Here is a 144,179-nt window from a genome sequence, read left to right as displayed (position 1 = left end):
CTACCTAAAAGCTACCAGATGTGCTGCCTTACTTCTAATGGGTTCTGCTCTTACTGATCCATCAATTTCTTGCATTTGCCATGCAAAGCCATTATCAACCTTTGTTCCTTGGTTCTGAAACCTTTTGTGCTTAAGAGCCTATTCAACATTGCTCACTATAAAGTCATGTGGTAGCTGCTTGTGCTAGTTGCTGCAAGTGAAAGTTCTCAATCTGAGTCAAGACATCAAAGCCGAGCTGAACCAAGAAAACTGTCAAGCTAATCTTTTTTAAGGTGACCTGATGCAGTGATTAGCTGATTTTGAACTGTTTATGGGCTTACCAAATTGAGTCCCTTCTAATTTTCTAAATGATTTTTAGTTTAAAATAAAAAATATTTTTAAGAAGTAAGAAAACATGTGCAGTGCAATGAACTGTTGTCTACATAATAGTATGAGTTCCTTCCATACCTTGCACCATTTGGAAAGAGTAGTACATGCTTTTCACGCTACTGTAGCCTCCATTCTTGGAGGAGTTGACTGTGCTCTTAGGGTTCCATGAAGATTTTGAACTATTAGAATTTAGTTTGTTATACTAGAATGACAAATAATGAGTGAATTATGAGTTGGCTTGTCCAAAAATACTCTTCCATTTTCTGAGGCTGGTATCTGGCTGCCATCTCCTTGTTTTAGATATAAAATACTCTTTCATTGAGATGTGGCTGCCATCTCCTTGTTTTAGATATAAAATAATGATCTACCTATGTCAAAACTTCATTTTGCTATTTTTTCTCAAAAAAGAGAAGTTCATTTTGCTACTTATAAAAGGTAAATTGCAGAAATTTTCTGAGTTTTTCCCTAAACTGCAGAAATTTCTCCATTTTAAAAAGTTGAACAAAACTCTATTTTTACGTGTAGTATTTTAAAAGACCTGGCAGTTTGGCCTTTCAGTTTATTGGGTGAACAATCTGGTAGCTTGGTCAGTCATTCAACCAAGAAATTATTTGTTTTTCTCTTTTGTTTTTAAAAGTTTTAGGACAAATCTAAGATTTTATCGCTTTTTCTCGGCCTTAGTGAAATTCTTGAAAGGATCTGCTTATTAGGGTAAAACTTGAGTGTTCCTTTAATTTACCAGAAAAGGAGAAAGCAACTTTTTTAGGTTCATCTGTGTTGTCTATTGACCCAGTACTCTTGTTCAAAAGTTAACTTTCAATTTGTGGTGGTAGGAAACTAATGGATTGTTTTGACCTGGGGCTGTTAGTGTAGGAAGGATCTGGGAAAAATGTTTAAAGTTGATTGGATTTGGTTCCTGTGGGGTTTTAGTTGGACGAACTCTATTATATATGAGGTACCTGTTAGATGTTAGTAATCTGGTGTTCATTCCATGGCAGGATGATTTGACAACTACCCTCGTACAACAGTGTCATCAGTCCCAAACCACCGTCCAGAGAATTATTGAAACTGTTGGAGATAATGAGGCCTTGCTTTTTGAAGCTTTGAATGTTAATGACGAGCTTCAGAAAATCCTCTCCAAGTACGACGAGATGAAGAAGCCATCGGCTGGTCCTACTGAACCAGAGCCAGCCATGATTCCTGTTGCTGTTGAACCTGATGATTCGCCTCGTCATGCAAGAGACGATGCTCTTATTCGGAAGCCAGCAGGTTCTCGAGGTGGGGCCCATGGGGGAAGCAATGATGACATGATGGATGATCTTGATGAAATGATTTTCGGTAAGAAAGGTGGAGGTACATCTGGAGGAGGGCAGGATTCAAAAAAGCAACAATCATCTAAAGATGATCTCATTAGCTTTTGAGCTGCGCAGGTGATGAATCCATGATATCTATGATGGTTGGTTCCTTATTGGTGCTAATACTGTGTCATTCATTTAGGTTATGAAAATTTTTTAGTTCTTGACCATGAATATTATATCCATCATAAACAGGAATGTGGGTGGGTTTTCCATTTGCCATACTCTTTTCTCTGCATATTTTATTTCATGTAAGTAATCAATCTTGGGTTGTCTGCATTATTGCTTGAAGGGGTATATATATATATATATACATATATATACGTATGGAAGTTTTACTCTTCTCTCTGCATATTTTATTTGAAGTATTCATGTTCCCATGCATTACATCATTAAAACATCTAAAGGCTTCTCTGGTTTTCCTTCAAGGATTTGATATCCTGTTGACAATAAGTTACATAGGAGTGATTTATTTTTACTCTCTCAATATATAATGCAACAGTTACAATTTATTTACTTATTTTAATATTATTTTATTTATCTTGAACTTAAGAAAAATATGAGCAATGGGACCTTAAAATTATTTCAAATATAATTTAAATTTGTCCAGGCTGTTTTTAGAGAATAAACATGCAATATCACTAATTAATATATATATATATATATATATAAATATTTGGTTACAAGAAATAATTCATATTCTTCGTTGAAAATTTTCAATTTCTTATAAGTAACCTCAACCAAAACTAAAATTTCTATCTTAAATAATAATTTCAATAAATATTTTAATAAGACAATTTATATAAGTTAGTAAAAATATTATATAGTACCATATATTGAAATTAATTTAAGATATAGATTAAGATTTTAATTTTATTGTTTATTTTTAAGATGCAAATAGGTTGACTGTAATTGACAATTTAACCATATTAAATTATAATTAAAATTTTATCATTATGTATTTTAAAATATAAAAATAAAATGAATGTGATAATATATATTATAATTATATTTAAAATTTAAATATAAAAATAAAATATAATTTTTATTTGATTTGCAATTTTTCCATTATATAAATTTTATATATAAAAATAATTACAATAATAAATAAACTTTAGTTTTTAATAGTGTAGTATATAATTAAATTTTACAATTATAATTCAGATGTAACATATATATTTAGTTAAATTTTTTATTATTTAAAATTTTTGATAAATTGTAATCCCCCTTTACAACGTAATAAAAAAAATTTAGTTTAATTATATTTCTTGCTCCAACTCCCAAACACCTTCTTCTCAGTCCCCGTTCCAACAGTGGTAGTGGCCTAGGCAGAAGTCCGATCGAGGAGGAGGTATTCTGTGAATGAAGCCTGGGAGAATCAGATCAAATTCTTACAACTCCACAAATTGATCTGTGATTATTATAAACACTTGAGCCAGAAACTGAATCAACATACAAACAAACATACCACTAGACTCTATTCGTAACTCAAAGCTCGAACCAATGCCTGCAAAACAAATTCATCCACAATCAAGACCTAAATCTTCAATCCTCATCTTTGCTCTCACTCTCTTTGTTCTCTCTCTTATCTTCGTTTTATTGTCTCTCTCTTCGTCTTCATTTTCATCTTCATCCTCATCTTTCTCCCGCACTCCCGTTACGTACTCCAACCTGCAGGTCGAACCCGAAACTTCCTTCGTGGCTTCTCTCGAGAATTTCTTGACTCAGAAAGTCCCAAAACCTTCCTCTCCAGTTAGAGATGATACTGTCCGTACCGTCAGAGAAGAGGATGTAAAGAGGCTCGACGATTTGAAGTATAGGAGCGAGAGAAATTGGTTGCACAGAGATCAGTCTTACCCGTTGAATTTTCCCATCAGGATTTATGTGTACGACATGCCTAGCAAGTTCACGTACGATTTGCTTTGGTTGTTTAGAAATACTTACAGGGAGACTTCTAATCTCACATCTAATGGCAGCCCTGTGCATCGCCTAATCGAACAGGTATGAGTTTAAAGTTGTGCTCTTCTTGTTTCTCTTACTTTTGCTATTAGATTGGGCTATTGCAATTTAAAGTATTCCGTTATTAATTTTTTAGAAATAATCTTCCGTTATTATAAAATAAGAAAATTGGAGATTAAATTTGTTTCACATTCATCGTCAAGTTAATTTTCATTGGTTGTCTGTTCTCATGTTTGTGAGTATTACATAATTTCTAGGTTAAGAAGTGTTGAGTTGGTTCGAAAAGACAGGGAAAGCTCTTCTTGCATACTGTAATTTCTCGCCACCACTGAAAAATATAAGAATTATCACCAACCCAGATCATCGTTCTATTTCTACAAATATAAAATGTTTAGGTCTTATTGGAATGATGTTTCCAATCCCTTCTCAGGTTGTTTGGTTTAATCTTTCCCCGAGTTGGAATTATCTATGATCTTGTCTATTTGCAGCATTCCATTGATTATTGGATTTGGGCGGATTTGATTGCTCCAGAGTCAGAAAGGGTTTTGAAAAATGTTGTCAGAGTCCATGAGCAGGAGGAAGCGGACCTGTTCTATGTGCCATTCTTCACTACAATTAGCTTTTTCTTATTGGAGAAGCAAGATTGCAAGGCACTTTATAGGGTGTGAGTGAACTTCCAATCTTACAATAATGCTGTACATTTATTACGTCTGATGGATGTGCTTTTATATTATTAATGTATCTCGAGTGATTTTCTGCCCTTTCCCTTTTTATCTGGAATTTAAGTTTCCGGAAACTGATCTTACTTCCCTGAACTGGCTGATGTTTCTGAGTAAGTCAATTTTAGCCTAGCTTTGTCCATACATGATAAATAACTTTGTCTTGTTGTTCCCCATGCCTTTTCTCATATGTTTGATGGAAACATCAAATCTAACTATGTTATGTATTTTGTCCAAAAACCAACTGAATTATGTTAGATGGAATCTTCATTTTATACTAAGATATATATTTGCATTTCAGAAGTACAGATGTGGCTCTTTAAGGTTTGAAATAGAAAATAGTACCTGAGATTCAAATCTTTAAGTATTTTTTACTTGATTCATGATAAAAAAGCATTCAAGATGCAAGGATGACAATGAAGCATTCGAGGTGACTGTTAACATGTACTTGCTTAGAGTATGACCTTAATTTCATCACAAGAAACCACATTATGGTAATAGTGATTTTTATTTCAGAAAAAAAAAATTACGCTGATAGTGATTTTGTGGTTGCAAAATTTTCTTCAGCTTGTGAGATGGAGATCAGATTTTTATAGGCAACTGGATTTTGTTGATGTTTATCATCTAATGATTCATATTTCATTTGAGTACTTGAATTTGTTCTCGATTCTGTTGTATGGGTATTTAAAAATTTCTTTACATGAGTTGAACTCAAAAGTTAGATGTTATCCTGAAAAGTACATTTCTTTTCTTTTCTTTTCTTTTTTAGTGGGATAATATGAGATATCACTGCTAAGGCTCTTATTATATTGCTTTTACATATAGGAAGCTTTGAAGTGGGTTACAGATCAGCCTGCTTGGAAACGATCTGAAGGAAGGGATCACATATTTCCCATTCATCATCCTTGGTCCTTCAAGTCTGTTCGTAGAAATGTGAAAAATGCAATTTGGTTGTTACCTGATATGGACTCCACTGGAAACTGGTGACTGATATGTTTTCAATTAAAAATGATTTGTCTTTTGTCAAGTTGGCTTTGGTATATCTGCTTAGGATTGATTAGTTTTGAAATTTTAGGTATAAGCCAGGGCAAGTTTCACTGGAGAAAGACCTAATTCTTCCTTATGTCCCAAATGTTGATTTATGCGATGTCAAATGCATATCAGACACTGCATCAACGAGAACCACACTTCTGTTTTTCCGTGGAAGGCTTAAAAGAAATGCTGTAAGAGTTTTTACCAAAGAGTTAATAAATTTTTGTCTGTATTTTAATGATAATGCAGAGTTTTTGTTGCAAGAATTTTTGTCAACCTGATTATTTCATCTTATTGGTCTCAAAATTAGATTTATTTTGGTACCTAAAGATTATAACAGATCCCTCAGACAACTGGAAAATACGGAATTAATGATGACCCATTGCGCTTACAGATTGAGAGCATATGCTATACTTCCGGGTATGGAATCTTGTTAGTGTCTGTTAACTGCAAACAACTTGCAACAAGCAGGAAACATGCTTGTTAGACTTCCACACTATCGACCTACTGTGATTGTTGGGACTTGTTAGAGAGAACCCTCGATCTCTAGCGGATAGTCTAACTTACTGATTATAGTTCAGTTGTTTTGTTCAGTTACAAAGTGCCACATACATAGATAGGCTGCGGCAACCAGCCTTCTACCATATAGGATCACAATTGATGATTGTTCCTAGTCAAGTTACTTGCCCATCCAAAAGATGCCTAATAAACCAAACACTAATCCTCTCATAAACAAAGAAGTAAATCTGAACTAAAAGATAGTTTTCTAGGGTATAGAAAAGTCATTGTGGTGCAGATTGCTGATTGTGATTATCAGAAAGTGGTATGCAGTATATCTGTGGGTTCCCTATGTCTAGATTCTGCCAATAAACTGATTGTGATTGATAATAGGTATTATGGTATGGTGGGTTTTATTGGAAACTATTTCCAGGAACAACTAGCCTAGTGTGACACAGAATGGTTCATGGGGTTTTTGAGAGGACAATAGTACACTGTTTTTAGAGAAAAAAAAAAAGAAAAGAGATTAAGAGAGAGAGAGAGAGAGAATACACTGAGATCTTCAAAACGATTTTCAGGAAGACTGACCTATGGATCTGTAAGTAGAGAATGGTTATTTTGTTTACTTGAGATTGAGTTTTTGAGAGTTAAAATGGTTTGTTGGTGGGATCTGGATTTGGCTTCTGGTTCAGTCGGTTTGATTGAAGTTTGTAGACATTTTGATTCAGAATGTTATTTTAACCAGTCATGCTCCTCCAACAAATGAAAATAATATAAACTGTTTTCTTTCAGGGTGACTAAGTTTCACACACAGAGAGACACATGTATGTTTGAGCCCTTTGACATGACATGTCTATTTGAAATTTTACTACTGTTGTCTCCTAGGTGCTCTTGAAGGTGTAAATTAAGCTTTTTCTTTGTTGTGTAACTCTCACATGCATAACATCTTCTAGACAATCTGGGTAAGAGTTTACTAGAAATTTTGTTTGTCCTCCTAACGCTATCATAACAGTACTTATGGTTTTTCGATTAATCATTTTTCTTTTTATGTAGTTTTAACTTTCTTTAATTGACATACAATATATCAAAATATTTTTGTTGTGTGGCCCGTGGGATACTTGGTGCTTGGATATGTTGTTGGCAAATGGTAACATAACATTTCCAATTTTCTACTCTCAGGGAGGAAAAATCCGTGCTAAACTTGTTGCAGAACTAGGTGGTGCTGAAGGTGTAGTTATGGAGGAGGGAACAGCTGGGGAAGGAGGGAAAGCTGCTGCTCAGGATGGAATGCGCAGGTCAATTATAGAGCAGCATTACCTTTGTTACATTGCTGCATTTTGGCTGTACTTCTTTATAACAAATTGTTGCTTCTTCTGTCACCAGGTCCATATTCTGTTTAAGCCCAGCTGGTGACACTCCATCTTCTGCGAGATTGTTTGATGCTATTGTTAGTGGGTGTCTACCAGTTATAGTTAGCGACGAATTGGAGCTTCCTTTCGAAGGGATACTTGATTATAGGAAGGTATATGGAACTCTGTAATTACAGTTGTAATAATACTAGGTACTTTTTGAAGGTATATGGAATTCTGTAATTACAGTTGTAACAATACTAGGTACTTTTTGAAGTTCAATAATGCAGAACTGATGCAAGTATCTCATTGTTTCCTTCATTGATATTTTCAAATAGTGTTTTGGAGTCCATATGTAGAAGTGGATGATTTAAGCTTTCTGTTGCCAGTGAAGAGGGTATATATGAAAGTATTTGAATCTTCCTTAGTGATGTTCAATTTATGCATGTGGATGCACAACATCAGCTCAGTTATTGGAGCCGATTGGATGTGCTATCTTGAATTGATCTTGATTCAAATTGTGCATTATGTGTATTAAATTCTATTCTGGTCACTGAATAAATATCATATGGACACCTTCAAGTGGGTAAATTAGTGTTGAGTTCAAACATGGATATGCCTATAGGATGTATCCTGACGTAGATATTGCCAAATACTCCAGTTTCTCTCACTAAAGGAGGAGATTTGCTTGGTTCAGATTGTTAAATATGAGTTGGGTCTTCTTTTTCTGAACTAACATTTATTCACTTACATCTTATCTCAGTTGGACAGTAAAGATGCTATTTTTTTGAGATAGCAGTAAAGATGCTATTAACTTTGATATTACTCCCTCCCAGCTGATACATGTGCTCATAGTGCTAACTGACATCTTATACTGAGCAGCTGTTAAGTATCCATTCTTTTTCCTTTTACGCAGATAGCAATATTTGTTTCTTCCAGCGATGCTGTACAACCAGGATGGCTTTTAAGTTTTTTAAAAAGCATAAGCCCTAGTAAAATCAGAGAAATGCAGATGAACCTTGGCCAGGTAAGTGATTGTAAAGCTTACATACTGTGCTGTATCTACATGCTCTGAAATGTCTTGCATAAGGTACATGCTGTCTTAGGGTCCAAATTTTAAAACCCTTTTTCGGAATATAGGAAATTGATTTAGACATAGTGTTTATTTTAAATGTAGGCTTGTAATACTTGTCGTATATATGTATCTTTTTGATTGTTGGTTCAATATCATTATTTTAATGGATGATCAGTATGGTAGCACTTCTCAATTATATGTCAATGCTTCTATTTCCAAACTATTCTACTTAGATATTCTTTTTACAACTGAGTTTCTTAAATTCCTTGTTTCAGCACTCAAGGCATTTCGTGTTCTCCAGTCCAGCGCAGCCCTTGGGTCCCGAAGACTTGGTTTGGAGAATGGTTTGTTATTGTCTCTTCTGCTAAAAGTCAATTTCTATTTTTATATAGTTACTTTACTTTGTATGAGGGTAGACAAATTACCTATAAATTTACAACACTTTTATTTAAAAAAAAGAGGGTAGGCAAACATATAATTAAAATATGTATTGCATGTGGGTGGACCTTAAGTTACTTGATTATGTTTCAAGTTATCCTGTCTTGAATCTGTTGATATTAGGTTATTTTAGGAACTGTTTGCAAGATTTGTTTTTCATAAATCTAGCTGTGATGAAGCTGCAAGTAATGGTTATTTGATATAAATAAGACCAAGTTATCTTAGTAAGCACTCTTGCAACTTGGATATATCATGTCTGTGTAAATTTCATTCTGATTATGAGCAGCAATGGGGCCATGATTTTTTTGAACCAGTGTGGGGCAGATGTAAGCTTGCCATTGAAAAATATAAAGTCAATGGAGGGTGTGGGGAGTTTAATATTTTGGAGTTGTCTAATTAACTTCAACCATTATGTTAGTCCTGCTATTTAGGATTGTATTAACATTATTTTGGTTAGGTTCATTAGGAGTGGTTTTTATTTAATGGTTAGGAGTGCTATTTTGAGTTATATTTTCTTTGCTTTTCTTAATATGAGTAGAATTAGTAGCACTTATAAATATATAGGTTATCTCTTGAGAATTCAGATTATCAATAGAAAGCAAGATGCGCAAGAGAAATTCTTCACTCTACTTTATGGGCAAACCAGAATTTTAAATTCATCAATTTTGATTTTCAATCTCTAGAATCAATTTTCCAAATTAGCCTCGCTCTTTCCCTACATCAATATGTGTCAAAGCAAAAGAAAAATCTATAGCTACTACTGTAGCTACAAAATTTTGAGATCATAGGCTGAACCAACCTGTTAGATGTCGGATATGTGAAGAATGATAAATCAACTTTTACAAGAAGTGCAAAACTTTCATGGGGATCATGAGAAGGCTTACATGGATGTACTAGAAGGAAATTATGGTCCTTTGAATATGTTAGAAGGAGGTCTTGAGGATGCAGAAGAGTTTGGATCTGTTTGTTCCATGCTCCCTATTTATGGAGCAGCCCGAGCATGGAAGAATTTGGGACCTGGGTAAGAACCTTAGATTGTAATTTGGGGGGTGAAAGTGATGTAATTGATTTTCGTGGAAAAAAAAAGTATATAAAATCTTTTCTAGATTAGGGAACCAATTTAGAAAATTATTCCCAATGGAAGCAAACTATCGAGGAGAGCAAATTATTAGTTCTGATGTTAAAGAAGAAGAATGTTGTGCTTCAATGGTGGAAAAGGCTAAAGGAGCAATGTGCAAGACAAGAAAAGACAAAAAATTGACCTGTTAATTGTTAATTGGCAGAGCAGATGGATGTGCAGAGGTGTAACATGCAGATGAGCAGATTGCAGACAGATTTGCACCCCATCAGGAGCGGCACACAGTAGCGAAGGGCTCTGGTGATGGAGACAAGGCCGTGGCAGATTAGCGTCCTGGCGCCAGCGATGAAGGCTGGCTTGGCTGCTGCTGGCAGCAGCGGTGGCTGGCGGCTGATCTATGGTGGTCAGCTATGAAGGCTGACCTACTTTTTTAGGATTTTTTTCTTTTCTATTTCGGCAGTGACCACCGAATAGGGTTTGTAGTGAAGGTTAGGGTTTCTTTAATGTAGACTTTGACACCATCTTAAGAATGGCTTGATATATATTTTATTGAATATTACAGCTATATGTATATATATTAGTTCTCTAGGATGCAAAAGGAAATAAATAATAAATTACAATCAATCACAAAGGGTATAATTTACCCTTGTACCTTTTAACCTAATTTATCCTTCGTTTAACAGTTTTTTTAGTGATTGCTAAGGTGTCGGTTGGAATGCTTTCCTTGGGCAAAATATTGTTATAACACCCACCAGTTCTCGTTACCTTGCTCTCTACTATTTTCGAGGTTGTTTATGGTCTGCCTTCCTGAAGGTTGGTCTCATACTATCCTGGAGGTGCAAAGCTAGAAGCAGTTGATCATCAATTGCAAAACCATGAGTTGCAGATCCCTTACTACCCAGGGTGCCATGAAATTGGCTTATGACAAGCATCACTATAAGGTCTACCTCAATATACATGATCAAATGCTTTTGAAGCTGCATCCTTACTGTGAACTATGCCCTAGCTGCTAAAGGACCAAAAAAGCTGGCCTCAAAATTTCATGGGCCTTTTGCCGTCTTGGAAAAAGTAGGGGATGTAGCCTACCAGCTTGCGCTGCCCTAGGAAGCATTTATTTCCATGTTTCTTGTCCCAAGAAGTTTGAGACCGTGATGAGCCTCAATATGTATTTGACCTTCTTTCGTTGCCATATGAAGTCCGATTTAGTGAAGATGTGATAGTTTTTATCGAACATATAAGAAAGATATATGATGGTATATGCAATATTCAATTCTTGAAATGAGCTTTATAAGGAATATGCGGATCAACACAAAAGGTTTAAGGGATTTGCAATGGGCAATCACGTTCAAGCGTATCTAAGGAAAGAATGGGTTCTGAAAGGGAGTTCTTTTAAATTTAGGTCAAGAAAGGTCAGTGCCTGCAAGATTGGGAAGAAGATTACTTCTAGTGCCTACATAGACCATAGCTGGTTTATCATATGTCCTTCAAATAAGGCTTATATTTAATGTTGTGGATTTATTTGATTTTCATGGGTTCGATTACAGCAGGGAAGAGCCTGGAATTGATAATTAAGTCAATTGCTAAAAAAGCCTAAGGAAACTGTTGAAAGATGTTCATGATATGAAGCAAGTGAAGTCTTGCATCAGGAATTTACATTGAACATTCTTATCTAGTGGAAAACCGTCAACTGAAAGATTTGGAGATAGATTGACGGTTAATTTTAGCTATCTACATGAATTCATTTGTATTTTCTTGCTCAGGTTGAGTTCTTCTCTACCACAGAGGAATTCATGCAGGAGCATAAAGATAAAAGGTTATAGAGTATTTTGGTAATTATGTATTGCTATATTTTGGGAATTAATTGTTTAGATGTTATTTGAATGCCTATTGTTTGGATTGTTTGATGTTATTTTGTTTAGAAATTATTTTATTTATACGCAGAGGTTCGTTCCATTTCACTAATTCTCCTGACTAATTTTCACATTACTTTTTACATACAGATTAGAAAATATTTAATGTTTGATTGCATTCCTTACTCCCACATTGAGTTCTTTAGGGGTTGGAATTCAGTTACCACTTCAAGATGAGGATAGGGGTGGGATTGAACATATAAAATGTACTCTAATTTTGCATCTCAAGACTGATATAAAGACTAGAGGTAGGAATTAGGTGGAAATGGAAGGGGAATTAGACCATATGCAATCCTATACTTAAAAATGATTTGGAGTTGTCTATTCAGTTTCCTAATAGTTGTCTAATTAGTAACGCTTCTAAATATCTATATAATTTGTTGAAATTTTAGATTATCAATATAGATCAATAAATAATTCAAGAGAAATATTTCTCTGTACTTTCTACCCAGACCAGAATTTAAAGTTCAGAATTTACATTTTGACCCCTAAAAGCAATTGCCCAAATTACTGCCTCTCTCCCTACTTGGTTATCGCTTTTCATGGTTTACTGGAACATGGGGAATTTTTCTCTTTTGTTTTGCATGTTTCCCTGGTTCTGGCGGTGATGATGGGAATATATTAAAAATAAGTTCGTAATGCAGTGAAGAGAATTGCACTCTTTGATGCCCTAAACAATTAATAGTGATTTTATTTTCCTGGGGTCGATGAGTTATCATCTTTTACTTAATCAAAATTTCTGGTATATCAAAAGATTTGCAAGGAAACCATTTTGAATTATTACTGATACTTTCACTTTTCTTGTGAAACAGATGGCTGGTAAATTGGTGAACATCAAGCTTCACACTCTGAGATCAATGCGTGTAGTGAAAGAGTCCAGAAGCATTTGTCATTGCGATTGTAAGCGTGCCAACTTTACAAATCCCAGCCCTTTGTTTTAATTTTCTTTCTCGGAACCTTCTCTAATCTCCAAGGGTTAAAGTTATTTATTCATGCATAGATATGAGGATGTTAAGTTCTTTTGTGGTATTAGTAAGTGGCAGGAAAGTGGGATATGCCAGTGGTTGTGAGGATGTCTAGTGCGATGTTAACAAACAGTAACGTTTCCCATCCGCCTGAAGGTTGCTACGTCTCTGTTTAAAGCAAAAAGTTCAGTAGAGAAGAGGGAAATTTAGCGGGTATGTTTCTTTAACTATATAGGGGTTTGTTTACGCTTTATGTATTTTCAACTGGTAATTGATTCTTTTGTACCTTCTTGAGGTCAAAATTCATGTGTACGATACAAGATTTTAACTGCTTGCATTCCATGTAGTATAAATATTATAATGAAGTGAATAGACAATGGTTCCGGTAAGTTCGATCTTAGCATAAAAAAAGACCCAATTGAAGATTTGTATTAAAGTGCCTACTAAAGTGAGGATATGTTTCTCATGAACTCTGGTAAATGGTGTTGCAAAGATGCCTTTTGCACCCTCTTGATGCGTGCCTTCCCTTTCAGCCTCAAAGTACTCGTTTTACTGTTCTGTACCTCTGTAATCTTATAGGCATTTGCATGGACTTTTTCCTTATTAAAAAAAAAAAATTGGTAAAAGGGTAGTTGAAGTTGATTTTGATAAAACCAAAATGTTGATACACATAATAAAAGGAACTAAAAGTCTTTAAGGTTTCAGTTGAAAAATTAAAGCTGTCTAAATCGACTTTTTATTTTTAAAATCTCGAGTAAAAAGAATATGTCAATAACATTTACGAGTACTCAGAACTAGTTTTTAACTAACGCATGACTTTCTAATTGAAAAACACAATCAATTCTATTGTTTTATTATTTTGCTTTAACCTAAGACTATAATTTTGTCGGAAAAAGGTTCTCTTTTTTTAGCCAAAAGGATAACCCATTGGTTTACATCTGTAGGGCAGCCTTGCAATAAACTTGAAGGCTCTCCTCCTGTTGATGTCAATATCTGCAGAATTGCTTCAAATTTGGCCGAAGCAAAATGCAGAATCGAATTCAAATTCTCCATTACTCTTTACCATTACCGTTAGTTACTATATCAAAAATTTTAAAATATATTAAAATTGTTTACATTAAATCTCTATTATAATTACAGAAAATCTTGACAGATCAGTTCACAACGATTTATTTTAAAATAAAATGATTAGTCATTAACTTATAGGAAATCGTTAGACAATACAATTCGATTCAACCCTCTTGATCTCAAACTCAAAATTTGCCATGAATTATTGAAAATTTAGACAATTTTTTTATAAAATTTTAAAAAAATCATGCGTTTCAACAATATAATAAATATTAAGTTTCGGTAAGCTAAATCGTGTTGGAAAAATTAATAGAATTGTACTTATAGATAGATACTAAAGACAGTATAATGTACTAACAAAGATTAACTGAAGAAGAAATTCTTCATTTCTTCTTCAGTTAATTACCTTTATATAATTTTTATTGGTAAAAAAATTCTCTTGCTGAAGTATTAAATTTAGTATGAACAAAAGTTTATCTGAGAATATCCTTCTGAATTTATTATTATTATTATATATATATTTTTTTTAATAAAGAGAATTTAGTGCATGTGGGAGGATGTCATTTTGCACGTACGAAGGGTCGACCAAAATTTGAAAAGCCACGATAATCATTCCGTTGTTTCCGCGTTTAGATTTGAGTGGCTAATTTGTAAATAATTGAAATATGTGAGGATATTGTGGTAAATTTAAAGGGCAGTCCGTAAGGTCATTTTTGTAATTGCAGGCATACTCCTCCGTTCATCTTGTTTGACATGTCCAACACGTAACACGCAGTGTACAGCTACCCCCCCACCCTGTTTCTAAGTTGCACTCCACTAACACCAACCTCATGTGTTAGTGCATAATTAAAAATTAATTAATCGGGTAAACAAATTCATAGGGATTCTAAATTTCCTTTAATTATATGTTAATCTTCTTGTCTAAACAAACGAGTATTCCTTAATCAACTCAACCCACTTTAGAATTTTTTTTCTTTTTTCTTTTTGTGAGATTGCATGTATCTCAAGATTTGGTAGTCAAAAAAATAGAACAAAATCTTAAAGATAAATGATGAACATACTAAACATTTTGATCAAATATAATATATCTATATATGTGTATGTGTGTGTGTGTGTTTGTGTACATTTTATTGTAAATCATTTGTTTTCGATCGAATTAAAAAAGTGAATTAGTTAATATTTACATAAATTTATTCAAATAGTATTTTACCGGATCATTAAAAGTTTAAAAAATTTTGTTTTGTTTTGATAGATAGCATGTATGTATATAGAATGAAAGTGAATTATTTTACTTTATTTAAGTAAAAGACAAAGAAAATAGGGAAAATATTTAGTTTAGGTAACCATATAATATAGTATAAAAATAACAAATAGGTGTTGAATTTAGAATTTATTTTTTCCTTCAATGAAAATTTAAGGACTTATAACAAGACAATTTCTAATCATAATTCCTTTTCCATTCATTCAATGAACATTTTTTGCCTTTTTGGAAAGAAATGATTGTCTTTCACTCATACACGTTTTGTTATAACATATGATATAAATTAAAATATTATTACTTGAAATAATTTATTTTCAATAATTATTGAACATGTGATAATTAAATAATAATGTACAATTTATATATTAATTATTTAATTATATGTTAATTGATTTAAAGTTAGTACACGTAAATAATTAAATTAAGAAAAAATTACCGAGATCAATCCCCAAGAATTTGATAATTATTATAATTTAGTTTTTAATAATTTTTTTTCTAATTTAATTTACGATATTTTTTGTACTTATTTTAAACATTTTATTTTTCTTCAATTCCTAATTAAGAAAACTCACATTTATTGTTATTAATTTATTAACTTAATTAATTACCCAAAATTATTTTAATTTTTTTTTAAAACATCTAAACATGGCCAAATTTTAGTTGAGAAATTTTAAAACTACGAATATATCAAGGGATGGGCAATGGGCACGACACGTATAGGTGGATGGATCCTTGGGTTACATTGCATTTTCATCCCTAGAAATCCCCATTTTAAACAAGTCAATACCTTTACCCACCAATTCATAAATACTTAGGAAATGCCCCAAAGTTGTTGTATAAACAAGTTCCCTACGTTGTTGTTTTTACCGTTTCCAAATCTCCCTATCGTAGTTAACCTATCTTAAGACTTTTTAAGACGAAAGTGCATCTCTACCAAAGAGTATATTGTAAAGTCTTTAAAGTTAGATTAATACCCCAGACACTTTAGATATTTGCAAAGATTATGGCAATTCCACGTACTACTACAACGTAAATATTTATGGTGATACATTTTACATAAAAATTTACCATATATGTCTTTTCATAACTGGTCTCTTTATATTTCTAAGTACATATTTTGTAGACAATTTGAGACAAATACAATAGACCATCTACTTCAACAATGTACACTATCTAAATTGCTACAGGTTGTCTCGTGGTGGACTTTTAAGCTAAAGAATCTCTCACATTTCTCAATAGTCTAATGGATTTCTTACCAGACTCATATTTTTCTCTATGCTTCTGTTATGATAAAATTCCTATACCTAATCAGGATATGCAAATGTATCATTTTCCAAAGTATATATAATGTATCATAATAATACGAACACATTTTATGTGTAGTAATTATACCTAAGAGATTGATAATAGATATTTAGGCATGAGAAGTAATTGGAACAATTTTTGTCTGTGCGTCGATTGTTGATGACATCGATATTTGTCTCTGTTTTATACTCTAGGTAGCTGACTCCATAACGCCACCACATATCTCCATGCCAGTTGCAACATCTTGCAAGGCTGCTCTATAAAATATTGAGGATCTTTTTGCTAAATTCAAAACTTTAGACCTCCAGCCCTTATATATATATATCTTGATCAATATTTTATATGACTTGTTATTTCTTGGGCTGACCTATGCCCCTAGCATTGGGCTTTTGGAGTTACCACATAGACTAGATAGTTTATGTAACGACCCAGAACTTTAAAATGAAATAAATTATAAATTAAATGCAGAAGCGAAATAATAGAGTTATAGTTTACATTCCTTACACAATAATTTAAAATACCCAATGGGGCTACAGGAATGATCATTCTAAAAGAACAAATGAAAAATCAAAGAATAAATGAAAAGTAAACAATTGAACGTCCTATTCACAATCCCCTTGTAGATCGAGATTTGAAACTTGGTTGTAATGATCCCAGAAATATCTAAAAGAAATAGATAATAATTTAAGTGCAGAAGCGAAATAAAAGGTTAAGGTTTACATTCCTTACACAATAACTTAAAAGTACTAAACAACATTACAGAATCCATTCTTTGAAAGAAACACAAGAAATAAGGAAACAAACAGAAAATAGAAAATATCTAGCATCTACTCGTAATCTTCTTGCGGATCGGATTCTGGAACCTGTTCCTCTTTATCTGAAATGGTTAAATAAAGGATGAGCTACACTACCCAAATAAAAATATCACATTATATCACCAACACAGAAGTAAATGTTGGTATAAAATCGAAAACTATTAATGGAGCATTAAATTTAGTAAATTTATTTATCAATCATAAAATCATTTCTCGTTCACTTACCACAGTAAAATTTACGAAAACAACTTATAAGAATAATAATATCATACAGACCAATATTTCATGCATGATCAGCCATCATAGTACATATTATAAATCCATATCCATTATCAATAAACTCAACAATAACTACCACTCTTTCCACCAGCCTGCTGGTATCCATGGGAGTTCATAGGGATGCCCCTGCTACACATGAACCCTTTCATTTACCATTCTCAATTATGGGCCGTCCCCATACCCCGTTCGGTATGAACACCAATTTACCAAACCACAATACCCCGTCCGGTATGAGGGTGAAATGGGTCGTCCCTATACCCCGTCTGGTATGAGTGCCAAATTATCAAGTCTCCATATCCCGTCCAGTATGAAACAACATTCACGGTAGGGTTCCCTATATATCCGGTCCGTCCACCATCTCCCAGGATATCCAGTAAGATTGTCGTTTCATTTAATCATTTAATCACACAATTTCTTTACCATTTAAACTTCATTTTTTCCGATTCAGCAATAAATATGTAAAATAAACCATACATGCGTTCAAAATAAATAAGATACCATCATGTAGATAAACTGTAAAAATAATCAACAACGGTAGTAAATAATTTCTGGTTTCAGCTCCATTAGCAATCCGTAATTAATTACGCATGTTTGCTAAAATTGCACAAAATACCATATTATTATTTATTTAAATTTCAGTTCTACAGAGCCCGATCCGCAAGAATATTGCAGGTAGATGCTAGATATTTTTTATTTTGTCTTTGTTTCCTTATTTCTTGTGTTTCTTTTAAAGAATGAATTCTATAATGCTGTTTAGTACTTTTAAGTTATTGTGTAAGGAATATAAATCTTAATCTTTTATTTCACTTCCGCACTTAAGTTATTATCTATTTTCTTTAGATATTTTCGAGTCTCCGCCGATGGGTTGCTCAGATGTCAGGACAGGGTGTGTGTTGCAGATGACAGTGAGCTAAAGGGGCACATTATGACAGAGGCCCATATCTTAAAGTTTGTCATGCATCCCGAAAGCACTAAAATATACTAAAGTATGAGACCCCGATTTTGGTAGAACGGGATGAAAAGAGATATAGTTGACTTTTTTTCTAAGTGTTTGGTATGTCAGCAGGTCAAGGCAGAGCATCAATGCTTAGGCGGGCTACTTCAACCATTACCAATCCCGGAATGGAAGTGGAAACATATCACTATAGATTTCGTGATAAGATTACCTAAGGCACGCTTAGGACATGATGTCATCTGGGTAATTATTGACCGCCTCACCAAATCTTCCCACTTCTTGGCCATCAGAATGACCGATCCCTTGGACAAGTTAGCAAGAATGTATATTTGAAAAATAATCATATTACATGGAGTGCCAGTGATAGTAGTGTCCAACAGGGACCCTAAGTTTACTTCTCAGTTTTGGAATGACTTTGACCAAGCCATGGGAACGAAGTTATTCCTTAGTACTGCATTCTACCCTCATACCGATGAATAGTCATAAAGGATAATCCGTACACTTGAGGATATGTATCAAGCTTGTGTCCTTAACTCTGGGGGCCATTGGGATGACCATCTACCACTGATAGAGTTCGCCTATAACAACAGCTACCAAGTGAGTATTGGCATGGTTCCGTATGAGGCGTTATATGGGCGCCCATGCAGATCACCGATTTGTTGGAAGAAGTGGACAATAGAAAATTGTTCGACCCAGATCTGATAGAGGAGACTACATCCAAAATAGTTAAGATCAGGAAGAACATTCAGACGGTTTAAAGCAGAGAGAAGAGTTATGCGGACACCCGGAGGAGAGATTTAGAATTTGAGAAAGGCGATCGGGTGTTCCTTAAGGTTACTCTTTCAAGGGAATCAATAAGTTCGGCAAGAGAGGAAAACTAGTACTGCTGCCTATAGACTAGCACTGCCTCCAGAACTTTCCAAGGTCTATAATGTGTTTCATTTGTCCATGCTACACAAGTACAATCTGAACCCCTCTAATGTCTTGGTCCACGAGTCTCTTCCACTCTAAGAGGATCTGTCATACGAGGAAGTAGCGGTCGGCATTATGGATCGAAAGAGAAACTTACTCCGCAACCAAAAAATTCCCTTTATAAAGGTCATATGGCAGAACCACACACCGAAAGAGACTACATGGGAGCTAAAATCAGACTTTAGAGTCCAATATCCCCAGTTGTTTGATTAAGAATGAGAGAAAAATTTGAGGGACCAAATTTTTTTTAAGCAATGAGAGTTGTAACACCCACAAAATTTTTTATTTTAATTAAATAATTAATAAATATAATTTTTATTAATTTACTATATTTTATTTGGGATAAAAATAAAATAAAATTGATAGATGATTAAATTGAAAATAATTTTGAGGAAAATGGATGAAAATTTGGATTTTGGGAGTATTTTTAAACGAAAAATCAGAAAATAGGGGTCAAAATATAATTTAGAGAAGTTTAGCCACCTCAGACGCCTGGTCAGCATGCCCTGACTAACCAGGACACGCCAAGTGGCAGAGACATTGATGCGGGAGGCCACGCGGGAGGCCGCGTGGGCAATCTACATGCCTGCGATCGAGGAGCTGAGGTTCGTTCCCGCACGCACGAATGGCCTGGATGCGCTCAGTCCCAAACGCGATCGAACGACTAGATTCAAACGCAATCGAACGGTCTAAATTAGATTGTGATGGACGACCCAGATTGGATTGGGATGAGCGGCCTAGATTCACTTTCTATTTAATCGTGATTGAACAGTTCAGATTAAACACGATGGACGGCCTAGATCAAAGCAGACGGATATAAATAACCCGCATCTGCACCAAATCCTAATCCTAGCCGCCAGACCCCTTCGCCAGAGAGCCGACCGCCACCACCCGCCGTCGTGCCGGAACCCTTTTCGACTACCAAAAAGGTAAAAACTTCCCTTTTTGCACGAAATTCAATTTTAAGCTCACCCATGACCAAATCAGAGTAAAAAGATCGGCCAATTGGCTAAAAAATATCGACAAAACTCGGCGGCGTTGTTGCGGTGAATTTTACAAAACGTCTCCGATGAGGCCCTTTTCGATTATCGTTTCGTGTAATTTTTTCACTGTTGTGATCACTATTTTTTTCTCAACATGTTGATCGAAACAAAACACCCAACCGCAACGTGAATCGGAGGAGCCGCTGCACCGGAGAGCCCCGTCGCTGGTGAGTTTCGATTTTTTGTAATTTTTCAGCCAACCAAGGCCCTTTAACGTGTTTTCTCACAAGGATCAATGCAAAATTGGCTGAATTCAGCCGAAAACAGTAAAAAAGGCTGACCCAAGGTGGACTGCCGCCGCCGGGCTTTACCCGTAATTTTTGGCTCATCTACCGGTTCTTTTGCTCTGATTTGGCCATGAGAATGTTTAAAATTAAATTTTAAGCGAATGGGAGAATTTTCACCTTTTTTTGCGATCGGAGATGGCTCCGGCGCAGTGGCGGGCAGTGATTGTCTCCCTTCTCCGGCACTGGTTTTTCTTCTCCAGCAAGGGGCTGGTGACTAGGGATAGGGTTCGGTATGAAGTGAGAGATTTATACTCGTCTCCCTTAAATCTGGATCGTTCATCGCATTTGATCTCGATCGTTCGATGGCATTTAAAAAGATATGAATCTGAACTGTTCATCGTGATTTGATCTGGACTGTACGATCGCGTTTAAAGAGAAAATGAATCTGCATGTTCATCATATCTAATCGTGACCGTCCGTTCGCGCCTGAGCAAGGAACGGATCCGGACTGTCCACGCCCGTGGGAATAAATCCGGACTGTTTCAATTTGGGGTATGCAGATTGCTAGCGTGGCCTCCCACGTGGCACTAAGTCAGCGTACGTTGCCACGCGGCGTGCTCCGATTCGTCGGTACTGCTTATTAGGCAGTCCTAGATGACACATTTTTTTTAAATTATATTTTGATCATCAGTTTCTGATTTTTCTTTCAAAAATACCCCCAAACCAAAATTTTAACCCCTTTTTACTAAAATTATTTTCAATTTTATTATCTACCTTTTTTTTAATTTTTACATTAAATATAAATTTATAAATTTAAAAATTATATTTATATATATTTGTTTTTATATTTATTTTTTTAAAATTAATCCCGGACCAAATTTCAGACCGGGTATTACAACTCTCCCCCCTTAAAAAAAATTTGGTCCCTCAAATTTGTTTCTTTCTCACTCAATCAAACAGTTGGGAATATTGGGCTTTGAAGTCTTATTTTAGCTCCCATATAGCCTCTCTTTGTGTGTGATTTTGCCATAAAACTTTAACGAAAGAAATTTTTCGGTTGTGGAGTAGTTTGCTCTTTCGGTCCATAATACCCACCGGTACCTCCTTGTAAAACAGATCATTCTAGAGTGAAAGGGACTCGTGGGCTAAGACATGAGAGGGGTCCAGATTGTACTTGCGTAGCGTGGACACATGAAACACATTATGGACCCTGGATGGTTCTGGAGGCAGTGCCAGTCTGTAGGCGGTGGTACCAATTCTGTTTGAGATTTCTAATGGCCAAATAAACTTGGGATTTAATTTCTCCCTCTTGCCAAACCTAGTGATTCCCTTGAAATGAGTGACCTTAAGGAACATTCTATCACCTTTCTCAAATTCTAAATCACTCATCCGGGTATTTGCATAACTATTCTGCCTGCTTTGAGCTGTCTGGATGTTCTTCCTGATTTTAACTATTTTGGCTGTAGTCTCCTCCATAAGATCTGGAGTGAACAATTTTCTATCACCCACTTATTCCCAACAGATCGACAATCTGCATGGATGACCGTATAACGCCTCGTACGGAGTCATGCTAATACTTGTTTGGTAACTGTTATTGTAGGCGAACTCTATTAAAAGTAAATGATCATCCCAATGGCCCCCGAAGTTAAGAACATAAGCTCGAAGCATATCCTCTAGTGTGCGGATCGTCCTTTCTAATTGTCCATCAGTTTGAGAGTGGAATGCAATACTAAGGGACAGTTTCGTTCTCATGGCTTGCTGAAAACTAGACCAGAACTGAGAAGTTAACCTTGGGTCCCTGTTGGATACTACTGTCACTAGCATTCTATGTAACCTGACTATCTCTCGGATATAAATTCTTGCTATCTTGTCCAAGGTGTTAGTCATCTTGATGGCTAAGAAGTAGGAAGATTTGGTGAGCCGGTCAATAATTACACAAATGACATCATGTCCAGAGCGTGCCTCTAGGCAATCATGTTATGAAATCCATTGTGATGTATTCCCACTTCCACTCCAGAATTGGTAATGGCTGAAGTAGCCCGTTTTGGCATTGATGTTCTGTCTTGACTTGCTGACATAACAAACACTTGAAAATAAAGTTGGTCAAATCTCTTTTCATCCAGTTCCACCAAAATTGGGGTCGCATACTTTGAGATATCTTAGTGCTTCGGGGATGCATAACAAATTTTGAGTTATGAGCTCCGGTCATGATGTCCCTTTTCAGCTCACTGTCACATAGAACACACATCTTGTCTTGAAATCTAAACAACTCATCGGTAGAGATTTGAAATTCTGAATTAACTCCCTGTTCTGTATCTTTCTTGACGGCTACTAGGGTGGAATCGGTGGATTGGACTTCCTTTATTCTTTGAATCAACTCAGGTTGAACAGTCAGGTGGGTCAAGCATGTAACTCTTTTCAGGTCCTGAAGTCGTATTTGTTGTTCGGCCCCTATTACCCTGCATTCTGAAACCATTATGTGAGCTAATATACCTTTATTTTTCTGTTAAGTGCGTCGACTACCACATTTTTCTTGCCTAGGTGATACAAAATGTTGCAATCGTATTCATTGAGGAGTTCTATCCATATTCTCTGACGCATGTTGAGATCCTTTTGAGTGAATATGTGTTTCAAACTCTTATGATCGGTATAGATCTAAAAGGTCTCCCCATACAAGCAATGGTGCCAAGTCTTCATGGTGTGGATAATCGCGGCGAGTTTTAAGTCATGGATGAGATAATTTTTTTATGACTATTCAACTGCCTGAACACATAGGCGATGACTTTCCCATGCTGCATCAAAACACAACCCAACCCCAGGTATAAGACATCACTATAAACCGTATATCAACCTGTCCTGCTTAATAAGGCCAACACAGGTGCAGTAGTCAACTACTTCTTTAGTTTTGGAAAACTCTTTTCACAGTACTCATTCCACTCAAACTTGACGTTCTTCTTTGTGAGTCGAGTCAAAGGAACAACTAGACTAAAAAATCATTCCACAGACCTGTGGTAATAACCTGTCATCCCTAGAAAGGTACGAATCTCCTTAACTGAGGTTAATTTTTTCCAGCCGAGCATTGCCTTAACTTTTTCAGAGTTTACTGACACTCAATCTCTTGATATGATGTGCCTTAGAAAGGTAGTCTGCTCGAGTCAAAACCCACACTTACTCAACTTTGCATACAACTTCTTTTCTCTGAGAACCTACAAAACTTGAGTTAGATAGTAAACGTGTTCTTCTTTACTTTTCGAATAAACTAGGATATCATCGATAAATATAATGATGAACTGATCCAGAAATTATCTGAAAACCCTGTCATCAAATCCATGAAGATGGCTGGTGCATTGGTTAGTCCAAATGGTATGACCAGGAACTCATAATATCCGTACCTGGTTCGAAAAGTTGTTTTGGGAATGTCTTTTGCCTTGATCTTTACATGATGGTAACCTGAACACAAGTTTATTTTAGAGAAGACTTAGGCACTCTGCAACTGATCAAAAAGATCATCAATCTTGGGGAGGGGGTACTTGTTCTTGATCGTGACCCTTTCAGTCCTCTGTAATCAATACATGACCTTAACGTCCCATCCTTCTTTCATGTAAATGTGACTCTAGCACCCCAAGGAAACACACTATGCCGGATGAATCCACTATCCTGCAATTCATTGATCTATTTTCTCAGCTCCTCCATCTCAACACGACTTATGCGGTAAGAGGCAACCAAAATAGGATAGGTACCTGGCTGAAGATTTATAGTGAATTCAACTTTTCTGTCTACTAGCAGTCCGGGTAGTTCATCTAGGAACACATCCGAGTAGTCTCGGACTACTGAGTTAAAGAACTTAATAATATAAAAAATTACCATGAGGGAATAATGTTTAAAGAATTTTATTAATTTGTAAATGACTCTTCATTAGGAGGGTTGAGTACAAGTTTCTTATGGAAATAATCTACGGTGGTGTGATCCGCTGCTAGCCAGTTCATTCCCAAGATTACATCAAAGTCCCCCGTATCAATCTCTATTAGGTCCACACTCAATTTTCTATCTACTATATCTATGATACATGCTCTGTATATAGCTTCTCCCAGTAGTGTCATACTCCCAAGAGTAGACACAAACAACACAGAATCAAGTCTTTCAACTAATACATACAAGTTTGGTATAAAGACATGTTAAACAAATAAATGTGAGGCACCAGTATCAATCAAAACATGTGCAAGATGATTACAGATAATGTATGTACCCTGTATTACGTCTGAGTTGGCTTCTATATTTTGGTGAGTGAGGTTGTAAGCCCTGCTCTGGATAGGAGGTCTGGCCTATTCTGATTCTTCGGGAACTCTCTCGCGTAATGCTGAGCACTCCCACATATACGACAAACATTGTTGAGACAATAGCAGGGTCGGTCCCCATGATTCTTGCCGTAGTACTGGCAAGTCCTACCGTGTCCTGTTGTCAGAATCTGAGGAGGAGTCTGGGTCACTGACCTAGGTCTTTTATTCTGCTGAACAAGTACAGTGGGTGCTTATCTGCGGTATGAACCGATGGCTTGAGGTTCACTACTGCTATAGAAAAAATGCGAAGGTTCCTCTCCACTAGTTGTGCCTTGACCAGAACGGTCGAGTACGTACTGAGTTCAAACATATACAGCTATCGTCTAATCTCAAGACGAAGGCCCCACTCAAACTTTATTGCCTTTCTGCCTTTATCCATCATGTTCTCAAGGGAATACTGACTCAACTCTAGAAACTTTTGGACATCTTCTGATATAGTCATATCACCCTAGAATACCGACCAAGTGTGCAAACTCCATTTTCTTCAGATGTCGGAGATGCTCTGGGAGGTACTCTGCATTGAAGACCATTAGGAATTCTTCCCAAGTTACTGAAACAGGCAGAATAGCCTGCTTGAGTTGCCACCAGCGGCCTGCCTCTCCTATCAGCATGTAGGTGGCAAATATAACTCTCTGTTCAGAAATCACCCCAAGAGTCGTAAAGGCCTTCTCTGTCTCAGTTAACCAGTACTCGGCCTCTTCAATGGAGGATGTCCCTGCAAAAGTAGATGAATTTAATATTTTATACCTCTTTATATAGCCTGGCTCTATCATGGGAGGAACTAGGTCCCGTTGAAAATGGATTGGATTATGCTGGGATGGACCGGATGACCCTGTGGTGGTACTGGATGATACGGTGGTGGCACTAAATTGTACTGTGGTTGTGTCGGGTGATGTGGTTGGGGCACCGGACTATATTGTGGTGGTGCCGAGTGATGCGGTTAGGGCACCGGACCATACTGTGGTGGTGCCGGATGGTACTGTGAATGAGTAGGGTCATACCGAGGTGGCTTAGGATCCTCCTGCTGCAAGGGTGGCTCAAACTGTGCCAGCGATGGAGGGTCAGGTAGCTCCCTTATTTCCTCCCGGGCCTGTTGGGCAGCGATGAGTCTCTCCAACATTTCAATTAGTCGGTCAACATCTTCTTGAAGCGAACCCTCATGGACTGCTCGGTTTAGTGGGGGTGTTCCTCCCTCTCATCTATCTGTACCTGCATTTCACAAGGAATGGTTAAGTGATATTTTTTTTTGTGTTTCATAACGATTTTGTATAAGAAATGGTTTCGAGGAACATGGCTCTGATACTAAATGTAACGACTCAGAACTTTAAAAGGAAATAAATTATAAATTGGATACAAAAGTGAAATAATAAAGTTAGGGTTTACATTCCTTGCACAATAATTTAGAATATCCAATAAGATTATGGGAATGACCATTCTAAAAGAATAAACGAAAAATCAAAGAATAAATAGAAAGTAAACAATTGAGCATCCTATTCACAATCCCCTTATGGATCGGGATCTGGATCTTAGTCATTTTAATCTAAAATGGTTAATGAAAGAGTGAGTTACACTAACCCAATAAGAATATCATGTTACTCACCGATACAAAAATGAAGATTGGTAAAAATCATAAAAGTAACTAATAGAACTCTTAATTTAAGTAAATTTATTATCATAAATAAAATTATTTATTGCATACTTACTGTAGTGAGATTTCTAAAACTGACCTATAGGGACAATAGCTCAACAACATCATAATCTCATATTCAAGTATGTAAGAATAACAACTTTCCATTTTTATTTGTCTATTGGTCTCCATGGGGGTCCATAGAGATGTCCCCACTATGCGTGAACCGTTATTCAACATTATCAACCAACCAACCATTCCCATACCCCATTCGGTATAAGCACCAAAAATACCATCCCTCAATACTCCGTCCGGTATGAGGGTGAAACGAGTCGTCCCATACCCCGTCTGATATGAGTGCCAAAATGTCAATCCTCGATACTCCGTCCGGCATGAGGCGATATTCACAGTAAGATTCTCTATGTACCTGGTTCGTCCACCATCTCTTAGAATATATAGTAAGGCTATCATTCATTCATTCACTTAATCAAGCAATTTCTGTTTACATTGAATTTTTAGTTTCACAATTTAACTGTAAATCATACAAGACAAGCAATACATGCATCAAGAAAATACAATTGAATCATCTTATTAATTCCAGTATATTATTATTCATTTAAAACTGTAAAATCAAATAATTAGTTAAAATAGGACAAACAGTAATAAATAACCAGTTCCGGCTCCATTAGCAACCTGCAATTAATTATTTAAATTTTATAATTACGCAAAATACCGTATTATTTATAATTAGATTTTAATTCTATAATAGGGAATAAGGTGAGAGATTCTTACCTAAATCGATGTCTGAAACACTAAGTTTTCAGCTGTGTTAACTAGTGATCTTCGGGTTTCTTAAATTTTTCTACGGAGATTGAAACATGCTTCACGTACCTAAAAATATCCCAAAAAATCTAAAATTGGTATTAAAACTCTATTTCGGCCAATTTCAGAATTTCAGCACGATAGTATTACTGCCCGCAATGGCAGTTTGCCTTGGACTGGTCATTTTTAGCCAGTTTTGGCCGATTTAGGTCGGTTTTATACCAATTCTTGTAGAAAACACGTTAAGAGACTTCAGTTGACTGGAAAAAGTCAAAAAACAAAAAATTACCGACAGTGAAATTTTTCGGTGCGATGGCTCCGCCGCTTCACCTTCGCGGTTGGGCCTTTTGTTTTGGTCGACTGTAGAAAATAAAATGGTGAATGCAATCGTGAAAAAATCACACGAAACAGGAATCTAAAAGGGGCTCATTAGAGGCGGTTTTTTATTTTTTCTGTGGCTGTGGTGCTAGGTTTTACCCGCAATTTTCGACTCATCCATCGGTCTTTTTGCTCCGATTTAGCCATGTAGATGTTCAAATAAAATTTTGAACGAATGGAAGAATTTTTATCTTTTTCGGCAGTCGGAGGTGGCTTCGGCGCGACGGCGGGCGGCAGTCGGCTTCCTTATCCGGCGACTGGTTCTTCTTCTCCTGCGAGGGGCTAGCGGTGAGGGTTAGGATTCGGTGTGAAGTGAGATATTTATACTCGTCTCCCTTAAATTTGTGTCATTTATCGCATTTGATATTGATCGTCTGATCGCGTTTAAAAAAGAAATAAATATGGACCGTTCATATTGATTTGATCTGGACCATACGATCTCGTTTAAAGAGGGAACGAATCTGGACCGTTCATCATATTTAATCGCGATCGTTCGATCCCACCTGAGGAGGGAACAGATCAAGATCGTCCACGTGCGCGAGAACAAATCCGAATCGTCCGATTGCGGGTACGCGGATTACCAGTATGGCCTCCCGCGCGGTACCGAGTTAGCGTGCCTTACCACGCGACGTGCTCCGGTTCGTCGGGGCTGCTGACTGGGCGGTACTACGTGACACATTTTTTTAAAATTATTTTTTAACTCTCAATTTTTGATTTTTTTTTTCAAAAGTACCATCTGAACCCAAATTTTCACCATTTTTTTTAAAATTATTTTCAATTTTATACTCTACCTATTTTTTTTTCTAATTTTTACCTTAAATAAAAATTTATAAAATTAAAAATTATATATATATTTATTTTTATTTTTTAAAAATTAATCTCAAACCAAATTTCAGGTTTGGATATTACAGTTTAGGCATTTTTGAAGCCCAGTGAGCATATATGGATTATCGCAAAAAATACTTGGTCGACATTATGTTGCAAAGGGCTCGAATTTGGATGTACAAAGTTTGGTCATGTAATATCGTAGTTAATTAGGTTACTAATATATTTTATAGTTGTTCTAAAAAATATGTATATAATTAGATAATTTTAATTTTTTTCATTAAAAAATAAAAGCACACTGGACGTATAAAATAAATAAAAAATATTGGAGATCAAAATGGAATAAATAATATTATACATGAAAAATTATAACGAATATTAAATATAAGAGATTAATTTAGTAGTTTATCATTAAATTGATTTTAAAATTAATAGTTTATTGGTGACGTGGCTTGATGTAATAATATTTATACCAAGTTACACATAATAATTAAAAACATTATCAAATATAATTAGTGCAATAATTAAATGATAATTGTAATATTTTTAAAATTTTAAATACGTGTCACAACAACACAAATAATAAAATTAAAAAGCTCTATAATAGTAGTAAGATAATAATCAGAATTATTTTGATTAAGGCTGTTACATTTTAAATTAATAATAATAATAATAATAATATTATTATTATTATTATTATTATTATCAATTTCATTTTAAGTAATTGAGTTTCTTGAACATATTATATGCTTATTATTCCTAAAACTAATGACGTTCATCCCACACCAAATGCAACCACATAGTTTTTATGCTTAAGAGTTAATAAATTAATATATTGAATTAAAATTTTACAAAGTATAAAGTAGATAATTATATGAACACTTTAGTGTTAATTCAAACTAAAATATTAAATATCAGAAATACCAAACACTTATAACACATGCAAAGTGTAAAATTTTTATATTTTATTAAAATATCACGAATTCTAATTTTATTAAAAATATAAATATTATATTTTGATACTAATTTATTTGATTTAATACAATTAAATATTTGATTTATTAAATTGACCCTAAAAAAATTATTATTAATTTACTAAAAAATATTTTTTAGTAATTTACTTACTAATAAAATGAACAAGCAAGGAAACATTCCTTCACAAGCTCTCTTTTCTCGACGTAATCTGGTGAAATTCCTGTTATACCCTTTTAATTAAAATAATAAAATAAACAAAAATTTCTCCGTCTTGTCCAAACCCACCCCCCGGTTAATCATAAACCCCTTCGCCTTCTTTGAAAAAAGAAACTTAAAAAAAAAGAGAAGCTGGTTGGGTAAGTAGTAGCCGGCGACCCACAAATACCCATAAACTCTCTTGATCCACACCCTGTTTGCAGTCACGCGTTTTTCCTCTACTAAGAACCTGCTCATCATCATCATCATCTTCTTCCTCTTTATCCATTTTTTAATTCGAAAAAAACGAATACGGAGCTGCATGTTTTGTATTTAAAAACTTGGAATAATCATGATGTGTTGTAGTAGTGCTTGTAGTCTTGCTCACGACTAAGTCTCTTAATCTTCTTATTCTTCTCTCTCTCGCTCTCTCTCTCTCTCGGCGTGTAATTGACAGTTGGAGACCACTGCATTAGTTTGAATTGTTCTGGTTTTCCATGCTGTTTCCTTCTGGCCAAGGGGATTGTCAAAATTGGAAATAGGGATCTAAAATCTAAGATACATAAAGGTATTGTCTGTTTTGTTTTGTGTTAGTTCACGATGTTCTCCTCTCTGCTCTTTCTTTAAGACATGTTCCGATTTTTTCTCTTGAGAGTTGGGTTTCTCCTGCTTTCTTAGTTCTGTTCATCAGAAGGGAAAGGGTGGTAAGATCTTGGATCTTCAGTTTCTCATGTTTTTGGGACTTGGTTGAAGCTTAGTTTGTTCAGTTGTATAAAGGTAAAACGAGGATTTGGTGGCATCTTTTATAATATCGTTTGTTTGATGGGGAAGTGTTTTTATCTGGGTTTTCATTGTTTGAACTCGAGCTCAGGTTTAGTGTATCCCGCTGTTGCCCTTGTTTATTTAAGATCTACTATTTCTCTTCGTTTCTTGCCAATATGTTAATGCAGCTTGGTGGGTTTTACTTACAGATTTAGCATATAAAAGTTGCTAGTGTTTGATCTTGATCTAAATTTTGAGACATGACAATTTTTTTCAGACATATTTGTGTAGTTTTTCCGAAAATGTAGGAGAATTAAAGAAGAATTTCTTGGAACTCATATGTTTTAGGACGAAAGAAAATGTGGAATTGAAGGTTTTGTAAAGTCAAAGGTGTTTGCTTGTCACCACTTATCTTACTTTGCGCTTGGGTTTGTGTGAGTTTCTATGAGAAAACTGATGCCATCTTGGGTTTCATGTTAATGATCTATTGCAAATTTGCCCTAGTGTCAATGTTCAGAGGTTTTAGGTTTTTAGCACAATGTAAAGTGTTGGGATGTTTTTGTTTAAGAAATCATTTTCTTTATGAAATTGAGTGATCTGGAAAGTCAGTGGACCCGATCTCATGTAATTTGCTTTATGTTTTTGCATTATCTCTAATGTGGTGTCTAAATCCTAGCAAGTGATATCAATTTGTTTCAGGCTGGTTCTCAGCTGTTCCATTGAAAGTCACACTGTAGATCTGTGCCATGGTTTCAATCAGTACATAATAAAAGTTGGTGATTTCTTTATAGATCAACCATTCAGTAGTTTCTGTTGAAACTAAATTTTGTTGCATTTTGAATTTTCAGGAATCATTACCATCTGATAGATTTTAAAAATGGCTTCTAAATCATTCAAAGCGAGTCGGTCATCTTTATCGGTGAGCTCGGATGTACCTGATTCGCAAAAGCCTCCACTGCCTCCAACTGTGACATTTGGCCGCAGAACTTCCTCAGGCCGCTATGTCAGTTACTCTAGGGATGATCTTGATAGTGAACTTGGAAGTAGTGATTTCATGAACTACACAGTACACATACCGCCAACCCCCGACAACCAACCCATGGACCCATCCATCTCGCAGAAGGTTGAAGAGCAATATGTGTCAAATTCCCTATTCACAGGCGGGTTCAATAGTGTTACCCGTGCTCATCTCATGGACAAGGTTATTGAGTCTGAAGCAAGCCATCCCCAAATGGCCGGTGCAAAAGGATCTTCCTGTGCCATCCCAGGGTGTGATGCAAAAGTGATGAGTGATGAGCGCGGTGCGGATATCCTCCCATGTGAGTGTGATTTTAAAATATGTCGGGATTGCTACATTGATGCGGTAAAAGCAGGGGGTGGAATTTGCCCTGGATGTAAGGAGCCATATAAGAACACGGATCTGGATGAGATTGCTGTAGATAATGCGCGGCCACTTCCACTTCCTCCGCCAGCAGGGATGTCCAAAATGGAGAGGAGGTTGTCATTGATGAAGTCAACAAAGTCGGTGCTTATGAGAAGCCAAACTGGAGATTTTGATCACAATCGGTGGCTGTTTGAAACTAGAGGGACTTATGGGTATGGGAATGCTATATGGCCGAAGGATGGGAATTTTGGAGATGGCAAAGATGATGAAGGTGTTGAACCAACAGAGTTGATGAACAAACCATGGAGGCCCCTTACGCGTAAATTGAAGATACCTGCGGCTGTTCTTAGTCCATATAGGTATTCTTTACTTCTTGATTGTTTACCACAATTTTTTTCTCCATAATATATATTATGGTGAAATATTATTCCAAGCATCCGTATGGACGTTGCAAAGTTTTATTTTCATCCCCTATTGGGCACAAAAATTTGGTGGTGTTGGAAACAGTTTAATTATATGCACATGCTCATGCATGCAAAGATTTTATGATGGCAGTTATATAGCTAGGATTGCTTGTTACGCTCAATGCATGATATTTTTATCTCGTTTTTTATTTTTTAATTATTTTTCTTTCCAAATAATTTGTTGGTGCTCTCATGGCAATAATGATTTATTTCACCATCTTTTGCGTTTTCTTTTCTTGGCAAGAGTAAGGCAAGAGAAGCCCATCAACTATGGACTTTATCCCCACAAAATTCTTCAGAAAAAAAATGAAATTTTAATGTCTTATTATTTATTTTTTGAAATTTCTTTTGCTAATTACTTCAGATCACTAGGAAATGCTGCTAAGAATTTTAGTGGAATATGATTGGTTTATTTGGTTCAACTCTTTAAGTACTGATACGTATTTCCATGCCATTTACGGTATTTTGGGCTCTTCTTTGATAAGAAACGTTTAATTCTTTCAATAGTGTTTCTTTTTTTATTGGATCCAAGGTTGCACAACACATGAGGAGAGGAGGTGCGAGTAGAGTAAACCTTCCTCTAATTATTATTTGAAATCCATTGTCATTTTCAACTAAAGTAGGAAGAGCTCCAAAGTCTCTGGACTGCATCCTAGAGCCTAACATAATGCTAGCTAGAACATTGATTTATGAATTATACCTGCTTTGGACCTTCATTTCAATTTTGGTGGTTTCTTTATTTGTATCGATCCCTCCCTATAGAAATACGGGATGGAACATCACTTACTTACAATTCCTTTAACTGTAACACTTAAATGATGGCTTCTTTCTTTTGTATGTGTCTTCTGGGGTATTCTTTGATAAGAAATGCTTAAATTCTTTTAATAGTGTTTCTTTTTTTTCCTATTGGATCCAAGGTTGTGCAACACAAGAAGAGAGGAAGCATGAGTAGAGAAACCTTCCTCTAATTATTATTTCAAATCCATTGTTATTTTCAACTAAAGTAGGAAGAGCTCCAAAATCTTTGTATGGCATCCTAGACTCTAACATAGTGCTAGCTAGGACATTAATGTATTTATGAATTATACCTGCTTTAGGCCTTCATTTTGATTTTGGTGGTTTCTTTATCTGTGTTGATCCCTCCCTTGAATGCCAATCAGTTGCATTTAGCAGTAGAACTGGGGGATGGCACATCACTTACTTGCAATTCCTTTAACTGTAACACTTAAGTGACAATTTCTTTCTTCCACGTGTTTTCAGGCTTTTAATTGTCATTCGTATAGTTGTTCTTGCCTTGTTTTTGGCATGGAGGGTTAAGCACCAGAATAACGACGCAATCTGGCTCTGGGGGATGTCTGTGGTGTGTGAGATCTGGTTTGCTTTTTCATGGCTTCTTGATCAACTGCCTAAGCTCTGCCCAGTTAATCGGGCGACAGACCTTAATGTCCTGAAGGATAAGTTTGAAACACCTAACCCAAACAACCCAACTGGGAAGTCTGATCTTCCTGGAATTGATGTCTTTGTCTCTACTGCGGATCCAGAGAAAGAGCCACCGCTTGTCACCGCAAACACTATCTTGTCAATTTTAGCTGCTGATTATCCTGTTGAAAAGCTTGCTTGCTATGTTTCTGATGATGGGGGTGCCCTTTTAACCTTTGAAGCCATGGCTGAAGCAGCAAGCTTTGCTAATATATGGGTGCCATTCTGCCGTAAACACAATATTGAGCCAAGGAATCCAGAATCCTACTTCAATTTGAAGAGGGATCCTTACAAGAACAAGGTCAAACCAGATTTTGTCAAAGATCGCAGACGTGTGAAGCGTGAGTATGATGAATTCAAGGTTCGGATTAATGGTTTACCTGATTCCATCCGGCGCCGATCTGATGCTTATCATGCCCGAGAAGAAATCAAGGCCATGAAACTTCAAAGACAGAACAGGGATGATGAACCCGTCGAGAGTGGGAAGATTCCTAAAGCTACATGGATGGCTGATGGTACTCATTGGCCTGGGACTTGGTTGAATCCTGCAGCTGAGCACTCTCGAGGTGATCATGCTGGTATAATACAGGTATTTATTTGATCATATAGTCTTAGTTTTCATCTATGGCTATGCTATCTCTAACCCAAAAGATTGTCAAATGAGTAGGCTGGTCTGGATCTCTTTTCAATGATTGTTTTGCTGTTGTTATTGTTGTTGCTGTTCCAATCCGGGAAAACAGGCCATAAGGATTGTCTGAGGTTTTACAATATTATTCTTAATATTCAATGATGCAGGTGATGTTGAAGCCTCCTAGTGATGACCCATTACATGGGGCTGCTGATGGGTTCCTTGACCTTACTGATGTTGATATTCGTCTCCCACTTCTCGTCTATGTTTCTCGTGAGAAGCGCCCTGGCTATGATCATAACAAGAAGGCAGGAGCCATGAATGCCCTAGTTCGAGCTTCTGCTATTATGTCCAATGGCCCTTTCATACTCAACCTTGACTGTGACCACTATATTTACAATTCTCAAGCAATGAGAGAAGGCATGTGCTTCATGATGGATCGAGGAGGTGATCGTATTTGTTATGTTCAGTTCCCACAGCGATTTGAAGGTATTGACCCTTCTGATCGATATGCTAATCACAATACTGTTTTCTTTGATGTGAATATGAGAGCCCTTGATGGGCTTATGGGCCCAGTTTATGTTGGAACTGGGTGCCTTTTCAGAAGGATTTCCCTCTATGGTTTTGACCCACCGCGATCAAAAGAACACCACCCTGGTTGCTGCAGCTGCTGCTTTGGCCGGCAGAAGAAGCATTCTTCTGTTGCAACTACACCCGAGGAGAATCGAGCCCTAAGAATGGGTGATTCTGATGATGAAGAGATGAACCTCTCCTTGCTTCCCAAGAGGTTTGGAAACTCAACATTTCTTATTGATTCAATTCCAGTAGCAGAGTTCCAAGGTCGTCCACTGGCAGATCATCCAGCTGTAAAGAACGGTCGCCCACCTGGTGCTCTGACCATTCCTCGTGAACTTCTTGATGCATCAACTGTTGCAGAGGCAATCAGTGTAATCTCTTGCTGGTACGAGGATAAGACTGAGTGGGGACAGCGTGTTGGGTGGATTTATGGGTCTGTAACCGAAGATGTGGTCACTGGGTACAGGATGCACAATAGAGGATGGAAATCAGTTTACTGTGTGACCAAGCGCGATGCTTTCCGAGGGACTGCACCTATCAATCTAACTGATAGGCTTCATCAAGTCCTCCGGTGGGCTACGGGTTCTGTTGAAATTTTCTTCTCTCGGAACAATGCTTTACTTGCCAGCTCAAGAATGAAGCTTCTGCAGAGGATTGCCTATCTCAATGTCGGCATCTACCCTTTCACCTCCATATTCCTGATTGTCTACTGCTTCCTCCCTGCGCTGTCTCTGTTCTCCGGCCAGTTCATTGTCCAGTCCCTTAATGTTACTTTCCTTACATACCTTCTGGTAATTACTGTGACTCTGTGTCTGCTAGCTGTCCTCGAAATTAAATGGTCCGGCATTGAGTTAGAGGAATGGTGGAGAAATGAGCAATTTTGGCTTATTGGAGGAACTAGTGCTCATCTTGCTGCCGTGCTTCAGGGGCTTTTGAAAGTTATTGCAGGAATTGAAATTTCGTTCACCTTGACATCGAAATCAGGTGGTGATGATGTGGATGATGAATTTGCTGATCTTTATCTTGTGAAGTGGACATCGTTGATGATCCCGCCTATCACAATCATAATGGTTAACCTGATTGCAATAGCAGTTGGTTTCAGTCGCACAATATACAGCGTCATTCCACAATGGAGCCGATTGTTAGGGGGAGTTTTCTTCAGTTTCTGGGTATTGGCTCATCTCTACCCTTTTGCTAAAGGGCTAATGGGAAGAAGAGGGAGGACTCCTACCATTGTTTTTGTCTGGTCAGGGCTCATTGCAATCACCATATCTCTTCTCTGGGTAGCTATCAACCCACCTTCTGGAACAAACCAAATTGGAGGTTCATTCACGTTTCCCTGATAAATCATTCTTTTCTGTCAGAGTTCCGTATGATATTCCATTGAATTCTTGTACTTCAAAGTTAATTATGTTAGTTAACAGACTAATTTATTTTCTTTCTCATGCCTGTATGAATTTTATTTTAGTATCATCAAAGGGAATTTAGCTGGGTTGGGGGTTGAATTGGGAGGGGGATAGAATGGGAAACTAGTTGCTTTTTTTTTTTTTAGTTTATTTTATTCTCATTGATGATCATCAAAAACTGCAAAAGAAATTTCTTGTAACTTACGAATGGTGATAGTGCACAGGTTACTGCCAAATTCTTTTTATTTCATTTTTAGAACATATCACTTGAATAATTCTTTTCTTTTCTTTTGCTAAATGAATAGTTGTTTTTTGTTTATTTAATGAGGAATTTTGAAGTTCCTCAGAGGCATATATATATATATATATTTAAAAAAATAAATTATTATTTTTTTAACGGTTCGAATTTCTTTTCATTTTAATTCATTTTGATTGATTTATTATATAAGAAAGGACGTGGTTAAAATAAATAATTGATTGTGATCTTTTCTAATAATGAGTCAAGTCTGTTATTTACGAGCTCAAAAATATATTTATTGCAAGTTTATATTTTTAATTATTATGATAAAAGAAATATTATTTAAAAAGAATAAAAGAGTTATTATATAAATTCAAAGAAAATATAATAATAATAATAATAATAATCTAATAAAAATAAATGAAAATAAACAAAAATTCTTTTAAATTTATTAACAGGGATACATAGAACTAGGAATTAGACTGGAAATTAAATGTGACCATAAATTAAATTAAAAATTAGTACTGGCCCATATTTTTTTATTAAATATAGTTTGTTGAAAATATTCAATATAATATTTTATATAAAGTAACTAAATCTATTAATGATTTTCTTTTTTTTTAAAAAAAAAAAAAAATAACCATTATGGTACATAAATTAGTTTATATCGTTAAATATATAAATTATTTTATAGAGTTTTATTTGAGTAAAATATAGAACCAATAATGAGTCTATCAGCTAGCTATATATGAATTTCTAGTTCCAAATATATTTATATATTATACTTATTTTATGTGATACTCATTTTGTGCATGAATGAATTGTTTAATTCGACATTAAATTTTATATACATCGAAGTTAATATTTGTTTTTTAATTAATTAAACATAAACTAAGAGAAATTATTGCATCTTCGTCTATATATTAATAACTAAGTAATGTTATTAATTTATAATATATTTATAAAATAATAAATTTATAAATAAAATATTTTTGCGATTCGATCATAGTAGTATTAATGATCGGGTTTCGACGGTGAAACCGGATTAACTGTTTTCCCTACCAAAATCCGAGATGCTATAAAAACACCACAACATCTATTTTAAAGAGAAAGGTCCCAACGGATTGGGATGTTGAAACCGGGTTAATTGGGGGGTCCTCTCGAAAACCGGATATGCTACTCCCAACATATTATTTGAGGGGCATCGTTGTAACTTGCACGCAACACCAAAACGCCGAAATCTCTCTAATCTCTATGCTTTTGCTGGTATCATAGTTTAAATCGCTCTGCATTTCCTCCTCCAAGGAACACAAAAGACGAAGAAACTTTCCACAACTGAAGCTATGGATTCTCATTGTTCTGTATTGAAAGAATTATGGATTCAATTTCGAGCTTCCGCGAATTCGTTTCTTGCAGAATTCGAGCCTCTGGCTCTGCTTTTCGCTCCTCTATTCACTCTCTTTCTCGCACGCATCATCCAGTCGTTTCTCGGCGTAATTCGCGAGAAAGGACTTAAAGCGACTTTCATAGGGCTTTTCATGACCTTCATCAAGTAAATCAGCATCCAAATGCCAAAAATTCGTGTTTATTATCACTGGCTGCATTTTTAATTTGTTTTTTTGATAAATTTTTTTATTAAATGACGAGGCATGGTTTCTTAATTCTGATCATCTACTTGTTTAAATTTTCGATTAAAAAAAAACAGGTTGGTTCCCGGTGTTAAGAGTTACATCGATGCTGAGAAGCAGAAGGTCAGATTAATTTCTTCAGTTGATATATACATTTACGCATATCTCTTATTCCGGTTTTCGTGATTTCTGCCCTCATAATATCGTCGTATCCATTAGTGTAAATGAACGAAATGAAAGGAAGCATTTGATGCATTTATTCGTGTCATTGTCCATTTTATGAGGGCACACAGTCTTGCCACTTGAACCTCCATTCTCCAGGTAAATGGAGTCGGAGTACGAAGTTATTTCCTAATTGATGAACAGAGTCAGCCTGCACCACCAAACTATTAAATTGGGACCGAGCGACAGTTAACGCTCACTTTTTGTGTTTAGTTGGGTTCTTCTTCAGTCACTTGAACGGCTAAGTTTAATACCTAGTTTTGAAGTTTAGGCTCAGTTGCGTAGGGGAAAATACGTCTTGTAGTTTTTCGTTTCCTAAATCTATATATGTTTGTATATCCAAGCATACGTAGTAGTTGAAAATAGGACAAATTATAAAATCAGTGGCTGAATTGTAGACTATATTGCAATTTAGTCCTAAAATCTTGTCAATTCCTTCACTTGCAAAATTCTTTTAAATGTGATTTTTTACTGAATTTTTTTAATAGGAATAGGAAAAATTCTTCCTAAATAATGTAAAAAATGGCTTAAAAAGTATAATGTTTTTATTTAGAACTAAGAATTAAAAAGATAAAAAATAGTTATTGCATACATTATCTTCTGTTATCATCATCCGTATTGCTTAAATAAGATAGATTGATTACTTTTATTAAGATTAATGTTTATTTGTTCTAACTTCCAAACTCTATTTAAGAACAAAATATGGACAAAACAAAAAGAACTGTTTGTTATTTTCTATCAAAATCTCACATATGTATAAGAATATCAAAAACCAAAACAATTTTATGAATTTAAGGATCAAATTGTAACAAAAAAACTTTTAAGACTTAATTGTAATATAGCAAGTAGTTCATGACTAAAATTATAGTTTATCCTTGAAAAAAATAAATTTTAGGAAAATGACAGTGAAAACATCATGAGTTTAAAAAAAAAATTTAAATACTTTTTATAGAACTGTTGTTATTTAGATTTGAGTTCAGAATGTTTACTACTCCCAAGCATGATTTCATGAGGAAAAAATTATAATTTAGAAAGTAAAAATTAAAAAAAAAAATTATGGATAATGAAATCATATTGCTTTACTTCTTATCTGTACCTATGACCTTTTCATGGTATATCCTAAGTAAATGTAAATTATATCATTTTGTCATTGGACATAGCAAAAGCACTAAGTGGCAAGTTTTCCGCACTCACATACCTACAGGTTGTTGATAAGTTGCAGTCTGGCAGTAAATCTAAGAGAGATGGTTGGAGGACAGAGTTGCCAGTATCAGGTTTAGGAGTAGATGTTATAGAGAATATGAAAGATGAAAAAAGGAAAGATAGTACTTGGCAAGGAAAATGTTCTGGTACAGTGTATGTTATATCTATTTGCACGGCAGTACTATTTGTATGCTGGAGGATTGATTATTGAACATTTGATTCTTATATGTTTGGGCTTAGTAGATCCTGATCTTCTTTTTCGCCATCTTGCAGCTACATTGGAGGAAGTGAATATGAAGGACATTTTTCTTTGATAAATGAGGCATGCTCAATGTTAGTAAGATGTTGCTCATTAAATCTATATTCTACGATATGGTGAAGCTTTCTGTTAGTTATTACTATTGATTGTGCTTATGCCTTCGCAACATAATTGGTCTAAAAGTGCATTTCAATAAAGGATTCTTTTGGAAACAAGCTTACTTGTTTTATACTGTCATCCTTCTTTCCCTACATTTTTCTTGTTTTTTCAGGGAAAAAAATCTCTGTAGGCTCGTGATAATGTTATGTTTATCAATAGTTACTGAGCTTGGAGGGTACAAGTTAAAATATGTGAATATGAATGCAAATGTGAATGGTTTTGATAAATTGCACTACTTAGGCTGTATCTGACATGTTTGACGTTCTATGGTAGCTGATGCTACTGTGGCATATTGATAGGTTCTTGTTGATTATTTATGGTATAGCCCAGTCCTCGTTACCAGATATTGGTTTTGTGCTTCGCTGTGTAGTTGCCATTAAATCCATGCTCTGGCTAGGTACAACAAACATTCTAATTGAAGTTCCAGATGGGCATTTAAGCAGTGTGACCTCATTTGAATTTTCAATCTACACAAATTTTGAACCTGCACCAATTTTATTTGTAACTTTAGACCTGCATTTATTGTCTTTTTTGTATGAGAAGGATCCTGTGTTTTCAGATAATGCTTAAGAAGGTACTTCATTTTGTCAGGACCATAATATTGATACCATCACGGTACTCGATTCTATGGTTTTTTGTTTCCCATGAAAATTTATGGTTCTTTTTTCTGATAGAAGAAAAAGAAGTTAAAGGGCTTTTCTCTTATCCACTACGGTATTTCACATTGTCAGTATGTTGGTAACTTATTAGCTTTGATAAGATCAGGATATGCCTACTTCTACAATCTCTTCTGTTCCATTTCTAAATCTTTAATTGGTCTTTCTGCATTTTTTATTTCAGGTTTGCACATACCAATCCATTGCATATGGATGTATTCCAGAGTGTTGCTCGATTTGAGGCAGAAGTGGTTGCAATGACAGCCGCTCTACTCGGCAGTAAAGACAAGGCTTCTGGAGGACAAATATGTGGAAACATGACCTCAGGAGGAACTGAAAGTATATTATTGGCTGTAAAGACATCCCGAGATTATATGAAAAATAAGAAGGGAATTACAAGGCCTGAAATGTATGTTGATATCCTATTACTTTCATATTTTCTTTGTTTATTGAGAATATTGATGTGAATGATTTTATTGTCAACTATAGGATCATACCTGAATCTGCTCATTCGGCATATGATAAGGCTGCACAATATTTTAATATCAAGCTGTGGCGATGTCCTGTTAATAAAGAATTTCAAGCAGATGTACAAGCAATAAAACGACACATTAGTAAAAACACTATCATGGTATGTACTGTAAGATCATTATCATTATTTCTGTGTTCTGTTTTACTAAACTTTTCTATGGTGGCTTGTGAGTCCGCCTAATCCTCTCACCTTTCTTTGAATTTGTCTCACTGGTCAGAAAGGAAAACATTTCCTTGCATGTGTATCAGATAAGTTGGCCTGACCTAAATTTCATGGTACAGATTGTTGGATCTGCACCTGGGTTCCCTCATGGCATCATTGACCCTATTAAGGTATGTGATTTTATTCCCCAATAATGGGCGAGAAGTGTACGTGTCAATTTTTTCTACCATTACTTTTTCTTTGGCTCATGGTTGATAAAATTTACCAACTTATCTTATAGGAGCTAGGTGAATTGGCTCTTGGCTATGGAATATGTCTCCATGTTGACCTGTGTCTTGGTGGATTTGTGTTACCATTTGCTCGTAAACTTGGGTATGTCTTTCCTTAATTTTTATGTCAGCTCTATTTTATGTAATGCTGTTGATAAATGTGCCACTTTTTCATTATTGTTTTCAGTATGGTATGCAGCTATAACAGTCTCTTGTTTATCACATGGCATTAGAATTATCTCCTGTTCGTAAACTTGTCCATCCATTAGGCTATTTAGACTATTGTTTCCTTTTAGTGTGTGTCAATCAATTATTCAAATTCTGTAATATGCTTAATTGAAAATCTTTCTATTTCTCACCCTTGAATCAAATACACTGTTACATGGTTCATTATGTATTTGTCTTTTGATTGAGACAAAGTTTCTCTGAGTGTTGGCTTTTAGAACATTGTCTTGAGATCTGTTCAATAACCTGAAAATTGCAAGCTGTTTATGCTTGATCGTTATTTGGTTCCGTGTTTGGTTTGATGTTCTCCTTAGGTACCCAATTCCACCTTTTGATTTCTCTGTCCAAGGAGTAACCTCAGTGTCAGTTGATGTGCATAAGTATGGGTTGGCTCCTAAAGGAACAAGTGTAGTTCTGTACAGAAATCATGAGATTAGGAAGGTACATTGTGTTTCTTCTATAAGTTGTATTTATTAATTATTTAAGTTTAAATATACATGTTCGTTATTTATATTTTTAAATTTCAGTTTAAATATATTTATTTATTATTTATTAATCCTTTTAATATATCATATATATCTTCTAAATTACTAAATATTATATAAATAGTTATTTATTATGTCTTTTTATTTAAATATTTCACATATAAATAGGTTTCTAGATATTTATAGTTACTTTATCTTTTATCATATATTTATCTATTATATAATAAATATGTAAATTTCCTCTAAAAAATGTATCTCCTAGATAGTAATTAAAATTTTTAGTTTGGTGATTACTATTAGTAATTAACTTTATTCATTTTTTCCTTTAAATAAATTATTGTAAAGATTAATGGTACTATTAGGATATCAGAACCTGATACATTTAAATAAATTATTAATATGTCCATTAGATGCGTGTTGTGCGTGTTTGTGTATTTTTTTTTTTTGGAAATGGATGAGTTTCATGTGTTATATAACTTTTTTACAAAAATTATACTTAGATATTCCATATAAAAATTATAATGAAAAATATCAGTACTCATAATATGTTATGGATAATATAATGGTATTTATAAATTATAGTACTTGCAATTACCAAAATAAGTGGTAAATTTTAGAACTAATATGTCTCCTATTGGCAGTAGTCAACGGATACTATAGCTTTAGTTTAATAAAAATTAGTATGATATATATTTTAACATATGTATAAGCCAATGTGCTTATAGGAGGCCTGAAAAGTTAGTTTTTACTAACAATTCTATGATTACCAATTAGTCTTTAATTTGATTAATAATTAAATTTTGACAAATTATTGAACTGTTAATGTTACTAAATTAAACAAAGTATAATATTAAATCTAACTATTTATATATCAACATATTTAAAAGATAGGGTTTTACGTAATATATCGAAAACCATACAAACATCAGAATTGGTAATGATTGATCATATATTAGATGCAATTGCCACAATTGGTAATAATTGAATCATACCCTACTTTTTTTTCCCCTATTTTAATGATTTCTTTAGAAAATATTCTAATTTGATTCCCGTAATAACTAAAGGTTAAATTTAACTAATTATATGAAATTAGTTGAAATATTCTCGTTTCTTGTTGACCAAGACAGTATTTTTTAGGTTAAAAAAACCTTCTAAGTGAAAGGCTTGGAAAAAGCCTTTGAAGCAAAAAAAGTTTTGACTCCCATAATTATCTGGAGAAAAGAAGGATCTCTCAATAATTTGACCATATCAAGAATCTTATTAACCATGTCTAATAATAAGGGTAAAGGGTAGTTTGATTATGACTTATGAAAATTTTGAGTTTGTAAAAAGTTCTAGAACCAATTAGTCTCCCTAAAAACAAAGAAAAACTCCTTTCCTTAAGTTTTAGTATCCTGTGCCGTTTTAGTGATTTTTTTTCTTTGTTCAAACAGCAAAAATTTGACAACAAAGATAGGTTTGAGCACTTCTGTAGTATCAAATAGTATAATTTTAATGGTACCAAATGTTGCCACAATAAAACTCCATGTAAGAGTCGAAGAGACGAGTAAACACAGTAAATATGTCATTGTAACGAGTACTTATTGTAACTTTCATACTGTCAACTACAATAGTATTTAATCAGATCAAAGTCTCCATTTTGAAGATGACCATGTGCTAATCTATTTACAGTAATTGGTGTTCGCTGCATTGATAAAATGTATAAATTATGTTTGTAGATAATGAATCTCATTATAGTGATCTATTCTTAATCTCAGTGTTATTGCACAAGTCTAAGTCATGAATTTCATTAATATTCAATGTCTTCTGGTAAAACGTTGAAATTATGTTTCCACATTATATTTTGAAATTATATTATTATAATACTTAATTTCATTAAATCTTTTGCAATTGACTTGGAGGATAATTAGTAACATCCTTCTGGGTGCAATTATTAGGACAATTTTTCATTTTGACATATCTGATGTTGAAACTTGCATATATTCCATAGATTAACCATTAAGAAGGCTACTTGTGAATGCTTATAATTTAAATAGACAGTCGGAAATGGATGCCTTGGTATATCGATTTATCATATCTGTGCTGATTTTAGTGGCGCTGGAGTTTAGATTGTGGTATATATTATGTAAATTGTTTATTGCTTCTTTAGAATCTAGTTACTAGAGAACAGACTGTTAGAGTTATGGTGTTGATATTAAATATGTTCTTCCAATTGCAGTTTTATGTCCTGAATTTATCGTCACTGTTTTCTTTATTGCTTCTGCGTCAAATTCTTGCTAATATGCTTGTCTTGTCATGTTTTCTGGATTGACTCGCTGCTACCTGTTTGCTTGGCAACCAATTTTCAAACAGTATCAATTTGTTGCTGGTAAGGATACTCTATCATTAAGAAGATACAAAAGAAAATGGAAGAGAAGAAACTGTAATCTGCTCTCATTCTTTATTTTTCTCAGTGGAGGGCTGTCTTTTCACCTATTGCAGAATTATTTGGATTTAGCAGCATTTTCACTGGTGCTATTTTGCATAATAGTTATTATATAAAGGAATTTATTTGAGCGCCAAAGCTAAATCAATTTTTATTTTTTCTGTGCATCTCTTATTGTCATATAATTATGGATACTCGTATCATTTGAGCAACAGATTGGTAGCTTAGCATTTGTCTGGGAGCACAAAGGGCTGCCAGATAAAAATTGGAAGTGTTAGGGCTGATTGATTGCAATTGTTAAATGATTTATCCAACGTATACCATTTTTCGGTCACTAACTTCAGGCTTTCATCTGGAAAGATCATTGTACCATGGAAGTTTCTTTGTTTGTTTGTTTTTTTTAAGTTAGTTTGTTTGATATTTGAGATTAAAAATATTATTTCATGGTGCAGTTACTGAATGGACAGGGGGCTTGTATGTGTCTCCTACCATAGCTGGAAGCCGGCCAGGGGGTCTGATTGCTGGGGCCTGGGCAGCAATGATGTCTCTGGGTGAAGAAGGTGAAGCAGTATTCTTACCAAACAACAACAATTGAAACTACGAAACATTTTAATTTATTATGTTGTTTGTCCTGATATTTTATCAAGTTTCCAGTTCTTGGACTGATTATTGTCCCATTACAACCTGCAGGCTACTTAGTTAACACTAAAAAGATAATGGAATTATCAAGGAGAATACAAGAAGGGTATTTGCTTGTTTAAATTATCCAATTCTTCTCTCTCTAATCCCAGATCATTTACTTCTGATTGACAAGTTAATGTCTGCAGAATCAAGGAGATACCTGAGTTATTTATCATTGGAAGACCAGATATGACAATTGTGGCATTTGGGTCTAATGTTGTGGACATCTTTGAAGTGAACGATATCATGTCCTCCAAAGGCTGGCATATGAATGCACTACAGAGACCCAATAGGTAGCCTCTGTAGTTCAAAGAAATTTGATATTCTATGGGATGATTATACCCATCCCCTTGTGCTTGATCTCCCATTTTATTACCCTTCTCATGCGGTTTTTACAAAATTGGGTGATGGTTAGGAAGAAATTAATAATTTATTGTGTTGGGGTTTGGTTTATGCTTCTTCAGTGACTGATTCTTTTCCCTTGTGCTCTATTCTCAGCATTCATATTTGCATTACTCTTCAACATGTACCAGTTGTTGAGGACTTCCTCCAGGATCTGAGGGAATCTGTACAAACTGTAAGTTGTTAATTTGAAGTGATCTTTTTTCCATTTAGCAGATCCAGTATCCTGTGAGTCTGTGGAGTGTTTTGAGTCTATGATACCTTACTAAAGGGCCCCAGTAATTAGCATGGCGGTTGGTGCCTGTGCATCTGTCCTCAACATGATCCACTTATATTCACTACTGTATAATCTTATCTTTCTATTTCTTCCTGTTTCAGGTAAAACAAAATCCAGGGCCGATAAAAGGAGGCCTAGCACCGATATATGGTGCCGCAGGGAGAATGCCAGATAGGGGCATGGTTCAGGAATTGTTGGTAAATTACATGGATGGTATATGCTAGTGGGATTCCTACTTGGATCTGTTTCAAATTCGGATTTTTTTCAATGTTTTCTAGACATCATATCTGATTCTTGTTCAAAAAGAATTAAACAATAATTTGGTAAAATGTTCCTCGTTTTTCATATATATTCCCACCTTTAAGTAATATTTGGCAGCGGTACAAAATAATGTTGACAAAAGATTGAATTTCAGTATTATGACATTACAATAACATAATTCATTAACAAGTTAGACCGACTGCCATGCTTGCTCTAGTGTTTTGTGATACTGCACCGGAAGGATTAGAGTTAGGAACTAGGCCAACTGAGCTAAAGGTCTGACACGGTCTATTTCCTGTAAGTATTTGGGTAGCACATGAATGGAAACGTATCTTCACAGAAGATAACATCCAAAATTTCAATGACAACATTGTGTTTTAAAGTCTAGGAATCTGTAAGCTTTCCTTTCCTTGTGAACGCATAACCTGAAAAAGTACATGCAGAGGAAGTTTGGGCCTTTCAGGGTCAGCAGATATTAAAAAAGATAAGTCAACCTCCAGATATAAGATTTTATAAGTTTAAGTTTGTGATTCTTCCAAGGTTCGTAAAACGCTAGCATTGAGGATATAGTTAATAATAAGTAGCTCTTTAACTTACAAGTCTTTGGGAGCACTGGAACAACTAATCATGACATCATATAAATTAACTAAAATTCTACTTTTGAAAAATTGTAGTTTTTTATTTAGTCTTAGATGAAGGAAAATAAGAGATTGCAGTTTCATAAATAACACCCAAAGATTGAATGAAGTTATTCAAACCATAAGAATCATATCCTCTACCTCTTATCACTTCCAAACTTCTCAACTTTCTCCCAAAAATATCACTTTTAATTTTCAAATTATAAACATATATATAGTTTGAATAATCTTCCATAAAAGGTATAAAAATATCTTTTTCTCACCTTTAGTTGAAGTTCATTCAAACTCGTAAACATCCGCGGGAAGCAATTCAAAATGCATTTTCCCAAATTCTCTAGAGCATAAGAGCTTTTCACGCTGCTAACTTTATTCTGGGTCTCGTGCAAATATTTGTGATCAAAGACCTGATCCAGAAAGGATATTCCTTCTACCACGTTGTACTAGAAGTGTAAGCATATGTTTCCGAACCAGTTTCTTCGGTATGACACTTTTGTTGAAATGCTTTCAAAACATTTGTTATATTAGAAGAGAATTGATTTTAAATAGTATCTAAAATATTCATGATCTTTCTCTCATCTCTTGCCAACTTTTTCACATTCAATTTTTTCTTCATGGTTCATGATAAAACTATTCTTCTTTAGATACTTTTAACTAAAACTCCGGAGGTGCTCAGGAGAGTAAAATAAAGTCGGTCTTTTTTTTGTTCTGGAACTTTTGTACTCGGTGGAATGAAATTGGGTTCGGTAGTTGGATTTGAAAAGTAACTTTCTTTATAGCAATATTCATTATTATCATCTCACGAAGATTGAAGTGTGTACTAGGTTGCTCTCTAAATATAATACATACTGGAAGTAGGTATGGAGAGTGGGTGTCTATCCTCACCCTTGCTCTTGCTCGTGAAAAAATAAATATTTCGTACTCGACCGTGAGTAAAAGATTATTTAGTTTACTTGTTTTTTAATCTTAAAAGCTTTATAAAATATTTAAATAAATAATTAAAACTTAGTTAATGAACCTTTTTAAGTGTTAAACGAAAACAAAATATAATTTAGAAGATTATTTTAGATTACTCAATATTTATTAGTTGAAATTTAATGAATTAGAGTAGAATTAAAAATAAGAATAAAATTTGATGAATCGTACATATATAGTAAGGTAGGGTGGAGGGGGGTAAGTATATTATTATATCTACCATTGATATATACTCTATAAATGACTTCAACTAATGTAAAAAGAGTGTCTTAGCATATTGTCCTTAAGTAAAAGGACCATTGTATTACACCTTTAACTCAAATTAAAACTCTTTAGAGAAAACTTAAAAAAAAAAAAAAAAAAAAAAACTAGAGAGGAGGAAAAAGTTGAGAATAAGAGCAAGAGAGGAGTGGGAGGTGAGGATGAAATGATGGGTAAATGAGATCGCTATTTACACACCAAGTTAGAATGGCTCATTAAATGGAAAAACAAAACAAAACAAGTAATCATTAACATTAAAAATTTCTGACTTACATGCATTTTTTGTATACGTTTTATTTATTTTTTTTATTTGGTTATTATCTCGACTTTGTATCACTTTAATTTCTGTAATTTGACATTTAACATCACTAATATTTATTTTAAGTATTAGTAAAGTTGATATATCATATTATTTTATTATATTTTTTTTAATATTAAATATCGCGTGTCATATGAGATAATAATTATTTTATTTTAGATCATTTGAGATAATTCAAAATATATATAAAAAAGTCTCCTCAAATCTCTAAATTCTTAAATTATGTCGTGCACTTTATTTTTCGAAGATAGATACACTCTCTTCCAATAAATAGTGGTCGGCTTACAAGTCATCCTATTCCTCCTACTCTCCTTTCCTCTATTTATGTAAGAATGATATTTGTCTTTTTATCATATTGAGAAATACATAAATCAAAATTTTGATCGATTCAATTCTCAAATTTAGATACCAAAATTAATCTGATTTATGACTAACTTATTAAACTACCAACTTAATAAATAGAAATAATTAGAAAACCTATATTAGGTTCATTAATCTTTGGTACTTATCTCATGAAAAAAAAAAAGTTTTATGTAAAGGATTTATGTAATAAACAAGCACACATATGATTGCAGAATGCATAAAAGATGAAACCTTGACATAAACCATATATAAAAAAATGAAATGAAATGAAATGAAATAAAATCATATCCAATGTTTGGATAGTGGCGTATGCATGCTTCGGTTATCAGGATTTAATATCTAATTTACAGAGTAAATACTCTGTGTCTGTATGTATGTATATGTATGTATATGTATGTGTGTATATATATATTGGTAAATATAATGAGGAGAAATAATTTAAAGGGGTTTCATGAAAAGGAAGTATAAATTTGCATTTGGGTCAAGATATGTTCAAAGTTGTCGGTGGAGTTCTGGATTTGATGTGAATGAATGCCTTCATAAGTTGTCACCACAATTCCTTCATCTTTAGTCAGCCGCTGAATTTGCTTTTTCACATTGCAACCTTTATGAGTACACCGGTAGTAGCTTCTACAAATTAACCAGTGAAAATTCAATCAACTTTATTATAGTTAACTCTTTATTATTTCTTCAAATAATAATAATAATAATAATAATAGTAGTACATGGTCAAACAAGCTTACCCACTATATAGATATATTTTTTCGTGTGTATATTAACTAGGTATTATCACATTTATATATATATATTCTATCGCATTTAACTAGTTAATATATATATATATATGGATAGTTGATATAATTTACTTTCATATAAGTTATTTCTTTCATAAAAATTTATATATTTTCATTAATTAAATAATACATACATAATCAAAATAACATAGAAAATAGAAAATTATTAACTATTTATTTAAAAAATAGTTTAATTATAAAATAATTTATATATAAATTACATAAATCAATTTCTTTCTTTTAAGCTAACATCTTTTTTACATACTACATTAGAAGTAAAAGTGATAATAATTCGAGTTAAGATATGTTTAGTGATTAGACAAGCAAAAAGAAATTCTCTTTCAACGATAGTATTAAGATAATTCTAACATCCTGTTGGCTTTAATTCTTATAGAATTATTAATTTAATTATCAAATTTCAATATTTTTCATGATATAGTTTATTAACTTATTATTAGAGTACACTTTTCATGTTTAAGCTCCTCCTAGTTTGAGGTTTTTGGATGAAAAATTATGTTTTTATCATACATGTATGTATACATATATGTAAATATGAAGAAAATCATAAAATTTTGAAAGTGAGAGCAATTATGAATGGATGAAATGAAAATGAAATTTTGATTAAGCAAGGAAGTAAAAAGATTTTTGGCCAATATCTCTATAATTGAGAACGCATATATATATACACACACATATATGTATCTCTATATGTATTATCTTCAATAAACCAAAAATTAAAAATAAAACAGTACTATAATAAGTATATCTATACATGTACATATATATGTATATATACCTTGGGTATTTGTTGTTCTTGACAGGTTTTTGGCCGTATTTTCTCCATCTGTATCCATCATCAAGAATATCAACTCGACTTCTTGTCTGAAACGCATATCTTTGCTTCTTCATCTTCTTATCTTCTTCCTTCTTCTTTCCTTCAGCTTTGCCTTCAGTACTACAACTGTTATAATTAGTTGCAGACCCACCATGGATCTTGATCCGATCATCACCATAGACACTGTTGATCATCAAATCTTGACGATCATGATCCAGACCCAAAAACCCATTTCCAGTTGATCTCGTAACTTTAAATTCATTAAAGCTGTTCATCACCACGTTCGATGACGAAGTTGAACCAGAAAATACTACTGTTGAATACTTGTCCATTATGGGTACAACGATGCTCCAATCTCGCTGACGATATATATATATATATGTGTGTGTGTGTGTGTGTCGGTAATACAGTATGTAATCTATAAATACGAGATCTAGTTATAATAAATGTCCATTAAAATTATTAACACAGTCGAGAGGCGGCTGGATGGCTACTGCTTCTAGGGCTCCACAGCTTATTTATCCCACGTTTGGTGCCGTGAAAGATACGCAAGTTTTATCTTCTGTATTTATTTATTTTCTGAAAAGAATCACATGTAAGAAAAGGAAATTCATTTACTCAAACGAGAGAGCTATAAGAATTATTATATGTATATATATGTGTGTGTGTGTGTACATATCAATGAAGTGTGTAACGCCCCAAAAATTTAATTGAATCATAATACTGAATTAATAAGATGTTAGCGAAAGTAATTAAATATTTATGATTTATATTTTTTTGTACAGTTTAATCAAAATACTCTATAAAATTACGGAAATATTCTTTAAAAAAAATTAAAATAATAAAAAAATATATAACTAAAAACCTATAGACTTAATCTCCGCAACGTAATTGGTAGAAAACGGAAGTCACCCTTTAATCGCTTATTTTTTTACTGTTCTGCATCTAAATCTTGGTCGTTCTAATGCAAAATTATTAAATAAGGAGGATAAACTATACTAATCTAGTAAAAATATCAACACTTTATAACCGATATGCAAAATCAAATATTGGTAAAAATCGCAAAATAATCAATAGAGTTATTTTCTTTTTTAAGTCAATTTATTTAATTTTGTTAAAAAAGTTAATTTTATATTCACTTTTTAGATTACCAAATACGACTTATAAAGGGAAGAATCAAGATAACAATCCATTAAAAATATTAAGAAAACAACAATAATTAAACATTACATTTTTACTTACTTACCGGTATACCTAGAGATTCATAAGAGTTCCCACTATACGTAGACGTAATATCTAATATATTACTTAACTGGCCGTCCTCATGTCTCATCCGGTAATAGGCGTCAAACATATTACTACCTCAATACTTCATCCGATATGAGAGTAAACAAGTACTTTTTAATCCTTTCCGGTATGAGACTTTTTAACCCCATTCGACTGAGATAATGTCCATGATAGGGTTTGTCTTATGTACTAGGTTCGTACACCATTTTTTATGACACTAGGTAAATCTTCCATATACATATCCACATCATCAATCAACTATCAATTACATATGATAATCTTATTTCATAATTGCAGAACAATAGAACAACAATTAAACAAACAATATAATTTGATACTTTAATAGCTAAGAAAAACAGAGTCATAACATTTATTTCAAAGCAATCAATAGATAGGGATAAAACAGTTAAGTAAACTAATAAACGAGAAGACAATTAAAATTAATAAATTAAAGCATACGATGTAATAGTAAACAATTAAGGCAATATAGAAATAAATAGGCAACACAGATAAACTATACACTGACCAGTTATCGGTTCCATCACTGACCTGTATTTAATTAATAAAAAGTTGTAAATGTTCACAAATTTTACTGTTTAATATTATTTAAATTTTAATTAATTCTAATGGGAGAAAGGTTGAGGGATTCTTACTCTAGGTTGGTGTTCGAAACACTATCTTTTCTACTGCACTTCTCAACAGTTTTTGGATTTCTTGAGTTTTTCTGTAAAAACATAAACACGTGTTACATATATCAAAATACTCAAAATGACAAAAAATAAGGGTTTTAAAATTTTTTCGAGCCGGTTTAGGGTTTCGGCATGGCGACACTACAATGCTCCGAAGCTGGCTTCGCCGTCTATGACGGTGCTTCCTTTCGATCTGGCCGGTTTCGGCATGTCTCATGCGAAAACCTGCAAAAACTCGAGGTTAGTTGGCCTTTGTTGGCCGAAAAAAAAAATCAAAACATTACCGGCAGGGTGTTTTTTGGGTGCGATGGCGCCGCCGTTCCTCACTTGCGGATAGGGGTTTTTTTTTCCGGTCTTCCTACATCAGAAAAGAGTCAAGAATCTAATGATTGAAAATGAAAGGAAACGGGAAGGGGATTCAAGCTCACCGGAGGGGTTTTGGGTTGCGGGTGTGATGGCTCGGCTTAGCTCCGCCCCTTGGTTTCCAGCTTCCCCTCTAGTTTTTTGTGCCAATATGAGTTTAAATACTCATCTTCATTGAATCCGGGTCGTCCGTTTAAGAAAACATGTCTCATTCCTAGCCATTGGATCAATCTTATATAGAGAATAAATTTAGACCGCACGATCGGATGCAATCAGGATTGTCCGATCGCGTCTGAAGAGGAAACGAATATAGGTTGTTCATGCATGCGGGAGTGAACCCGGACCATCAAATCATTTAGAACGCGGATTGCCCCACATGGCTTTCTGTGTCGATGCGTATCTGCGTGTCTGCCACACGGCGCACGATGATTGGTCTCGTTGCTGACGTGACAGTCTTACGTGGCATGTTTTTCGTCATTTGCACTTTTACCTCAATTTTTCGAATTTTTTTTTTCGAATGAATTTTTACTTATTTTTATGTTGGTTTTAATTTTTGAAAATTATTTTTTAATTACGTTCAAAATATATATTTATTTAAAATTATTAATGAGAATTAAAATTTAAAAATATCTAAATTTATTTTTTAATATAATTTCGAACCTAATCTGATATTACATGGTGTGGAAATTTTGGAGAGGAGCATGATTAAGGGGAAGAAAATTAATCCTATTTGAGTTGCTAATTAGAAATTTATATTCACATAAAGTTAATTTTGACCCAAAGTATGAGTTCGTACAATTAGTACGTTGTTCATGAAGTTGGTTGTGTCACCACCTTAGGACTTGTGATACCAAAAATTTGAATGCATGTTTTCTTTAATTTAAACGTACATGTCAGTGCCACGTTAATATCATTAGTCAACTATGTCTATCGGTCAGAAATTGTGTTCCCAAATTTTATTATTATTATTATTATTTTTAAAAAAATTAATTTTACTCTATGACATAGTTATTTTATTTTTAAATTACAAATAAAAATAATTATGTAGTAAAAGAATAAATATAAATAATAATTATTTATCTTCTAATGCTATTTTCTACTTGTTCTTTTAGCTCTTTGTTTATATGTAAAATAGATTTTGAAATCTTATATAATTTATTTATAAATCTACACTTGTCTTTTTTATTTAGAAAATATAAAATTACCCGTAAAATGATAAAATTAATATGCGTAGAAATTTATTTAAAATTTAATAAGTTAAAATAAATGTGAATTTATAATTAAATTTCACAGTACTTGTAAATTCGTTTTAAATATAATCTTTAAATAATTAAATTTCTGTGTAAAAGATAGACACTTTTGAAATCAAATACAAGTTCGTAAACTCCGTGAATTACTTTCTTTATAAATAAGGATATGATATTTATTATTTTTAAAGATATATTGTTAGTCTTCCTTATAATTATCAAAATTTCATTTAAATATTTCAACTTTTTTTTTTCCTTTATTCAACAAGATTCATTAATGAGCGTCAAAAGTAACAAAATTTAAGTTCGCAAGACTTAAAATAGCTTATTAGAATATTATCCTCAAAATTACTATTTATAACTATAAATTAATATATAAGTTTGGTTATAAATAAATATTATCATCAAAATTTTTAGCCGCTTCATTGGAAAATAAATTTCCGTCCCATAAAAAAGTTCTTATCCACTCATGAACTTTAAAAATTTTGATTGAGAATATTCGTAAATTAAATATCAACAGCAATCGAAAAATATATTAAATATTTATATATAGTTTTATATTTATATATTATATCTTTTAATTAATATTTTATGATATTTTTATTAAATTTATATTTTTATAATAAGTTTATTTAAATTTAACTTATAAATAATTTATATAATAAACTAAAATTTTATAAGTTAAATATGCAGAGTGGAATGCAGGTTTTAGGGTGGAGGTGGGAATGAGACAGAATTAGTAATATCTACACTTTCGTTCCTAATATTATTAATTAAAATTGACCGTCAATTTTATTTTATTAAACAATATTTAATAAAATATAAAAAATGATAAAATTATAATTTTTCAGTACAATATAAGTATGACTGATTTAAATAAAATAAATAAAAACTGATTAGTTTAAAAACTGTTAAAATAGTGATTTATAATTTTTCTTAATTGAAATATTGATTTAAAATTACCAGGGACTGCGTCGTTTTAGGCAGAGAATAAAGAAAAACCTGCGTCGTTTTAGCCAGCAAATGTCCGAGCAGCAGTGGCAGGTTTTGATTCCGAGTTTTCTGACTCACTGAACCACTGGGAGCAAGAATAAAACCCACAAACAGAAATCAGTACCTTGTTCCCGAATACATTTTCAGTCCTGATCGGCTTTTCTTCAATTTATCCATCCCTCATGTCGCCTTCTTCTACAGAATAGTCTTCACAGTCCTGTATAAATTGCGCATTTACTGGCCATGGCTCTTCCTCTTGGGAAGTTGACCATCATCGTCGGCGCAGGTCTGTGAATTCCTTAGCGTCTCGGATTTCCTTAAATTAATTAATTTTAGAACTAGTTTTACGTTGGCTGTGCCAGTTTAATATTAGGGTTTTTGATAAACCCTCATCCTAGTCGAATAAACAATAGTTGGGAAGTAGTGTGATTTTTTTTTTCTTTCGATTATTTGTTCTCCTTTTAAGGTTAATTGATCAATTTTGGAGTTATCTACGTCTTGATTGTTTAGATCATGTCGGAGTTCCGTAAGGTGGTACTTGATTGGGCTTTAAATTGGTATATAACCTGCTTCGGTAGCTGGTGCTAATCGGCAGCGGATGTGTTGCTGGTTTGGTAGTCATTTGATAATAAACTCATGGGTAATGTTAGCTGCAACTTGGAAATATGATCTTAAAACTCCTATTGCAGGAGGAGGAAGTCGTGGTGGTTAATATGCTAATTCATTTACTGAAGAGAGATAGAGCTAAATCTTTGGAAAATGTTGCAACTTTCTGTCTCAAGGCATTGTACTCCTAGAAATACAGGAAAAGCCAGGCTAGAGAAGTATTGGAAATTCCTTCAACAAGAACAATAATAGAGGAATAAAGAGGGAGTGGAGAAATAAATGAAAGCCTAAAAATCATGAGAAAATATAGGTTTTGTAAGCCTGATTTTGATCTCCATTAAGGAAAGTTCTTGTGTATACAGGGAATACATATTTGGTTATCTATTTACGAATATGAATATTTATGCCCTTTGAAGAAATTATGTGTATGAATATGATTGAGATAAACTAATGTAAGGGAGCTAAGTTGAGAGATAATATAGGAGTGAATTGGGTTGTGGGTAGACCGGTCAAAGAGGACTTATGGGCATGGAGAGGTTTATAGGGGGATTAGTACAATAATAATCAACTAGGTCTTATCCCTTTGGTTACCTTTTAGGAATAGAAAGATTTGAAGGTATAGAATTGTCTTTTCATAGTATTAAGGATGCTTTGACTGACATGTAAATACTTTTGTATAAGAATTACAATTCCTTGATGCTTTTTATATTATGACTCTTTTTATTGAAAAAAAAAAAAAAAAAAAAAAAAATTTGAGTGAAAACCACTTCTCACTACTTCCTTCCCACCTGAAAATGTTATTCCATGTGTATGCATATATTTTCAAATTAAATAGCTTATATCTTTAATCATTTTCTTTTCCTTATCTATTTGGAGTCAAATTTCATGTTATTTGCTATGTCAATGTGAAAATGATGACTTTCCTAATTTATTTATACTATTTCTATTAGGAATTGTTGGTTCTGTTCTCGCTAAAGAGGGGCGCATGTCAGATGTTTCTAATTTTCTCTCAGGTGCTTTCAAGGTATGTTTATGGCTAAGACCTGAATATGGTTCCAGGTGCTGAGAGTACCTGAAGCTTGAACTCGGTGCCCAAATTGGACTTTCTCTTTTCCTCTTCTCTCCTTCATTTCTTTGTCATGTACTAACCATCATGTACCTGAAGAAGATTGTTTATTAATTTAGGCGAGAGGAACAAACATACTTGTGAGATGGAGCAATGCAATTTCTTTTTAAGGAACATTGCTGTTATGTTTTTGATGTGTTGTTTTGGGGATATTACCTTAATTCTTTCCCTCCAAAATGAAATCTCAAATGTTTGGTGTGTTCTAGATTAATTGTGTTCTTCTAGTTTGTAGGACCTGAGGAATATAACTTTGTCTCTTAACTCCTTGATCATGTGTTGGGATTTTATGCTAGAACCTTGCATCTGTTTTTAGTTGCGTTAGTGCACTAATGTGGCACTGTTTGTTGGAAAGCCCCCAACTTTCAAAAATAAAATAATCAAGTATTAATTCTAGTTTAGAAACTGTAAGCTTTTTCCTCTTTAAGATGTAATATTAGTAGAAATTTTGTTAAGGCATTGACAAAGATGTGATATATAAATGACCTTGTAGTTAACAAGTCTGTCTCTAAATAATTGATGAGAAATAGGGAAATAATATCAAAAGTAGTGTTTTGGTTAGGCGATTGATAGAATTTTCCTGTTTTAGTGGGATGTGTTTTGGTTATGCAATGGGTAGAGTTTACTTGTTTTAATGGGAATCGAGGTCTAGGAACTTGTTGAGAATTTATACTTTATCATAGGTCATAATTGTGAAATGGTGCTCTGTGGTTAACGATTTGCGGTGCATGATTTATGGACCACTAGGAATCAATTGGGTGATGGTGGGGATTGTAAAAGAGGAAATTTGGGCATGGGGTGGGTTAGTTATGAAGAAGAAATTATAAAATTAATTCCTTTGACCATTTTCTGGGTCATATGGAAAAAAAGAAATTTAAAAGCTTTGAGGTAAAGAGATAAGAGCTTATAGGTTGAGAGGTAGATGGTACAATTATTTTGGATCTATTGTGTTGGGGCATGACATTATTAGGGATGAAGATTTTGGAAATGTTATAAACACCCAAACTCACTTGTAAATCTTTTGTGCATGGGTGGTACTCCATTGGTACCTTATTAATATGTACTTCACACTTTTTATTTTAAAAAAAAAATTGAAATGGTATTAAAAAAATGGAGAAAATAAGGAAGAATAGTTTTTGTAATACTGATATTCAGTTGAGGAGTGCCCTACTCTTTCTCTCCTTTATTTATAATTGCATTGTGCTTTTCTCCCCTTGTTGAGGGCACCTTGGGTTGGGCCATGTCCATCATGCTCCCAAGTAAGCTCTTGAATTGAGAAAAAGAATTGCAGTATTTTTTTATTGAAAAAGAACTATTATCAGAAAGTGAGGAAAAGTTGCAACTGAGGGGAAGAAATCCTCCTAAAACAACTGCAAAAAGTAAGTAGAAATCAACAGAGGTAACAACTTTCTAATCCATTTGTAGAATAGCCAAGAAGATATCTCTGAAGAAACTGTGGCCTTTGCCAAAAGAAGCAAAGGATCCATCCAAAGGAAAGACAAAAGGTTGTTGTGATCCTTGAAAAGTCTAGCGTTGCGCTCCAACCACAACAACCACAAATTAGCAAAGAGGAGAGCTCATCCCCATACCATCCTAGCTATCTTCTTAACACCCCCTCCCACATAAAATCAAACATATAAAAAACCATGGACCCTAGTCTAAAAAATATAAAAAAATATCATGGCATGGTCTTAGAGGGGGATTAAGATTGATAGATTTCATTTTCTAGGAAACATTGTCGAAGGAGATTGATATGTTTGGTGAAAAGAGTTTTTTTTTTTTCTTTGTATGAGATGTTTCGAGATTGTGGAAAACATCTATGGGCTAGGAGCTTGAGAGGTGTTAACACTTTTAGTATGCCACTAGTTGGAGGGAATTCTAGAGGAAGGTTTGAGAAAGGACAAGATCATGCTAGGTCTTTTTCCAGGGAAGTTAAGTGGAGCGACAATGGCACCCTTGCGTAGAAAAGATCTGTTAAAGAGAGTGTATTACATGCAATTAGGCTGAAAGACATTAGGTAAAATATACCCTATGTAATTAATATAATTAATGATCTATTTTCTTTTTAATTCTAGAAAACCTGTATACATAGAGCTGTGATATTTAGTAAAATGTAAATTCGCCCATTCTTAATATGGTATTAGAGCTCTAGGTTGAGAAGCCTTAGACTCTTTCATAAACTCTATTCTCCTTTCATTGCTGAAATAAGAAAATTCTGAAGTGGGTCAGATTTCATTGTCGACCGCCACCCTCCAATTGTCGGCCACCATGAGCCCGGCCATCTCCACCATAAGTCGACTTCATAGTCGGTCCTAGCCGCCAGAATCACATGGCCAGAAGTAGCAAGAGGGAGCTGCTCAGCCGCTAGCCACTGGAACTGCGTGCCTAGACTTACATAGCCTCTATTTGGCCAGTCACGTCTCAGCCGTGCGCTCAGCTTCCTCTGCCACGTGCTCGGCTTCCTTGATTGTGTCAGCCATCTGCACACATAACTAGCTGTGGCTCCTCTTACAACGCGTACCTCTGTCCAATTTGCTAGGACCTGCGGGCCACCTTCTCCAGCCACATGCCGCCTCCTTCCTCAGTCGCTCTAGGCGAATTGGTTCTGTCTAGGACTGATAGCCACACTACCTTTTGGTAACATCCTTCCCATGATTTTTTATTTGACTTTAATTACCTTACAACTCTTACAACATGTTGGAGGTTGCATCCCAACTTACAAGACCAAATTTCCACATGGGGAATCTTACCCAAAGCAACATCGAATTTCAGCTAATTCAGGCTGCTTATCGCTTCATCAGGAAGGACTATTGAGTTGGTAGCAATTAATTCAGATTATTTTCAATGGAAAAAGAATACTCAACCACCTTGTGGGCACTAGACCAAAACTAGGAGACCCAACCTTTGACACGTGGGATTAGGAAAACTCAATAATAATGACTTGGCTCTGAAACATTATGTTGTCAGAGATAGTTAAAATAGTTATATTCATTTCTACAACCAAAGAAGTGTGGAACGCAATTAGGAAACTTACTCTAAAGTTAACGATGCAACCAAAATTTATGACTTGAACGTCAAAACATAGTTCATAAAGCAAGAAAATAGGGTAATCACTGAATATTTTAACATATTGAAAGGTTGGTGGCAGGAATTGGATCAATATCGTAATCTTACTACGGACCTCAATAGGGATGCAATCCGTCTCAATCCAAATCTTGGGTTAAGGTGAAATATCATCATTAAATGAGGTAATTGCTACTGTATCAGCAAAAGAGAGTAGAAGAAGGATCATATTAGAATCCTGACCCACTAACATTCTAGACTATCATTGATAAGATGAGGATAGACAATATCTTTTTTTTTTTTAAATAACAAATATAAATGGTATCATTAAGTATAGGCACCAAGGAGGTGCAGACCAATGTACAAAATGAGGATGGACATTATTTATTCTCCAACTTGAGGGGAAGAACTAAAGAGATTGTATATATGTAATTAGGCTAAAGGACATTAGGATAAAATACTCCATATGTAATTGATGTAATTAATGGTTTATTTTCTTTTTGATTCTAGAAAACTTGTATACATAAAGTTGTGATATTTTATAAAATACACATTCAACAATTCTTAAGAAGATCCATTCACAATAATCTTACCATGTTTAATCACCCAACCACTCTTCTCCTGCCCATATTTTACCCTAATCACCTTCCACCAAAAACCTTCCTGGTTGATCATAAAATTTCAATGTCAATTACCTAGAAATACTCTATTAAAGCTCACCAAAGACTCGATACCAAGTCCCCTCAGTTCTGAAGGAAGTTTGACTACACATGCTACTATATGGAATCTTCTTTGTTTTTTAGTACGGCCCGAAACAACATTGGGTGAAGCTTTCGAATTTTTGAAGTTTTTTTCCACTTTCTTCTTTCTACCATGTGCCTTTGGAGACAATTCCACTCACACTTTTTGCCCAAAGAAATGACCAACTTAATTCCCGAAGAAATCAAGAAAAGAGAAGGATCTCTATTTTCTTTTGCAATGCCTAATGACAAGTTAACTTTCCTCTGGAATCTTTTTCTCTTGGAAAAAAGATCAATTTCCTACATCTGGACATGGGAGAATGCCTGTCTTAGATCAATTTTGCGGATACCCAGTATATTGAACCCATCCTAGCAAGTATCTTCCATACTTGAAGTAAAAAGTATATTATCTCTATTGCTTTGCAGTTGAAAATGGCTACTCACCTTTATAATATATCATCATCCTTGGAATCATTGATTATAAATGTATATTTTTCATATTCAGGCAGCAATTTATCAAGAAGCAAGCCTTCATCTACTCTCAAACTTGAATAAATTTCATCTTCAGAACATAATAACCTATCATCATTCATATTACAGTCTTTGGCGCCTTATATTGATATACTTTTCTTTTTTTTTTTAATTAAAAAAAGTGATGAGTATAAAATTGGAACTAGAAAGAAAAGATGCTTTATTTAGTTGTCTTTGGGGCTCAAGAAATTTCAGATTTACAGTGATTTCTTCATATCTTCTTTACGTATTTTACTTTGGCAATGCGATAATAGATGACCTTAAATGTTGGATGTGTACCATGTTCTGTACAGTTTTCTCATAATGTTTTTGGTCACTTGTTGCAGATTGTTTTTAAGCAACTTAGACAAGATGATTCTTCATCGTCAGTTACCAAGCCTCGCAGTGACTCTTTGATGGCTCAGGTTTCCATTGTGGTTTATACTTGACTAATAGAAGTCGTGTTATTCTAATTAACTGTCATAGAACAGATGAAACTCTGACATTTGAAACAACTTAAGTCATACATTTTGTTAGCTTGAAATATGCCTCCAAAATGATTAAATTGTTAAGGGATGTTTTTTTCTCCTTGAATGGTTTTGTTTTCTGCATGATAGTTTTTCTTTTCTTTCTTTCTTTCTCAATGGTAAAATGACATAGTTCTTTCTTAAATATTCATTTTTGATTTGCCTTATTATGGTTGGCTGGTTGAATACCAAGGAAATTGCTAGCAAATACTTCGAGGATTTCTAAAAGACTGTACTTTCTTTATGACAAAATGTGGCTGATCTAGGGAGTTTCAATGTTTTGGAGCTTCTTTAGGCACCATTGTCTTATATTTGTGTAAAAGTAAAAGTTGATGGCTGCACTGAAAACTAATGGAAAGAAAACTTAATCAAAAAGAAGATTGTGTTGCTGTAGAATTTTAAGATTGACATGAATTTACTGTTGCTGTTTCTATAGCTTCGGGATTTTTTGTGATTGAGTGAATAGTTGCTAGGAATTATGTTTTTTTTTATAAGAAGAAATGCTGTATATTCAGAGTATCAAGGGAATGAAAAACCTGTATGCATAAATCTATACAGGTCTAACAAATATCAATAAAATTCCCAAGATCGTCACTGAAATGCAGAGGTTGACCTCTAATGAAAAATGCAAGACCTGGAACCAAGTGTCCTTAAATCTATCATAAAATTAGAGTTAGCTTCCATGAAAGCCCTTTTATTCCTTTTATTCCAGATGACCCAAATGGTAGCAAGAGGGATAAGCTTGTCAATCTTCTTGTTACTCTGAAATCCTTTCCATGCCCACAACTCTTCCCTGCTAGTACCGGCCACGACCTAGCTCAGACTCAATAAACCATCCATAGAGTTGTCTAAGATTGGAAAGGAGAAATGGAGCTTCGTTCGTTGAAACTTTGTCTCAACCAACAAGGGAGGGGAGCCGGGTAGGGCAGGAGGGGAAGGCGGGTCGAGTAGATTTGAATTTTGAAAATAGAAAAGGAGGTCACGTGATAGGGGATAGGCGGGAATCCATGAATGGGAAATGAAGAGGGGCCGAGACTGGGAGGAATAAATGGGCCGAAAGGAAGGAGGAGATTGTTATGGGCTACAAAAGGAAAGTGGGTGGACCAACCTGGACCAAGCAGAAAACAGGATCGGAAACGTGTTCAAATTTAGAAACCAAAATGGGTCAAATTGACTTGCCAAAAAATAAACCCGTAATGGTCCTAGACATGTGTATTTTGTCTGTACTCGAAAAAGAAAATAAGAAAGGAGAGAGTGAAGATAGGGCTCAGGTGGAGAAGGTGGACGACGAAATGGGAGGCAAGATGTCGAAGGAGGATGAAGAGAACAAGGAGGGGAGTGAAGACGGGGCCGAAATTGAAACTTTAGTGGCAGATCACATAGAGGGAGAAGGAGAGGAAGGATGCAAGGGTGTTATTGATGTTTTTTGGGAGGTGGCGTATGGTGTGCCGAGGATTAACCTCTATGATATTTTTTTTTTTTGAATAAAAAGTATAGTATATATTATGTTAGCATAATATATACTACCACTTATGTACAAAAGCTTTACATCATGTTAGCATATCAATGACATTCTCAAAATTTATATCATTAATAATGTCATGTTCTAACAAAATAAAAGCAAAATAGTGAATCCTCATATCTTTTAATCTATTGGAACTATTCTCAATACTATCAAAAGGCCTACCATTTTTTTTCTTCTAAATGACCGAAAAAAGTCAAAGGAATCAATTTAGCAATCTCTTTTTTAACATAAAGCCCGTCCCACGCCCATAATTCTCTCTCAACAGACCCCGCAACAACCCAATCAATCCCCACAAGGCTGTATATCAAACACCATAAGCTGTATACTAACAGGCACCATAATAAGAGATGGTTACACGATTCCTCCACTTGAAAGCAGCAATAACAGCTGTTAACCAACACTCTACCTCTAATTCTCAACTTATCAGTAGTAAAAATACTCTCCCAACAAGCCTCCCAAGCAAAAAAAGCCATATGGAGTGGAGCCTTTGTTTTCCAAATTTGCTTGGCTGGAAAATTATGCCTCGTCACATTCACTTTACTGCTAAGATGATTGTAGTAAGACTTGACTAAGAAATTGCCACTTTTTTCAAATTTCCATTCAATCCGGTCCACTTTGTTGTCAACCACCTGCCCAGCCAGCATTTTCATCAAACCCTCATATTGAGCAACCTCGCAATCATTCAAATTCCAAATGACATTGAAGATCATACAATTTTGTCATTAACAGCCAGGTAAGCTTCCTCAACTGTCATCTCCTTAGATTGTGCAATATTGAAAATTCTGGGAAAGTGACTCTTTAAACAACCCTCCCCAATCCAATCATCCTCCCAAAAAATGATCTTGTTACCTCTCCCCAACTTCCAAGTGACATGTTGAAAGTTGCTCCATTGCATTAAAATTTTTCGCCATAAGCCTTTACCATGGGATATGGGAATTCTGCTTATAAAACCTCTATGATATAATGGTGATGGATGAGTCAACAGAGGAGGCGTTGGACGTGATGCCCATTCAGTGTGATGATCTTCAAAGGATCCAAGACCAAATGTACTTGGTAGAGGAGGGAAACAGGGGGGAATTGTATTCTGAGTGAGTTCAGAGAAATTTCCTGAAGGTCAGGAAAGTGTTTGAGGTTTCTTTTCATGGGTTGGAAGATAGAATACTCAGTTTGATAAAGGAGATAGAAATTCGATATTTAGAGGAGGAGAAAGGTAAAAAATCTGTGAAAAAAATTAAAAGGAAGCCGAGGGAGGGGGAATGCAGAGAGTTAAAAAGGCTATAGTGGTTAGTTAACTATGAAGGGAAGAAGACTAGTAGAAAGGAGGAGGGGGTTCAGGATAGGGAATCATCTCCATGATTGGGAAAATAATTTCATGGAATGTGCGTGGTTTGAACGATAGGAAGAAGAGAGGTGTGATTAAAGGGTGTATTAGAAGATGGTAGCCTGATTTGGTTTGTTTTCTGGAAACCAAAATGGAGAAGGTTAAACAGCAGATAATAAATAACTTATGGAGGGATAGGAAGATTGTATCTCCCGGCAGCGGGTGCGGCTGGTGGAGTTTTATTAATGTGGGATGGGGAAAAATTCAAATGCAAGGAGGTTGAGAGGGGAAGGGTGACCTTGTCTTACTTATTTGAACAGTGCCACGGTGGGAAGTCTTGGGTGTTTTTCGAGGTATACTGTAGAGGTAATAGGGAAGAAAAAGATTGTTTGTGGAGTGAGCTTCAATTATGTAAAGTTAAATGGGGGGGGGGGGGGAAATGGGTGGTTGGGGGTGATTTCAACATGGTGTTGCATAGTAGGGAGAGATCAGGGGGAACACAAATCATGGGGAGATTGAGGAATTTAGAGAGATGTTGGACAAGTTGGACTTGGTAGATTTGTCGCTTGTGGGGAGCAGATGGACTTGGCCTAACACAAGGGATAGCTCATCATGGTCGAGAATCAATCGATTTTTAATTTCTAATATCTTGCTAATGCAGCTTGCAGGGTTAAGTCAAAAGATGTTGCAGCGGCCTATATCGGACCATTTTCCTATTTGTATTGTTCCGGAAGGCATCATTTGGGGTCTGAGTCTGTTTAGGCTAGATAATAAATGAATCAGATTGGAAGGGTTTAGGGAGTTGGTGGAAAAGGTGTGGAAGCAGTGTTGTGCGGAAGGTACGGGTAGCTACATTTTTGCCTCCAAATTGAAGGCATTGAAATCTGAAATCAAGAAGTGGGATAGGGAGGAGGGGAGTAAGGCAGATATGATGATTAGAGAACACCTTGAGGAGCTGGCTGTGTTAGATAACTTGGATATGGAGGGTGGGTTATGTGAGAAAGTGAAGGAGAGGAGAATTAATCTAAAAAGGGAGATAGCTACCAATATGAATATGGAAGCTATTTCATGGAGACAAAAGGCGAGGGAGAAATGACTTAAAGAGGGAGATAGAAATACTAAATATTTTCATTGTTTGACAAATTTTAGAAGGAATAATAACTATATTGAGGGGATGTGCATTAATGGCGAAAAAGTTAGAGACAACTCTGAGCTGAGGCAGAAGGCTATGGCTTTCTTCCAGAATCTGTACAAGGAAGACGGGGGCTGTAGACCTCGTTTGGATGATCTGTCATTCAAACAGATCTGTGCAGAAAGTAAGGAGGGGCTGGAGGTTCCATTTATGGAAGAGGAGGTCTTTTATTGCTTGAAAGAATGTAATGGGGATAAGGCACCGGGGCTCGATGGGTTTCATATGATAGTTTTTCAGGAATTTGGGGATGTGATCAAAGTTGAGGTGATGGTGCTTTTTCAGGATTTCTACAGAACGGGTTCATTTGTTCATTCTATTAACACTACTTTCTTGGTAATTATCTCAAAAGTTTTTTGTGCCAATAATATCAAGGATTTCATGCCGATTAGTCTCGTGGGAAGTCTATACAAGTTGATTTCAAAGGTATTAACTAAAAGAATATCCAAGGTCTCAGGTGAGATAATCGGGGAGAATCAGAATGTTTTTGTGGTAGGAAGACAAATACTCGATGCAGTTATGGTGACCACTGAGACTGTCGATGATTTATTGGGGCAGAAAAAAGAAGGTATAATTTGTAAAATTGACATGGAGAAGACTTATGATCATATGTGTTGGGATTTTGTTATGTACATACTTGAAAGGTTTGGTTTCAGGTATAGATGGAGGAAGTGGATTATGATATGCATTTCTATGACATCGTTTGCTGTGTTGGTAAATGATGGCCCTTCATCTTTTTTTAGGGCCTCTAGAGGACTCCATCAAGGAGATCCTTTGTCGCTTCTATTATTTCTTACAGTTATGGAAACTTTCAGTAGGTTAATGGATAGGGCTAGAGAACTTAATATGGTAAAAGGCATCTCAGTGGGGGGTAGGGGCATCTATGGTGAAGGTATCACATCTTTTCTTCGCGGATGATGCTCTCATATTTTGCGAACTGGATATATCTTCTTTGCTGCATTTGAGATGCATTTTGTTGTGCTTCCAATTGGTTTCCTGTTTGGGAATTAATATGAGGAAGATGGAAATGGTTAGTATCGGTGATGGGAGGGATGAGTTGAATTTGGCAGGGGTTTTGGGGTGTAAGGTCACTACGTTGCCTATAAAATACCATGGGCTCCCTATTAGTGGGAAATTTAAAGATGTTAGTACTTGGGACTGTACTATGGAAATGGTTGAGAAGAGGCTTGCGAGGTGGAAGAGGAACTCTTTATCAAAAGGGGGGAAACTTTGATTAAAAGCACGTTGGCTAATTTGCCAATATATTATCTTTCTATTTTAACTTTTCCGGCTAGTATTGCGGCTAAGTTTGAAAGAATCCGATGTAGATTCCGTTGGGGCCGATGATGGGGGGAATAAGAAATATCATTTGGTGAAATGGGATGAATTGAAGAATTCTATGTATGGTGGGGGACTTGGTTTAAGATCTATAGTGGAGATGAATTTTGCGCTTCAAGGTAAATGGTTGTGGGGGTTTCTCAGTGAGGATAAGAAATTATTGAAAAGGGTGGTGGATGCAAGATGGGGTGATTGGGAACAAGATGGGGGTAGAAGAGGGAAGTATAAACTGCATGGGGTGAGTTTATAGAAGAAATAAGAGGGGGAGGCAGCAGGTTTTTGGAGTGTACTGGGTGGCAAGTAGGGAGGGGGGGGCATCCGGTTCTGGTAGGATGAATGGCTGGGTGAGGGCAAATTGAAAGACAAATTTCCGAGCATATATACCATTGCTTGTGATAGAGAGATCTTGGTGGAGAAGGTGCATGAGAAAGGAGAAGGGGGGAGAGGATGAAATGTGCGGGTTAAAACGAATTTGAAGGACTGGGAGGTGGAAGAATATTGCTATATGCTTCTCTGTTTGGCTGACATAAAGCTGTTGGATGAAAGAGACAGTAGAATATGGAAACTGAATAAGCAAAAGGGCTTCTTGGTAAAGTCTTACTACAATCATTTATGTAAAAGAGAAGGAGCTGAGGTAACAGCACCATACAAGCAGATTTGGAGATCAAAAGCTCCTCTTAGAATGTCTTTCTTTGCTTGGGAAGCTTGTAAGGACAGTATCTTGACTATTGATATGCTGAGGAGGAGAGACAGCACTTTGGTTAAGACATGCTATTTGTGTAAAGCTGATGGGGAATCTTGCAATCATATTTTACTCAATTGTCCGGCTGTGTACAATATTTGGGCTACTGTGTATAGGCTCATGCGAATGAATTGTGTTTCAGCCGATACTGTTAGTAAGGAGCTGTGGGCTTGGACTGGTATTTGCAAAAGAAGAAAACATTTGTTCTTAGTTCCGCTTATCATTTTAACGTAGTATGGAAGGAAAAAAATGTTAGAGCTTTTGATGGTATTAAAACAGACTTTATAAAAATTAGAGATAGATTGATTAATACTTTTGATTTTATTATGGACAAAGGTACCAAGAGGGTACCAACCGTAAACAAGATAATTTCATATCAATTACTTCTCTTTTATTTAAAAAACATATTTCAATTGTTAGTTGTCTCATTCTTGTTATATTTTCATTACTAGGGTGCAACTATATTTTTGCAAGTCCAACCAACTTCATCTTGGCAAATCAAACTCTTCTTGTATTTGGCATGTCATAGCAGTTGAAATATTCTTTCATTGAATTAAGTCAATCAAGAAAGAAATCAATGTCTCTTTTTCTATCAAAATCAGAAGTTTTGACATTTATCCTCTTGATAATATCTTCGACTTTATCTTTGATATGTCTTCTATGGGCAGCTTGTTTAACTTGTACATTTTGAATTGGTGATCGTATTTGTGCTATGCGTAAATGTCTCAGTTCTTCCAAGATTGCTTCGATAGTGTTTTTCGTTGCTTCCAATCTGGTATCAGTTGTTTCCTCATATGTTTCAAATTTAGCATTTAAGTCAACGTTAATCACTATTATTGAAGCTAAATTTCTTTTTAAAAAAGTCTAGTGGAGTTGGGAACCGATGGCAGAAGCCAAGAAACAGAACAGGTTACTATAAAACTATCACTATTGGCCATGTGTGGGCATCATGCGCCGGCTTCCAGTCACCAAACGGCGGCTCAACTGGAAGTGCTGATCTCAGCTTGGAGGTCGGTGTAGGACACGACGGTGCAGAAGTGCAGATTCACAAGATGTGGTAGCTATGGGAGCTTGCACGGGCAGATGTGGCAATTTCCCTTGGAGTACCGCAGTAGGGCTTTGGGGGTTGGTCGATCGTAACCTTTTGGAGCTGGTAATGGTGGCGATATCAGTGTCGACCACCACTAGTAGGTGGCTGGTGAACAGTGCTAGCAGCTATTTGAATTTTTTGGTGATTTTTTTTTCAGATGGGTTTGGGATTGTTTGGTGTATGGTTTTGTGAATTTGGGTATATGATTCTTTTAGCTCAGGTACCAGATTGGTGTAGGTAAAATAAGGTTGATTTGTCCAATTAGAAATTTTGGGATAAAGTCCTAGACATCACAAATAGGATTTCTTAAATATCATATCTTAGAAGTCCTAAATATCAAATTTAAGAGTTTGATTGCTTTACACAACCAAAAAATTGAAATAACTCTCAAAATATTATTGAATATTTGAATGCTCCAATAAATAAAATTACAAACTATGTGTAATAATCTCTTAACAACTTTTCCTAAATAAAATTAAAATAGGATATAGGAAACTAGTAAAAATAGAAATACTAATCTTAAGAATAATATTTAGAATACTAATTTTAATACAAATAGAAAAATACTAATAAAAATTGTAAGTTGTTAAAACTAAGATAACACTCCTCAATAATATAGATTCTTAAATAATTACAATATAATAGTTTTACATTTAATATAATTACAATTTCTAAACTATTCAGGATCTAATGCTAGTCCATTTTGCATCAATTATTCAATAAAGATTTGAGTATTTTTCAATTTTCTGATTATATGATGCAATGAAGCCATAAATGTGATATTTAAGATTTCTAAGGGTCTCTAAGAAAGACTAGGTATAATATCTTGGTTTTTATCCTAAAATCCCTAAATAGACAAATTAATCTTAATTTGTTCAACATCAAAATAACATGGGGGAAGTATAGGTTAGGTTATTTGGTGCAATGGTTTTGATACTCAAGTCATCAATGAGGCAAGTATAAAAATGGTAAGGAAATATGTAGAATAGTGAAGGCTTGAATATGACAACTTCACCTGGTGATAGCGGTTGATTTTTTTGTTGTGGTTTGAGTTTCCTGCATTGCCACAAGTTTATTGCCGGAAGTTGCATTATTTGGTGCTCCTACTTTTTTGGGAGGTCAGATGTCAGCATCAGTTGTGCATCTTTTGTGTTTGGAGGGAAACTTATTTCTTATGTTATTCTGTAATCCCAAGTATACTGAGTTTAGAGGAGGGTCGCCCACTGAGCATGGTGTGGACTGAGATGCTTTGTTTAGTTGCGGAACTGCTTCCGGCAAAGGTGGCTACTGGTAAGGTTGGTAGCCTTTCTTGTCCGCAGGCTGTAACGGGGACACGTAGCAAGCATGGCCTAGGCGACTCCAATGTTTCCTCGTCAATACTCTCCCTTTTTTGCACAAAAAAACAAAAGAAAATTTTATTTTAGTCTTTCTACCAAACTTTTAATAGTAAAGTATTGAGAACTGAAGTGGCTAAAAGAGTTAAAAGGACAAGTAATTGTTAAAACCTCTTGATAGCCCTCTTGAAAGATATTTTGGTACTAAGTGCATCCCTTTAGGTTTTGTCTCTTGATTCTGACCAAATGAGCCTGTTAGTTCTTAAAGGATACTTGTTAATTCTAGAACAAGGTATTGTATTCTCACAGATTTATTAGCTACACTTTCAAGTTCTACCAAGTTTCCAGTAATGATTTCTAATCAGCTAGATGCATGGATGATTTGCTGATGAACACTTTTTGATGATTCTCGCACTTGTTTTTAAGTTTTTCTCCCAAGTTTTAGATGATTAATCATGTATTGTCATGCTGACTGATTTCTTTCAACCTTAAGATGTGCTTACCATTTTGAGGAAATTGGTTCTCCTAGAATTTGGAAATGCTTATCTAGATTTCATGTTTTCTCTTATAGGTTAACAGTTTACGGCAGGAACTGCAAGTGTTGGCATCAAACAGACCGATCATGATAGTTACTACAAATGGAACAGGTTTCTTTCCAATGTCTTGTGTGTATTAAGGAGACAATTGTAATCTATCATTTTGTTTCGCACTACTATAATCTGGAGTGTTAATATGTTTTTGTTTCAATTGTTTTCCTTTGAATACAAACATTGGTAAGAAATGAGTTTTCAAAACTGGTTTTTATGGTTAATACTTATGTCCTTATGGTCCTTTATGAATGTTGCCATGTAGTTTCTCAGTAGAAAATTTCTTAAACCTGGCAATTGAATATTGATATGTTCCTTTTTGTTTTCTCTTTTTGAGAGAAAAAGGAACTGTAATAACAAGGCATCAAGGGTGTCACTCATGTAAAAAGAATGCCAGACTACCAATTTAGTCTTGAACTTTACACAAGTATAAGCTATGTTGTAATTTAGTTCTAAATCTTTTTTGGCTACAATTTAGCACCTGAACTCACAGAATTTTTTTTAATGTTATTTTATAGAAATAGCGAAAACTCTTCCTATATTATTTAGGTTATATCTGAATGATTTAAAAAATATAATGTTTGGGTTTAGGACTATGAATTGAAAAAAAAAATTCGAAAATGTGTTATGTGCCACGTGGCTACTAGAATGATAGACACATGGTTGCTAGAGTGGGTGACACATGACTGCTTGAGTGGATGACATGGCTGTTAAGAGTGGATGACATGACTGCTAGAACAAGATTGTTTTTATTTTGTTTATCTAGTTATCCAGTTTTATTTAATATAATTTAGTTATGGGGATGAGTGTGAAAGTAATTTCTAGGATATGTTGGATACTTGTTGGTAGTTTCTAGGATGTGGTGGTAGTTACTTCAAAGTTGGGTACTTTAAATTTAAAGCCGAGTGGTACACCCAGGTACTTGATTGGAAGCGATGTCGTCCTACACGCGAACAAATTAGCCAGCATGTCTATATCACTACATCCACCCAAGTTCACTGATTCAGATTTATTAAGATTAATATTCAGACCTGATATTGCTTGAAAACACAGCAAAATCCCTCTCAAGTTCAGGGTCATCCTCTTATCTGGTTTGCAGAAAAACTACGTATCATCTGCAAAAGCAGGTGTGAAACCTCCACCTGCTGGTCACTCCTCTCCACCATAACCCCCTTAAATAAGTCGCTCTCTTTGGCATGTTCAATCATCCTATTAAAAGCTTCCATTACCACAATAAATAAAAGTGGTGATAAAGGGTCACCCTGCCTTAAACCTCTGAATGCCTTAAAGAAAGAAGATGGGCCACCATTAATAATAACTGCGAAGGAGGATATCGTGATACATGCAAGGATCCATTTTCTCCATTTCAAGCCAAAACTGAGTCTATCAAGCATGTAGTCCACAAAATCCCAACTGACGTGGTGATAAGCTTTCTCCATATCCAGCTTACATATAATCCCTTCCTTCTTTCTACCCACCAAATCATCCACAACTTCTTAATAGTCAAAATAGTATCAAGAATCCGTCTACCCTCAACAAATGCATGCTGGCTGCCCCCAATAACCGAGTCTAAAACAGAGGCCTTTTTTTTTTGCCAAAACCTTAAACAGTAGCTTGTAAATACATCCTACCAAGCTAATAGGTATAAAGTCTCTAATATTCTTGGTCTCTTCTTTTCTTTAGCAATAAGAACTATAAAGGTGGAGTTACGAGATTTCACAAAATTACCATTTCTGTTTAACTCCTTAAATAATTCCAGTATCTCATCTTTAAACACCAGCCAAAAATCTTTAAATAATTCCATATCCAGTTACTTGACTTGTCTCTTCTTTAAATTTTCTTTTGATATTTCATTTCATGACCTCGGTCATGACCTTTTTCTTAACTCATGCAGGTGGTAGAAAATATGGCATAGTTATTGTCATTGTGGTAGTTGGATACGGCTACGTGTGGTGGAAGGTGATGATCTTTTATATTGTATTTGCAGAATTTATGAAGTAAACTATGTTCTTGTACTGAAGATGTTGAGGAATGTGCATGTTTGTTGAAATTGTTACATTAAATTGGAATCATAATTCTCTTTGGATTTTAGATCTTACTATTCCTTTTGAGCCTACTAATATGTGTATTTATTATTATGGGTAATCCAAACCCAAGCAATGGTTAGTTGGTTCACAGGTGCACCTATTTAAATTCCTAATGCATTGTGATTTGGGTTGTACTCAGCGAAATTGTGGTGATTAATTTACATGTTTTTTTAACAAAGAGAAATTTATTAATATTGCACCAAGGGAGTGAAACCTATATACAAATTACAGATCTCTCAAAGAGAAGATCTTAAAGATCCACAAAACCCACCCCATCTTAGAGACAATGATCCTTATACAAAATACTAATGGTTAAACAAATGATCCAGGATAGAAGCAAAAGGGGAAGAGAGGTTTCTAGGTGACCCCAATGAGGGATCCACCTGTACCATTTAGAGGATATTTGAGATTGCTAAAAGAAATGTGTTTAGACCATTAAAGTGCAATTAGTTACATAAAATTGGTATAAAATCTTATTTAATGTTATGGCTTCCTCTATGTACATGAGGGTTTGAAAAGGGTGAAAGTTTCATGGTATGACTAGCTAAAACAGGAACCAATTTTTCTGATAAAAGAATATAAATCTCTCATTATCAAAAGAAAATTTAATGTTCTCATATCAATTCCTTTTGGAGGAACTTGTCATTCCCCTTGAGGATGTGTTTGGATGATGGTAGATGGAGGTGGAAGGAGGGGAAGAAAATAAAACTCAATTTATTTTCTCTCTTTTTCCACCGAACAATCAAACAAATTTGAGTAGTTTTTTTCTATATTTATTCTCTCTTCCTTCTTATTAGCACCTAAACAAGATAAATAGAAATAGTATCATTTCTCTTCCTTTACACTTCCATCTTTTCTTCTCCTCTCTCTCTCTGTTTTGACTTTGTTCCTTAGTCCTTCCTTTATATGAGTTCGCACCTCTTGGTGCCCTTTTAATATTTCTTCTCATTTCTTTCCAAAAAATTATTTGATATACAGAATTTAGTTCTGATTATATTTTACACATGATTAAACTAACTCTGCTTATATCTTCAATTTCTCAATGATAGATTTGTATTCTCTCTTATCAGAAAGGGATTGACAAAGCATGTAACATTGGAATTAAATTACTTGAAATTGTAATATTATCTTTCATTCAATTTTTTTCCCTTGTTTCTATTGTATGTTCATTCATATTCCATAAAATTTAACTTTGAACTAAACTCAACCTAAGTTCTTTTTGGTTCTCTTATTATAGGATACCCTTTTGCCATTTACTGATTTAGTAATTTCCATGTTAAACATTTCAGGGATGGAAACTTCCTGATTTTATGTTCGCAACAAGGCGTAGTTTAGCTGATGCATGTAATTCCATTGGCAAACAGCTTGAGAATGTTTACTCATCTATTTCAGTAAGTTCTTCTTTTTCATGGCTTTTCTTGTTATCTCCAATTATGCTTACATTTCTATGTAGAAAATAGTAGTATTTTGTATCTCTACCGAAGTTTGTCGTTTTGGATGCTAATCCGGTGCATTATTTGTTCCTTCTACTACTTAATTAAAGTGATTCTCTTGCTCTTTGCCAAATTGACAAAGTGCCTTTGTTTTGATTGGTTATTGAAATCTCATTGGCGATTATAGTGTTAATAGAAAGAGAAAGAAGAGATGGTTTATGGAAGCTACATGCTGCTGTAGAGCTATAGCTTATAGCTGTAAATTAATAGCTTGGATTGTATGATGCAATCAAACCATAGGTGTCATGCTTAAAGAATCTTATTTTTAAGATGACATCTAAGAAGCTTTATGTGTGATATCAATTGACCTATAATATGTGCATAGTCCGATAAATCCTGTAAGATTTAGGGAAAGAAATTTTGAATATTTACATACTTTCATTACATAAAATTAGGGGTATATATACATAGAAGAGGGATTTATATATGGAAACATAAATCACCCTATTAATATTAGGACATCAACTAATAATTGTATAAAAATATTCCGTAATATATTTTGTGATATTCTAACACTCCCCCTCAAGCTGAAGTATATATATTGATTATGTCTAACTTGTTATGAAAATATTCAATTCGGGTTCCATTCAAAGACTTTGTGAATATATTACTTAATTGTTCCCTTGTTTTTACATAATTGGTAGAAATTAAGTTCTCATGAATTTTCTCACGAAAGAAGTGACAATCAATCTTAATGTGTTTAGTTCTTTCATGGTATACCGCATTTGAGGCAATCTGAAGAGTAGCTTGATTATCACACTAGAGTTTTGCAAGTAATATGAAATTCAAACCCACTTTCACTAAAAGGTGTTATTTTCATAAGACCTTACGTGGATTGGGTCATAGCTTTGTATTTGGACTCTGCACTGGATCGGGACAAAGGGACACAATAGTCTGCTTTTTATTCCTCCATGATACCAAGTTCTCACCAACGAAAACACAATAAGCTGTAGTGGATTTTCTATCAATTTTAGATCCAACTCAATCAACATCTGCAAAGCATTCAATGTAAGTATGCCCATGATTGCTAAACAGTATAGCAAGTCTTGTAACACCTTTTTGGTAGTACAAAATCTGTTCCAAAGTTTCTGAATGTTTGACTGTAGGTGCATACGTAAATTAATTAACAACACTGACAGAATATGCAATATCTGAACGAGTTATTATGAGATAATTCAGTTTCCTAACTAATCGTCTGTACCTTTTCGGATCATCAAGAGGGTCACCATCATCTTTAACGAGGTGTACATCTGGTACCATTGGAGTGTTACACGGTTTAGCTTCCAACTTTCCAATTTCTACAAGTAGATCAAGTACATACTTCTTCTAAGATAAGAAAATTCATTTTTTATTTCTTGTTATTTCTATTTTCGAGAAATATCTTAACTGATCTAAGTGTTTGGTGTGGAACTTGGTATGTAAGAATGATTTGAGAGAGAGTATTCCTGCACAGTCATCACCTGGAATAACAATATTATCAACATAGACAACAATGAGTATAAGACCAGCTGTTGACTGTTTATAAAAGACCGAGTGATTACACTTGCTCTTCTTCAGCCCGAATTCCAGAACTACTTCACTAAATTTGCCAAGTCACGCACGGAGACTCTGCTTCAGTACATACAAAGATTTATTCAAATGACAGATTTTCCCATACTTCCCCTTAACAACCAACCTGGATGGTTGCTTTATATAAACTTCTTCTAGAAGGTCGCACTGAAGGAATGTATTCTTGATATCTAACTGGTGTAGGGGCCAATTGTGAGATGCTGCAATGGAGATGAATAAACGGACAGATGTAAGTTTTGCCACTGGAGAGAAGGTATCAGAATAATCAACCCCATAAGTTTGAGCATAGCCTTTTGTTACAAGTTGAGCTTTAAGTCTTGCTAGTGAACCATCTGGATTTACTTTGACTGAAAAGATTTATTTGTACCCCACAACCCTTTTTCTTTTGAATAAATCCACCAAATCCAACATATGATTTTTATCGAGAGCATTTATCTTCTCAAACATTATATTATGTCAACCAGAATAATTTACAGATTTTTTAACTGTCTTGGGTATGAAAATTGAATCTATAGAAGCAATGAAAGAAGTAGATGAGGGAGACAGATGACCATACGAAACATAGTTAGCAATGGGATAAATTGGCTGAGAAATGGTGCATTGACGTTTATCCTTATGGAGATCAATGGGGAGATCAAGGTCCTATGAGGCAGAATCAGATGACGATGGACCGGGTGCAGGACGTGTATCATGAGTCTGTTGCCTTGTGGAATAAATATGAACAATCGGTGGTGGTAGTTGGGTTGATGACTCACTAACATTATCATCAACTTGCGCAAATAAGGTTGAAGGCACATCATTTAGAGAAATATCATTATTTGTTTGCTCAGCAGAGGCACATGGTGTGAAATTATAAATGAGTCATTCATCGTCCACATCCGGACCTGTAGATTTGGACAATGAGAAGAAGAACAATGTATTTTTTGAAAAAACCACTAGAGTTGATATTAAAAATTTATTGAGATTTGGAGAGTAGCACCTGTATCCTTTTTGAAGGCGAGAATATCCCAAAAATACACATTTTAAGATATTTGGATCTAATTTTGTCACATTAGGTCGCACATATCGCACATAACAGATACTAAATATCTTATATTGCACCGGAAATAAAAACTTATTTGGAAAAAGAAGACTGTAAGGAGCATCTCCATCAAGTACTGTAGATGACATACTATTAATCAAAAAACATATTGTGGAAACAGTATCAGCCCAGAATTGCTTAGAGACTTTCTTTTGGAACAAGAATGCTTGAGCTGTTTTAAGTAAATGCATGTTTTTTAGTGATTCCATTTTGAGATGGTGTATCAATACACGAGAATTAGTGAAAGATTCTGTGTTGAGTCATCTAATTCTGAAATGAGTTTGACATATATTTTTTGGTATTATCACTTCTCAATACACGCACAAAAATATTGAATTGTGTTTTGATTTCAGCACAAAAAGCACAAAAGTGAGAGAATACTTCATAATGATTTTTCATTATATCCAAGTCATTTGAGAAAAATCATCCACAAAGGTAACAAAATATTTAAAATCTGTTTTAAACGTAACAGGACAGGGACCCCAAACATCAAAATGTACCAACTCAAAAGTAGACTCAACTCGTCTATTGACTATTGGACCTGACAGACTACGACGATGTTTTGCAAATCAACATGACTCGCAATCCAGTTAAGGCATATCGTGGAACTGAGAACATAATTTCTTCAACACAGGTAGAGAGAGATGTCCTAATTGACAATATGCTTCAAATAGAGATGTAACACTAAAACAGGCAACCGACCGAGGGACCTAGGTATCAAGAATGTAGAGACCATATGATATATTTCCTTTACTAATAATCTGTTTCGTTGTAAGATTTTAAAGACACAGTGATCAGAAAAGAATGTAATACAATAATTCAAATCTTTAGTCAACTTACTCACAAAAATTAGATTGAAGTAAGTTTAGGTAGACTTAATATAGTGGACAGGATAATAGATGAAGTTGATTTTGTAGTTCCGGACCCCACATTGTTATAAGACGACCCATTAGCAATAGTTACAGAAAAATGTGATTTGTGTGGTCGAAATTGGAAAAAATATTAGAATTATCTATCATGTGATCTATAACACCAGAATCAATCACCCATTTATTCGAAGAGATAAAATATTTTTTCTCTAATTTAGTGAAATTAGGAAATTTATTCAAAAATTCTTGATACGGAGTGAATTTAGCATACTCGTCAATTGAAATCATAACAGTTCTTTTAGAAGATGAGGTAGCAGTAGCAGCAGCAGCAACAATACTAGCGGTCTGTATCCTGCGATTATGCAATTTCTGATAATACTGTTTTATATGTTCTTATTCACAGCAGTAATAGCAGACAATATCCATTTTAATTCAGAAATTACAAGAAATATGCCACTCAGAATACCCAAAACACAACAGTTTGGGATATTCGGAAAACACTGCAAATAACGTAGAAATTTTGAGAAAACAGAATATCTCTTCACACACGGAAACCCAAGAGAACCACAATGCCACCACTGGAGCTCACGCGCCACCGCACACACCGTCGCTGGGAAACACCAAAATTCCTCCTTTCGATCAGAAATCACCATAGAACCCTAATGCACACCCTGATCCAAAATGACGCTCGCTGAAACGCCCTCAATTTTTCCAGAAAGCGGAGAATCGCTTGTTGTTGTCCGATCTCCTTCGCCGTCGCTTTCCTTTCTTCGGCTTTCTAGTTTCGTGCACAGAATCGGTTGACCGAGCGCCTCTGTGCCTTCTTTCCTCGAACGAGAACCCAAGACGCTCGGGGATGCTCTCCGGCAATCTCACCGCGTGCAGCCTCTAACTGCTGTGGAACTGCTTCCACGGCTTCTCTCGCGTACACCACCGTGCTGGCCACATTCTAAACTGGCCGGAAATCAATAATTGTCTTCTTCCGACGTCGATAATGGGTTGTTCAACCTTTCTTTTAATATGATATAATCTCTTAATAATTTATCTTTAACCCTACCTCTGATATTATATAAAATTTAGGAAAAGAAATTTTAGATATTTACATACTTTCATTACATAGAGTTAGGGGTATATATACATAGAAGAAGGATTTATATATGAAAACATAAATCACCCTATTAATACTAGGAAATCAACTAATAAATATATAAGAATATTTCATAATATATTTTGTGATATTTTAACAGATTCTAGTATTTTAAATTTTAGATTATATGATGCTATCTACCTGTATTCCAATGCATAAGAATCTTATTTTTAGATGTGATATATGATAATCCTAGGTGTGATATTGTTTAACCTCTTATATCTAATTAGGTAGATTAATTCTTGTGATGTGTATGTCACTTGGTTTAAAGCTAAAGTTCTTGATTTGATAACAATTCTCAAATTTTCATATCCAAAATGCTAAACTAATTATGTGCATCCTTTGAACAATGGTGACTAATGTTGAGATAAATGTAAAACTTGACACTCTTCATTGAGATCAATGAGGAGACGAAGAATTGTTGTCTACATTAACTGCCAAATTATAGGCCATCAAAAAGTCCACTATAATGTAAAGCAAAGGAATTGAGAATACATTACAAGTATGAACACTAGTGGGTTAGATTGCTCAAAACATCCAACTTGGAGGAAAAGCTGGTCAGGTTTCTTTAATTCAACAAGTTGCAAAATTGTAACTTAAGCTAATAGGAGGCACATGGAGCCTTGGGACAATGCTGGCGACATTACCAAGAAAGTGAAGGTGCTCTAGAATTCAATGAAAGAGTTGACCCTATTTCCCTTGTCAACAGGCTTACTTCCGCGGAAGAATACTTTTAACTGGTACAATATTTTAGAGGACATAAAGTTGCATTTTGCCAAAATAAAGCTGGTCAGCTTTGCGAAGCTTTGTTGGTATGGCATTGGCAAGAACTTAACAGGAATGAGAAAAGTTATTGAAACTTGGGATGACATGGAGGTAATGCTTGCAGAGAAGTACTTGCCCCCTAATTACTTTGAAAAAGTTTGTGATCAAGCTTGTACCTTGATAAAAATGATAATATGTATAATTAAGTATGTGCAGAAATTCTTAGAGTTGAAAATGAACTGGTGGAAGATGCTGGCTTAGTACCATCTCAAATAGGGCATGTGTGAGGGCTGAAATCAAGTGGGAAGTGATTCACAACCAATAAAAGATGATTTTTACAAGTGGCTAGTCATGGCATTCAGACTCTCCAACATAGCAAGCATCTGATATGTTTTATTGACCAAGTGTTCCAATCCTTTAATGGAGGCTTTCTTGTGGTCTAGGTGGCATTTTTGTATCAACAAGACCAAAAGGGAGCACAGCTCTTATTTGGAAGAAGTATGAGAGTGCTTTGGCTAGAAGAACTCTACATTAACCTAAAGAAATGTGCATTCATGACATATACTATCTTGTTCCTAGATTTCTTTTTTGTTTCTTTCAAGGGTATTAATTTAATAATGATTAAAATCAGAACTATTTGGGAATGGCCAACTTCTAGAACTTAGCATGCATCAAAAGCTTCCATGCCTCGGCATAGTTTTTAGGGGTGTTTTACCCAAACTTATGATACAGTAATGTCATTTAATATTTAATGCACGAAGAGAAGTCAATTTAGTTGGAAACAACACATACCTAGAGCTTTTGAAGATTTTGAGAAGATATTCATGGAAGCCTCTATTGACATCTTTTAGATTTCTTTAAGGTGTTTAAGATAGTTTGTGATGCATCTCAAGTTGGCATTGATGGTATATATAATCAGAAGAGCATTCAATTTCTTTTATGAGATATGATATGAAGCTAAGCATGACAAGGAATCTTGTGGTATTATCCAAACACTTTGTTTTTGTTGTTATTATCTACTTCTTAAATTGTTTCTTTTCTCGATCTTGAACCTTCTATATTTATTATTTTCCAAAGTAGAGTTAGTTTTCGTCAACCCCAATTGGTTGTTTCTTTTTTCTTTTTCTTTTTCTTTTTTTTTCTTGAATTGAATTAAGGAAGTATAACAGGCTATATTGCTCGAACCATAGTTTTAATGCATTCTTGTGTCAACACAACTTAGTGTGTGTATGAGGTATCTGCCCAATAGTTGATGTGCATGTTAGCCAATTGATGACTTGGTGTGCATATGAGATTTGTTCGTGACACTTGATTTCATTAGGCACTTAGAGATTGTGCTATATGATATTACGGAGATGATGATAAAGATTCGTAGATTAGATGTTGAAAGATAACACAAATGGAAACACCTGTTATCTTATGCATATAATTTGAGATTTTTGTATAATAAATAATCGATTCTATGTTACTAATTTTTTGTTCATTACAAATATGAGTTTTTCTGGGAGACTATATCTTGTCATGTATATGGCATTTCTCTTTGGTTTCTAAAAAGCTTATATTAATTTTATTATTTTTATATCGAATGAACCCAAGCTCTATACAGTTTAAGGATTCTTATTGACTGAGTTCTCCATACTACTTATGAAAATTATCGAGCCAGACACTTAGATCTATACTCATATTGGACACTTGGCCTCGAGTTTGAGCAACATAGGTAATGGGTCATTTTTGAAGCATTCAACTGCTTGTTAAGAACTAGGGAGGTGAATCTCTTTAAGGAGTTAAGTGTGGGGGGTTTTCAGATAACAAGATGGAATACCCCATTCAGTGTTTCTTCGATGATATTTTTTTATTTACGAAGTTGATAATGAGGGCTTCTAATAGAAAATGTGTTTTTCACTTTCAGCCAATATCATATCTTTAAGGATACTTGGGTAAATCTATGACTGTTTTGGTTGGACATGGGATCATGGTGATAAATTGGCCCTTCATGGTAAAAAGGATAGCAACTGTGGATCTTATCTCATGTGAGATGGAGGGAGGTTTGCTAGTTGGAAGTTGTGTTATCTTTTTAAGGGTGCAGGCTTGCCCTCCCCGGTCTCGCTATTTACTTTTGCCCCTCCTTCCTATATTAGTCAGAGTGGGTAAGGGATTGTAATCTATTCAACATCACATTTTTTGGGGCTACTTCACGGAGTAGAGAATATCATTTCATAGCCCAGGCATTATTAGAGAACCTTTTTGTAAAGTGGATTGGGGATTAGATCAGTTGTTTGTTTTAACAAAATTTTATTGGCCAAGTGGCAATGAAGATTTCTTACTTGCAGAGGTTCCTTCTGGTGGATTGGTCGTTATTAGGTCCTCAAGAAAATTAACTACAAAATGCTTATGTTTTTGATTGACGAGAAGATATAAACACAATTAAAGTCCTCAAAGTTGAAGGTTTGACCTTATATGGTGGATTTGATTTTATTATTCCCAGTAATGCAGTTACCATTTGCTTACTATCAGCCACAAAACTCAAGGAAGAAATTAGAGATACCATTGATTGTTGATAGGTTACTACTAGAATCATACCATTTTTTTATGGAAATATTACTACTAGAATCATACCAACTGCAAGTACAAAATGAATAGGAAGGACTATGTCATTCTGATTGCACTTAGATCGCAAAGGTCAAGCTTTAAAAGCTTAGCCCCTTGTCATTAAGTAGGCAAATTCTTGATCTGTCATACATCATTTACCTTATTGTAATGAGCCAAATTTGTCTTTTGCCATGTCTAAGGTTCTTTATAGTCCATGTCTTATTGAGGGCATTTGGAGTTGTGTACGATGTTGCTTAAAGAATTGGTGGTTATAACTAATTTAAGGCATTATGCGTTGATTCCAGAAACAAGAACATTATGTGTTTGGATCAAAAGTGTTTATCATAAAAAGAGAAGCACTTGCTATATTCTATTTAAAAGAGAAAACCAATTTATGGGGACAACTAAGTAAATAAATGTCTTTAAAAAAGAGAAGGTCAATTATTTAAAAAAGTGAAGGTGGAGGTACTTTATCGGAACTCATTAGTATTATTTTTCTCTGGTGCTGATAAGTATTTACATAGAAAGTATTGGAGTATTGACAAGCAGGTTATAAGCAATGCAACGCTATTGTGATCTATATTATTCTGCCCAAAAAGTCTTTTGCTTCTTTGAGCTTGGAATTTTCACAGTGAATAGTATTTCTTTCGACTTCTCTTCCAGAAATTCAGATGTGTTGGTTAGGTATCATAAAATGTGAATTCCTGCCATATCATATACAATCTTTATGGAGACCATATAATAATAAACTTTTGTTCTATAATTAATTTTATGGTTATGAATGTAGCAATGGCATTTTTCTTTTCTGGAATATATACTTTTAGAATAATAAGAACGAAAACGAATTGAGTAATGTCTTTAACATGGTAAATTATATTAGAATGTATCTTTTTAAGCAGAAAATATGTTTTATTCTGCACATATGCACACGTATTTAGATACTAAAGTAGAAAGGATCAGTACTTACATATCAACAAGAATTTGAGTTCTTTGTTCTGCTTCGTGTGACCTTTATGGAATGCAGTTCGGGTAAACTGTAGTTTGCCAGAAATTTTACTCTTGGGAATTGTCTTCCATGTCAGTATGTTCTGATGATAATGAAAAGATAACATTACCAATGTTGTTTTACTCGATATTTTCTGTGCTCCACCTGTGCCATTTATATCATATTATTGGAGTCTTGTTTTGTAAACTAAACCAGAGTAGTTTTTCGTCTCAGTAACATTCTTCACTTTTCACTCTTCCTCCCTGCCAATACTTATTTCCAGGCTGCAAGGCGCCATTTGTCGTCAAGAATTGACAGAGTAGATGCTGGTTTGGATGAAATTGAGGGTATCACTACAGAGACAGGAAGGGAGGTAGGTCTAGTATAGATATATTAGTTTGTAAAATTAGTTAGTTATTCTTTTCAAGTTGATTCACTGAAAAATTGTCAAGCCATTCAGGTTTCTGAACTACGAGAAGGTGCAGCAAGGATTGGGGAGGATGTTAGGTCTGTTCGTCATGTGGTTGAAACTCTGGTAAGCAATCTTGAAGATTATGTCAATGTTCAGGAAGAATCTGATATTGTGAATTCATTTGTAAATCCACTTTTAGTTCAACTAGAAGATATGTGGAATGCTCTCTAAAATGACAAAAAAATTTCATATAGAATTCTATTATAATTCACCTTGTCTATTAGCAAACATATTAATTTGAGGAACTCATTTCTGCTATGCTACTAGTAATTATTCTCTAGTATTCTGCTCAAGCTTGGCCAAGGGAGAGTTATGGGCCATCAAAAAGAAAGATTTACTGATTTGGGCTGGGAATACTATTACTGTACAGTAAAACCATTGTTGATAAATAATAAATCTAAATAAAATAAAACATATAAAAAATAAGGTCATTTTATTTTGATAAAAGGCTCACCCGCCGAATACCATAGAGTTGAGTCCACAATCCCGATCCTGATTTTCGTACTCCCAGAGGGTAAAGTTCTCTTCTTCCGAGCCTCTTTCTGAACATTGATTAGAACTCCTTCTTCATGCTATCATGTTCTCGTCTAGCTCACTGAAGATTAACTCTCCTTTATTTTAATGTTTGCAGGAAAGTAAAATTAGTCGAATCGAAGGGAAACAGGTTACTCATTTTGAAACATAACTCAAATTTCGTTGAAAAATGATCTGTCTGTTCAACATCTAATTATTTGGCTTGTGACTGTGTCTAGGATATCACAACACAGGGAGTAAAGAGATTGTGTGATTTTGCCCAGAACCTGGAACAGAGTAGGACTGCAGAGCAAATTCAGGCATGAACCAACTTTTAGGCTTGTATGACAAAAATCTTTATCATGTTTATGTTTATAATTTATATAATAATATTCTTGATTGAGTTCTCATTGTCCGGTATGTTTCTAGTCTATCTATTAGATAGATAATATATTATTTGACAAAGAAAAAGAGTATAATGCCCGTGAATATTTTGTTTTTCTTTTACTATTATTCTGGGGCACTTACAAAACATTCTTTAAATTATGAATGGATAGTTCATTTGGTGTTTTTCTGTAAAAAAAAAAGAAAAATTATCTTTATCATTAGAAAATTTTGGATATTTAGTTATTATATTGTTAAACTAATTTAAGTCTAATTAATACATATTTCAGAAAAAGTCTAATTAGTACATATAAACAAGTAAATTTTAGATTTAATATTAGTTAAAATTTTAGTAACGTATTAAAAAAATATTATTGAAGAATTCATTTTATCTAATCCTAACCATAAATCACTATACCTTTACCAATTAAAATTTTATTAACATATCAATAAATTACTATTAAAGAATTCATTTTCTCTAATGCCCCCATAACTCATTATCCTTATTTCTCTTAAAAAAAAGACTATAGTCTGATTTCTTTTTAGCTTCCTCTTATTGCAAACTTCAGGGGCCATATTCACTCTTCACAGATCACCTATATCTCCATTGTCAGAGTATCATCTCTTATCTGCCTACTCTCTCCCTCTCTCTCTATCTCTCTCTCTAATGACAAAATTTCTGTGAAGAAAAACATATTGCCTTCAGCTTTTGTCTCTAATCTCCGAGGAATGCCTCGGCGGAAGAACAATGACGATTAAATAAGGAGAACCTCAGCAGCAACCAACAGAGCCATCTACTTTCACTTCTGTTGCAGAGGAGGTGACTGATAGTTGTAGGCCCAATATTTTGGTGTGAACAATGGTGGGAGGATCTCTCCTAGCTTCTCTTTTTATTCTTTTTCTCATATGTAGCTAATCATCAGTTCTGACCCTTGTAGTAATTACCATCACCAACTACTGAAATTATTGTGAACACAGAAATTTGAAGTGTTCTTTGGTGATTGAAGAACTGTAAGAATAAGAAGCTTAAAAAATGTGCAAGACAATCTGTATTTTACTTAGCTGGAACTTTTCTACTTGTAAAAGAAATCTTGGATTTATGGCATTGGAGAATCATAACTGGGAACTTGCTGGATTTTAAGGAGGATCAGATAATGGTGACTGCACTGTTGGTGATTTTATTTGACAAAATGTAAACTGAATTTCTTTTAGTTTCTAGTTTAGAGAATGTTTTGTTACATTTTCCCAACTATTGCCAGCAGTTCTCTATGGTTAGCTTGGTTTTAGAGCTTTATATTTTCAGATTTGCCCTTTGGATTATTTAATAAACTTATGTTTCATACTTTTTTAATTTGGTTGGAACTTGTAGGCTTCTCCATCAAGTTCATCTAGGCCAGCTCTTGATGCAGCACCAATTACACCATCATCAAGGGTAAATGATTAAGATTCTGATTGAGCATTGTTTATTTGTTTTGAGCTCAAGTTTATTAGAATGGATTCAAAATGATTGCAAATTAATCCAAACTGTTGTTTTCTGAAATTTAAAATTGGAAGTCAAAAGAATCTATCTGACCTTGATTAATGCAGCATTCTCTTGTCCTAGACCTTGTGTTTGCACTTTGCTTAACCATATTCTTTGCTAGAGTAACTAGATTTTGCAGATAAAACTGCTTTTTCTATATTCTTTATGTGGTTTGATATGGTAGTTGTTCTGTCCTTATCATTTTTGTGACTTAACAGACTGCGTCTTTGCCTCCTATATCGCCGCGAGGACCACAATCTCCCTCTGCTCCAAATGGATCTCACAAGGTTTGTTGTTGACTTGCTACTCACATCAATTGGGCAATTTCTAAATGATGGAAAAAAGGGCTCTTGTTTTGTCTGGTTTTATATGCTTTTCTTTGTTTCAAAGAAAAAATAAATAAAATCAATAGACGGGTGAAAAAGATTGTTGATCCCCTTTATTGTTTGATCACATTTGGAGAATTTCATTAGAAGTGTGCTTGGTCTTTGATATCTGATAATTTTTTATAAATTGAAAAATAAGAAGCTTCTACTGAGTTTTCATTTCACAGTCTTGTGTACATTTGCAACAAATGCTTCCCTATCATATTATGCTAAAGAAGTTTTAAATCTTTTATGACTGTTTTTATTGATGAGTTGTTTGTGCAGGATCAGGGACCCCTACAAAATATTCTGTCATCCTCAGGACTAAAGGTGTTATTAATACATATATGTATTTTCCAATTTGATTGTGCATGTGCATCCATTGAATCTCAATGGCCAAGTTGTGTGATTTCAGGAAGTGGGTGAATCGTCTGGCAGTTGTGAGGTTTTCAATGGGAACCATTCCCGGGAAGGGACAGGAATTGGGTTCTCAAGTTCTGGTCTGTTTGGGCTGAAATTTTCTGGTCTCAATGCTCTACGTATAATGAGAACACGTAGTGCAATAAATGCCTCGCCACAACAATCTGTTTCTAGTAGAGAGCAGTAGGATTTCATGGGCATCAAAGACATTCAGATTGTCTATTTTATAGTTTTAATTTGCTCTGGAAACAGGCCTTATGGGTTATTGCTGCTGCCTGAGATTTTTTCTCTCGAATATATGGGTAGTGCCCGAGCTAAACCAGTGGAGTACAGGGTAGGTACTGAATTTTGTAGAATGCTGCATATATTGTAATGAGTTAGTTTTACATGATTATTCATATTGTTCAACTCCTCCAGAATCCTTTTTGTATCATGCTGGGATGGGGACAATAAGAAAAGTAAACAATCCAAGGTAGAGTTCTACTTACATGTATCAATTTCTGGTTTTGGACGGCAAAAGAGACTTGTTTCACGTTATTACTTCAAAGTTTGATGGGATTATTATTTCGTATGAATAACAGCTTTTGTTTAACACTGTCTAGGCTGATCCGGTAAGTATTTTTATTTAATCTTCTTTTTCTGTTGTTCAGGGCTTGTTGAGGAAACTAGGTATTAGCAGAAAATCCTAATTTGCATTTATTTGTTGGCATTAATTATTTGACATGTAAGACTAAAGTTCAAATTTTTATACTATGTTCATTAACAAACTATTCGCCTTTTCTACTGATTAGTATTCGGTTTTATGGAACTTTATTCGTTTCTCTTTTGTCCAAAATTTTAAAGAAAATGCGTGATTGGATCTTTGTAATGCGGAATACACTTTGATAATTATTTTAACGACTCTAATTTTTTTTTTTAATTTGAAAAACAAAGGCTTTTTTTCTTATAATTGTTTAAAATTTTCTTAGTTTATATGCATAAAATTACATATTGCCCTATACCTGTATATTGGACATGAAAATTAAAAAGCAAAACTAGAAAACGGAAATGCCTACTGCGTAATCCCTCACCTCAGTGCCAAATGACAACGAATTTCTCCATTTGAAAAAAATTAGACCATGTATGTTATAACATCTTTTATATATTTTCATTAAGTCCCGTGTGAAAGTATATTTTTATTAATTTGATATTTTTATTTAATTATATGAAAGAATGTATATTTTGAATTTATATTTATTAATATATGATCGTATTACACACGCCAATCTACACACATGCCTTTCAAAAGTCGATGTGCAAGGATACTGTTGGACCATCTGTAGTATTTTCACTTTACTACCACATTTCAAATAATACCAGTCTAACAATGAAACTTCCAGCCAATGTTGTCGCTCGAAGCCAAAAACTAAAAAGAGAGATTAATCTATAACAAGTAATTTTATCTTCTCATTATACACTTTCATTTTGAGTAGTAGTAAAATATATACATTACACGTACTCTCCCAATTGTCTCAGTCGAAATTTTACGTTCCTCATGCAATGAATCTTTCAATTATTCTCATCACTTCTACTGTTATATTACTTCAGGTGTATAATCTTTTTTTTTTTCGTTTTGCCACAGGTAAAATGGAATTTAATACCCAGATAAAAGAAAAGAAGAAGGGAGTATCAGAGCACTGATTTGATAGATAGACCGACGCAAAGAGTCCACAAGTGGAACATGTTACTTTTTTCCTCTCATCTGTGGGCTAAAAAACGCTCAAATTCCTTAAATAGAATACACTGGTAATAAACTAATAAAATTAAACTAGTTGAGCTTATTTAAAGTAAAGCACCCTTCAATTTCTACACGATGTTAAATCATATACATATAAACAGTTGTTGGCGGGCAAAGCTGCCTTGGAAAGCTCGGTCCACAAAATAGAAGTACAGAATTAGCATCTCCAGCGATCAAAAAACTTGCATAATTCATGCAGCAGTATGATTCTACCAGAAAGGAGTAAGCATATAGTTAGGACAAATCTTGTAATTAAAAAGTGCCAAAAGAAATTTCAGTTCTTGCATAACGTAAAATTAATATATATTAGGATGATCTCCAAAAAAATGGTAAAAGAAGAGGATTTTCGAGGCAGCATCTTGATCAATCAAACTCAACCAGGCCTTATTGGCCTGAAGATGTCTGTGCCAGGAATTATATAGGCTGCTAACTGTGTCCTACTTACTAGGCCATCATGATTTAGCTAAGTGCACGAGGGAACAGTATTGCCCACCATATGGAAGTAAAACTGGCATTTGGCTAAGCAACTTGCCTTACAAATTCATCGTAAAGAACTCATGCAAGCACTAGGACACGCTCCAATTTACTTTGGGCTACTTTGGAAGTTCAGAAACCGAGGCTCCCAAAAATTTAGGACATTCAAATAAGTAGAAAACATAAGTCTTTCTTTTTCCCCTTGCTAATCCTGGTCTGCTTCACTGATGCCTTTGTTTGGTAGGAAAAGATAAAAAATTTAGATTAATTTTTATTTCCTAAACTATACATGTCTGTGAGTATGTTTATTTATTTAGACTCGTTGGCCGCTTGCTGCTGGACTTGCAGCTCTAACAACGTATATTAAGGCTCATTAAAGAGAACCTCCAACATGCCTAAATCAGAGTTACTTCTTAGGAGAACTCAATATACAGAACAAGTAATATTTACAACTTAGAAATGCCAAATATTTATATGCTCTCAGGCAAAAAGTTCATAAAATATGAATTCCAACTTTAAAGATATCATTTAAGGCACCAACCTTCTGTTCCAGGATCTTTCTACTCTCAAGGAAGTATTGGTTTGGATGGTTAATGCCAGCATCACATGATGAGCCATAAACAGCTTCAAATGTCAAGGTGCACGCCAACTGCATGTAGCTTTCCAGCATTAGACCAATAAATAAAGTAAGAGTAGTGGTCCAGAAAGAGTTCTGACCTGATAATGTCTATTCCGAACCTTGTCCATTACATCCTCCACTGCACGGCCACCTACTCCCATTCTACCAAGGGCAGCCCTTAAATTTTCCTCACTGGTACAAAAGCATTTATGAGCCAACCGGAACAGTTATTGCATGTGAGGGATGCAATTCATGTGCCATCCATAATGTGCCTAAAACTCAAGGTTACATATATAAAATTCATATCTGATCGATTTTTATAAGTTTAGTCAATATAAATTTTACAAAGTCCAAGGAATCTCATTTCAAGTTTCCTCCATGCATAGTCATATGCTGTCACAAAGAAAATAGAACTATATGATCAACCTGAAATGTCGATAAGGGCAGCCATGATGATCTCCGACACCAGGCGTAAATGAAATGATCTTTGAACAAGAATAAGGTGTGTAATCCTGCAATGAATATATAAGCATGTTAAAAGAATATTTTGAGAATAAAACGCACATGATGGAAGCAGCAAACTAGATTCTAAGAACGAAAAAGGGGAAAAAAAGTGTGGGACCTCTTGAGAAAATACAAGTAAGGAAACTTAGAAGGCTTTTTTCTATTTAATTACATAAGATAGTAACTTCATCTAATAGCTTCCCCTAGCTTCTAAACATTCCATCTGAAAACTAGCATAGAATGTAGCACCTCCATTCTTTATGCACAATGATAAGTTTGATAGCTTACTGTTCTCTTCCCTTCCCGTCCATAATTGTGGCGTATGCTATATGTATACTCCTTGTCAAATCTCTCAGCACCAACCTATGATGAAAAAAATTAGGCAGAAGCATCAAATAGTATACAGGCAATTTGCAAGCATCAAAGACTAAATATAGAGATATAAAAATCAATTTTACGAAACAGAGATGTAAAACACAATTTACAAACAGGAGAGAGCAATGATGCCTCTGGTGTGCTTTTTGTTAAAAATAATCATCAAGATCACAAAGACTTGCTTTACTGTATATGCCTAAAATCAGATGTCGAAACCATGTAGAGTCAGAAGCTGTAAAATAATTTACCCCCTTCCCCTTCATAACCTGTTCCCACTGACAATTACAATTGTACCCAGTAAAGAACCATGATCTTTTTTTTTTCCAAAGAATTTTCTTTTCATTTCAATAAAGAATCAAGATTTTTGTTCGTTCCTCTCCATCTCCCATCTTCTAGTAAAAATATGCATTAAAGTTTGGAATTAGAAGATAGAGGAAAATACAACCAATGGTAGCTAAGAAACACCTAAATAGCACCATACTTTAATAGTGTCCGAAAGCTGTGTATACCTTTTGTGAGAACTCAGCTCTCCAAAATGCTAAGGCATCGTCCAACTTCAACCCCACACCCTGACAAATGCAGAAATTTGACATAACTTTTAAAAAGACAACAGCAGCTTCATATGGTTTATATAATAAACTAAAAAGAATATACTGCATCATGAAAACTGATGCCCGAATAGCCCAACATTTGTATGTTATCAATGTCCCGCAAGGAAGACAGTAAGAGAGCATTCCACTCCCTATTGATCTCGAATTTCTATAATTACTGTTTTTAAAAACTGATAGCACGTGTATTTAATGTAACACAATCAATGGAGAAGGGACAGTGAAGTGAAACCTTCAGGAAGAGACCCAGTTGCATCCTCCCTCCGTGCTTTAAATGATGATCTTCTTTAAGCTGTACATTAGTGGAAAGATTATCAGAAAAGAAAGGTTAATAACTAGGGGGAACATACCATCACGATTACCTTTTCAAATAGATGCTGCATACACGGAGGAAAGGAACTCTTGGCTACTTGATCAATGTCCTTAATTGATATTTCTGTGAACTCTTTTGGCTGCAGAAGCAGTCAATAACCATAAACATTTGCAAATTCTGGATAACATATGACCAAAAAGAATGCAATAAAGTACCTGAGAATAGTCAGGTCCAAGATAGCTTGTAGACAAGGCTTCCACAATCTAAACAATATCACCACCCCAGTAGAAAAGAGAAACAGGAAAAAGAAATAAGAAAACTTTCAACTGGAAACAGAGACTTGCTTGCAGTTAAAATGATCAAATTAGTACTTACAGGTGTCAATCGGTCTTTCTCTTGTTCCCGAATGGCAGACATCCATTTTCTGCAACCAAAAGCCAAACTGATGATTTGAGTATCAAAGGAGGCAGCCACATGCTTCAACTATCTATGGTTTCAACATTACAAACCATATGCATACATGTGGAGAAGTCAACAAGAATCCAAATGAAATAAATCTAAGACCAACTTGTGCCCTCGCATATACATGGGAAGAGCTGAGTAACAAAATGTGATGCAAGAAAGGGAGATGCTAAGGTTGAAGGACTGTAAAGCAAGGAATAATTATGTAACTTAGATATTCTGTGCATTACGAAGAATATTCAGCTTACTTAGAAAGGGTACCCTCGGATGTTTTAAGTCAAACTTTTATATTATCATCCAAATATTATTGAGAATACAGAGTTTTTGTTGAAATTTAAGTTCTCTAGTTTCTTTTCAGGCTAATTTATGTACTCTCTAAAACCTCCTTGTCATACATCAGAGCTGCTACCTATTCAAGTTAAAGTATAATTATATTGATGCACAATGGAAATATGATAATCAAAGAATCAAATTATATTCCCGAAATAAATTAATCACACAACTACATGATCTCTCAGCTGCAATACAGCCAATAAAAAGTGCAGATTGATTTACAAAAATGTAGTTCCAAAACGAATCAGTAGTCCTCATTGAGCAGTCATTGCTTGGGTATTTTTAGTATAAAAAAATCACATAAAGACAGCCTATTGATATTACTTCTCCTTACTAGACAATTAGTTCAGGCAGCAAATGCAGAATAAGCAGCAGCTTTTACTAGGAAGTTTGAGAAATGTAAAATAAGTAGAGAAACCTGTTGGTTAGAAGAAGTGCCTTGGATATAAGACTGCGGAATTGTGTGACAACAAGGGAAACCACCTAAAATAAAGAAAGTGGAAAGCAAACAATTATCATTCAATCATCTAAATTATATCCAAGGTTGAATAGAACGTCAAGTTTAAAATTTATTTTAAGAAAAAAAAAAAACCTGATTCATGGCAACAAAGGCATGCCCTTTCTGTACAAATACTCTCCGAGCAGCTACAAGTTCTGGAACTTCTTCAAATGGAACCTTCATTCAGGTGTGAGTTTGAGTAAATACAGAGCCAAAGATCATAATGAGATGATATTCTTAGATAAGTAAAAAGCAGGTCATCATTCTGGTACATCTCAATTTTCAGTCATATATCCACATGCTCGAATGATAACAATCCATCCCTGAAGCAGGCCAAGGATTGTTATAGAAATCTAGTTGTATTGATTCTGGCCCACCAATCACACAGAATGGATGGTTGAATTAATGTTTGAACTTTATGTCACAAATAGGCCATAAGACTTCTTCCGTGGTCTTCTTATTAGGAACTTCCCTCCATTGGTAATATGTTAATAAACCAATATAGACAAAGGTAAAAGTACCTTATAGAATATAGCATCAGCTGCAAAAAGAGTGAACAGCCAAAAAAATCAAAAATTAAAATATAAACAAACTGAAGAAGAAAGAGAGTATACTAAATTAGAAAATAAAATAAAATGACATATAAATTATCAATTAAGAAAAAATTGCCTGGTCCAACGGCAGGTACTCAGAAAGTGGGACAAATGTTTTCTAAAACAAACTGGATACGTAAAACAAGTTGACAAAGTTCTAGAAGGGCAGATTACATGAGGAAAAAAAATAAACGAGAAATCAATAGAATCTTTAATCCATGCAGGAGAAAGTTATCAAGATCAAAACAATCCAAGAAGGCAAATGAACATCAGAAAGCAACATATGGCAAGTATATGGAAGATAGAAATCCAGTTCAATGGTTAACTTATTCCAGTAAAGTCAACAAATAACTGAAACCCTCTGTTAAACTATTTTGGTATCAGCTATACTATTAACCATAGATTAACTAAGCATAGAAAAGAAATCTGTCCCTTGGTCCATCGGTCCTGACACAAGGTTAGTAGCAGTAAAATGCTGTACTCGTGCTGAACCAATGAGTTACATTCTTTCAAATGGATACGATAGAAATGCATATAGTGCTTCAGGTATTAGGTTGCCACCTGTTGGTAAAGGCTGACTAATAGAGCGTGCAACTTGCCCCAACTCATCCTTTACACTCTGCAGTAAAAAGAAAGATACATGGTAGGGATGAAAACATTCGCGATAAAATCTTTGAAACTCTCTGCACTGTACACCTGAGAGGCATAACAGAAGAAATATACTTGGGTCACATGCTTGCAAAAGTGTGACTCAAGCAACTCCATCTGTATGTCTTTCACTAATCAATAAAAGAAGTGAAAGCTGATTACCTCAAATTCTGCACTGCTAACTGATTTGTATGGGAGGTTAAACTCAGCCAATAATGCCTTCTGTAAACTCAGAAGCAACAGCATCAATAGAGATTAGAATCTGTCACATAAATTTTCATGCCAGAGAAAAGCATGTAAGTACCTGAGCTTCAAGGTTTTCAAGCCGAAAACGGTAGCGAAAAAGGGCAGTCTCCATGGTGAGAAACCATCTTCTCAACTCCTCGCTAAGCATAAACATAAGAAAAAAAGTAAGGAGAGAAACCAGCATAACTAAGATTCATAAGAAACCAGTAAGAGAGGTACAGTAAGCTCACGTTCTGCAATATACAAGACGCAGAACAAAGTGGGAGATTATATCCTTGTTAACAACCTCGGATGCCTGTGGATGTCTCATGTTCGCTTTCCACATTTCACTTACCTGTGCCCAGAAGTCCAAATATGTAAAAGCCAAGCATTAGATTGATATAAGATAACAATGCAATACATCAAAATTGTTTCTCTTGTTTTCTTTACCAATTTTTCCATTCCTTCGGGCTTCTTTCCCCGAGATAATCCATCCGAGATCCCTTTAAGAACTGCAAGAATCACCACATCCCCGAAGTCTCACACCATTAAGGTATAAACCAGACGTCTTGTAAAAAAAAAAAAAAAAAACTAGGAGCATACTGTCCAAACTTAGCATTCGTGATTGGTAAAACCCTAAACTACGAAAGTTATGCACAGATAGACAACTTATTCTAAAATCTTCTGGTACTTTTCCTCTCTTCATATATTTTCCAACATTTCCTAGGGAGACAAACAAGAGAAATCTCTACATTCCTCAACCGAAAAAAAAATATGCAGGAGGTTTCACATTGAAAAGAAACTATAGATCAGGTTTAGAAAATGAACAAAACAAAAACTGAAACTAAAAAAGACAAATAAATGGTTACCTCGGAGGCGATCCATGGCGAAGGACTCGAAATCTTCGAGGCGGACCTCGAGCGGAGGAGCAGACCGATAGAGCGGGAGGGTTGAAACGACATCGTTGGGTGCCGATCTCCTCTGAGATCGAATCACTTCCATCTCTTCTTTATATTACTTGAATTTCTTCCCTGCTTACAGCCTTCTGTAAGATAAATTAGCAACAATCTCCACTACAGTGAAGTCAGTTTTGCTAACTATCCTCTTAGTTCCGCTTCTCTGCCTCAATAGCGCGCGGAACGAAGTGGTTTCAGTGGATATTGGCGGGAAACTCTTCCAGGAAGGAACAGGAGGAAGACTTAAATTCCGACCACATCGGGCCTAGTTTGACTGGGCTTTGTTCAATATAAGCCCGATTCAAAATCTCAATTTCTGGGTTTTCTGAACTAAATTTACTTAAAATTTTAATTATATAAAATATGATATAAACTGAATAGAATTTTGAAATAAAAGTTTTTGAATTTTAAGTTAATTATAATTATATCTTGATAAAGATAAATATAAATGTAAATATAAATTCGTTATTGTAAAATTAGAAAAATAATTGAATTATTCATTAAATATGTAAATTATAACTAATTTTATATATTAAATAATTAAGATATATTTTTAGAAAAAAATAACTAAGATGTATGAATTAGATTATTAATATGTAAATTATAACCTTAAACTTTGTTAATTAAGAGCTCCTAATTAACGTAGTAGAAAAAGGTTGATAAAGTAGGATATTTGCATGGCTTTAAAAAAAATGAAAAGGCAGAACAAAATCAGAGCATGCCTACACACAAATCTTTGGCCATAACTCTTAATGTTATATATATGTATATATATATATATATATATATATATACATACATATATGTACGTATACACAACATAACAAATCAACAAAAGAAAAAAAAGTATTATACGTATCATCACAAGCCTGGCTGTGGAGTTGTCCATAATGTGAATCTTCACCAAAACTTATAGGTGGGAATATTATCCAAACCTACGTAAACTTTGGATTTGATCAGTTTATGCATACATACATATATGTATATATAATAGATATTAATGGAAGGTGGGCCAATTAGAGGATTATGCATGCCTATCCACAGCCACTTTCAGCCTGTTCATATACCAAATATATCTTAAATTAATAGTTAATTATTAAAATAATTAAACCCACCCTATTGGCCAGCCACCTTCCACAAGGTTCAGCTACATAAAATTTGAATCACTAATAAAATTTATAATTAATAAATCATTAAGTTTTTTTCCTTGATGCCAAACCAACCGTGCATATATAAAGAAGACTTTGCTCCTGCTTATAGTTCATTACTTATCGTAAGCTGTATTAGCCAAATATGGAGAGTCTAAGCAACAAGCAAAGAGGAGGATTGATGAGGAATAAGTTGGGTAATCCGTTCTCGCGAGCCACGAAACACGGGTTCCCTCTTTTTCTTAACAAGGTGAGACCCACATCGATCAAGTCTAATTGTCCAGCATCCATGCAAAAAGTCTCGTACATAATGACTAAGCCTAACATAACTGCTTCTGATAAAACGTGTAATTACACAATTTGGGATATTGATGGTGGTGACGAGAATGTTGATGTTAAGGCTACGAGGTACATTTCACTTGTTCGAGAACGGTTCAAGCTCGAGAGTGCTAACTCCAGCGGAAAGGTGTATGAGGAAATGCTGTAGTTATTTTTAACTTTTTGTTTCCTTTTAATGTCAATTGTGATCAATCGAATCTTTCTACTGTCTTTTGATGTATGAATTTATTTTTATCTTTACTGTTAAACCTTTTATTCTAAATATTTAGTATATCTCTTGTGTATATCTCACTATAATTAGACCTGTGTATTTATATCTCTTATATATACTAGTAGCTACCCTCTAACCTAATCATACAGAATCTCGAAGCTTATCTATTAAATGATATTAGGTATTTATTGGTAATCTTGAAGGTTATATATGTATATAATTAGGATAGTTAAGCTTCTACAAAAGAATAAAAGTGATCTTTTTTACCTTCAAGATTTCAAATAATTAAGCAAAATTTTAAACATATTAAAATCAATAGTATTCACGGCTATACACATTATTATATATACAGCATGGATTAAATTTGCGGATTTTAAAGTTATTATCATGGTAGTTGAGCAAGCTGTCATAATAATAATAATAATAATAATAATTTTTTACCTTAGGAAATTATGGTTCTTATCTGTAGCCACAAGTGTATATATATATATCTCTTTGAATATCATCCACATTTACTGGCGACGTAATATGATGTGATATAAACCAGCCTAGCTAGTTGTTAATGGTAATAAATAGATCAGATGTAGGGTTCTTGAATATATTCTCTCATAAAGTAAACCAGGAAAAAAGTCATCAAAATTATTTATAATGTTCCCTTATAACTTTGCATTAAACTCGGAATATTTGGTATATATGAAAAGAATTTTATATTATAATTTTTTTAAAAATTAATATATATTCAGAAAGAAATATATAAATTACTGAAAATAAAATAATAGCAAATGAAATGTGGTGTAAATTTGGAAAAAAACTTCTTAATTATTATTATTATTTATTTCTAATTAATAATCATATTATTTTTCACTTTCACTTCATAAACTGTAATACTCCGTTCACCACTGCGCTAAATTGTAATTGAAAAATTTTTATTTGTTCGGATTTTAAGGTCACCTGAACTTATTTAAAGTTATTTTGTAATATTATATCGTAATTCGTAATTTCAATTTTATGCCAATTTTATTATTTTATTTTGATTTTATTTAATTTTAATTTTTATTTTTATTCAATTTATTATTTTTATTATTTTATTTATTATTATTATTATTATTTTAAAATAATTAATTTTTAGAAAAAAAAAACAGAAAAAGGAAGAAAAATCTTGCGGGAGAGTTCACCCGCACAGGCATCATGCGCTATGCATGTGTGTGCGTGCGCGACTAGGTGCAGGATGTGCACATAGTGCGCACGTCCCATCCACACGAGATGTAGGATTAGTTCTGCACACGTGTCTTGTCGTGCACAGCCCGACCTATTTGCGCGCATCACACCGAGCGTGGATAGGGGCAGGCACCGCACACTGTGCACGTGTCGTCCGCGCAACAGGCCTGTATGCATAGGCCTGTACGTTTGGGGCCTGCGCGCGGTGCCCCAGCACGCTTTAGGCCCTGCACACGCACAAGCTAACTGCTTTGCACGACAGGATAGCCCGGCGCCTGCAGGCTAGGCCTGCAACGCGCGCCGGTCGGGTGAGGCACACTGCCGCCTTGGGCGGTGTGCTGCCGTTTTGGGTGTGCCGCTATCGGTGGAGAAAATTTTGCCTCTATTTTTCGTGTCGCGTCAAATCAAGCATTTGTCCATTTCAATACTCTCTCTCTTCATCGGTTTTCACCATTTGGCACAAATATAATGGCCCCCATTTTTTATAAATAGGGGGCCTTTCCTCTCATTTTCTCATCACTTCCATTCTTTCACCTTCCAAGGGTTTAGAGAGAGAGAGAGAGAGATTGTGAGCGATCTAGAGAGAGGAGAGGAAGAGAAGAAGAACGATATAGAAAAAACTTCAAGATTCCAATAAGAAATTTAGCATTTTTAGAAAAATTAAAATAATGAATGTATAATTTTATGTGATTTGCATGTTCTATGTAAAGACCTAAAATCTTAAGAAAATAAATATATATTAAAATAGAAAAAATAACTAATAATTATGATTTACATTCCTTACACAGTAAATTAGAATGTCAAATACAATTATGAAAATGTCCCTTAAAATAGTTAAAATAACAGAAATAGAAATAAAACTAAAATCCTATGAGGTTAACCTTCACTGACAACTTTGATGGATTTTGGGAGGTAACCTTTATTCGCAACCCTTTTGCTGTTCAGAATCTGAATTTTGGTCTTCTTGATCTGAAATAGTTAAATAGGAGAATGACCTACACTATCACAGTAAGAATATCACACTAATCACTGCTACGGAAAATCAAAGGTTAGTAAAAATTACAAAATAACTAATAAAGCCATTAATTCAGATAAATTTATTTAACATAAAAATCATTTATTCCATACTTACCTTATGAGTTCCCATAATCGACCTATGAAGACAATAATTCAAAAAATATTGTGATTTTGTATCCAAGTGAGTAAGAATAACAACTTACCTTTTTATCTACTTAACGGCACCCCTGGTGGCCCATATGGATGTCTCCCTACGCGTGAACCCAATACCAAAATTTGTTAATTAATCGGTCGTTCCCATACCTCGTCCGGTAATGGGCGTCAAACCTGCCATCGACTCGATACCCTGTCTGGTATTAGGGTAAATCATATCTCCCAGTCCTTCTGGTATGAGGCTCCTCAGCCCCGTTCGGTTAAGGTAATATTCACGGTAAAGTTTTTCTTATGTACTGGGTTCGTCCACATTTTTCCAGGGTACCTCGTAAATTTTTCATGTAGAAATTTACACTATCAATAAATCACCAATTACATACTAATATCTCATATTTACAAGTCAACAATAAATCATGCAAAGAGACGATACATAAATCAAGAAAGCATAATTGAGACATTTATTGCAGAACGAACCAACCAATGAGGGCTATGCAGTTAGGTAAAGTAAATAACTGAGAAAACAATTAAAACTAGCAATTTAACACACACAATATAATAGTAAGCATTTCAGACAGTATATGAGAAAATAAGCAGTAAACTAGGGTAAATATGTACTAACCGGTTCTGACTCTATTAGTGACCTGTAATTAATTTTAAAATTTTTTAACTTTCACAAAATACAGCATTATTGATTATTAAGCTTCAATTTTCCGTAACATGAGTAAAGGGTGAGGAATTTTTACTTTGAATCAGTGTCCGAAATGTTGTACTTTCTACTGCACCTCCTAGCGACATTTTAAAATCTTTAAGGCTAATTTTAGGGTTCTAGCATAGTGGCGCCGCTGTGCTCCAGCGTCAGCTCCGTCGACCAAGGCGGCAGTTCACCTCGGTCTAGCCGATTTCAGTTGATTTGCTAGGTTTTAGCAAGTTTTGTATGCAAACCTGCGAAAAATAAGTTAGGAGGCATCAATTGGCCAGAAAAGTAAGAAAACTGAAACCCTACCGATGGAACGTCTCTGGGTGGGCGACTTTGCCGGTCCTCCTTTGCAGTTGAAGTACTCCTCCGGCTAACCTGCACCAAAAAAGAACGGTGAACCCAATGGTAAAAAAAAATTTATGAAATAGAAAACAAGAAAGGGATCATCTAAGAGGGTTTTGGATTTTGGCCGTGGCGACTCTATCGAGCTTTGTCCGCAGTTTCCAACTCACCCATCGGCCCTTCGGCTTTGATATGGCATAGGAAGATTCGGGATTGAATTTCAAGTGGGAACGGAAAAAAATATCTCTTTTAGCAATGGTGGTGGCTGCGATGTGGCAACGACGATGATTGTCCTCCTTCTCCAGCCTCTAGTTCTTTTCCCACCTAACTTTCTTCTTCTTCTTTGGTCGCTCCTTTCTCGGCTAGGTTATGATTCTCTGCGAAAATGAGTTTAAATACCCTCTCCATCCAATCCCAGCCGCCCATTTGATTCGACATGGAGCGAGGAGAGTTATCCGATGATTTTTTGTTTAGGTCGATTGTATGGGTGAATCTGGATCGTCCATCACAATCAATCCTACCCATCCGATCGCATTTAAAGATGGAATACATCTAGATCATTCGTGTGCACGGGATGTGATATGGGTCGTCGGATCGCCCAGGTACGCAAATCGCCCACGTGGAGTCAATGTTAGCATGTCCGCCACGCGACATGTTCTGACTCATCGTGGCTGCTGACCAGGTCGTCCCACATGGCCAAACGTTCTCTTTTTATGATTTTACCCATTGTTTTCAAATTATTTTTCAAAAACATCTCCCTTATTTAAAATTTCACCCCTTTTTCTTAGAATTATTTTCAATTTCATCCCTAAATCTATTTTTCTCAAAATTTTTAAAAAGTTAAAAGAAAATACAAAATAATTATTTTTATATATATGTTTATTAATTCAAAAATTTATCCCATACCAAATTTTTGGGTCTGGGTGTTATAACTCCCCCCATCCTTAAGAAGAAATTTGGTATCTCAAATTTGTTGCCCTCTCACTAATCAAATAGTTGAGGATACAGGGCTCTGAAGTCTAATTTTAGCTCTGAAATGGCCTCTTCCTTTGCATGATTCTGCCATAAAACCTTGATGAAGAAAATTTCTCTATTGCGAAGTACTCTGCTCTTCTGGTCCATAATGTCTACCGATACCTCCTCATAGGATAAATCATTCTGGAGTGAAAGTGACTCGTGCGATAGGATATGTGAGAGGTTTGGGTTGTACTTGCGTAACATAGACATATAAAATATGTTATGGACTCTGGATAGCTCTGGAGCCAGTGTTAATCTGTAGGCGAACGTACTAATCCTATTCAAGATCTCAAATAGTCCAATAAACCGAGAATTTAATTTCTCCCTCTTACCAAAACTATTGATACCCTTGAAAGGGGTGACCTTAAGAAACACCTAATTGCCCTTCTCAAATTCTAAATCTTTCATCTGGGTGTCCGCGTAACTCTTCTGTCTACTCTGAGCTATCGTGATATTCTTTCTAATTTTAACTATTTTGGTTGTGGTCTCCTCTATAAGATCTGGACCAAATAATTTTTTATCACCCACATCTTCCGAACAGATCGGCGACCTACAGGGTCAGCCATATAATGCTTCATACGGGACTATATTGATGTTTGCTTGGTAGCTGTTATTATAGACGAATTTTATCAAGGCTAGGTGATCATCACAATGGCCTCCGAAGTCTATGACACAAACTCGGAGCATATCCTCCAGTGTGTGAATTGTTCGTTCTAATTGTCCATCAGTTTAATGGTAAAATGCGGTGCTGATAGTTAATTTCATTCTCATTGCTTGTTGAAAACTATATTAAAACCAATAGGTGAATCTAAAGTCTTTGTCGGATACCACTGTCATCAGAACTCCATATAGCATGACTATCTCCTGGATATAAATCCTTGCTAGCTTGCTGGTCATTTTGATAGCTAAGAAGTAAGAGAACTTGGTGAGTCGATCAATAATTACCCAGATAGCATCATGTCTCGAGCGTGCCTTAAGCAACCCTGTTATAAAATCTATGGTGATATATTCTAATTTTCACTCTGAGATCGACAATGGCTAAAGTAGCACACCTAGACATTGATGTTCTGCCTTAACTTGTTGACATACAAGGCACTTAGAAACGAAGTAGGTGATTTCTCTCTTTATCCTGCTCCACCAAAAATGCGATCGCATACTTTGATATATCTTAGTACTTCGGGATGCATGGTGAACTTTGAGCTATTAGCTTATGTCATGATGTTACTTTTTAATTTACTGTCATCTGTAACACATACCCTGTCCTAGAACTTGAGCACCCCATCGGTAGAGACTCAAAATTCTGAACTTACTCTCTGCTTTGTATCTTTCCTGAGAGCTGCTAGGGTGGAATCGATCAATTGGGCTTTCTTTATTCTCTGAATCAATTCGGGTTAGATAGTTAAATGGGCCAGACATATAACTCTATTCAAATCCTGAAACCGTATCTATTACGTAGCCCCTATTACCCTACATCTAGAAATCATTAAGTGAGCTAATATACCTGTATTTTTTCTACTGAACGTGTCAACTAATACATTGCCCTTTCTCGGGTGGTATAAAATCTTACAATTGTAATCCTTAAAGAGCTCTATCCAACGCCTCTGATGCATGTTGAGATTTTTCTGAGTGAATATGTGTTTTAATTTCTTATACTCTGTATAAATCTTAAAAGTCTCCTCATACAGGTAGTGACGCTAGGTTTTCAAGGCATGGATAATGACGACAAGTTCTAAGTCATGGGTGGGATAATTCTTTTTATGACTTTTTAACTGCCTAGACCCATAAACTATGACATTTTCATATTACATCAAAACACAGCCCAACCCTAGGTAGGAAGCATCACTGTACACTGTGTATTTACCTGTCCCACTCGGTAGAGCCAACATGGATGCAGTAGTCAACTGCTTCTTGAGTTCTGTAAAACTCCTTTCACAATGCTCATTTCATTTAAACTTGACGTTCTTCTTTATAAGCTGAATCAATGGAACGGTTAAAAAACCTTTCCATAAATCTGCGGTAATATCTTGTCATTCTTAAAAAATTATGAATTTTCTTAATCGAAGTTAATTTTTTCCAATCGAGTACTGGCTTTACCTTCTCGGGATTCACTAACACATCATCCTTTGATATTATATGCTCTAGAAAAGTAGTTTATTCAAGCTAGAACCCATACTTACTCAATTTTGCATACAACTTCTTTTTCCTGATAACTTGTAAAACTTGAGTAAGGTGATGAACGTGTTCATCTCTGCTCTTTGAATATATCAGGATATCATCAATGAACATCATTACTAACTGATCCAGAAATTACATAAAAACCATGTTCATCAGGTCCATAAAAATGGCTGGCGCATTGGTTAACCCAAATGACATGATTAGAAACTCATAGTGTCTGTATCTGGTTCTGAAAGCTGTCTTAAAAATGTCATATGCCCTGATATTTACCTGATGGTAACCCGAACACAAGTTTACCTTGGAGAAAACCTGAGCATCCTGTAACCGATTAAAAAGATCATCAATCTGGGGAAAGGGATATTTGTCTTTAATTCTGACTCTGTTCAATCCTTTGTAGTCAACATACAACCTCATGGACCCATTCTCTTTCTTCGCAAATGTGACTCCAGCACCCCAAGGAGATATACTGTGTCAGATGAATCTACTGTCCAGCAATTCTTCGATTTCTTTCCTCAACTCATTTATCTCTACCCGACTCATGCGGTAATGGACAACTGAGATGGGGGTGACAGACTGCAAATCTATGGTAAATTCAACTTTCTTATCCACTAGCAGTTCAGGTAGTTTATCAGAAAATACATCCAGAAATTTTTAGACCATAGGGATCTTTTGAATGTAAATTTCTTTATTTGCTTTGCCTATTATAGAAAAGACAACCAAGTTAAAGCGTTATATAATGATGCAATTGCTATGAGGGGAAAAATATCTAATACTTTTATTAATTTGTTCCTTCATTAGGAAGATTGAATACAAGCTTCTTATGAAAACAATCTACGATAGTGTGATACGCCGTTAACCAGTTCATTCCTAGAGTTACATCAAAATTCCTCATGTATATTTTTATCACTCTACACTCAATTCTTTATCAACTATCTCAACGATACAACCTTTATATCTAACCTCCCCTGGTAGTGTCCCATACCTAAGAGTAGACACAAACAATACAGAATCAAGATTTTTCAATAACACATTTAAATTTTTTGCAAAAGCATATGAGACAAAAGAATGTGAAACACTAGTATCAATAAAAACATGTGCAAGATGATTACAGATAGTGTACGTGCCCTATATTACATTCGGATTGGCTTCAACATCCTACTAGGTGAGGGTGTAAGTTCTGTCCTGAATTGATACAGTAGATACTGGTCTGTAGTGTGGAACCGGGGGTTTGGAATTGCCCATTGTTGGAGAAAAGATACGAAGGTTCCTCTCTACTAGCCGTGCATTGATTAGAACTATTGAGCTCGAACATATACAGTTGTTGCCTGATCTCAAAACAAAGGCCCCACTCAAACTTTTTTATCTTTCTGCCTTCATCCATCATACTTTAAAGAGAATACTGGCCCAACTCTAGGAACTTTCAAACATACTTTGACACTATCATATCGTCCTGGATCAGGTGTGCAAACTCCATTTTCTTCAAATGTCGAAGATGCTTTAGGAGGTACTTTGCATTGAAGGCTACCAGGAATTATTTTCAAGTGATTGGAATGGACAGGGTGGCTTGCTTCAGCTGCCACCAGCGACCTATCTCATCCATAAGCATGTAGGTAGCAAGTATAATCTTCTGTTCGAGAACTAACTCAAGAGTTACAAAGGTCTTTCCTGTCTCTGTTAACTAATACTTGGCCTATTCGAAGTAGGATACCCTTGTAAAGGTAGATTAGTTTATCTCTTATACTTCTCAATGTAGCATCGGTCCATCATGGGTAGAGCTAGGTCCCATGGAAGAGGGACTGAATAATGCTGGGGAGGGGCTAGGTGGCCTTATGGCAGCACCTGGTTGTGTGGTAGGGCAACCAAATTTACTGTAGCGGTGCCAAATGATATGGTGGAGGAGTAGGGTTGTATCGGGGTGGCACCAGATCTTCTCGTTGCAAAAGTGGCTCAAAATATGGCAACAATGGAGGATCAGACAGTTCCATCCTTTCTTTCCAAGCCTACTAGGTAAAGATAAATCTCTTAAGTATCTCAAAGAGTCGATAGATATCCTCTCAAAGTGACCCATTCTAAGTTGCTCAGTTTAGTGGAGGTCTTCCTCTCCTCATCTCCTTGTAGCTGCATTTCACAAGAGATGGTTGAGTGACGGGTTGTATTCCAGTGTTTTTAAATCTCTGTGTAAGGAATGGTTTCGAGGAACGCGACTCTAATACCAACTATAAAGACTTAAAACCTTAATGAAAGGAATATATATTAAAATAGCAAAAGTAAATAATAATTAGGGTTTACATTCCTTACACAGTAAATTTGGATGCCCAATAAGGCCACAAAAATATCTATAAAAAGAGTTAAAATAACAAAAATAGAAATGAAACTAAAATCCTATAGGGTTAACTTCCACTGATAACTTTGATGGAGTTCGAGAGGTAACCTTTACTCGCAACCCTCCTGTTGTTCAAGATTTGAATCTTGATTTTCTTGATCTGAAATAGTTATATAGGGGGATTAGCTACACTACCACAGTAAGAATATCACACTAATCATTGATACAAAAAATTGAAGGTTGGTAAAAATTATAAAGCAACTAATGGAGCCATTAATTCAGGTAAATTCATTTATCATAAAAATCGTTTATTCTATACTTATCGTTAGAAGTTTCCAAAATTGACCTACGAAGACAATAACTCAAATAACATTATGATTTTATATTCAAGTGAGTAAGAATGACTACTTATCCTTTTACCTACTTACCGGAACCGCTGGGTCATCAATCGCGATCAATCCTACCTGTCCGATCGCGTCTGAAGAGGGAATGCATCTGGGTCATTCGTGCGCACACGATGCGATCTGGACCATTGGATCGCCCAAACACGCGAATTACCCACGTGGCCTCCTACGTGGAGCCGATGTCAGCATGTCTACCATGTGGCACGTTCTGACATGTTGTGGCCGCTGATTGGGCCGTCCCATGTGACCAAATTTTCTCTTTGTAATTTTACCCTATGTTTTCAAATTTCTTTTTAAAAACACCTCTCTTATTCAAAATTTCACCCTTTTTTTCCAGAATTGTTTTCAATTTCATTCATGATTCTATTTTTCTTAAAATTTCTAAAAAATTAAAATAAACTATGAAATAATTATATATATGTTTATTAATTCAAAAATTTATCCCAGGCTAAATTTTCGAGTTTGGATGTTACATTTTATGTTTAGTAGTTCTAATAAAGGGGATTGTTCTTAATTTCAAGCATGTTATATGTTTATAGGCACTTGATGATTTGCATGTAAATAAAATAATATGAAACTGGTAAGATTATTTAAAAACTAAAAAATTAAAAAAAAAAGTAGAATGAAGTCTGAATGGTCTGAAGTATGTATGTATCTATATTGACATGCATATTACATCAAGTATCTTGTTAGATTTTTTTATCTCTGAGCGATATCTGTTTTTTTCTCCTCCATCTGGTCTAAAAAGACGTGAGAGCACCGCTATCTGTGGATGAGGATGTACCCTCTGATAAGAGCGGTCACGCGAATATCTATTAGGAGTCATATTTAGCTAAGTACTGTCGTGGCTATGGAATATTTGATAGGACCACTATGGTCGTATGGTCGTAGTCATAATCGTACCATGGTTTGGCTAGCAAAAAATATACCTAAGCAAATTGCCGTTATCTGTATCTGAACTGACCATTCCATATGGGTAGTCAGAAATCTGTATCTATCCTCAGAGATGGAAGTCGGAACGACTTCACGAAGCATAACACGAAAATCTGAGTATTTCATTATTTATTTGATTTTCTCTATTGTCAAGTTTGATGTTTGATTTTGATTGTGATGACTATGACATTATGTTTTTTAATAAATAAATTATTTTCATAAGGTATGATAGGACTCTGACATGACCTAATGGTAAGTGTTCATGATATAATTATTTACCTTTTAAATCTTATGATGTTATTTAAATATTGTTTTTTTTTACCGAGCATATGAAACTCACTCTTTTCATACCCCCTCTCAGATGAGGAAGATAGTGAAGAACCGTCTGTTGATCTACACCTTGAAATCTATGAAGATCCTGTAGATCTGCAAACCTTGAGTGCATGATTATTCTCGTACTTTAATGAGTCCAATAGCATAATGATATAAGTGACCCTTTTTGTATTTTGATATTTTGTATTTTCTTATCACTTATGGTCTCAATTATATATATGTGTAATTGAAACTCATATATTTTGTAAGAGATTTGTATTAATTTGTTTCGCTGCATATAATTTTTATATTGCATTTGTAATATGTTTCTGTATCTGACACCTTCATGCCTTAATTAGCATTTAGGATGTCACATAAACTTTACTTTAATTTTTTAATACGTAAAAAGACATGCAATTTATTGACAGAATGTTCTTGAATAAATTAGATCTTCATCAAAAATTAACAACAAAAAACAAAGGAAATATATTTACAATTATATAAACATGTATTTTTACACATTCGATATCAAAAAGAGAAAAACAAAAAAAGTCAATGGTTGATGCAAAAAAAACCCCTAGCATCGAGCACAAATGATGCTTCATTTTTCAAAGCTAAGTGAATTATAAAAGTTGGTGGTGAGAAATAACTATATTTAGTGTGTGGTATGCTTAGGGCTAAAACTAGGAATTTCATATGTGAAAGGCGTTATTAAAGTAAAGGTGTACTTACTATGGTAAGTATATTTGTTATACTTCAATTTTATCTTGATACAACAAAAATATTTATAATAATAATGATAAGAATAATAAAGTTGCATCCACATGTGCTTACGTCCCCTCATTAAGTATTTCACTAAGCTTCAACAAGCTTTTTATAAATGCTAGTTTATAGTGTCTAGCTCTTTTTTTACAAGAGATTCATCCTATTCTACAAGAGTTTCTTTCTCTTTTATTAGGTCCTTTTACTTTTTTCATAATAGCTTCTCACACTCTTTTAGAAGAGCTTCTCACACTCTTTTGCAAGACACTTCTCTTTCATACATGAGAGTTTTTCTCTCCTTCACAAGATTTCTTCTTTCACGTAGGCAGAACTTCCCCTTAAGGGATTCCCCAATCCTTTTATTACAACTCTAAAAGATATAGATGAAGAGGTACAAGTTTTTTTAGAGTAGATAGACAAGATTAGTACAAGTTTTTTTATATTTTGAAGAGTGGATGAACTAGTTGAAGTGCAAGATTTTCTTTTTCAAAGATTAGATGAATAAGATGTAGAGCTAGGAATATCAAAAAGTAGGGCTCAAGAGATAAAGATGAAAGTTTTTATCTCAATATTCAAAATTTCTTTCTGGAAGTTGTAATAAATGTGGTAAATAAGTAACGTTTATAATGGAGCTGAGAAGTAGTTGTTACTCACATTGATAAAAGTGTTTTATGATTTTTAATATCGAAATTGCATTTTTTAAAAATTGTCTTTCGTATTAATATGATGAAATTTTTGTCACATTCCACAACTACTTTTGATTTTTACTACCTTAAGTAAAACATTTTGTGTGATGAAAGGATCATCATATAACATCTCTTACTACATAAATAGAAGACAGTTTGTGCGATAAAAAAACCATCACATCCCATTTGTTACTTCCAAAACCAGTTTCATCCTTCAATATATTTTATCCACAAATTTAGTTTTCATAATATTTTTCATGTAAAAGCTCAATTTTGAAAACTTGATTGAAAATCATAAAAATATTATTTTTTAAAACTTTATTTTCTTGAGCATTAATTTTTGATTGACCTTAATCTTAATGTTTTTTGTTCCTTATTTAACCATTGGCTAAATCAAATACTTCAAAAGCTCATAAATAATTGTCAAAAAAAATTAAGAACTATCATTTATCAAAAAATAATATTTATTTTTCTCAACAAAATTACCTAAATAAAATTATTAAGTCCAAATAATGACCAAGGGGCATTATCACTTAACAAAGAGCACTTTTGGTTCTTACCAACCAAGGCATTCAAAAGACCTCTATGACCCTTAGAATGCAAATTGAAGGTGTTTTTATTGACTTAAGCTTACCCTTGGTATAAGACCTTTAGTGATTGGATATGTTTGTTTTCTTTGTCTGAATTAAGACACTAACCTCAAATACGGTCCTATGCTTGACCTATCCATAAAGAGACAAAATATAGGATAAATCATTTGTTTTTTAATTATGCATTTCATGAATATTTTTTATTAATGAAAATTCACTATTTTTTTAATCTTTTGTCTAGACTTGCCTTCAATCTCTAAGTAATTTTGTTTGAATACCATAAACGAAATATTATGTCAACCAAGGGAAAAAATCTTTCACTTGAAAGAGATTTTGAACATCATTTGTTAGACATGAAGTTCATGTGGCTTGTATTTAGAAAAACTTTTAGAACGCATGAAGTGGAAACAATGAGTGCAAATAATAAAAAATAAAGAACTAAAAAGATACAAAGAGAAATAGTGAGCAAAAAAAAGAGAAAGAATAAGAAAAATCATGAAATGAAAAAAAACAAGAAAAAATAGAGAGATGGAGAGAGAGAGAGAGAGAGAAACATTATAATTTGAAACATCGACGAGGCATTTATGACACCATATCTACAAACATGAAGCCAAAAGTGAAGAGCATAAAAATAGTATCGAATGAGAACGTAAAGTGTCTTTAGATCGGAAAAAATGTTCTTTTCACCTTTCAAGACTAAATTCATTTGTTGAAAATGACCTACCCTTAGAATCCAAACCCTTCATTAAAAATTAAACAAGATTTGTCATCCACCTAGTAAGTTATCTCATTGAAAATAAATCTATTTTGAACCTTCAGCTTATAGGTAACCTCTTTTAAAATAATCTACTTTAAATCTCCAATTCACTTGAGTGATATCTTTTGAAATAACTTATTTAATTGGCTAATTTTCCTTGAAAAATATTTTATCTTTATTTTTTGGGTTGTATTTTTCAAAATAATCATACTTTTTGTATTTTTCACTTATTGGGTGATAACCTTGAAAATTTTTACTTATTGAGTAACTTGAAAAAGAAAACTAGCTTTAAACCTCCTCTTAAACAGATCTTTTTTGAAAAACTTATACTCATTTGATAACTTCCTCTATATGGAATTTATTTTATATCTTTCACCTTCTGGAACACTTTTATAAATAATTTTGCTTGAGAAGATTTTTCCTGTCTATTGAATGACCCCTTGAAAATGACTCTATTTTGTTGAGCCTTCAACTCATTGGACGGACCTTCTCAAAATGGGACATGTTTTCATGAGTTATTCATCTATTAAGTAATTTGCTATGGACTTTTCATATTTTGAGTAATTTTTCTGAAAATTACCAACTAATAAAAAATAATGTAAAAGTGACTCCCTTTAAGAATAAACTGCTACATACCATCAACTTGTTAGGAATAATAATGTCGTTGTGAATTAATTGCTCACCACATGCATCCATATAAGTCAATTATTAAGATAAATAGTGATTACAGTGATCATAACGATTAGGAAGACATACTAAAATTTCAATAGAAGTATTCTCTCGGTTATGTTGAGAAATCTCAGTTTTGATTAAAATGAAATCTTAAAAAAAATTCTAATTTACAAATATAAATCTTTTTAAAAATTACAAGTGGTCATCCAGAAACATGAGCGAAGGAAAAGAAATACATAAAAAGAAAAATAAAGAATATTGCTCAGAAAACAAATATATATCTATATATATTTATCTAAGGGTTGGTGTGAGGCAACTTTCCACATGTATCATTGACAAAGAGCTGATAAACTTATTAGGGTCTAGGACTACTACTATGGGTAAAATGGTATTTCTATTTTGTCCTCTTTTTTTTCCCCTAAAAAAAAAATGAGATAATGATAAAATGAAAATTAAAAATGTAAATGGCCACTGTTAAATTGCCCATTGATGAATGGCCAATATTGGGAGTCATTCTACAAGCAAGTAAACAGAAATTAATCATTCTCTGATACCATTACAGTAATTTTTTGCCATTTCACAGTAAACAATTAAATATAATATTTTAATTTATAAAAAATAAATAATAATAATAATAACAACAACAACAACTGTATTCAAACATTAAAGCTTTTATATACCCTACTCTTAAAAATATTATTTACCTAATATAAAGTAACTTTTTAACTAAAAGTAATTATGATTCTAAGTGTTTGGCATAGATTTTCTTGAAGAACATAAACATAAAGCCATGATTTTGGTAATGACTAAAAGAAAAAGTCTGGTTAAAAATAAAAATTTTTTGTAAAAAAGTTATAATTTATCTTAAGCTTTTGATAAAAATAAAATTTTAAAATAAAAATATTTGCTTCTAAATTACTAGTTATGTTCAAAGAGGTAAATAATATTTTTTAATAAGTTTGCCTTTTATTTTATCTTTTACTAATTTTACTAATTGAAAATATAAAATAATTTATTATTAATAGTGTTATATCTATTACCAATTACTCAAATAATTTTTATAACGGCTCCGAAAATTAAAAGAAAATGTATATATTTATTCTAAGTGCGGAAGCGAAATAAAATAGATTATGATTAACATCCCTTACACAATAACCAAAATGAATTAAACGTAAGAAAGAATAAACTAACTTAAAGAAAATATTATGAATGAATGCTATAAGGAAACTAATAAATTCTTTGGCTTCTACTCACTGTCTTCCTGCAGAACGGGTTCGGGAACCAAGTCTTCCTGATCTGAAATGGTTAAGTAAGGAATGAGCTACACTAGCTCAGTAAAGACATCACACTATCTCACTGTCACAGAAGTAAAGGTTGGTAAAAAACAAAAATGACCAATGGAGCATAATTTATAATAAACTCATTTATCAATAATAAAAAATTTTACTGTCCACTTACCTCAGTGAGATTCATGAAAACAACTTATGAGAAATAATAACATCATAAACATCATAAGATCATGCACACTCTGTAACATAACACATATCATACATTTGTATTTCAATCATCAGACAACAAATTCCCTCTTTTATCAGCCTACTAGTATCCATGGGGATCCATAGGGGGTCCCCGCTACACGTGAACCATTCACATTAATAACTTAATTCCAGAGCCGTCCCTATAGCCTGTCCGGTATGGGTGCCAAAACCATAAACCTCAATACCCCGTCCGGTTTGAGGGTGAAACGGGTCGTCCCTATACCTCATTTGGTATGGGCACCAAAACACAAAGTCTCCATACCATGTCCGATATGAGAGACCACGTTTCCGGTAGGGTTCCCTATGGACCCAGTCCGTCCACCATCTCCCAGGATATCTAGTCAGGCTGTTGACATTATCCATTTATCAATTCACATACATTTTGTAGCGCCCGGGGAAATTGAAAAAAAAAAAAAAAAAAAACCACGCGTGCCACGTCAGCAGACCCAGTCAGCAATCCTGGCCAACCAGGACCTGCCACGTGGCAAAACCACGTCGACCGGGGATGGACCACGTTGGCGATCCGCGTGCACGCGATCGGATGGCCCAAATCAATCGCGCGCACGGACGGCCCAGATTTAATCGCACGGACGGCCCAGATTGAATCAAAATGGACGGCTGAGATCAAAAGGCAAAAGAGTATAAATAAGACCCCCACACCAGACCCCAAACCCTAGCCGCCTGCCCTCGCCGGAGAAGACGAACCAGAAGCCGGCCGCCGCCACCCGCCGCCGCACCGGAGGGATTTTTGACCGCCGATCGAGGTAAATTTCATACCCCCGACTCGTTTTTCCACGCTGATTTCCCTAGTGGCCAAATCGGAGCCAAAATCTCGGCCAAACGGCCGAAAAACACGGCCGAAAGCCAGCGGCGCCGCCGCGCCCCTTCTCAATTTTTGCCTCCGATGAGGCCCTTCCCGGCCTCCGTTTAATGCAATTTTTATATCACCGTGATCACCATTCTTTTCTCTACAGGTTGATCGGAGCCGAATCACCAAAACACGAACTTCACAGGAGAGCCACCGCACCCGAGAGCACCGCCGCCGGTAAGCTTCGGTTTTCTGTAAATTTTCGGCCCCCCGAGGGCCGTAGGGTTGTTTTATTACAGGAACCAATGCGAGTGTGGCCAAATTCGGCCGAAAACGGCCAACCCGAGGCGAACCGCCGCCGCAAGCGGCGGCGCCGTCGCCGGAGCACGGCGGAGCCGCCATGCCGGAGTTGCGATATTGGCCGAAAGGGGCCCTGGGCCTAATTTGGGATTTTTTGGAACACGTGCAGGTACCAGTACTGCGTTTTAGTTCCCCGGAAAAAATTCAGAAAAAATTGGGGACAGCCTGTAGGCGCACTGTGAAGCCTTGTTCGGACCCCGAAACGTGTAAGGACCCCTCACCCTATTTCCTATCACGGTTTTAAAGTTCAATAAATGATAAAACGGTATTTCATGAATCAACGAATGTGTGAAATTGCTTAAGGTTGCTAATGGAGCCCGAGTCTAGTGTGTTTGTCGGTTAACTGTTATTTGGCCTGTTTTACAATTTTAAATGCAGCATGAGGTTCATGTTTTCATTTTATAGTTTCGTGTGCATATTTTACTGTTTTATTGATTATGAATTGAATGACCGGGATATTGATGTTGTATGTTGTCTGTTTGGCATAAATTATCGTTTTGCTTGTTTGTATGTGATTGATAATGCTGATTGAGGAAAAATGAGAATGAAAGATTATGTAAATGGAAATTGTATAATGTGTTCAGCCTGACTAGATATCATGAGAGATGGTGGACGGACCGGGTCCGTAGGGAACCCTACCGGGATTGTGGTCTCCCATACCGGACGGGGTATGGAGATCTTATGTGTTTTGGCGCCCATACCGGACGGGGTATCGGGACGGCCCGTTTCACCCTCATACCGGACGGGGTAATGAGGTCTATGGTTTGGCGCCCATACCGGACGGGGTATGGGGACGGCCCTAGAATATGATTTCAAGTGTTAAGGGTTAACGGGTAGCGGGACCCCTATGGATCCCCATGGATACTAGTGGGCTGGTAAATGAGGAAAATATGTTGTGTAACGATTGAATTACGAAAAGCTTGATAGGTATTATGTTATACAGTTTATACATATGGTTTCATGATGATGATGATGTTATTGCTTTCGTATATTGTTTTATGAATTTCACCGAGGTAAGTGAATGGTAAATGTTTTATTATGAATAAAAGGATTTGTTGTAAATTATGCTCCATTGGTCTTTTTGTGTTTTCTACCCACCTTTACCTCCGTGACGGTGAGATATTGTGATGTCTTTACTGGGCTAGTGTAGCTCATTCCTTATTTAATCATTTCAGATCAAGAGGACATCGTTCCCGAGCCGGTTCCGCATGAGGACGACGAAGGGGATGCCTAAAGACTCCATAGTCATATTCGTAGCTTTTACTTTCAAGTTTCTCCTTTAGGTAGTTTGATCTTTTATATTTTGTGAGCACGTTTTTGGTTTTAGTGTAAGGGATGTTATTCAAATTTTGACTTCGCTTTCGCATTTGATATTTTTGATATACATTTCATTATGAATTTCCGGGGCTGTTACACATTTTTTCATTTTTCTTAATTTCACTTATCCAATCAAACATAAACACGTAAACCAGTAATAGACACCAAACAAGGCAACACAACATCGGGTTCACAATAATTCAAACTATAATAAATAAAACCGTGATTTATGGATTCAAAACCATAAAATAAATAGATCAAATACCATAATGCATTTAAAACTGTAAAATAAATCAAGCAAGAACAGACCGACAAATACATCAGGTTCGGGCCCCATTAGCAATCTTCATTAATTATACATATCTATTAATTCATAAAATACCGTTTTATCATTTATTAAGCTTTAATGCCGTGATAGAAAATAGGGTGAGAGATCCTTACTTATTTTGGAGTCTGAAATTAGGTTCTCACTACCCCTACGGGCAGTCCCTAGATTCTCTAAATTTTTTTTCCAGAAACTGAAACACACTTCTGGTACCTGCACATGTCCCTAAAAAATTTCAAATCAGACCCAGGGCCCTTTCGGCCAATTTCGGGATTCTGGCACGGCGGCGGCGATCCGCCTCGGGTTGGCCGTTTTCGGTCGAATTCGCCCAAACTTGCATTGTTTCCTGTGATAAAACACCCCTAGGGCCCTCGGTGGGCCAAAAAATTCCAGAAAACTGAGACTTACCTGTGGCGAAGCTCTCGAGTACGACGACTCCTCCGGCACGAGTTGCGATTTGGTGTTTTGCTCCGTTCAACCTGTAGAGAAAAGGACGGTGGTCATAGTGGTATAAAAATTACATCGAACGGGAACCGGGAAGGGCCTCATCGGAGGCAAAAATTGAGAAAACCCGCGGTGGCACCGCTGGACTTCAGCGGTATTTTTCGGCCAATCGGCTGTTGGTTTGGCTTTGATTTGGCCACAGGGAGGTTCAGCATCGAAAAATGAGCCAAGAAGAGAAATTTTACCTCGTTTGGCAGCCAAAAAATCCTCCGGTGTGGCGGCGGGTGGCGGCGGCCGATTCCTCCGGTGACTGGGCCGTCTTCTCCGGCGAGGGTTCTGGCGGTTAGAGTTTGGGGTTGGGTGTGGATGCGATTATTTATAACCTTCTCCTTTTAATATGAGCCGTCCATCATGATTTAATCTGGGCCGTCCGATCGCGATTAAATTAGAAATAAATCTGAGTCGTCCATCGTGATGCGATCTGGGCCATCCGTGCGTGATCAAATCTGGGCCGTCCACATGCGTGAGATCTGGGTCGTCCATGCGCGCTTTTGATCTGGGCCGTCCGTGCGCGCGGGAACGGATCTAGGCCGTCCGATCGCGCGCACGCGGATCGCCCATGTGTCTCCGTCCTGCGTCAGTGTCCCTGCCACGCGGCGTGTCCTGGTTGGCCGGGGCTGTTGACCGGCTGCTGACGTGGCGATATTTTTCTAAATTGCGTTTTGACCTACGGTTTTCGATTTTCTTTTCAAAAACACCCACATAATCTAAATTTTCACTATTTTTTTCTAAAATCGATTTCAATTAAATCCTAAAAATATTTTACCCAATTTTATTATTATTATTATTATTATTTCTATTAAATTAAATTAAATTAAATTAAAATCTTATAAATTAATTATTAAAATAAAATAAAATAAACAAAATTCCAAATAAAATAATAAAAGAATTTTTTTTTTGGGTGTTACAATTTTCATTTTTAAAATTAAATAATAATAATTTAAAACTAATGTTAATTAAAAATAATTAAAATAAAATAAATATTTTGAAAAAATTTAAATTACTACAAAATTTCAAATAATTATAAGAATAATTTTGTTATCTGCAATTTTTTTTTTATTATTTATTACCAATCTTGTAAAATAATTAATTATATATAATATCAAATTTTATATTATAAGCATTTTTTTACAGTAAACTGACGTCAATTAAAACTACTTTCATTTAAAATTATTTTTAAAGCATCTTTTAAATTTTTTTAACAAAAATTATTTAGAATATTTTCAAATTTGATTTTATCGAAAATTATTTTTAAAATATTTTTAATAAAAATATTTTAAAATAATTTTCATTAAAAATAATTTTATAATAAAAGTAGTATAATAACAAATATCGTATAAAATTTACTATAAAAAATATTATTAAATATTATTAATATATAAAATTTAATATCATATTTCGTTAGTTATAATATGAAATAAATAGTAAATTTTTAAAAAGTTAAATCATAAATTAGCATTTACATAATATTCTAAATATTTTAAATTATTTTAATATAGTTATTTTATTTGTCTATCCAATATAAATATTAATTGTAAATTACTGTTATTTTTTAAATTATTCATAATAATATAAAATATTACAATAAATTAATATTATAATTTTATTGTAATGCCCCGATCTTAATTTTAGAGGCGGTACGACGACCCTGGCTGCATATCTAGTATGACATTTTATTTCATAACCAAATTCTCTCAACACTATGTAATCCGGTACATAATAAATATTTAAATTTAATCATTCAATGTCTAAAGTTTCTCCATCATACATATATTAATACTGTAGATTACAATTACACTGTTTTTATTTTAAAATAGTCTACTTTCCACTAACTATACAAGTATTTCGGTGCACTATCCACGCTTCCCATCCAGTCTCCTCTGCACGCTAAGCTCAGAAGAGTGCAACTCTGGTCCAGTTTCCTGTACTACATTATCTGTAAATGTTAAGTAATGAGTATACACAAATTCAAATCATAAACATAACATGAAAACCCAATTAAATGCCTACATTAGTGTCCCACTTCCTATATTCTTACTTCTATTAGCCTCTTCGTCTCCCCTTACCCACAATCTTCCCCTCTTTCTCGCTTACCCACAATCTTCCCCTCTTTCTCGCTTACCACCACTATAATTACAACTCTCCTCAAAAAAAGACCGTCAACTCTTACCGACTCTTACCACGTGAGGTCACCTCTATAGACCATACAACAGTACCCAAAGCACCTGTCAACTTGATCATAAATCGGCCACACACCCACACTATTACTCTCCAGATAAACCCCTCAGCCATCGCCAATATCGGTAACCCAATTCACCTCCATTTCTGCCACTACTTGACCCTTAATCGGCCACCCACTCACACTGTTATCCATTCAGGTAATCCCCATCCATCACCAATATCAGCGACCTAACTTATTCCCATTTCCGCCCACATTCGACCATAAACCGACCACACACCCACGCCGTTACCCTCCCGATAACCCCCAGTCATCACCAATATCGACGATCCAACTTACTATGGCCAGTAATCCACCCCAAGCTTGCCACAGACTCGTACTGTTACCCTCCAGGTGAGCCTCAGTCATCACCAATATCGGCAGTTCTCCCATGTTCCATTACCAACAACTATCAACAGCCAATATCGACATTCCCACTCTAGGAAAATACCATGACTACATTTATACAATTTTCACAATCACAATCAATCATCATATAAGCATGCATATTCGACAACAAACATGCAGAATATTTCATATAGGCATACATACTCAATCAGCACGCAGAGTAATTCATCACCTACATACGCGTGCAAACGGAGTACATACAGTTTTCACATTTTTATTATTCCTGTCATGTATCATACACAAACACACACACACATCGTTATTGCCACTCTCTCCCCTCCTTTCATACTGTATGGACGTCCATCCCAACTTCCTGTTTTCCTCTTACCCTCCCATGTATCTCTCTCTCTCTCATCCCTCCTAACCGTCACTCTCAAGACACTAAAACCACCACAGTCTCCGTTCCATACTCCCTCCCCAACCTAAACTTCAAAATCTCGAGTTTTCTCTCTCTTTAATGACTGTCAAACACTCCTTGTCTAATCTCTTCATTTTCGAATTGATTTTTCCCTCTGGTGATATTCCAGTACCTATACATATACCGATCTATATCTATATACACGGTCTCATTTCTGCATCATCCCTCCCGTTCGAGTTCCTCACCATTTCACCTACTCCTCTCGATTTCCTTCCTCACCGACACTCCTCTGATTTCACAGCTCCCTATCCTCTCTGTTAGTCCTCTCTCTCTTCTAGGGTTCATTACACCAAACATCAATCACATTGTAAGATTTAATTACAAAATCCCATTTTCAGTGTTTAAAACTCGAATTTATATTACCTCTTGCCTCTATCGATCTCAACACAGCAACGATTCTCTCAATCACCTTAGCCTTTCGAGAATCGCTTAATCTCTTTTCCTCCTCAGTCAAACTTCCTCCCCTTTTTTTTTCTACTAACATCACCCTCAAAACCCTTGTTGTGTTACAGATGAGAAGAAGGAAAGGGAGGCTGTTCGTGCAAGGCCTGCAGTTTGGACTTGGGCGGGGTCTCCTTTTTATTTATTGGGCCGAAGAAGACATTGGGCTTGATGGGTATTACATTTATTATAGTAGATCAATAAAATAATAAAGCCGAGGTCAATAAACAATTCATTGAAACTATTGATAACCTGCACAAGTTACAACTAGAAAGCAACTATTTCCAAGTTTCCATTTTACAAAATGTCTGGTCAAACTTATACTTCCAATTAAAATAAAAAACAAAGAGTCACTCAGTAACTCACAACTGCTTCTGAGATGACATGCCACCCTTCATTCAGGACACTGTCCCATTCTCCCCCATACAACCAAACTTCAATAATTATCTTAAACCTACCCTACATTGACTAATATCAACATGTCTCTATATCTACAAATCAACAAAACTGCATCAAGGGATCGGTACAGCCCACGTGATCCTCAAATGATCTCAAGCTATGGGCTAAAAGACTGTGTGACCCCACCAAAAGAAAAATCAAGAAAAAAGAGCAAAGAAAAGTGCACCAGAAGACAACAGCTAATCGCATCTCACGAGCTGTTAACTCTAATTCAGAAGTTATTTATATTCACCCAACAAAAAAGATAAGCCAGAAATTTCAATCAACCTAAACATTCAAATGGGAAAAAGTTTCTCAGATCATCCAAAACCACCTAAAACACATCTTAGTTTGAAGCAGGAAAACCTTCTCTTTTACTCTAATTCAGAAAATTAAATATGCTGTGATATCTAATGTTACAACAACAGAACTCTCAAGAGATGAACTCACCAATATAAATTTGTCAAATATTGAATATAAGAATGACACCGGAATAAACCTCCCATTTCTCCTCATCAGTGGGAAATCATTACAGACTATGGTACTGAAACAATTCGCTATTTCTAATTAAAAAGTAAAGAAATCCATATCCACATATTTCAGTATCATCTCAACCAAAAAAAAGATTTATCCACATTTCCTGCATCAAATACTTGCAGCAGAACCTCAGTAGCTATAATTTTCTCTGCATTGTTTGAGGCAGCACCAGAGCTGGCCTTTCTCCTATTCAGAATTCAGTCATCCTCCTGAACCACCTCTTCCTTTCACAAGAGCTTCCATGCTACAAGGAAATATTGCCAGAAAACAAGGAGCTTAATCAGTCATCCTTCATAAAAAAAAGGTGTCAACAAAACAAGGAAATCTACATGCACAGCACCCAAACACCAACTTTAGCATACAGGAGATGCAAAACTTCCTACCAAGTTCATGCCATGCCATGAAAATTAATGAAACTAATGTTATTACGTCTGGAGAAGCCTACTAAAAGTGAAAAGCATATAAAAGCTGGATATAAAACACTTGTGAAGCACGATAGACTGACAACAGCAACCCTGGACTTTCTTGGATCTCTTACGAAGAGAATTAATGCTTTAAGCTTACCCAGCTCAAGCACAGCTTAAGTCAATTTCAGCTCCAAGAAGTGTGCAAATTAATGTCACATGCCACTTAACGACCCACATGGTTAATCTCAATTGAAACCTACCAAAATAATAATCTGGCAGTTTTTAAGAACATAGTAAATGCAAAGATCAACGTGTAACGTGCAAACATGTTTTTTTGAAATAAAAGCGTAACGTACAAACATAAATGATACAAGCTAAGCTAAACGGGGATCCAACCATCCCGTCCCAATAAAAAGTAACAACAAAACATCCTCTTACAGCTGCCTGCTGTTTGTTGGTGCAAAAGGTGGGGAAAGCCCTTCCCTGAATATTTTCAAGATTAGTAGGGATGCTTTCATTCTCGACAAATCTTATGGACAATATACCATCAGTTTTGGCATTCAAAGTCAGTAGTTTCTCAACCAATCAACCTCTGGCACAATCAGAAAGACATAAATGAGCAAATTAATTGATTTGAAGATTAATCACCGCCAAAAGAAAATCTTAAGCCCGAAACTAAGAAGAAACATGACGAGACTACCGTTTCAAGACAAGCAGAATTACAATCTACCCAAAACGACTCTTCCCAGAAAAAGAAAACAAAAGAGCATGCAATCAATAACAACATACAACATAAGCCCGCAGAAAAACAGAGCATCTTTTTTTCCAAAGCTAATTAAAGAGATTAAAGCAAGAATCCCTTACCCGGAATTTCTTTTCGTGGCAAAGATGGTGGCGCCGTGACATAACAAAGAATGGACCGACCCACCATTGAAACAGCCGATATAATCCCCACGACATAGAAGACCATGATAAGACCAAGAACCCATGGCATCAACATGAAACCTATGAAGAAAGTTACCGATCCGCACAGCATAAGAGCCAGCGATACCCCAAGTAGCAGCGAGGCAAACCCCGCCGGCGAGATCTGTGAAAACGACGAGGACATCGATGGTGGTCTCCTCCCCTGCGGCGGAACAGCCGGAGGATGATCCGTTAACGAAATCGAAGACGGAGGCGATCTGAGGAGATTAAGGACAAGAGCCGACAGCTCATAGAAAACCCTAGATTGATGATCTTGTTGCTGCTGCTGCTGGTGCTGTTGTCGTCTCATCATTCTCTTGTCTGGCAGAAAATGAGCAAGCGAAAATATCCAAACCTAATCCGAGAAAATTTGAGGAAATTATACAGGGTTTATTTATATCTGTTTTCGGTTAAAGATTGAATTGCTAAAACCAAGGCAAATGGATAAACTCGGGGACTTTTATCTAAAGCCGCCGTTTGATTGGAGAGAATCTAACCGCAAGGTTACAAGTGGAGAGTTATAATAGAAAAAGCCTTGTTTGTTTCTCTCTCGGGAATTCTTCGACAGATTCCAGAAAGAGAGAGAGATAAAGTGAGGAAACAGAGCTACTGCTCCTTCTGATACGATGAAAAGGATTAGTACAATCTGCAGCTTCTTTTATCTTCTTTTCTCTGGTTTTCTTTCTTTTGTTTGGAATGCGAGAAAATTTTAAGAGAGAAAATTAATGAGGTCCCTTTGAAGCAACCGCGGGAGAATATTAAAAGGCAAAAGAAGAGAGTTTTAGGGATGAGGTAGGCCCCACACCAAGTAATCAGTGCGCGTGTGTGACACGCCCTTTGGATTAGGGAAGACGTGATGATGCGCGTGAGCTGTGTGCTGACGTGGGCCTTATCTTCAGCGCCTGCGGATATAATGAAACTCGATCTCTTAAAAAAATTAAAAATTAATTATTTGTTTAGTCTTTTTTCTTTTATATTTTAAAAAATTAAATCCTGTTTCTAATTTATATTTTTTTAATTGTATTTTTATTTAATTATTTTTAATTATGAACAATATAACAAAATCAACCAAAGACGTGAAGGAATTTTGTTTGGAAACAAAAAAACAAAAAAAAAAAAAACAGAAGAAAAATAAATGGTTGAATTTAATTGTGAGAGTTAAGAAAGTTACTTTGCAGGCAAAACAAGAAAACAAAACGTGAGAGTACACAGCAAGTTTCAGAGATTTAGGTTTTCATTATATATATATATATTTCATGTTTTTATTTAATTAAAATTTTATAATATTTTAAATAAAAAATGGGTTTTAACATCCAAAACATCAAGAGGTAATAAACTGATAGAAATTAGAATTTGGAATAAAGGGTGTCAAAATACAAATTATAATTATATTTATATATTTTTATTTCATTTATATTATTTATATTTTAGTTTTTTAAATAAATTATAATTATATACCATACTGCTTTCAAGCAATTAAGCCATATAAATTTTTACCCTATTTATTTTTTATTTTAATATTTATTTTGTCTAAAACTAAAATAACATCATTTTTATATTTACAAACCTATAATCTTTTTTAACAAAAAATTAAAAACTAAATATACGAAGTATCAAATATTTCATGTATCATCATACAAGGTTATGAGAATAATTGCTTATGATGGCATAATACAATGAACATCAAGATGTTGCATGGATTAGTGCAAGAGGATCCTCTTTTTCTAAAAAGAAAATTCTCTACTTGTAGAGCTTTAAGATAGATGAAAACTGCTTAAATAACCTTCAATAATTTAAGATATTACTTTTTCTTTATGACATTATTATTATATATTTATTTTGGTCCAAACACATAATTCACAATTCTACGATTTTGTTTTTGTAAAAGCCCAAATCCCTACTAGGGATTCTAAGCTTATAACTCAGTAATAATCAAATAAATGATACTGAAGTCTATAATTTAGTGGAAGATTAAGATTACATTTTTGTATAATTTACTTAAAATATTCAATAACACTACGAGAATATCTATGAAACTTAAATGAGAAAAATATAAGAAAAAATAAATATGATTAACTTCTACTCGAAACTGACGAAATGGAAGAAGCAATCTCTTAACTAGTTTCTTACTGTTTAGGATCCGAATCTTGGTCGTCTTGATCTAAAATGATTAATAATAAAGAGGTGAGTTATACTACGTCAATAAGAATATCAACGCTTTACTACTAATACGAAAAATCAATGAGTTGTAGAAAATATAAAACAACCAAAAGATCCCATTATTTAGCCTTAAAAGACACGTACATTTGTATCACAAACAACATATGAGTACGAAATTTATATTTCAGAGTACGTGAGTGAAATAAACATGCATTATGCTGATATAAACGTATCATGCACACAATAGAATGATAGGACAACATAGATTAAGAAACTTTATCACGTTAGCCATAGACTTAAAACGCATAAACTTAAATAAATAGAACAATGAATAGATAAATATAATAAATGACTAAGAAATAATTACTATAATTAAAACTCAAAACAAGCATAAATTGACCGGTTACTAGCTCCATTGGCAACCTATACTTAATAAATTAAAAGATTGCCAATTAACTAAAATTTCTATTTATTATCGGTTTAACTTCAATTTAACCGTAAACAAGGAAAAGGAGCAAGGGATTCTTACCCTGGGTCAGTGTATAAAATATCGTCTTTTTTACTACGGTTCCTTATTCTTGAATTTCTAGAGTTTTCCTACTAAGATCGAAATGTACGTCAAAATAGTATGAAAATACGTGAGAAATGGCCGAAAAAAGACAAAAATCTCATCAGGGGTCGGGTTGGAGTTCTGGCGTGGCGCCGCTACCTGGTCCTCTTTCTCCAATAGCACCTCCTATCGGTCAAGTAGTTTTTGACCATTTCTTGGTGAAAGTCTGTTTAAATCATGGTTATGAGGTGTTTATCTGTAAAAAAGAGAGGAAAATTCGAAGTTTATCGACAGTTTCGGCCTTTTGATGTGATGGCTTAGCCGAGCTCCACGTTCTTCCTCAGGGGTCGTGGTCATTTTTTTGTTATTCTGCATCAAAAATGTGTTAGGCAGCTAAATGGGAGAGAAATGGGAAGAATGGGCAGAAAAACCACACTCACTAGTGCGTTTTAGGTCTCTAGTGCAGCAGCGCCGGTGGCTGGACTTCTCTTTCGGCCGCCCTTCTTCTTATTCTTCTTCTTCGGTGAGGTGGGTTCGGCCATGGGTAGGGCTTCAGTTGGAAAATATGCTTAAAGACCTACCCTCCCTCAATCTGGGCCGTCCATCCAGGCCCGCATGGATCCTCCTCAGCCATCTGATCGCGTTTATTAGGAAAACAGATTTGGGCTGTTCGATTGAACACACATGGGTCATCCGATCATGGTTATCTTGAAAGTCAATCTGGACTGTTCATGCACGCGAGAGTGAACACGGACTGTTAGATTGCCCTGGCACTCGAATCACCCGCATAGAGCCCATGCTAGCGTGTCCACCACACGACGTGCTCTGACTCGCCATGCTGCTGACGTGGTTAACCTACGTGACCCGCATTTCTCCTTTTTGCAATTTGACCATTGTTTTCAAAAAAATTTTCAAATACACCCCTTTTTTATTTACATTGCGTCCTACTTTCTAAAATTGTTTTCAAATTTGTCTAAAATCCATATATCTAAAAATAATAATTAAACTCTACCATTTTTACTATCGTTTTAGAGATTTAATTACATTATTTCGAGTCTAAATCTTGGGTTCGAGATGTTACAATTTTGTTCAAATTAATCCCTGTAATGTTTTTGTGTTCGAATTAATCATATATTTTTAGAGCTACTCGATGAGAATGATTACTCAAAAATAGCCTTGGACCCACTTAAGAAGCCAATAGTATGAGAGGTTCTTTTTCTTTCTTTTGCTTTTGTTTTCTAAAATGTACTAATGTTTTTGCTAACTTTGAATATTGTAACTTATTGTGATTTTTTATATTTTTTTAGGAATATGAATATTGTTCATGCAATTAAGATTATAGCAATAAAAAAAAGAGGGAAAAAAAAGGAATAAAATAAATGGAATAATAATAATAAATAAATAAAAAGAAAAAAAAAAGGAAAAGAAACCCTAAGAGGGGAGAGAGGGGAGGAGAAGAAGAAGAAGGGAAGCACTGCGAGCAACTGATCCTTGTGAGGCAGAGAAACGGTGGCCGCAGAAAAAGGCTTGTGTGCGATCGTCGCGTGATGTGATGGGAAGAAAGAGTCACGTCGCAACAAGAGAGAAGAAGGGAGGTGCGGCTAACAGAGGGTAGATTTGCTCTTGGCATGCAATGCGACGGTGGAGAAGGAAACTTGAAGGTGTGTGTGCGGCGAGGAAGGAGCTGCTGGACCGCGGGGAGGCCAAACCTGACGAATTGGCAAGATTCATTTTGAACTGGCATGTCGCGACTTTCTAGGTGATTTTTGCACATTTGCAGCAGCGAGTGCTGACTCCGGCAAAGGCTCGTGCGGTGGCACTTAGGATTCCAATACTTTTTCTAACTAAACTCCAGGTAAGGATATCTCATCCCTCTTTGTAATTGCTTAATCAAAGTTTGACCTTTAGGTCGCCTGAAATTGATTGTGACTGTGAATTTAACTTATATGAGATGTCGATGGTGATGATTCAACTGATTTTATGCAAGTGTTGGTATATAATTGATTGTGTAACTATATTTAGTTATTTGGAATTTTGTATTGCATGGTGGGTGGACATACTTTGCAAGCCGACACGTGGGAAAGACCATTCATGATTGTTTGTGTGAGTGGGGTGCGTGTGTCAGTTTATATACCCGTATTGTGGTAAGTGTGCATTCTGATATATATGTCTATTGAGAATGTGCGCATCAGTATAGGTGTGTATAAATAAAGGGTGCATGCGATGTCATATAAATATATATAGATAATTTGTATATATATGTAAAATACATAAGCCAAGTACCTGTTAAATAAATTATATTTGATTGTTTATATCTAGATATAAATAATAAACTGTGTGTGTTTGACATATATATACGCATGAGACTGTCTGTTTAATATGTGGTGTGTGTGCTTGATATGTATGTATACGCGTAATTGGGTGTGAATTTTCATTTTAAAATATATCTATCATGTTTGAGTTCTAAAGTTAGAACATGAAACATAAATAATCTTTGAAGAGAAAAAAGTTTACCGGGTATCATGGGAGAGAGTATACAGACTTGGTACATATGGTGAATCCTAACGTGAATGTGTCATCAGTCGTACGGGGTTAGGAAGTCCCATATCGGACAGGGTTGGAAATTGATTAAATAATACTCATACCGGACGAGGTATGAGGACGACTGATGATTGCAAAGGAAATGTTTGTATCACGTGTAGTAGGAATCTATATGGGCCCCTAGTGATACTGATAATGGAAATGACAAGTAATGGAAATAGAAATAGAAATGGAAATGGAAATGGTAAATAACCCTGCTCAGGTGAAATGATAAGGAACTCAAAGTTTCACATTTGTTGAGATATGTATTGATTATGCTTCTCATTATGATTCTAATGATATCTTAATGTTATATATGGATGATTGCGTGAACTGAAAGTATTATTATTTTTTAAATGGAAGCTACCTGATTACATGTCTGATATAGTTGACGATATTTGTGAATGTAAATGAGGTTAGTTGAATATAAATTTGATGTGATATGATAGTAATTATAAGAAAGCATGAAATTGTAATGAAAAGCAATAATGGGAACTCTGTCTTAGAGGAATGGGGGTATGAAGTGAGGAAATTAAACATATTTCTAATTTTAAAGTTAGTTTTATAAAAGTAAATGTTCCATCGGCCGTTTTACCGTTTTCTACAATACTTTGATGAGCCATTACATTGTTTGGTTTTTATATCCTTATTGAGATAGTATAATTAACCTAATTCACTATCCTTTCCAAATTAAGACGTTGAGGACCCCACTTTCAAAGGATGAGAGATTCACTAGGAGCTTGTTCCACTCCATCTTACCTAAATTTATATAGTAATTAAAGTTATTTATGTCATTGTAGTAAAGATTTAATTCAAAGATTAGACACGCCTTATAGATTTTGGATATTTTAACACTAAGTTGTGTAAGGGATGTACCTTTTAAATCCTTAAATATTGATTATGCGAGACATTTCTGTAAATTATTTACTATTATACAGTGGGATGCGATCGAGACTCTAAATGAGGGGTTCGGGTCGTTATAGAGTTATCATTCTTTAAAAATGTAATGAAACTAGCTTAAAAGAATATACGATCCTCATAGCCGTTCCCCTTAATCAACACATCAATAAAAAAAATGACATAAATATATTTTTTTACTTTTCCTTTACTTTCTTTATTTAGGAAATAAAGAAAAAAGATTGTTGGACAAGAAAGGTCGCTTTTACTCGAAGTTTATGTAGAATGTTCTTTAGAACTTACAATAACAAGTTTCTTAATTATGTGATTTGATTTGATAATAATCATATTAATATGTTATATATATAAGGTTAATTACAATGAAGTAGTAAAGGAAAAGGCATAATATGAGAATTAGAGAAATCAATAAACCAAAAGAACTTATCAAAAATTAAAATTAAATAAACTGTGTAGTAAGTATAAAAAGAAGAATAATTAAGGTACTTGTTGTGGGTTTGTCTATGTGCCAAAGTCATTGGTCTACAATACAAGATTGAAGTATGATTTAGTTTATTTTGCATTTGATAGTTCATGATAATTTGATGGATTGCAAAATCATTGCGTAGGAAATGCATTATTTAAATTTCTATACTATTAATTTTATTTTGATCATTCATAATTTAAGTTTATTTTTACTTGTTATTCAAGTCATTTTTTTTTTTTATCATTGTTTGATTGTGTGTAGTGTTAAAAGATCAAGCCTTAGAAACAATGTTTCAAAATGAAAACAATATGTATAAGAATGATGTATAAAGAAAGACGATTAGTGAAAAAAATAATGAGAAATGAACTGAAGAAAATGTTTAGAAAATAGTTGATCCTTAAAATTGTGGAGGAAAGACAATAAATATATTGGATTTTTCAAAATTAAAAACCAACAAAGTTTTAAATATATAATCCTTATGAGATTATCCTAGAATCATGTCAAATTTACTAAATTTGTTTTGTTTTGATCCAATTAAATTTGTAATTAGACCTGATTTGACTCAAATTATATACAAATATATTATTAATGTAAGACCCGAGCTCGAAAATTAGGCTCAAGATAATCGAAATTATATTAATAATAAATTTAGATATTTAAATTTTTTTTATAATAATTTTGAAGAAATATACATTTTGGTCGTAATTGAAAATAATTTTCAAAAGTTTAAGCCAAACTGGAAATAAGAAAAGACTGATTTGATAAAAAATTGAAAAAACCGGGGCAAAACTATAAATAACGAAAAATAGGCCACGTAGGATCACCACGTTAGCAGCGTGACCAATCACCATGCGCTGTGTGGTAGACACGCGAATACGCATCCGCGCGAGAAGCCACGTAGGCAATTCATGTGCTAACCGATCCAATAGTCTAGATCCACTCTCGCGCACATGAATGACCCAGATTCATTTACCCTTCTAACCTGATCAAACGGTCCTAATTGTATCCAATCGTGCGGTCAAGATTTATTCCCCAGATAAGATGGATCCAACGACTAAGATCGGGCCACGCCTCCTCGAACGAACGACTTGGATTGAATGAATAGGAGTATTTAAACTCCTTTTCTACAAAAATCCTAACCTTAGCCGCAACTATCCCGCCGGAAAAGAAGAAGAAGGGCGGCTAGAAGAAAAGACGGCCACCGTCACCGTTGCACCAAAACCCTCGCCGATGCTGGAAGGTGAGGTTTTTCTTCTGTTTCAATTTGCAACTAAGCCACTCCAATCCCATATCAGTGCTGAAAAACCAAAGGGGAAGCCAAAAACCGAGAGTGGAGCTTGTTTGAGCAGCCGTGCGAACGACCCAAAACCCCTTAAGTGAACCCAAATCCCCTTCCCATTTCCTTTCATTTTCTAACCATTGGATTCCAGACTCTTTTCTAGTGCAAGATGACCGAAGAAAACCCCTGATCGTGAGGAAGGAATGATGGAGTTGTTGCACCAAAAAACCCATCCGCTGATAAGTTTTGATTTTTTTCCTTTTTTTGACAATAGATGCCACCTGATCTTGAGTTTTGTTTTCGCACAGGACTGGGTGAAACTGGCCAGACCGAGAGGAAGCACCACCGTAGGCGGTGGAGTCGGCGCTAGAGCACGGCGGCGACACTGTGTTGGAACCCTAAATCGGTCCAAAAAAATTTAAAACCCCATTTTAGCTATTTTTTGGGTATTTTCGAGATATGTGACACATGTTTTCAATTTTTGCAGAAAAACTAAAAAAATTCGAGAACCGTCGGAAAGTGCAATGAAAAAAGACGATGTTTAGAACATGAGACATAGTAAGAATCCATCATCCTTTCTCCTGTTAAGGTTAATTAAAATTTAATAAATAATAAATGGTGGAATTTGTGAATTTTAACAACCTCTAATTAATTAAATACAAGTCACCAATGGAGCTAGTAACCAGTCAGTATGTAATTGCTTATTTTATATGTACTGTTCATTTATTGCTGGGCTATTATTGTTTGCTTCGTACATGCACTTTAATTCATAGGTTTAATTGCCTTCTCGTTTATTGATTTATTTAACCATTTTAACCCTATCAGTTTATTGGTTTAAAATGAATGTCCTGATTGTGCTCTCTTTAATTATTAAGTAATTAAATTATATTGTCTATTAGTTTATCGTTTATTTTTCCTGTAATTATGAAACAAGATTATTGTATATAACTGGTGGCTAGTTGATGATGTGGACATGCATGTGTTAAATTAACATATCCAACTAAAAGGCTTACCAAGTGTACAAACTCAGTATATAGGGCAAACTCTACCGTGGACATTATCCTCAATCGAACAGGACTGAGAAGTCTCATACCAGAAGGGTTGAAAAGTGTTTGTTCACTCTCATATCAGACGGGGTATTGAGGCGGTGATACTTTTGGCGCCCATTAGTGGTGGAGGTATGGGGATGACTGGTTGATTAATAGATTGAATATTGGATCCATGTGTAGTGGGGATCCCTATGGACCCCCAACGACATCGATAAGTAGGTAAAAAAGTAAATTTTATATATTGTTGGCTTCTTAGAGTGTTCAACGTATTGCTATATTATTTCTTCATTCATAAGTAGTATATGATAACTTAAAAAGTGAGTATAAAAGTAACATTTTTTTGAATTAAATGAAGTTACCTAAGAAGGAAAATAACTCCATTAGTTGTTTATGATTTTTATCAACATTTAACTTTTTGTCTCAGTTATAAAGTATTGATATTCTTGCTGAGCTAGTTTATAGGTCATCCCCATTTATTAACCATTTCAGATAAGGACGATCAAAATCCAGATCCTGAGTAATAGGAAAGTTAGTAATTGAAGGTTGCCTCCTGTTTCCTATCAGAGTTGCGCAGCGGAGGTTGACCTCATAAGTCTATAGTTATATTTTTCTTTCTATTATTTTAATTTTCCTCAAGGGACATTCCAATAGCTTTATTAGGCATTTTAATTAAAATGTGCAAGGAATGTAAACCTTATATTCTTAATTGCTTCTACTAATATCTTATTAATTTAATATTATCATTCAATTAAATTTTGGGTCTTTACAGTTGGTATCAGAGCCGCATTCCTCGAAATCATTCCTTACACAAAAGGTTAGAATCATTTAATGCAACTCAAATCTCAACCCTTTGTTGTGAAATGTAGGCATAATGACATGAGAAGAGAAAGATCCTTACTGAACAGAGTAGCTCGGGAGGGGTCACGTCGAGAGGATGTCGATCGACTCTTCGAGATGCTGGAGAGACTCATCTCTGCCCAACAGGCAGGGAAGAGAGGAGGGAGCTATGTGATCCTCATCCACCACTGCCACAGTATGAGCCACCCCCCACAACGGGAGGATCCAATACCGCCACGATATAACCCTGCTCCTCCACTGTATCATCTGGCACCACCATAGTACAATCCGGTGCCCTCGCCATACAATCAGGTGCCGCCACAGGGCCACCTGATCCCTCCCCAGCATTATCCAGTTCCTCTTCAGTAGGACCCAGCTCCACTCGTGATGGACCCAAACTACATTGAAATGTACAAAACTCTTAACCCACTATCTTTGTAGGAGCATCCACTTTTGAAGAAGTTGAGTAGTGGCTAGCAAAGATGGAGAAGGTCTTCACAACTCTTGGAGTGGTTTCCAAAAAGAAGGTCATTCTTACCACTTACATGCTCGTGGGTGAGGCAGGGCATCGGTGGCAACTGAAACATGCCACTCTACCCCTCTGAGTCACCTAGGAATAGTTTCTTGTAGCTTTTAATGCAAAGTACCTTTCAGAACATCTTTGGCATTTAAAGGAGATGGAGTTTGCACAAGTGGTCCAATGGCATATGACAGTGTTAGAGTATGCCTGAATTTTCTAGAGGTAGACCGATACTCTCTGGAAAACATGATGAACAAAGGCAGAAAGGCAAGTATGTTTGAGTGTGGTCTCCGTTATGAGATTAGACAACAACTGTATGTGTTCGACCTTAACACCTACTCAACAGTTTTGGCCAAGATATAACTGATAGAAAAAAAATTCGTATCTTTCCTCTTGCAATGGGCAACCTCAAGCCCTCAATTTCATATCACATGCTAGTACCTACTGCACCGAACTAGCAGAACAAGATACTTAGACCCGCAACACAAGCACCTCCTCAGGCCTCGGCAATAGGACGTAGTAAGATTTGCCAGCATAATGGTAAGGACCTTGGGGACCGACTCTGCTATCGCCTCAACAACAGATGCCTCATATGCAGAAGTGGCCAACACTACGCGAGAGAGTTCCTACGGAATCATAATTAGACCAGACCTCTAATCCAGGGTAGAGTCTATACCCTTACACAGCAGGATGCTGAAACCAACCCAGATGTGATACAAGACAAGGCTAAGAAAGAAATTTGCATTCAAGATATTTCTGTGGTCGGATATTTTTCAGACGTATTCCCTGATGAACCACCAGGACTGCAAGTAGATCGAGAAGTTGAATTTGTCATAAATCTTCAGCCTAACACCCAAACCATCTTGGTTGCCCCATATCAAATGAGTCATGTTGATATTGATGAACTGATGAAACAGATCAAGGAATTACATGACAATGGATTCATCCGGCACAATATATCTCCTTGGGGTGCTAGAGTCACGTTCGCAAGCAAAAGTGATGGGTATTTGAGGTTGTGCATTGACTACAGAGAATTAAACAGGGTCACAATCAAGAATAAGTATCATTTCCTTAGGATTGATGATCTTTTCGATCAGTTACAGGGTACTTAGATTTTCGTTAAGATTGACTTGCTTTTGGGTTACCATCAGGTAAAGATCAAGGCAGAAGATATCCCTAAGACGACCTTCAGAACTAGTATGGGCACTATGAGTTCTTGGTCATGCCATACGGGTTAACCAATGCATCTGCCATTTTTATGAACATAATGAACAAGGTTTTTAGGTCGTTCTTAGATCAGTTTATTATAGTGTTTATTGATGATATCGTAGTCTATTCGAAGAGTAAAGAGGATCATGCTTAGCACCTAATTTAGGTTTTATAGGTTCTTAGGAAAAAAAACTATATGCAAAATTGAGTAAGTACGAGATTTGGTTTGAGTAGATTTCCTTCGTATGGCACATAATATCAAAGGATAAGGTGTCAGAAATCTCGAAAAGATTGATGTAGTGATGGGTTGGAAGCAGTTGGCTTCAATTAAGAAAGTTCGAAGCTTTTTGGCTATAAAAAATTATTATCGCAGGTTTGTAGAAAGGTTTTCAAGCATAGTTGCCCCTCTGACCCGACTTACGAAGAAAAACATCAAGTTTGAGTAAAATGATGAATGTGAAAAAAGCTTTATAGAACTCAAAAAACAATTGACTACCGGCCCAGTTTTGGCTATGCCGAATGAGACATGTGCATATACAATATACAGTGATGCGTCCTACTAAGGGTTAGGTTGCATTCTAATGCAGCATTGAAAGGTCATACCTTATGGGTCCAAACAGTTGAAAACTCGTGAAAAAAATTATCCCACCCATGACTTGGAATTTGCCGTCATTATTTACGCCTTAAAGATCTGATGCCACTACCTGTATGGGGAGACATTTAAAATTTATACATACTATAAAAATATATTCACCCAGAAGGATATCAACATGAATAAAATGCATTGGATAAAGCTCTTCAAGGACTATGATTGTAAGATCTTGTATCATCCGGGTAAGAAAAATGTGATAGTCGACGCTCTCAGCAGGAAGAATACAAGTATGTTAGCTCATATAATAGTTTCTGAATGAAGAGAAATAAAGGCTACGCAACAGATATTGCTCTAGGATTTAAAAAGGGCCACATGTTTGGCCCATCTAGCAGTCCAACCCCAATTGATTCGGAGAATAAAGAAAACTTAATTGATTGACCCCACTTTAACAGCTCTTAAGAAGGATACAGAACATGGTTTGAATCAAGAATTTTGAGTCTCTGCCAATGGGTTGCTCAGGTTCTAGGACAGGTTATGTGTTCCAAATGATAGTGAACTAAAAAAGAATATCATGATAGAGGCTCACAATTCAAGGTTCACCATTCATTCGGGAATTATTAAGATGTATCAAAGCATGCGACCTTGATTTTGGTGGAATATGATGAAAAAAAAAAATTACCAATTTCGTCTCTAAGTGTCTTATATGTCAATAAGTCAAGGCAGAACATCAACACTTAGACGGACTACTTCAGTTATTATCAATCACAAAGTAGAAATGGGAACATATCACCATTCATTTTATAACAGGGTTCTCTAGGGCACACTTGGGGCATGACGCAATCTGGATAATTTTTTATCAACTCACTAAGTCCTCTCTTTTCTTAGCCATCAGAATGCCTGACCCCTTGAACAAGCTAGCTAGAATCTATATTCGGGAGATAGTTAGACTACATGGAGTTTTGGGTACAGTGGTATCCGATAGGGACCCCAAGTTCACCTCTCAAATTTGGACAAGTTTTTAGCAAGCAATGATGACAAAACTGTCTCTTAGCATAACATTCTATCCTCAAACAGATGGACAATCAGAGTAAACTATTCGCACATTGGATGATATGCTCAAGTTTTGTGTTCTAGATTTCGGAGGCGTTGAGATGACCACCTATTTCTAATAGAGTTTGCCTACAATAACAGTTATCAAGCAAGTATTGACATACCTCCGTATGAGGCATTGTTTGGCTGACCCTGTAGATCGTCGATCTATTGGGAAGAAGTGGGTGATAAAAAATTGATTAGTCTAGACCTTATAGATGAGACTACAACGAAGATAATTAAAATCAGGAAGAACATCCAGACAGCCCATAGAAGAGAGAAAAGTTATACGGACACCTGAAAGAGAGATTTGGAATTTGAGAAAGGCGATCGAGTGTTCCTTAAGGTCATTCCCTTTAAGGGTATCACCAGGTTTGGAAAGAGGAAAAAGTTGAGTCCCCGATTCATCGGATCATTTGAGATCTTAAACATGATTGAGACATCTGTCTATAGGCTAACACTTCCTCTAGAACTATCCAGAATCCATAATGTATTACATGTGTTAATGCTACACAAGTACAACCCAGACCCCTCACATGTCTTGTCTTATGATCCACTTCCACCCTAGGAGAATTTATCCTATGAGGACGTACTGATTGATATTTTTGACCGGAAGAGTAGAGTGCTTCGCAATAGTGAAATTTTCTTTATCAAACTCCTATGGCAGAATCACTCGTAAGACAAGGCCACTTGGGAGTTTGAATCAAACTTCAGGGCACAATACACTTAATTGTTTGATTAGTGGTAGAACGACAAATTTGAGAGACCAAATTTTATTAAGGGAGGGAGAATTGTAACATCCGAGCCTAGGAATTAGGCTCAGGATAATTAAAATTATATTAATAATAAATTTAGATATTTTAAAATTTTATTTTTATTAATAATTTTGAAGAAATATAAATTTTGGGAATAATTGGAAATAATTTTTAAAAGTCAAGGCCAAATTAAAAATAAAAAAGGACTGATTTGAAAAGAAAATTAGAAAACTGGGGTAAAAGTACAAATAAAAGAAAACAAGTCATGTAGGATCACCACATCAGCAGTGCAACTAATCACCGTGTGTCATAGGGCAGACACGCGGATACGCATCCACGCGGGAAGGCACGCGGGCAATCTACGTGCTAACCGATTCGACAGTCCAGATCTGTAACGGCCCCGGAATTTTGAAATGAAATATGTGTATTAAAAAGGGCAAATGGGGAAACGGAATAAAAATTTGATTAACATCCCTTACACTAAAACCAAAAACGTGCTCAAAGTATAAAAGAACAAACTAACTAAAAGAGAAACTCGAAAATAAAAGCTATAAATATAACTACGGAGTCTTCAGGCGTCACCTTCACCGTCTTCCTGCGGAACGGGCTCGGGAACAATGTCTTCCTGATCTGAAATGATTAAATAAAGAATGAGCTACACCAGCCCAGTAAAGACATCACACTATCTCACCGTCACGGAGGTAAAGGTGGGTAGAAAACACAAAAAGATAAATGAAGCATAATTTAAAACAAATTCTTTTATCAATAATAAAATCCTTTACTATCCACTTACCTCGATGAAATTCATAAAATAATATACGAAAGTAGTAACATTATCATTATCATGAAATCATATGAACTGTATAACATAATACTTATCACACATTTGCAATTCAATCATTTCACAATATATTTTTTCCTCATTTATCAGCCTACTAGTGTCCATGGGGATCCATAGGGGTCCCGCTACCCGTGAACCCTTAACACTTGTAATCAGATTCCAGGGCCGTCCTTATACCCCGTCCGGTATGGGCGCCAAAACTATAAACCTCAATACCCCGTCCGGTATGAGGGTGAAACGGCCCGTCCCCATACCCCGTCCGGTATGGGCTCCAAAACACATAAGGTCTCATACCCCATCCGGTATAAGAGACCACGATCCCGGTAGGGTTTCCTACGGACCCGGTCCGTCCACCATCTCCCAGGATATCTAGTCAGGCTGACCACATTATAAAATTATCAATTTACATAACCTTTCATTCCCCTTTTCCTCAGTCAGCCTCATCAATTCACACACAAACAAGCAAACCAGTAATTTATGCCAAACAAGACAACATACAACATCGGGTTCTCAGTCATTCAACCTATAATCAATAAAACAGTGATATATGCACACGAAACTATGAAATGAAAACATCAGACCTCATAATGCATTTAAAACTGTAAAATAGGTCAAACAACAGCTGACCGACAAACACACCAGATTCGGGCTCCATTAGCGACCTTAAACAATTTCACACATCTATTGATTTATGAAATACTGTTTTATTATTTATTGAACTTTAATACCGTGATAGGAAATAGGGTGAGGGGTCCTTACTTGTTTCGGGGTCTGAATACGGCTCTACAATGCCCCTGCAGGTTGTCCCTAATTTTCCTTGAATTTTTTCCGGAGAACTGAAACGCACTACTGGTACCTGCACGTGTCCCAAAAAATTTCAAATTAGACCCAGGGCCCCTTTCGGCCACGCTTGCATCGGTCCCTGCGATAAAACAACCCTAGGGCCCTCGGGGGGCAAAAAAATTACGAAAAACCGAAGCTTACCGACGGCGGTGCTCTCGGGTGCGGCGGCTCTCCGGCGAGGTTCATGTTTTGGTGATTTGGCTCCGATCAACCTGTAGAGAAAGGAATGGTGATCACAGTGATATAAAAATTGTATCAAACGGAGGCCAGGAAGGGCCTCATCAGAGGTAAAAACCGAGGAGGGGCGCGGCAGCGGCGCTGGGTTTCGACCGTGTTTTTTGGCCGTTTGGCCTAGATTTTGGCTCCGATTTGGCCACAGGGGAACTCAGCGTGGAAAAACGAGCTGGGGGTATAAAATTTACCTCGATCGGCAGTCGAAAAAACTCCCCTGTGCGGCTGCGGGTAGCGGCAGCCGGCTCCTCCGGCGTCTGGTTCGTCTTCTCCGGCGAGGCCAGGCGGCTAGGGTTTTTGTGGTCAGGTGTGAGGGTTCTATTTATACCCTTTTGCCTTTTGATCACAGCTGTCCATTTTGATTAAATCTGGGCCGTCCGTGCGCGATTAAATCTAGGTCGTCCGTGCGCGTGCATCTGGGCCGTCTGATCACGCGCACGCGGATTGCCCACGTGACCCGTTCCCGGGTCGACGTGGTCTTGCCACGCGGCAGGTCCTTGTTGGCCAGGGCTGCTGACTAGGCTCCTGATGTGGCTGCTGACGTGGCGCTGACGGGGCACAATTTTTTTAAATTGCGTTTTGACCCCCAGTTTCTGATTTTCTTTTCAAAAATACCCCCATAATCCTAATTTTCACTCCTTTTTCCTAAAATCAATTTCAATTAAATCCAAATAATATTTTTACCCAAATTTTATATTTATTTTATTTTATTAGGTTTATTTTAATTTAATTTAATAAAAATAAAATAAAATAAATAACAATAAAATTAATAATAATAATAATAATAATAAATAATTTAAAAAATTATTGGGCGTTACAAGATCCACCCCCCGTGTATGAACGGTCCAGATTTGTCTCTCTCTCAAGTGCGATCGAATGGTCTTGATTTCATCCGATCTTGCAATCCAGATTCATTCTACAGATAAGATGGATCCAATGGCTGAGATCCGGCCACGCCTCCTCGAACAGACGACCCAGATTAAATGAAGAGGAGTATTTAAACTCATTTTCCACAGAAACCCTAACCTTAGCCATAACTATCTCGCCGGAAAGAAGAAGAAGAGTGGCCAGAGAAAAAGTCAGCCATTGTCACTACCGCACCGGAACCTTCATCGATGCAAGAAGGTGAGTTTTTTCTTCCCTTTCAATTCGCAATTCGATTCTAAGCCACCCAAACCCATGTCGGTGATAAAAAACAAAAGAAGAAGCTAGAAACCGAGGGCAGAGCCCTGTAGTGATCCAAAACCCCTCCAGTGAGCGCGAATCCCTTTCTTGTTTCCTTCCATTTTTTGACCATTAGATTTCTGACTTTTTTCTAGTGCAAGACGACCAAAAAAACCCCTGACCACGAGGAAAGAATGGCAAAACCGCCACACTAGAAAATCCACCCATCGGTAAGTTTTGATTTTTTTTCTTTTTTCCGCCAACAGAGGCCACATGACCTTGAGTTTTATAGATTTTCGCACAAGACCAGCCAAAATCGGCTAGACTGAGAGGAGGCACCACCGTAAGCGGCAGAGCCAGCATCGGAACACGGCAGCGCCGTTGTGCCGGAACCCTAAACCGATTTGAAAAATTTTAAAACCCCTTTTTGGTCGTCGTTTTGAGTATTTTCAAGATGTGTGATGCGTGTTTTTGCTTTTCGTAGAAAAATCTAAAAAAATTGAGAATTTTTGGGAAGTGTAGTGAAAAAAAGCGTTGTTTCGAACACCGAGCTTGAGTAAGAATCCTTCATCTTTTCCCCTGTTACGGTTAAGTAAAGTTTAATAAATAACAAACGATGGAATTTGTGAATATCGGTAACCCCTAACTAATTAAATTCAGGTCATCAATAGAGCCGGTAGTCCGTCAGTATATAATTGCTTATTTTATCTGTACTATTCATTTATTGTTGTCCTGTTATTGTTTGCTTACTGCAAGTACTTTAATTCATAGGTTTAATTGTCTTCTCGTTTATTGATTTATTTAACCGTTTTACTCCTATCAATTTATTGGTTTGAAATGAATGTCCTAACTGCGCTCTCTTTAATTATTAAGTAATTAAATTATATTGTCTACTTATTTATTGTTTTATTTTTCTGTAATTACGAAACGAGATTGTTGTATGTAATTGGCGGCTAGTTGATGAATTGGACATGCATGTGTTAGATTAATATATAAAACTAAAAGGTTTACCGAGTGTCATGGAAAAGGGTGTACGGACCCGGTACATAGAGTAAACCCTGTCGTGAACAGTATCCTCAGTCGAACATGGCTAAGAAGTACCATACCAGAAGGGTTGGAAGTGTTTGTTCACACTTATACCGAACGTGGTATTGAGGCGGTAGTACTTTTGGTGCCTATTACCGGATGGAGTATAGGGACCGCCAGTTGATTAATAAATTGAATATTGGGTCCACGTGTAGTAGAGGCCCCTATGGACCCCTAGCGGCACCGATAAGAAAGTAAAAAGATAAAGCTTGTTTATTGTTGGCATCTTAGAGAGTTCAATGTATTGCTATATTGTTTCTTCCTTCATAAGTAGCATATGAAGACTTAAAAGGTGAGTATGAAAGTAACATTTTTTAAATTAAATGAATTTACCTAAGAAAGAAAATAGTTTAGTTGGTTATTTGCAATTTTTGCCAACTTTTGATTTTTCGTATTGGTTGTAAAGTATTGATATTTTTACTGTGTTAGTGTAGTTCATCTTCCTTTATTAGCCATTTTTTATCAAGATGATCAAGATTCAGATCTTGAGCAGCAGAAAAGTTGTAATTGAAGGTTGTCTCTCATTTTTTATCAGAGTTACACAACAGAGGTCAATCCCATAGGTCTATAGTTATACTTTTCCTTTTGTTATTTTAATTTTTTTCAAAGAACATTCTCGTAATCTTATTAGATATTTTAATTAAACTGTGCAAGGAATGTAAACCCTAAATTCTTAATTATTTCCACTAATATTTTATTAATTCAATATTATTATTCAATTAAATTTTGGGCCTTTACAATTAATAAATACACTAAAATTTAAAACTATATTACATGTCTTTTTCATTAAAATTTAAGCATATATATTACACATATACACAAAATTAACATAGTAATGTTTTCACGAACTTTTTTTATATTCTAAATCCAAATTTGACTTAGAGTTAATTCAAAATTAATCAACATAATCTGAGTTGGACAGATAATGAGTGGTTGATTCAAGTTTATTGAATTGCTAACTTTTTGTCATCCTTAAGTTTTTACTTTATGTTCTACTGTGATTCATTCCAAAAATGGTAAGAGATCTTAGTATAGAATTTGTCCTTTTTTTTTAAAGTCTAGGAATACCAACTTTAAATTTTTTAAAGATTTGCCCTTTAGAGAAGTTGTTGTCTTAATATTAAATTTTGTTCTTTTTATTCACCCAGAGTCACCTACAAATAAAGCCTCATAAAAAAGTGAAATTACAATCTTTCTATTTAAAAATTTGATATTGATTTGCTCTTCAACATTTCAGACGAGAGAAAAAACTTTAATTAACCAAAAGATCATGTTGAACCAATCTATTTGTCTTTGTCATATGGTCAACGTAAGTCTCAACATATTCAGCAATACGATTATGCGGAAGTGTTAATGTTGAGTAACATGCGTTTAGTACTCACATGGAAGGAAATATTGATTTTAAAAATTTCTACATATGCTTTGATAGCCTAAAGAAAGAGTGGAAGATTAGTTGTTGGTCTGTGATTTACGTTGATGAATATTTCCTTAAGAAAATATCAAATTTTGAACATTAATTTAATAATTCCTTTAAAAATAAAAGAAGACAAAAATAAAAATACATTTTTTGCAATTAGATCCTTACTATTATATAAGTTTACTACAAATTAAATCCAACCATTGGGAGGGTGGTGTGTGAGTGTATTCTGGAAAAAGGTTCTTGTTGCTCTATTTTCTAAACAAAAAGTTTGTATTAGCAATGATAGGCTTCCATTTAGATTTGGAAATCACAAAAGTATAACGTGTCTATTTTTCTTTACACAGTTGAACTTTTTGGGATATTGTTATTCTATCAAAATTATTTTTATACTTATGAGTTCATTATAGTGTGAATTAAATTAAACATCAAAATTAAATATGTAAATGTCAACTTTTTACATTTTATAACGATTACAGATGTCTTTTTCCCAGCACATCCTTTCCGTCATGATCATGGAGTCCCTAGCTACTCAAACAACTATTTCCATGATGAGGAACATATTGTTAGCTAAGTAGGCATCTGAAATTTTTTTAAACTTATAGTTAAGGTTAGTGATTTTATAAACTTGAGAGAAGTTAACACTCTAAAATACTAAATCTATTACAATATTTTATTTTGTTTATAAAATAGTATATTTACTCTAATTATAATGTAATAAATAATAACATAATATTTTAATAAAAACATATGAAATATATCAGAACTTGTGCGGGGACATGAAAAAACATAGACAAATAAATTAAAAAATAATGAGGTCAAAAATATTTTTTATGCGGCTTGTAGAACTAAATACATTTTATATTAAGTCATTGGTTAAGTAGTAGTCTTGATTTGTTATTCACCCGTGAGTTTCAGGATTCTATATGCAAAAAAGAAACAATTATTTGTGAAGAGAGCTGGCAACTACTAATAAGAAGAGGGGCGGTGCTTGAGCACGCAGACACACAAACAAATTACTTATACTGTCTCCAAGATACTTACGATGCAGAGTCATGAGGTAATTGAGAGCATTACATACATTGTTTTTCTTTTTCTCGCTGTTAAATATTAATTAATACTAACGTACAAAGATATAAAATTTTCTGATATTTCTCTTAAAAAGGAAATATCGCATACCATGGCTGATAATTGTTATTATCATGGCAACCAACCTGGCATGTAATTATTCACACTTGGCCCTGCAGTCACCACTGATATTGGATCTGGTTGATATCTGCAACTCCACAAAATCCATGCCATCGTTAGATAAATCTCAAGAACTTTCCTACAATTTTTAGCACGACCCTTTTTTTCTTCTGATATTCACTCTTATGAATGTTCTATGGTAAACATATACATATATATATATATATATATGAAATTTATTTGAAAATTTATACTTACTTTAATTAAGATAATAAACATTTCATTAAAAAATAATAAAAATTGAATTTATAAAAAATTTATAATGAAATTAGAACCTTACATTTCTAATTCCATAAAAAATTCTTAACCTATTGCGAAATAGGTTTAAGTAAAATTATCTATTTTATCTCTTTAAAAAATCATAGATTGTTGTCAACAATACCATCTCCAAAAGATTTAGTAAAGCAGATTTGAGGTTAAACATCCGCATCATGTTCTATGTGGACATGTTATCTCAAAAAAAAAAAAATTCTACGTGGACATTTCAAACTAATATCACTAAGATTAAATATATAAATTGAGTAAGAATGAAATAATAATTAAACCGACTGCAAATCTGAAACACCTGTTCTGAAACAATGGACTTAAAACAGTTGACAATATACCTCCGGTGTTAAAATTTGCTTCTAAAGCTTGGCTATAGCATTATTAGATAATTGCCACAAAGGAGAGACTATTAGAGCAGATATGGTATGTCATAGAATTCGCAAGTCATACCCGATTTGTAATGTAGGCTCACAGTCTAAGGGATGAAAGAAAGGATCAGGCTGAGGTACTGGAGCTGCTTGTCTGCCATACCCAACATCTTCTGCATTTGGATTCAGTTGGAGTGAACTAACTTGGTAACCCTCCACTAACTACAAACCAAAAACCAATACAGAGAATAGCTTATAGGTTTTTCAAAGGCATGTTACTAAAGTAATGCTACACGTACAAAGAACTTTACAAAAAGATCACTTACAAACTGGTGTGGCAGGTGGACAGCTAAAATATAGTTTTTTTTCTATAAACCACATCAGTTTGTTCGAGAATTTTGTAAAACTTTGTAAACGTTTGGCATTTCTTCTGTTGTTAAATGTATTATTAACAAAGCAACTGAATGTTGTTGGCTTTATCTCTTGATAAACCTACCCTTTGTTTCAACGTTTTATTAGCTTCATTGAGCATGTGTTCCTGTATATAAAGTTAGAAAG

At 34.9% G+C, this 144,179-nt stretch overlaps 9 protein-coding genes across 13 annotated transcripts in view; 5 read left to right on the top strand and 4 right to left on the bottom strand.

Annotated features, from left to right (window-relative positions):
* The window catches only part of LOC110816002 (Target of Myb protein 1), a 7,023-nt gene extending 5,020 nt beyond the window's left edge, over positions 1 to 2,003 (top strand). The window contains exon 4 of the mRNA XM_022044001.2: positions 1,368 to 2,003. Coding sequence (XP_021899693.2) covers positions 1,368 to 1,790 — 423 coding nt within the window. The 3' untranslated portion in view covers positions 1,791 to 2,003. The remainder of the gene's footprint in view (positions 1 to 1,367) is intronic.
* Positions 2,004 to 2,925: 922 nt separating this feature from the next.
* LOC110815999 (Exostosin family protein) lies at positions 2,926 to 13,136 on the top strand. Its single transcript, XM_022043996.2, has 9 exons — positions 2,926 to 3,725; positions 4,172 to 4,345; positions 5,228 to 5,385; positions 5,478 to 5,625; positions 7,112 to 7,227; positions 7,316 to 7,454; positions 8,198 to 8,308; positions 8,632 to 8,700; positions 12,595 to 13,136. The coding sequence occupies exons 1-9, from the start codon at positions 3,228 to 3,230 to the stop codon at positions 12,721 to 12,723; spliced, it is 1,542 nt and encodes a 513-aa protein (XP_021899688.1). The 5' UTR covers positions 2,926 to 3,227; the 3' UTR covers positions 12,724 to 13,136.
* A 16,815-nt stretch (positions 13,137 to 29,951) lies between these two features.
* Positions 29,952 to 36,766, top strand: CSLD2 (cellulose-synthase like D2). Of its 2 annotated transcripts, none has more exons than XM_088222590.1 (4): positions 29,952 to 30,399; positions 31,442 to 32,336; positions 33,702 to 34,509; positions 34,716 to 36,766. In XM_088222590.1, the coding sequence occupies exons 2-4, from the start codon at positions 31,471 to 31,473 to the stop codon at positions 36,465 to 36,467; spliced, it is 3,426 nt and encodes a 1,141-aa protein (XP_088078716.1). In that variant the 5' UTR covers positions 29,952 to 30,399; positions 31,442 to 31,470; the 3' UTR covers positions 36,468 to 36,766. The 2 variants fall into 2 exon arrangements, with proteins under 2 accessions (XP_088078716.1, XP_088078717.1); XM_088222591.1 differs by lacking the exon at positions 29,952 to 30,399 and adding an exon at positions 30,406 to 30,608.
* Positions 36,767 to 37,916: 1,150 nt separating this feature from the next.
* Positions 37,917 to 46,698, top strand: DPL1 (dihydrosphingosine phosphate lyase). Its single transcript, XM_088222592.1, has 15 exons — positions 37,917 to 38,320; positions 38,474 to 38,519; positions 39,823 to 39,974; positions 40,095 to 40,154; positions 41,080 to 41,304; positions 41,385 to 41,526; positions 41,709 to 41,759; positions 41,870 to 41,961; positions 42,398 to 42,524; positions 44,921 to 44,936; positions 45,446 to 45,553; positions 45,684 to 45,738; positions 45,821 to 45,967; positions 46,173 to 46,251; positions 46,455 to 46,698. Exons 1-15 carry the CDS (start codon positions 38,112 to 38,114, stop codon positions 46,575 to 46,577), a joined length of 1,632 nt encoding a protein of 543 aa, XP_088078718.1. The 5' UTR covers positions 37,917 to 38,111; the 3' UTR covers positions 46,578 to 46,698.
* Positions 46,699 to 49,373: 2,675 nt separating this feature from the next.
* LOC110816025 (putative WRKY transcription factor 75) lies at positions 49,374 to 51,275 on the bottom strand. The gene is made up of 2 exons (XM_022044034.2): positions 50,758 to 51,275; positions 49,374 to 49,797 (listed from the first exon to the last, which is right to left on the bottom strand). The coding sequence occupies exons 1-2, from the start codon at positions 51,126 to 51,128 to the stop codon at positions 49,617 to 49,619; spliced, it is 552 nt and encodes a 183-aa protein (XP_021899726.1). The 5' UTR covers positions 51,129 to 51,275; the 3' UTR covers positions 49,374 to 49,616.
* Positions 51,276 to 55,364: 4,089 nt separating this feature from the next.
* LOC110815996 (uncharacterized) lies at positions 55,365 to 87,923 on the top strand. Of its 3 annotated transcripts, XR_015821820.1 has the most exons (15): positions 55,367 to 55,661; positions 56,932 to 57,005; positions 61,765 to 61,842; positions 71,055 to 71,130; positions 72,965 to 73,029; positions 74,447 to 74,548; positions 83,939 to 84,028; positions 84,116 to 84,190; positions 84,759 to 84,791; positions 84,880 to 84,960; positions 86,394 to 86,456; positions 86,765 to 86,833; positions 87,197 to 87,241; positions 87,327 to 87,665; positions 87,749 to 87,923. XR_015821820.1 is itself a non-coding variant. In XM_022043993.2 (14 exons), the coding sequence occupies exons 1-14, from the start codon at positions 55,619 to 55,621 to the stop codon at positions 87,516 to 87,518; spliced, it is 1,086 nt and encodes a 361-aa protein (XP_021899685.2). In that variant the 5' UTR covers positions 55,367 to 55,618; the 3' UTR covers positions 87,519 to 87,923. The 3 variants fall into 3 exon arrangements, 2 of the variants coding, with proteins under 2 accessions (XP_088079589.1, XP_021899685.2); XM_022043993.2 differs by having other exon boundaries at positions 87,327 to 87,923; XM_088223463.1 differs by lacking the exon at positions 61,765 to 61,842 and having other exon boundaries at positions 55,365 to 55,661; positions 87,327 to 87,923.
* Positions 87,924 to 88,997: 1,074 nt separating this feature from the next.
* Positions 88,998 to 95,946, bottom strand: EMB2813 (DNA primase, large subunit family). Its single transcript, XM_088223462.1, has 19 exons — positions 95,631 to 95,946; positions 95,212 to 95,273; positions 95,013 to 95,116; positions 94,841 to 94,922; positions 94,699 to 94,758; positions 94,450 to 94,507; positions 93,817 to 93,836; positions 93,389 to 93,472; positions 93,215 to 93,279; positions 92,377 to 92,425; positions 92,217 to 92,264; positions 92,051 to 92,140; positions 91,921 to 91,980; positions 91,590 to 91,649; positions 90,994 to 91,068; positions 90,628 to 90,713; positions 90,300 to 90,393; positions 90,124 to 90,231; positions 88,998 to 89,317 (listed from the first exon to the last, which is right to left on the bottom strand). Exons 1-19 carry the CDS (start codon positions 95,761 to 95,763, stop codon positions 89,300 to 89,302), a joined length of 1,356 nt encoding a protein of 451 aa, XP_088079588.1. The 5' UTR covers positions 95,764 to 95,946; the 3' UTR covers positions 88,998 to 89,299.
* Positions 95,947 to 120,689: 24,743 nt separating this feature from the next.
* Positions 120,690 to 122,904, bottom strand: LOC110816009 (uncharacterized). 2 transcript variants are annotated; one of them, XM_022044008.2, is made up of 3 exons: positions 122,057 to 122,904; positions 121,631 to 121,784; positions 120,690 to 121,029 (listed from the first exon to the last, which is right to left on the bottom strand). In XM_022044008.2, exons 1-2 carry the CDS (start codon positions 122,466 to 122,468, stop codon positions 121,759 to 121,761), a joined length of 438 nt encoding a protein of 145 aa, XP_021899700.1. In that variant the 5' UTR covers positions 122,469 to 122,904; the 3' UTR covers positions 120,690 to 121,029; positions 121,631 to 121,758. The 2 variants fall into 2 exon arrangements, with proteins under 2 accessions (XP_021899700.1, XP_021899702.1); XM_022044010.2 differs by lacking the exon at positions 121,631 to 121,784 and having other exon boundaries at positions 122,057 to 122,901.
* Positions 122,905 to 142,754: 19,850 nt separating this feature from the next.
* Positions 142,755 to 144,179, bottom strand: part of SEP3 (K-box region and MADS-box transcription factor family protein) — a 9,194-nt gene continuing 7,769 nt past the window's right edge. Inside the window, exons 6-8 of the mRNA XM_022044032.2 lie at positions 144,118 to 144,159; positions 143,704 to 143,843; positions 142,755 to 143,014 (exon numbers count right to left, since the gene is read on the bottom strand). Of these exons, the coding sequence (XP_021899724.1) occupies positions 142,939 to 143,014; positions 143,704 to 143,843; positions 144,118 to 144,159 (258 nt within the window). The 3' untranslated portion in view covers positions 142,755 to 142,938. The remainder of the gene's footprint in view (positions 143,015 to 143,703; positions 143,844 to 144,117; positions 144,160 to 144,179) is intronic.

Source organism: Carica papaya, chromosome 6 (genome assembly GCF_054855325.1).
Source record: "Carica papaya isolate Zhongbai chromosome 6, ASM5485532v1, whole genome shotgun sequence".
Taxonomy (NCBI): Eukaryota; Viridiplantae; Streptophyta; class Magnoliopsida; order Brassicales; family Caricaceae; genus Carica; species Carica papaya.
The sequence above is the reverse complement of the archived record's forward strand: the minus strand, read 5'-3'. Positions and strand labels throughout refer to the sequence as shown.

Coding starts and splice junctions, on each gene's coding strand:
- LOC110815999 (XM_022043996.2), top strand. CDS start 3,228: ATGCCTGCAAAACAAATTCATCCACAATCAAGACCTAAATCTTCAATC. Junction 3,726..4,171: donor TGCATCGCCTAATCGAACAG/GTATGAGTTTAA, acceptor GTCTATTTGCAG/CATTCCATTGATTATTGGAT. Junction 8,701..12,594: donor AAGACTTGGTTTGGAGAATG/GTTTGTTATTGT, acceptor CTTGTGAAACAG/ATGGCTGGTAAATTGGTGAA.
- CSLD2 (XM_088222590.1), top strand. CDS start 31,471: ATGGCTTCTAAATCATTCAAAGCGAGTCGGTCATCTTTATCGGTGAGC. Junction 32,337..33,701: donor GCTGTTCTTAGTCCATATAG/GTATTCTTTACT, acceptor ACGTGTTTTCAG/GCTTTTAATTGTCATTCGTA. Junction 34,510..34,715: donor ATCATGCTGGTATAATACAG/GTATTTATTTGA, acceptor TCAATGATGCAG/GTGATGTTGAAGCCTCCTAG.
- DPL1 (XM_088222592.1), top strand. CDS start 38,112: ATGGATTCTCATTGTTCTGTATTGAAAGAATTATGGATTCAATTTCGA. Junction 39,975..40,094: donor GGAAAATGTTCTGGTACAGT/GTATGTTATATC, acceptor GCCATCTTGCAG/CTACATTGGAGGAAGTGAAT. Junction 45,968..46,172: donor GCACTACAGAGACCCAATAG/GTAGCCTCTGTA, acceptor CTCTATTCTCAG/CATTCATATTTGCATTACTC.
- LOC110816025 (XM_022044034.2), bottom strand. CDS start 51,128: ATGGACAAGTATTCAACAGTAGTATTTTCTGGTTCAACTTCGTCATCG. Junction 49,798..50,757: donor AAGAACAACAAATACCCAAG/GTATATATACAT, acceptor GTTAATTTGTAG/AAGCTACTACCGGTGTACTC.
- LOC110815996 (XM_022043993.2), top strand. CDS start 55,619: ATGGCTCTTCCTCTTGGGAAGTTGACCATCATCGTCGGCGCAG. Junction 74,549..83,938: donor ATGTTTACTCATCTATTTCA/GTAAGTTCTTCT, acceptor ACTTATTTCCAG/GCTGCAAGGCGCCATTTGTC. Junction 86,457..86,764: donor CAATTACACCATCATCAAGG/GTAAATGATTAA, acceptor GTGACTTAACAG/ACTGCGTCTTTGCCTCCTAT.
- EMB2813 (XM_088223462.1), bottom strand. CDS start 95,763: ATGGAAGTGATTCGATCTCAGAGGAGATCGGCACCCAACGATGTCGTT. Junction 95,274..95,630: donor CGCCATGGATCGCCTCCGAG/GTAACCATTTAT, acceptor TGATTCTTGCAG/TTCTTAAAGGGATCTCGGAT. Junction 94,759..94,840: donor TTGAAAACCTTGAAGCTCAG/GTACTTACATGC, acceptor CTGAGTTTACAG/AAGGCATTATTGGCTGAGTT.
- LOC110816009 (XM_022044008.2), bottom strand. CDS start 122,468: ATGATGAGACGACAACAGCACCAGCAGCAGCAGCAACAAGATCATCAA. Junction 121,785..122,056: donor GCCACGAAAAGAAATTCCGG/GTAAGGGATTCT, acceptor TGATTGTGCCAG/AGGTTGATTGGTTGAGAAAC.